Raw genomic sequence first — 144,179 nt, forward strand, 5'->3', positions numbered from 1 at the left:
TACCGGACTACAAATATGGCTGGTCCGGATGGTACTAAACTACAAACATGGCTGGTCTGTATGGTACTAGAGGTGAAAGCAGAGTTTTTGTTTGATGGGTGGTAGCTTGCCCCCTCTAGCGGTTGTGGCCCTAAACAACCGCATACAGTGGGGGAAATTAGAAAAAGTATTGAACACATCAACATTTTGTCCAGTAAATGTATTTCCAATGAGCCTAAGTGAAATTTGCACCAGACTTTGGTATTAACTCAAACAATCCAGACAAAAAATCTAAACATTATAGTCCATATGTAAATAAAGTTATGTGTAATAAAGTGGAATGAAACAGGGAAAAAGTATTGAACACACTAACTGAAATTAATTCAATACTTAGTGGAGAAGCCTTTGTTTGTATTGACAGCTTCAAGGCGCTTTCTGTATGAAGTAACTAATCGCCCACAGTATTCAGGTGTGATTTTGGCCCATTCCTCTACTCAGATTGTCGTTAAATCTTGAAGATTGGGGGGGCCCTCTTGTGAATCTGGATCTTCAGATACTTCCACAAATGTTAAATTGGGTTTAAGTCAAGTGATTGACTGGGCCATTCCAACAACTTGATTTTCTTTCTCTGAAACCAATTGCGAGTTTCCTTTGCTGTATGTTTTGGATCGTTGTCCTGCTGGAAGGTCCACCCACGTCTCATCCTCAGCATCCTGGTGGATGGCAGCAGGTTCATCTCAAGAATCTCTCTGTACATGGCTCCATTCATTGTTCCTTCAATGATATGAAGTCTGCCAATACCACAAGAGGAGAAACATGATACCATGATACTTCCGCCTCCAAACTTGGTATAGTGTTATTCGGGTGATGTGCAGTGCCATTTCTCCTCCAAACATGGTGTGTTGTGTGACAGCCAACTTCAATTTGGGTCTCATCTGACCAGAGTACATGCTCCCAGTAGTTCACTGGCTTGTCCAAATGTTGTTTGGCAAACCTTAAATGAGCTTCAACATGTCTTTTTTTCAGTAGTGGAGTCTCGCGGGCTGAGCGTGCACAGAGGCCATGGCGGTGGAGTGCAATGCCTACCGTCCTTTCTGTCACAGTTGTACCTGCTGCCTCCAAGTCTTTCTGGAGCTCTTTCCTAGTGGTCCTTGGCTCTTTGGCTACTCTTCTAAGTATCTTTCTGACTCCCTGATCAGAAATCTTGCGAGGAGCTCCTGTGCATGGCCGGTTGATGGTGGAGTGATGTTGCTTCCAATTATGGATAATGCCCCCAATGGTGCTTACTGGAAGATTCAGAAGTTGTGAAATACGTCTGTAGCCAATTCCATTTTCATGTTTTGCAACAATCTGGTTGTGAAGGTCTTGAGACAGCTCTTTGCTTTTACCCATCATTAGATGTTTGTGTGGCACCTTGGTAACAAAAGAAAAAACTTTTATAGCCCATCAATATATTCTAACCCAGCTGACATTAATTAGCACAGATTGGAGGTAGAGTTGCCTCCTAATTAGTTATGGTTTTCAGCTGGTTCCTTGCCTTTCCTTGCTGTGGTGTACTGCTTTTTCTTAATGTGTTCAATACTTCCTGTTTCATTCTCTCTCTCTCTCTCTCTCTCTCTCTCTCTCTCTCTCTCTCTCTCTCTCTCTCTCTCTCTCTCTCTCTCTCTCTCTCTCTACATTAACTGGAAAACATGTTGATGTGTTTAATACTTATTTCCCCCACTGTATGTGACAGTCTGATAATTTTGGTCCGAATGTCGGCAACCAATTAAAATGTTCGGACTTTTCTTTCGAAACACGGAACTACGTTTCAACGTTGTTGAGAATCACAACAACGTTGTCGCTAGTCAAGCCAAGATACTGCAACGAAATGGATTTGGTGAGTAATCCCCACTGCTACAGAATAACATATAACAGTACTTTACATTGTTAGCTCACAAAACAAGCTGTGTTAGTTAACTAGCGATGTGTCATTGATTTTCAATAACGCGGAAATGTATTCACATTTTTCGAAAGAAGTCCGATCATTATATCGGATCCCGACATGAGGACCAAAGCATTACAATGTATCACATAGTGTTTATGCCAGCAGCCAACCCTGGTACTCAACTACAAAGAGGACTAGTCTTGATGGTACTGAACTACAAATAAAATAAATATTTAAATAAAACATGGTTTAAAGACACTGCCAAATACCCCATGATATCTTACAAAGCACATACCTGTGTCTTCCATCCACACCTCCATAGGGCTCCTGTATGGTCAGTGTTCTGGTGTAATATCCATTGACATCCATGTAGGCTCTAAACAATCCACACGCCCAACACCTTCTCTCTCTCTCTCTCAATTTAGTCCAACATCTCCTCTCTTCTCTCCATCCAGCCTAAGACCTCCACACAACCCCTTTCTTCCCTCCATCCAGTCCCTTTCTCTTCTCTCCCTCCACCTGCCATTTCCACCTTCGTCTGGAGTGTTTGGAAGCCTGATTTGGTGGCTAATGTCATTGAGCGGCGTCTCTCACTTGGAGTAATCGCTGTAAGTCGGCCGGGCTGTGCCATCGGCACCGTGGGCGGTAGCCCGGTGTTCCTGGTCGTACCAGGGAGGCTCAGGCGGTGACAGCCTCACATAAACCCCCCTGAGCCTCTCTCAGCCCTGCTAACTCCCCCAACTACCCCACCATGGCACAACAGCTCTCAGACAGAGACACAGTACACATAGGAGACCTCTCAGACACACACACAGTACACATTGTAGACCTCAGACACACACACTGTACACATTGTAGACCTCTCAGACACACACACAGTACACATTGTAGACTGCAGACACACACATAGTACTCCCCCACAATGCAACACTTCAAATGAATGTTTAGTAAATAAACATTTATTATTCATACAGAATATAAACGTGTACATATTCAGTCTGTATAAAACCATGTTTCAAACATGACAACATCAGAAAAGACAACTTCTCTCCACCGACACAGAACTAATGCTGTTTATCCCAAAGACACTCTCAGAGTGTAACTATAGAGGTTATACAATGGCAAGGCAAGGCAAGGCAAGGCAAGGCAAGTTTATTTGTATAGCACATTTCATACAGCAGGGGAAATTCTAAGTGCTTTACATACAGCACAAAAAAATACAACAAGAGGTAAATAAAACCCCTCAAAAAAAGTTCGGAAACGCTTTTGTTGTTGATTATTCCTCCCCTTTAATAATACCAATTGGTATTGTATTGTATATCGTTGGAAAGCCTGATTAGTCACCTTTACAACGAGGTACAACTTGTAAGGATCATGCATTCGTGGAATGAGCAACACAGCTAAACGTGTGGGTAGCGGCCCAAAAAAAATCCCCTATATTCTTCTGTTGTTATTCACTCTCGTTTTGAGTTGCTTGGTGGATTGGATGATTGCACTCTCCCACAGTAATAAAGAAAAAACAACACATATTGGCCATTTTTACACTTTATTAATTTTACATTGTGAGGGACCTCAGTAGTGTGTGGAAGATCCATACGCAGTCACAACAGCTTGGCACCTCCTCCTCATGCTGGTCACCAGCCTGGTCACACACTGCTGTGGGACGGCATCCCATTCCTCAACTAGGATTTGCCGCAAGTCAGCCAACATGGTTGCGTTGGTCACTCTGGCACGTACAGCACGCCCAAGCTGATCCCACAAGTGTTCAATTGGGTTGAGGTCTGGATTCACGGCAGGCCATTCCACCCTCTCCACTCCCAAATACTGGAGGTGCTCTGTGATGATCCTGGCTCTGTGGGGGCGAGCGTTGTCATCATGGAGGATGGAGTTAGGTCCCAGATTCTGGAGATATGGGATCGCCACCGGGCCCAGAATATCATTCCTGTCAATTAGGTGCCATTCAGGTGCCAGTCACACACCTGTGACTGACATACACCTGCCAGCACTTGAAGCTCAAAACGAGAGTGAATACCAACAGAAGAATATTGCAGGGGATTTTGGCAAATCTTTTTGGGCCGCTACCCACACGTTTAGCTGTGTTACTCATTCCATGAATGTATGATCCTTACAAGTTGTACCTCATTGTAAAGGTGACCAATCAGGCTTTCCAACGATATAAAATACAATACCAATTGGTATTATTAAAGGGGAGGAATAATCAACAACGGGGTTTAGATAAAACATTTTATAAGATAATAGTTAATGGATAAAAATACATAGATAAGTGTTACTGTTTAATCATAACTTCTGCAAAACATTAAGGTTTTTAGCTTAGTTTTAAATATTTGTAGGGTTTGGGCCTGTTTGATTTCTTCAGGGAGTTTGTTCCAGGAGCATGCGGCAGAGTGACTGAATGCTGCTTTACCGTGTTTTGTTTTCACTCTTGGAATGATTAGCAGATTAGTCTCAGCTGACCTTAGGGGCCTTGCTGGAATATAGGGTGAGAGAAGATCTGATATGTATTTTGGTCCAAGACCATTTTAAGACTGTATGCAATTAGGAGTATTTTTTAATAAAATTCTCTAAGAGACTGGTAGCCAGTGTAGAGATCTCAGGATTGGTGTAATGTGTTCAAACGTCTTTGTTTTTGCTAGGACCCTAGCAACGGTGTTTTGGATGAGCTGCAATTTATGAACAGTTCCTTTAGATAGGCCTGTTAGTAGACCATTACAATAATCAAGTCTACTCAAAACAAATGCATGGATGAGTTTTTCAAAATCACTAACGCTAAGATCCTGTAGTACCAAAACTGAGATCTTTCCGTAATCGGTATTTACACAAATGTCATTAAGGGCCGTTTCAGTGCTATGTAGGGGGTAAAAGCCTGATTGAAAGTAATCAAAGATAATTTAGGGTCAAATAATTGCTACGTCTGCAGGTGCCTCTAACCTCTGGTCTGAGTTCCTGGACTTTTTTCAGAGTAAAGTGGACTCTATCCATCAGCAGCTCCAGGCACCAGCACCTGACCCTCCCCCCCACACTCATTTCAGCCTCAGGGTGCTGCCCCCCCCCCCCCCCCCCTCAGCAACATGCCTCCCCCCTGCAGTCTCTCCTCCTTCTGCCTGGTGGATGCCCCTCATGTTGCTAAGTTGGCCTCTAAGGCCAAGGCCTCCACCTGCTCCCTGGACCCCCTGCCAACTGCACTAGTCAAGGCCTGCCAACCCACCCTCTGCCCCCTTATGGTTGATATCATCAACACCTCACTGCAATCCGGTACAGTTGCCTCCAGCTTCAAAACTGCCTCAGTAACTCCCATTCTCAAAAAACCCGGACTGGACCCCAATGATCTTAACAACCACAACTCCACCAGCACATGTCCAACCATGAGCTCTTTGAGATCCTTCAGTCCGGCTTCAGAACACGTCACAGCACAGAGACCGCCCTCATCAAGGTCACCAACGACCTCATCATTGCTGCCGACGCCTGCCGCATCAGCCTACTCATCCTCCTTGACCTTTAGGCAGCCTTTCGACACCATCTCCCACTCAATCCTCCTCAACCGCCTATCTGACCATCTAGGCCTCACCGGTACGGTCCTTTCCTGGTTTCAGTCATATCTCACCAACCGGAAAGTTTGTCACCATCAATGGTTCCAGCTCCCCCTCGGTCCCAGTCATCCATGGTGTTCCTCAGGGCTCTGTGCTCGGTCCACTCCTCTTCACTATCTATATGCTCCCACTCGGTCAGATAATCCGCCGCCATGGACTCAACTTTCACTGCTACGCTGATGATACTCAGCTGTATCTCAACACCTCACCATCCACACCGCTCCCCTTCAGTCACTCATCAACTGCCTTAAAGAAATAAAAAAACTGGATGACTACTAAACCTACTCAAACTCAACGGCAAGAAAACAGAGCTCATGGTTGTGGCACCCTCGGCACTGCTCGAGAAGGTTGGAGATCTCGTCCTTCAGGTGGATGGTTGCTCCATCTCCCCATCCTCTGAAGTCTGCAACCTGGGTGTCATTCTGGATTCCACTCTCTCATTCCAATCACATATCAAATCCATCACTAAATCCACCTTCTTCCACCTCAAGAACATCTCCAGACTCCGGCCATCTCTGTCAGCCTCCGTCACAGTGACACTCATCCATGCCTTCATTTTCTCCTGCCTGAACTATTGTAATGGAGTCCTGTCCGGGTTACCAGACAGCCCTGGACAGGCTCCAGTACGTGCATAACTCCGTTGCCAGGGTTCTCACCCGCACCAAGCCCTGGCAGCACATCACCCCCATCCTCGCCCGTCTGCACTGGCTCACATTCAAACTCCTCCTGCTCACCTACAAATCCCTCCACGGCCCCCCAGTACCTCTCCCATCTCCTCCACCACTACACCATCACCACTAAACTACAAGTTGTTCCTGGGCAGCTATTATTAATTATTTTTCCTATACAGGAAAGGTTTGATATGGGTCTGTAGTTGTTCAGTACAAATGGGTCTAGGCCGTTCTTTTTTAGTAAAGACTCGATAACTGTAGTTTTCAGGGTTTCAGGGAAAAGTGTTAATTAGTTGTATTAGTTCGCTTGCCACGCAGCTAAATATGTTTTTTAAAAAGCAGGACATCAAGGGCACAAGTGGATGGTTTAAGACATGACATGATTTTATCTAGAGTCTTGTAGTCAATGGTGTTAAATTGTGACATTGTTGTTATGTCAGCCCTATTTGGGGTTGTTAATGGAGACATGTTTTTCATGCCAGACACAGAGGAGCTAATGACTTGTTTAATGGCTTATATTGTATTGTTAAAAAAAGATGCAAACTTAGGGGATTTGTTAGTCTGCCAACAGTATTGAAAAAAATGTGGGGGCGGCTGTGGCTCAGGACTTAGAGCCGCCGTCTAATGATCGCAAGGTTGGCAGATTGGCGGTTTGAGCCCCGGCTGGCCTTGCAGTCCATGAAAAGGATGTGGAGTTATTGATATTATTGTTTATGATCTTAGAGAAAATGTATTGTCTGGCGCTTCTTATTTCGAAGTTATATTTTTGAAGATTCTCTTTATAGATATCATAATGGACTTGAAGGTTTGTTTTTCTCTTTCTATCTGCGCTCTGCTTTACGACATTCTCTTTTTTGGGTCTTTACGGTTGGGGCAGTTCTCCAGGGAGCTTTTTGCTTACCAGAGATGCATTTTGACCTAATGGGTGCAATACCATCAATGGTTTTTGTGATTTTTAAGTTGAAATCATGTAGGAGGTCATTTACTGAGGTTGGAATAGAAGTTTTGGGGGGGGGGCTAGGGAAAAGGTCTCTATGAACAGTGCATTGGTGTTTCCATTGATATGTCGTTTGGAAATAGTTTTAGACATAGTTTGAATAACAGGGAGGATAGATACGTCAAAGAATATGCAACAATGGTCAGATAGGGCAATGTCAGTTACAATAACATTTGAAATATCTAGGCCTTTGGTGATGCTAAGGTCCACTGTGTGTTTCACAGTGAGTTTCACATGTTGTTGAAGTTCAAAAAGGTCAGGACAGAGAGTTCTTTGGCTCTGTTGTCCTCTGAGTTATCTACATGAATATTGAAATTAGCAATGATTAAACCGTTAAATTCAGTAGTTATGATGGAGAGAAGCTCTGTAAGTTCATGGAAAAAGATAGTATATTGGGTGTTGGGGTGGTCGGTATAAAATTCGAAAGAAAATTCGAGTGGAACATTTAAAAGCAAATGATAAAAGTTATCAGAACAATGCCTTTTTGCAGTTAAAACTGTCTCTGAAAAAGGAGGCGATTCCACCTCCTTCTTATGGGATCTAACAACATCTAAGGTTCTAAAATTTGGGGGGGGGCTGACTCAATAAGAATTGGTGCCTTGTTATCTTTGTCTAGCCAAGTTTCAATGAAGGACAGATGATGCATGGCTAGAAGCTAGGGTTCTACGGTTAGAGACTGAAGCAGAGGCCGGTTGTCATGGTAGCATGGCGGCAGGGTGATTGTCACGGTAGCATGGCTAGGTGGACTAAGGATGAGAGCCACAGGGTGGACAGCAGGACTACTCCGCCGTGTGGCTGGGAGGCGGACCTGCACACCTTGCTGGGAGGAGCAACTTCAGACTTGACCACTGGCGGTGCCACAATCGTCCCCTGGACCTGGGGGAAAAGGAAACAGAGGGAATTATGGGGTAATACATCTACAGTGCATTCGTAAAGTATTCAGACCCCTTAACTTTTTCCATTTTGTTGTGTTATAGACTCATTTTAATATGGATTAAATTAAAAGAATTTGCCATAAATTCACACACAATACCCAAGAATGACAACAAGTGAAAAAGTGTGTAATTGATTTATATGCAAATCAGAGACCCTATAAAAACAAAGATATTGATTCCAAAATTACATTAACTATTGTTCTTGCAAATTATTTTAATTTACCGTATTTTCCGGACTATAAGTCACACTTTTTTTTCATAGTTTGGCTGGTCCTGTGACTTATAGTCAGGTGCGACTTATATATCAAAATATATATCATTTCATACTGACTGACATGAACCAAGGAGTAAACATTACCGTCTACAGCTGCGAGAGGGGGCTCTGGGCTTGTGACAAAAAAAAGTTTGCCTATCATCCATCCTCACTATGGCTTTTGCCACTTGATTGTACAGGTAAGCCAGTCTGAGATCTGATCTTTTCACCTAACACCTAACACACATACACCCTAACACACGGTTCACCACGCATGCGCAGTCAACAGCGGCAATTACAAAATACAAAATACCGGCGAGACTAATTACCTACTTAGCCTTCCAATTTCTACTATTTACTATATAATACTAAAGAAAGGGTATACAAATGAGTGGGGAAGCTGGACCAAGTAAGAAACCAATAACGTACAACTTCCATCCAGAATGGGAGGAGGACTTTTTTTACACGATGTGATCTTGGAAATGCGTCTGTCTGATCTGCAAATCTACGATGGCTATTTCGAAGGGAAATGTGGCAAAAGAGCGAAAACGTATAATTTTCAGGGTAAGGCTGCAACGATAGCTTCTTATCGCGTCAGTCACGTTCTTGTTAAACACAAGAAGTCATTCAAAGACGGCGAAATTGTGAAAAAAGCGTTTCTCGAGGCTGCAGATTGCCTTTTCGATGACAGATCCACAGTGGCTGATGACATCTTGCAAGCCTGCCTACACCTTGCAACCAGCTCCTACAGCCCTGACTACTAGAAACTAGCTGCCTCCTCCCAGTGCCAGGTCTCCCACTAAGGTAGAGAAATGCATTTATTTCCTCCTTTCAAATTAGGGAACTACCTGTTTTGTATCTGGTTTACTTTTCTGTTTGTTGGATCAGTAGTTGGCTATGGTACTGCAGACTGGCTGTCTGTGTGTGAGTGAGAGAAAGTGAGTGTGTGTGTGTGTGTGTGTGTGTGTGTGTGTGTGTGTGTGTGTGTGAGGGAGAGAGAAGAGGGGAAGAGAGAGAGAGGGGGGGAGAGAGAGGGAGGGTTTGTGCTATGGCTCCCTATGCAGACTGGCAAATGTGTGTGTGTGTGTGTGTGTGTGTGTGTGTGTGTGTGTGTGTGTGTGTGTGTGTGTGAGCGAGAATAGCAAAGAGGGAGGGTTTGTGATGGTCTTCTCCTGTGTGGCTGTGTGACAGAGAGAGAGAAAGTGTATTGTGAGTTTACTATGCAGGCTGGGTGTGTGTGTGTGTGTGTGTGTGTGTGTGTGTGTGTTTGTAGTATGTGCGTGTACGTTTGCGATGTTGAAACTAGACTGGTAGATCTTGGCAGACTGACTACATGAAAAGTAGATCTTGGTTCAAAAAAGTGTGGGCACCCCTGGTGTAGCTGAATAACTGTTAATGTGTTACGTTAACATACCGGACACCACGGGCGTCAGCAGCTTTTTGAATGTGGGGGGGACACTTATTTTTCGGGGGGTCTGGGGGTCCCCCCCCCGACATTTTTTAAATAGTAGATTCAATTTCCTGCATTCTGGTGCGTTTTACACCCAAAATAATCTCCCTCTTTCTTTGTTTTTCCTTGGAGCTGGCATGGTCTGCAATTACTGACTACTATTATGTTTTGGTTTAACTCACAGAGGCCTGACACTGACACGTGGCACTTTTTAGGTACTTTATTAAATATGAAGATTCAAAAAGAATCAAAGAGTGAATTAGAAAAGAATGAGGTAACTTTGAGTCAACAAATTGAATAAAAAGTTATGAGGAAACATAAAATATGTACCTAGGCTACTCAGAGCCTATTACAATCAAACTTAGCCCTCTTCAGTGCATTGCAGAACATACAACTATAACAAAACAAAACAAATCAAAGAGTGAATTAGAGCTGTCTCCACTGCCCCTGCCTGCTGCCCCTGCCTCTGACTCACTCTCACTCTCAACCACCTATATCAGGAGAAATGGGGATGCATTGAGCACTTGTTCATATTGTTTTTCTCTAATAGAACATTTGACATAGAAATACAATCATCAATACAAAAAATACAATCACAAGCATTTTAGAAATAGAAAAATAAATGGAACAGGTGTTTTCTTCTTATTTTTTAACCCTAGCTCAAGCAATCAGATGCAAAATTGATTCTTTGGGTGGGTGCAATGGCCAAATTAAATAGTGCAAATGCTCAGGGCAATGAACACGGGCAGAAGATGCAATAATGACAGGACAGGTAAGCACTGTGAGGTGTTTGTCGCCATTCTGTGCTTTTGATGACATTTCGCCTGTGTCTGTTCTGCATTTAAACATGTCTAACCGCACTAGTAATGCCTAACAAAACTGCTAGTGCCATATAGCTGATCTAGCTCGTATTTGGTTGCTAGTAGGCTATGCTAATTCTATTGCTAATACAGAGAATGTCTCATAAGGTGCTAACATTCTTATCAGAAAAGCTGGCTGTGTTTGACCTTGGGAGAACGCAATGTTGCTGTTTGGCCACTCACGGGAAAACTTGGATGACTTTGACTTACTTTTCTCTTCTTAGAAAATGTTTTCCTTATATCCATCTTGGTGGATGGTCTAAATATCGTCTTGCCTCAGTCTGAATGTTTTGAATCTGCGTGCGTGTCTGCCGTGTTAAAAACAGAAGTAAAACGCGGAGTGGACTTCTGGATATGGGCAATCCCCTACTCATAAAGTGGAACGGATTTGATTGTGAAGCAATGAAAATAACGCTGACCAGTCATGCAACATATTTTTGATGGCAAATGTGGGGGGGTCCAAACGACCTTGTTTCAAAGGTGGGGGGGACACGTCCCCCCCCAAATATATGGTGGTGACGCCCATGCCGGACACCTATTCAGCCTGTTGTTCTGTGTTCTATTGTGTAGTTGAATAACTTGCCTTTCCAGATTAAATGTCTGTTCTTGGTCTTGGGTTTTGTGAAATACATTTCTAAATAAATGCGACTTATAGCAGTGCGAATATTCATGACGCATTTTTTTGCTGACTTATACTCCGGGGCGACTTATAGTCCGGAAAATACGGTAATCCATTTTAAATTGAGTCTATACCACAACAAAATGTGAGAAAAGTGAAGGGGTCGGAATACTTTCCAAATGCACTGTACAACCTGGAGGAGTGACAAGCCCTCTACCCAAGACCTCTACCCCCCTCTCCTCCTCACCCCACCCAGCCCTCTACCCCCCTCTCCTCCTCACCCCACCCAGCCCTCTACCCCCCTCTCCTCCTCACCCCACCCAGCCCTCTACCCCCCACTCCTCCTCACCCCACCCAGCCCTCTACCCCCCTCTCCTCCTGACCCCACCCAGCCCTCTACCCCCCTCTCCTCCTCACCCCACCCAGCCCTCTACCCCCCTCTCCTCCTGACTCCACCCAGCCGTCTACCCCCCTCTCCTCCTCACCCCACCCAGTCCTCTACCCCCCTCTCCTCCTGACTCCACCCAGCCCTCTACCCCCCTCTCCTCCTCACCCCACCCAGCCCTCTACCCCCCTCTCCTCCTCACCCCACCCAGCCCACTCACCCCCCTCTCCTCCTCACCCCACCCAGCCCACTCACCCCCCACTCCTCCTGCCCCCACTTGGAGCAGCGCACGTTGATGGGCAGCTGCAGAACCTTCTGGTTGAAGTCCTTCCCTCTCTTCTTGGACCATCTGTAGGTATCCATGGCTTGGACAAAGGACAGGTTGCTGTATTTCTTTGGGCTCTTGATCAGAAAGGGCCATGTCCTAGAACAAACATGATTATTGAGTTAGCAACTAAATAAATACATGTTATATTAACTCATATATGCTGTATATACAAATGCTGTAGCAGAAACCGTATCAACTTTTTTTCCGGCAGTATTTTAATTTGAGTAAAAAGTTCAGTTGAACACACACTAACAATGTCCATTGTTTAACTTAATTTGTTATTTCTTAACATACGTTGTGGTATGCACGATGGCAGTAAAAATAAACTATTGCAAGGGACCATGGGACTGGTAGTTCTCCGACAGCAGTACGTACGTGACAGGGAAGAGGATCTCTTTGACTCCGATGAATTCGAGCTGGCCTCTGATATCTGGCAGGCTCTCACACCTGGCCAGGTTCACCCGGGGGTAGTACAGCAGGTAGGACAGACACATCTCATCCCTGGTGCTCAACCCACCCTGAGGAAACAATCACAGAACCTAGAGTCAACAACACAACCTAGAATCAACCACACCACAACCAAGAATCAACAACACAACCTAGAATCAACCACACAACCTAGAATCAACCACACAACCTAGAATGAACCACACAACCTAGAGTCAACAACACAACCTAGAATCAACCACACAACCTAGAATCAACCACACAACCTAGAATCAACCACACAACCTAGAATCAACCACACAACCTAGAATCAACCACACAACCTAGTCAACCTGAGTCAACTACTGAACAATCCAGTCATTCAGGCATCAAGAAAACTTTCTTTACTTGCAGCAAACGTTCTTTACTTACTGCAGACACAATAGTGATGACCTGTGGCATTGTAACAGTGTAACAGCAGACAATGATGTGTTGTTGTTGGGAACATTCTACAGCCATACACATGGATTAGATTGTGTTTTTCTCTTAAGCCCCTTTCACACATACAAGCCTTCCCAGTAGATTCCATGTAATTTCTCATGTCGGCGTATGTCTGAATGGTAGGCTACTGACCAGGGAAATCCGCTCAGGCAATTACCCTGGTCCAGACCATGTATAATTCCATGCAATTTACTGGGTTGCGGTAAGTCTGAATGGGCCCTGATTATTGCCTGGTTAGTCTCCTTTCACAGCTGTCCTGCATCGCGCAACCAGCAGGGCAGAGCGCATAAGAAGTGCCCCAGAATCCGAATATCGCTACTGCTAAATATAATTCCACAACTGGACACTACTTAATTTCCAATCATATTGGAGGCATTTTTAACGAACTCCCAGTGAAGTCAAAACATGAAAATCTGCGCTCACTACCTTTTCCAGTTGAACATAAACTAAACTATTTAAATGCTGCTATTGTTTGTGAAGTTACAAGATCCTTACATCCCACCAGTTTTTTCTAAGGTTTCTAAGTTCTAATGTAGCCTATGGAGACGTTAGTTGATCCCAAAGTCTGTTCAAACCCAGGCAGAGAGACCAGCAGGAAAACACAACTTCGTCTTCTATAAGTACGTTTCCAATCATAGTTAGCTAGATTACTTACTTAGCTAGCTTACTTTTACTTATCAAATGTACATTTAGTGATATAAACGCAGTGCATACACACCGTCTCCTCTCAGCTGTCTTGCATCGTGCATAGCCCGCAGCGCAGAGCGCATATGTCTAATTGAGTCAACTGGTATTAGGCTTATCACCAAGTTCTCCCATACTGTGCTGATGGACTAGTATAGTATGTTTATATCAACGGTAATCAAGTGCTTTAGTTGGCGAGCGCACTTGGTGATGGTAAGCACTCGTAATACGAGATGGCTCGCTGGAACGAGACAGGCGCGCGAGACCGCCACACACATCACATCTGCCATATCATACCTCCGTCCCACATGTATTTATCATCATGTTTTTCTATATACACTGCCTTCCAAATTATTATGCAAATGATATTTTTCTCAGATTTTCCTAAATAGTCGATGCAAATGACAATCAGTATAATTTTCAAGTCATCAACCGTTAGAGTATAATTCAAATTGTATTGAACAAACCTCCCAATGATGACAGTATTTTTTTTAAAAATAAAAAACTCAAAATGCACTGTTCCAAATTATTATGCACAACAGAGTTTCAAAACATTTTATAGGTTGTAAAGAACTAAAAATGGTAATTTGATGAATTTAGGGTTAGGAGGTCATATTAGGAGGTCATATTTACTGAAATCAAAAGCTATTTCAAACAAAAACATCTTAACAGGCCAAGTTACATGTTAACATAGGACCCCTTCTTTGATATCACCTTCACAATTCTTGCATCCATTGAACTTGTGAGTTTTTGGACAGTTTCTGCTTGAATTTCTTTGCAGGATGCCAGAATAGCCTCCCAGAGCTGCTGTTTTGATGTGAACTGCCTCCCACCCTCATATATATTTTGCTTGAGGATGCTCCAAAGGTTCTCAATAGGGTTGAGGTCAGGGGAAGATGGGGGCCACACCATGAGTTTCTCTCCTTTTATGCCTATAGCAGCCAATGACACAGAGGTATTCTTTGCAGCATGACATGGTGCATTGTCATGCATGAAGATGATTTTGCTACGGAAGGCACGGTTCTTCTTTTTGTACCACGGAAGAAAGTGGTCAGTCAGAAACTCTACATACTTTGCCGAGGTCATTTTCACACCTTCAGGGACCTTAAAAGGGCCTACCAGCTCTCTCCCCATGATTCCGGCCCAAAACATGACTCCGCCACCTCCTTGCTGACGTCGCAGCCTTGTTGGGACATGGTGGCCATCCACCAACCATCCACTACTTCATCCATCTGGACCATCCAGGGTTGCACGGCACTCATCAGTAAACAAGACTGTTTGGAAATTAGTCTTCATGTATTTCTGAGCCCACTGTCATGCTGCAAAGAATACCTCTGTGTCATTGGCTGCTATAGGCATAAAAGGAGAGAAACTCATGGTGTGGCCCCCATCTTCCCCTGACCTCAACCCTATTGAGAACCTTTGGAGCATCCTCAAGCAAAATATATATGAGGGTGGGAGGCAGTTCACATCAAAACAGCAGCTCTGGGAGGCTATTCTGGCATCCTGCAAAGAAATTCAAGCAGAAACTGTCCAAAAACTCACAAGTTCAATGGATGCAAGAATTATGAAGGTGATATCAAAGAAGGGGTCCTATGTTAACATGTAACTTGACCTGTTAAGATGTTTTTGTTTGAAATAGCTTTTGATTTCAGTAAATATGACCTCCTAATATGACCTCCTAACCCTAAATTCATCAAATTACCATTTTTAGTTCTTTAATAATTTGGAACAGTGCATTTTGAGTTTTTTTATTTTTTTTAAAAATACTGTCATCATTGGGAGGTTTGTTCAATACAATTTGAATTATACGGTTGATGACTTGAAAATTATACTGATTGTCATTTGCATCGACTATTTAGGAAAATCTGAGAAAAATATCATTTGCATAATAATTTGGAACGCAGTGTAAAACGGAGGTATGATATGGCACCCGGTCAGCACAGCTTGGGATTCCATGGAAATTACAGGGAACTATGTGGGAAAGAGGCTTTAGTTGGCATGTCTGCTCATGAACAGCAGAGATATTATAGAATAAAAGGAGCTCCGCCTTCTAAATGGCAGTCATTACAGCAGTGCTGTTTTTTATGTGTAGAGTAGAAGGCAGGGCTGTTTTGATGAGCAGGAGATAGTGGTTTGATGTGTAGGAGACAGAGCTGTTTTGATGTGTAGGAGACAGAGCTGTTTTGATGTGTAGGAGACAGAGCTGTTTTGATGTTGTAGCAACCCGCTCACCAACGCCCCTAAGCCGGGGGCTGAGTACTATGGACAGCGCCCCGAGCCCCTAGGCAGAGTAATCGACAATTGCTACTATCCGCTCGCGCAGCTGAACCACATCCGTCAATCAACACAGCGGCGAGCGCTCGTTAGGCGGACACAGAACAGCTGTGCCAGCGGAGGAGAAGACAGGATATAGAGACCTGGCAAACCCTCATCAGGGGGAAGCATGGCCAGCACACGGCACCACGCCGGAGGGGTGAGGACCGCTTTGCGGTGACCAATACTATGTGTGAAAGTTTATAATAACGTGTCTCTGTGTGACCAGACCCAGTTGACCTGAGGGGAGAACCCCAGAACCAGAGCTCGAGTGAATAGCCGGAGAGAGGCACAGGAGTGCCCCCCGGGGAGAACCAAGGGTGCGACGGAGCCCCACCCCCTTTCCTGAACGGACGGATCCCCGCTGCCTACCGCCAGCCCCCTCCAGTAGAGAGACCCCTACCTTACCCTCCAGTAGAGAGACCCCTACCTTACCCTCCAGTAGAGGGACCCCTACCTTACCCTCCAGTAGAGGGACCCCTACCTTACCCTCCAGGAGAGAGACCCCTACCTTATCCTCCAGTAGAGGGACCCCTACCTTACCCTCCAGTAGAGAGACCCCTACCTTACCCTCCAGTAGAGAGACCCCTACCTTACCCTCCAGTAGAGGGACCCCTACCTTACCCTCCAGTAGAGAGACCCCTACCTTACCCTCCAGTAGAGAGACCCCTACCTTATCCTCCAGTAGAGGGACCCCTACCTTACCCTCCAGTAGAGGGACCCCTACCTTATCCTCCAGTAGAGAGACCCCTACCTTACCCTCCAGTAGAGAGACCCCTACCTTATCCTCCAGTAGAGACCCCTACCTTACCCTCCAGTAGAGGGACCCCTACCTTACCCTCCAGTAGAGAGACCCCTACCTTACCCTCCAGTAGAGAGACCCCTACCTTACCCTCCAGTAGAGAGACCCCTACCTTATCCTCCAGTAGAGAGACCCCTACCTTACCCTCCAGTAGAGAGACCCCTACCTTACCCTCCAGTAGAGAGACCCCTACCTTACCCTCCAGTAGAGAGACCCCTACCTTACCCTCCAGTAGAGAGACCCCTACCTTACCCTCCAGTAGAGACCCCTACCTTACCCTCCAGTAGAGAGACCCCTACCTTACCCTCCAGTAGAGACCCCTACCTTACCCTCCAGTAGAGAGACCCCTACCTTACCCTCCAGTAGAGAGACCCCTACCTTACCCTCCAGTAGAGAGACCCCTACCTTACCCTCCAGTAGAGACCCCTACTTTATCCTCCAGTAGAGAGACCCCTACCTTACCCTCCAGGAGAGACCCCTACCTTACCCTCCAGTAGAGGGACCCCTACCTTACCCTCCAGTAGAGAGACCCCTACCTTATCCTCCAGTAGAGGGACCCCTACCTTACCCTCCAGGAGAGAGACCCCTACCTTACCCTCCAGTAGAGAGACCCCTACCTTACCCTCCAGTAGAGAGACCCCTACCTTATCCTCCAGTAGAGGGACCCCTACCTTACCCTCCAGTAGAGAGACCCCTACCTTACCCTCCAGTAGAGAGACCCCTACCTTATCCTTTTTTGGCGTTTATACTGAATGAGTTGTCCTTTTGCCCCTGATGAGTGAGACATCGCCCCTTCCCCTTATTCATTGACTTTTGATTCCTGAGTTGACCTTAAAGTGTTGAACATTGACTTTTGTTACAGCTATGTCGTCCTCCTGAGTGGGCGGGGCCCCGACACATCCTAAGATAGGAATACATATGGCGATGCGCCTAAAAGTTACCTCTGTCTCCTCTTCTCTCTAGCTCTGTGTGTGTACTTTTACTCCGGTCAAATGAGCGGGTTCTCACAATGTGTAGGAGACAGTGCTGTTTTGATGTGTAGGAGACAGTGGTTTGATGTGTAGGAGATAGTGCTGTTTTGATGTGTAGGAGACAGAGCTGTTTTGATGTGTAGGAGATAGTGCTGTTTTGATGTGTAGGAGACAGTAGTTTGATGTGTAGGAGACAGTGGTTTGATGTGTAGGAGACAGAGCTGTTTTGATGTGTAGGAGATAGTGCTGTGTTGATGTGTAGGAGACAGAGCTGTTTTGATGTGTAGGAGACAGTGGTTTGATGTGTAGGAGATAGTGCTGTTTTGATGTGTAGGAGACAGTGCTGTTTTGATGAGCAGGCAGCGCTGCCAGAAGCAGCCAGCAGCTCTGAGGGCCAGGGCTGTGTTTGCAGACAGACTGTTCAGCCAAGAACACACAAACTTTAACACATATGTCTGAAAGAGACCCAGGCTCTCAGAAAACACTACTCATTCTTCGAGATGGACTTTAAACTCGGGTTCTATTCCCTCCAAGTACATGTTCTCTATAATTTCACCAGTCTCATCACTCTTAAGGGTGAGACGATTAAATGTTTCCTACTAATATAGTATTGCCAGAGTATTATCACATTGCAGAGCTAAACACAATGCAATACACTGGGAAAGTCGGACCTTACTCGAGACAATGGAAACATGCGCACAGGGCTGTAACCCTGACATGATAATGCAGAATATTTGGCTGTCAAACTTGATCCCACCGTAATAATAAAATAGACTAGTGACTAGTGCTTTCCCCGTCATCCCAGAAACGGAGACAGTGTGAAAAACTGAGAAGGTTAGACGATTTATTTTAAAAAGAGATAATAATAGTTTTTCAGATTTCTTTAGAGACATAGATGTCTCGAATATCAAATAAAACATATTTTTTTATGTTCCAAAAATAGCTAAATAAAGAACTTTATTTACTCGTCTCCTATGGAGCTTCCAATACAAACTTGCTATGCTTGTCCCCAGACAGCTTCAATGTCATTCTTTGGTTATGACGCAAGCACTTTACCAGGGTATAACAAGCAAAGACGCACTGCGCTCCAGACAGTTAATGAGTATTGTCTTGTACTATAAAACTGACATAAAAACACAGAGTCATCACAGAGGAACATGAGCTCATCCCCAGGCTTCATAAGGATGAAAACGGCCATGACTGTAAACTGAACTATAAATAACACAGGACAAGCCACATCTGACAGAGACGCCGGGCTCTGAACTAACAGATCAGTTTCAAAGGCCTCAGGCAAGCAACGAGAATTAAATAATGGATGAAACATAGACCGCACCCAACAAAGCTTCTCTTTAAGCCCCTACTAGCGTGTGTGTGTGTGTGTGTGTGTGTGTGTGTGTGTGTGTGTGTGTGTGTGTGTGTGTGCGTGTGTATGTATACAGTACCAGTCAAAAGTTTGGATACACTTCCCCATTGGGAAAGTGTATCCAAACTTTTGACTGGTACTGTACATATACACACAGTACCAGTCAATGTCTATGCTTCATCTATTCTTTTGTTTGTGTGTGTGTGTGTGTGTGTGTGTGTGTGTGTGTGTGTCAGGGTTTCCGTTAGAAACAATGTGTGCCGGTCAACGTGTCCGGGAAGATTTCAATTTACCGGACAAACGTGAGATATTCCGGTCATCATATTAAAATATAATATAGCTGTTTGTCGCGGTGATTACTGTTGTGTAGCCTATATATGTCGTTTAATGTCTATTTCTCATCCGATACGATTAGATGCGAGCTATATAATAAATATAATATAGGCTTTCATGATTCGCATGCGCGCTATGCCATGTCCAGCGCTGAACGCGCGCCACAATGTCAACGGAGTCGCTGTGGCGGTAAATGCCCTCACTCAAGACACAATCTGGAGCCTTAACTGCTTTCAGTAGCTCAGTCAGTCCCACATACTGATGACATGCGATGCCATTTTTTGCCATGTGAAATGCAACTTGTAGCTGAGAGTGCAGCTTATTGTTAGCCGTTTCATTAGCCTGCTCACAGTGGCCTTTCATAGCGGTTTGCTGTTGCCTCAAACTGACCGCCGATACGTGCTCACTGCACCGACTGTGATCAGTGACACATTCTCATATTCGCTATATGCTATATTATGCTCCTCTCGTGAATCCGTTATTCCTCCCCGATTTTTTGCACGGTGAGCAGAACATTTTTCCTTCCCCATCTAAACGCAGCCAGGGGAAATGTTCTTTCCATTTAACTCTGAACCCTCGAGACGCCTCCATCTCTTTAGAGTCAGACTCATTGTAGCTTGGTTTCATGAAGTCAATGTTAAGCTTACTTTGTCTTGCCATGTTTACCTCTCGCTCGCTATGGTGCGCTTTGAGCTGCAACGTTTGCAGGTTAAAAGCGCTAGCCTATACAAATACAAGTTATTATTATGGTGGCCCGCTGCGCAGGGTTGCCAGATGGGCCGGGTTATCGCCGAATGGGCTACTGGGTTTAGCGGTAATAGACTGGTTAGGCTGTATTGTCAATCCCATCTGGCAACCCTGCCGCCGCCTACACATTAGGAGTCATCATCATGCCGGCGTCAAATCATATCATAATAAAAGAAATATATAGCCTATATATTCGTCTTTTTTAATATAGAAGGAATCAGAATGTGAACTTTAGTTAATTGTATTCAAATTGTGCTTAGAGGGAATTATTTTCACCGGACATTATGACCGAAGAGGTTTAAATTTGTCGGACTTCAACAAATTTTACCGGACAAAGACCGGTAATTACCGGTTAACGGAAACCCTGGTGTGTGTGTGTGTGTGTGTGTGTGTGTGTGTGTGTGTGTGTGTGTGTTTGTGTGTGTGTGTGTGTGTGTGTGTGTGTATGTGTGGGATCCACTCTCACCCAGGTCATATTTCTTCTGCCTTTTGTGCTGTACTTGCATTCTGTGATTAGGTTGTCTCCCTGTAAAGAAAGAAAGCATAGACCAGTCACAACTCCTCTCCTCTCCAAGATTGTAAATAAAGAATCCAGTCACAAAGACAGGAGTCAAGCTCGATGGCAGAAACTGTCTTCACCTCTACTTCAATCCCTTTGTGGGTGGATTCAAGTAAGATATAGTACTGTATAATCATTACTTTTCTTCAAAGAGGTTCTGAAACCTGCTTGGACATGCAGGTGAAACTAAAGCAATAGCTTTGCTACCATCTATTACTTGGCTCCCCACCTAACCACAGTAATATAAACAGTCGTAAAGGGATTCAAGCTTTGTCACTGCACAGAGTACAATGGAATGTATTTATGCTCTAGGCAAGGGGGTCAGAGCCATTGAAGGCGACCCTGGAGCAATTAGGGGTTCAGTGCCTCGCTCAAGGACACTTCGACACGTGGCCAGCCGGGATTCGAACCGCTTCGAGTTGCCGACCTTGCAATCATTAGACGCCGGCTCTACCGGCTGAGCCACCGCCGCCCCGTAAAGGGCGAAGGTGTGGAGCACTTACTGGTAGCAGTCTTCTCTCTTCCTTCAACAGCTGGAATTCCTGGAAGTTGAAGTCAAACTCCTCGTCATGTGACAGGGGCTGCAGTTCCTGATGGGCCCTGAAGTGTCGTGTTCTGATGGCGCGGCCGGCGAGATGGGCATGCATCAGAACCGCAAACACCCTCACTCCCTGTGGCATCTGGTCCCCTAGAGACTGACACAAGGCTGTTATAACCTGTCCTTATGACACAAGGCTGTTATAACCTGCACTTATGACATAAGGCTGTTATAACCTGTCCTTATGACACAATACTGTTATAACCTGTCCTTATGACACAAGGCTGTTATAACCTGTCCTTAGTACAGACATAATACTGTTATTATCTGTCTTTATGACACAAGGCTGTTACAACCTGTCTTTAGTACAGACATAAGGCTGTTATAACCTGTCCTTATGACACAAGGCTGTTATAACCTGTCCTTATGACACAATACTGTTATAACCTGTCCTTATGACACAAGGCTGTTATAACCTGTCCTTATGACACAATATTGTTATATTCTGCCCTTATGACACAATAATGTTATAACCTGTCCTTATGACACAATACTGTTATAACCTGCCCTTATAAAACAATAATGTTATAACCTGTCCTTATGAAACAAGGCTATTATAACCTGTCTCTATGACACAAGGCTGTTATAACCTGTCCTTATGACACAAGGCTATTATAACCTGTCCTTATGACACAAGGCTGTTATAACCTGTCCTTGTGACACAAGGCTGTTTTAACCTGCCCTTATGACACAAGGCTGTTATAACCTGTCCTTAGTACAGACACAATACTGTTATCACATGTCCTTATGACACAATACTGTTATAACCTGGGGTAGTGGTGGTCTAGTGGATAGTGAGTTGGACTTGGATCGGAAGGTTGTGAGTTCAAATCCCGCCTGAAGCCACACCACTACTAGTGTGCCCTTGGGTAAGGCACTTAGCCCTCAGTTACTCCAGGGGGAATGTCCCTGTAATTCGTAATTGTAAGTCGCTTTGGATAAAAGCGTCTGCTAAAATGACAAAAAATAACCTGTCCTTATGACACAAGGCTGTTATAACCTGCCCTTAGTACAGACATAAGGCTGTTATAACCTGTCCTCATGACACAAGGCTGTTATAACCTGTCCTTATGACACAAGGTTGTTATAACCTGTCCTTATGACACAAGGCTGTTATAACCTGCCCTTATGACACAAGGCTGTTATAACCTGTCCTTAGTACTGACACAAGGCTGTTATAACCTGTCTCTATGACACAAGGCTGTTATAACCTCCCCTTATGACACAAGGCTGTTATAACCTCCCTTATGACACAAGGCTGTTATAACCTGTCCTTAGCACTGACACAACACTGTTATAACATAAACTGTAATACTACACCGTGGTGAACAGAACACCGTCGTAGTAATGTACAGGTGCACAGTGAGGTGGAGTATGTAGCGTGCTGGTGTGTTAACGGTGTTCTTACCTCCTGCAGACACTGGCTGGTGCAGTGTCCCTCTGACACATACTCGTGCATGTCTGGGGGCAGCATGTGGTACAGGCTGACCCACACACCTGTCTCCATCACACCTGCATCGTGCTGACGCAAGTCGTCGCTATAGAACAGCCGCAGCCCAGAGCTGTCCTGCACTCCTGACAACAAAAACAACAATTGGGGGGGGGGGGGGCGGTTGCTGGGTTATCATAGTGATGGACATGTGTACCTGCCTGAAGGGCTGGGTTGTCATAGTGACGGACGTGTGTACCTGTCCTAAGGCCTGGGTTGTCGTAGTGGGTCTCCATCAGGACATAGACGGGGTCTATGGACGTGCCGATGGACATGCCGACGTGGTCTGGATAGCTGAACCCCTAAAAGGACAGATTGAAAGGAACACGACCAAATATGGGCTTAAGGAACCGACCAAATATGATGCTTCGGAAACCATCCATCCACCCTCTGCTGCTACTATCCCACATAACACAATAAAACGCAGCCAATAGAAATCGTAGCCCAACCCTGAAACAGGAAGTGACCAGGAAAACGGACCTCTCCACCAATGGCCCAGGCGAAGACGATGGTCTCACAGGTCAGGAAGGAGTCTGGCATGTTGGGATGGTAGCACTCATGACCCACGTGCAACTCTGTCTCATTCAGGCTGCTGTCACACTGGTACAACAGGATGTGATGAACCAGGTTCTCGTGACCTCTCTGGATCAAAGGCTCGATCTGGAGGACGGAGAGCAGAGAAGAGGAAGCTGTAATACGTTTGCGTTGATTTGGGTTTGTGCATTGGCTAGTGTCGGCTTTTGACAGGTGAACACATGGTTTCACTAGCATAGCTATTGTTGTGGAGGAAAACCCTCCTACATTTGAGTTATTTTTGCTTAGTCACAATCATGCATACTACATATTCTGTAAAACAAAGTGAATTCAGAGCACATTTGATTATGCCAAGTTGACAGAAACCTTTCAATACACCGAAATCATAATGCACAGAGAGAGATACTTGACACACGACTCAGAGAAGAGAACATTTCAAAGATCTCCTCTGTCGGCGGTCTTCCTATTCCCCAATATTTCCCAATTCCCAATCTTCAAACCAGATGTAACCTTTCACCTCTCCATATACAAATCAGAGGTGAACTTTCACCCCTACATACGCTCAGGAATGTGTCATTACAATAACAGTAGCCAGAAAAAGTAAACATGAGTCTCGGGTCAAAGGCTCACTATTTCATATGTATGTATAAAGGTCAGATGATCAGCATCCAATATGTCATAAATGAAAGTATGAATATAGCATTAATAATCAGTTGATCAACTATCACAATCTTCCACACTATTGCTACATAAGACCATTCCACTGCTAGCAACAGCCGGATGCACATGAGGAGGGTCATGCTGGTCTTGGCCTTGCCTGCGCCAGAATAGATAACTAGAGGACATGGAGGACAGGAGGTATGTCCCTTACTGGCACCCACTTTAGTTTGGACAGATGGACAGTCAGACATTTGGACAGAGGTTCTGAGCAAAGCAGCTGCTTGCTGTTGGGCTGAAAGTGACATCATACTGTGAAGCTTCCTTTCAGAGCAGCAGGAGAGGACACACACATACACACACACACACACACGTATGCATACGCAAACACACATGCACACACACACACACACACGTATGCAGACGCACATGCACACACACACACACACGTATGCATGTGCGCGCACACACACACACACACGCACACACGTATGCACGCGCACACACACACACACACACACACACACACAGAGCAAAGCAGCAGGCGAGCAGACGAAGCCTGGCCCATCACCACCGTATCAATATTTACACATTCTTCTACCATTGGGTTTATTTATGTTGGAAGGAGCCAACGTTTGAGGTTGAGATTGTGCCTTCAGAGAGGAAGTGTAGCATACATCTCGTTAACATACATCTTATTAGTTTACATCTCGTTAACATACATCTTATTAGTTTACATCTCGTTAACATACATCTTATTAGTTTACATGTCGTTAACATACATCTTATTAGTTTACATCTCGTTAGCATACATCTCGTTATCATACATCTCGTTAGCATACATCTCGTTAGCATACATCTTGTTAGTTTACATCTCGTTAGCATACATCTCGTTAGCTTACATCTCGTTAGCATACATCTTGTTAGTTTACATCTCGTTAGCATACATCTCGTTAGCATACATCTCGTTAGCATACTTCTCGTTAGCATACATCTCATTAGCTTACATCTCGTTAGCATACATCTCGTTAGCATACATCTCGAATTAGGAACACTATACTAATACTGAGTAGGGCCTCACTGAGCCTCCCTGAGTAGGGCCTACTCATATTAGTAAAATATGCTTTGTGGTATTGATTTCACGATGTTGAGTCTCCTTTGAGATTCTGGTCCATGATGAAGTAGCCATTAGAAGATGGGTACATTGTGGCCATGAAGGGATGCACATGGGCATTCAAGCCATGATTGATTGGTATTAACGGGCCCCAAGGTTTGCCAAGAAAACATTCCCCACACCATTACACCACCTGAATGAATTAGGAGGTGTACAGGGGCCTCATTTATAAAAAAGTACTTGAACGTCATCTTTGACTTTCACGTAAGCACATTTTTCTAAACGGACGTAAGCATTATTTATAAAACGGGCTGCGATGGTTTAAAGTTGCGTACGTGCTTCCTTCTATACCAACGCAGGTAAAATGAACGCAGGTGAATGAGGTTTGTATTAACGCCCTGTGATAGCGGCTGAATTAAGACAAGTGCTATAATATAGGGTAGGCGTTCGTCTGGAAGTGGGAGAAGGCAGAGAAGGGTGGCTTCCCGGTAAGTTGCATTTAACGTTTGATCATGACAACTAACCAGGCACATGCTTATACTCAGTACTCAAGTTGTAAAAGAAATTCAGGGGAGGTGGTGGATTTTATCATATGAGGACAATTTTAGCATCCCCTCAGCGTCAGTGACTTCAGTGTCAGTAACTTGGTAAAAATGTCATTGCATGTGTGCATGCCCCCTCGCACCTTGAAATAACAGTAATGCCACTTTCATTGATAAAATGACGTATGGAAAGAGGGGGACGAAAGAGGGGGACGATTTTGACTGTTTTTATTTCTGGGGGGATGCTATCCCCCCTCAACTCGAGTGCTGCTTATACTGTAATAATATAATGGTCTTATTCTTATCAGGTGGTCTTATTCTTATATGGCTGCCCACTCCCTTTGCGAACTCCCAGACACCGGAGAAACTCCAGTATAATTTAGCGCGTGGCCGGGCAAGGTCCGTTGTGGAACTCACTAGGCATGTTGAAGGGGAGATAGACAGCTCCGGAGGGATATAAAGGAAGACTGAAATACAATCATAAACATCAGTTCCTTTTAAATCTTGAATTAAACAAAATTTCTCGGCTGATAACAACATAGTTAATTTTATTACGAGCCACTTGCATGTATTACAGTAGGCAGTGCGGCTCACATGCTTGTAATAACCAGTAGGTAATGTGCGTACGCAAGGTCAATACTCGACGTAGAGCTACGATCGTTTCCACAGTCAAATTGACTCACGTTGAAATTGTATAAATCACTACGTTGACGTGGTTTTCTACGTACGACACAGGTAAGATCAAAATATGATCTATAAATAAATACATTTATAAATCAGTATAAATGAGGCCCCAGGTGTTCCTAACAAAGTGTTCAGTGAGTGTACATCCTGTTAGTATACATCCTGTTAGTTTACATCTTGTTATCTTGTGAGCATACACCTTGTTAGTATACATCTTGTTATCTTGTTAGCATACACCTTGTTAGCATACACCTTGTTAGTATACATCTTGTTAGTATACATATTGTTATCTTGTTAGTATATATCTTGTTATCTTGGTAGTATCTTGTTATCTTGTTAGTACTGTATACATCTTGTTAGTATACATCTTGTTAGTATACATATTGTTATCTTGTTAGTATACATATTGTTAGTATATATCTTGTTATCTTGTTAGTATACATCTTGTTATCTTGTTAGTATACATCTTGTTAGCATACATCTTGTTAGTATACATCTTGTTAGTATACATCTTGTTATCTTGTTAGTATACATCTTGTTAGTATATATCTTGTTAGTATACACCTTGTTAGTATACATCTTGTTAGTATATATCTTGTTAGTATACATCTTGTTAGTATACATCTTGTTAGTATATATCTTGTTAGTATACATCTTGTTAGTATATATCTTGTTAGTATACATCTTGTTAGTATATATCTTGTTAGTATACATCTTGTTAGTATATATCTTGTTAGTATACATCTTGTTAGTATATATCTTGTTAGTATACACCTTGTTAGTATACATCTTGTTATCTTGTTAGTATACATCTTGTTAGTATACATCTTGTTAGTACCTTGTTAGTATACATCTTGTTAGCATACATCTTGTTAGTGTATATCTTGTTAGTATACATCTCATTAGTATACATCTTGTTATCTTGTTAGTATACATCTTGTTGGAGCCAAAAAAGCTTTATATTATTATTTATGAAAAGCCACTTGAATGGTATTTTGAAAGTGGTACTTTGGCCCATAAAGACTTTTATTTTGAAAATGGGTGTCGCCCAATCTAAGGACATAATTGATATAAGGAAGTGATCTCTCCTTGCTTGGGCTTGATGAGTCCTGACACGTGAGGGTGCGACACAGTTTTTCAACCATCACGATAAACCACCACATTAGAAAAGATTGATTGTTTTGTTTGTTACAAGTTTTGTTTGATACCTTTGTTTGATAACTTTGCTTTTGAATTCCGATCGGGGATAGGCCCGACCCAGAAGTGACAAACATACAAACAAACATTTACATACGCGTACATACCACACCACACCAACATACATTACTTTCGTTTGTTACTTTTATTTGGACTTTGGATTTTAAGACCACTTCAGTTCATGGAAAGGTCCAGAGTCTTTGTTGCAAACGGAGGAACTACACACAGCAGGTGCGTTGGAACCAACACCCACTCATGCCAGGACGATGGCTAATTTGATAGACATGATAGCCATCACACATCTTGTTAGTATACATCTTGTTAGTATACATCTTGTTAGTATATATCTTGTTAGTATACATCTTGTTAGTATACATCTTGTTAGTATACATCTTGTTAGTATACATCTTGTTAGTATATATCTTGTTAGTATACACCTTGTTAGTATACATCTTGTTAGTATACACCTTGTTAGTATACATCTTGTTAGTATACATCTTGTTAGTATACATCTTGTTAGTATACATCTTGTTAGTATATATCTTGTTAGTATACACCTTGTTAGTATACATCATGTTAGTATACACCTTGTTAGTATACATCTTGTTAGTATACATCTTGTTAGTATACATCTTGTTATCTTGTTAGTATACATCTTGTTAGTATCTTGTTATCATGTTAGTATACATCTTGTTATCTTGTTAGTATCTTGTTATCGTGTTAGCATACATCTTGTTATCTTGTTAGCATACATCTTGTTAGTATACATCTTGTTAGTATACATCTTGTTATCTTGTTAGTATACATCTTGTTAGTATACATCTTGTTAGTATACATCTTGTTATCTTGTTAGTATACATATTGTTAGTGTATATCTTGTTAGTATACATCTTGTTATCTTGTTATCTTGTTATCTTGTTAGTATACATCTTGTTATCTTGTTAGTATACATCTTGTTATCTTGTTAGTATACATCTTGTTATCTTGTTAGTATACATCTTGTTAGTATACATCTTGTTAGTATACATCTTGTTAGTATACATCTTGTTATCTTGTTAGTATACATCTTGTTAGTGTATATCTTGTTAGTATACATCTCATTAGTATACATCTTGTTATCTTGTTATCTTGTTATCTTGTTAGTATACATCGTGTTAGTATACATATTGTTATCTTGTTAGTATACATCTTGTTAGTATACATCTTGTTAGTATACATCTTGTTAGTATACACCTTGTTAGTATACATCTTGTTAGTATACATCTTGTTAGTATATATATTGTTAGTATACATCTTGTTAGTATACACCTTGTTAGTATACATCTTGTTAGTATACATCTTGTTAGTATACATCTTGTTAGTATATATCTTGTTATCTTGTTAGCATACATCTTGTTATCTTGTTAGTATACATCTTGTTATCTTGTTAGTATACATCTTGTTAGTATACATCTTGTTAGTATACATCTTGTTATCTTGTTAGTATACATCTTGTTAGTATACATCTTGTTATCTTGTTAGTATACATATTGTTAGTGTATATCTTGTTAGTATACATCTCATTAGTATACATCTTGTTATCTTGTTATCTTGTTATCTTGTTAGTATACATCTTGTTATCTTGTTAGTATACATCTTGTTATCTTGTTAGTATACATCTTATTAGTATACATCTTGTTAGTATACATCTTGTTAGTATACATCTTGTTATCTTGTTAGTATACATCTTGTTAGTGTATATCTTGTTAGTATACATCTCATTAGTATACATCTTGTTATCTTGTTATCTTGTTAGTATACATCGTGTTAGTATACATATTGTTATCTTGTTAGTATACATATTGTTAGTATACATCTTGTTAGTATACACCTTGTTAGTATACATCTTGTAAGTATACATCTTGTTAGTATACATCTTGTTAGTATACATCTTGTTAGTATACATCTTGTTAGTATACATCTTGTTAGTATACACCTTGTTAGTATACATCTTGTTAGTATACATCTTGTTAGTATATATCTTGTTAGTATACATCTTGTTAGTATACACCTTGTTAGTATACATCTTGTTAGTATACATCTTGTTAGTATACATCTTGTTAGTATATATCTTGTTATCTTGTTAGTATATATCTTGTTATCTTGTTAGTATAGATCTTGTTAGTATACATCTTGTTATCTTGTTAGTATACATCTTGTTAGTATACATTTTGTTAGTATACATCTTGTTAGTATACATCTTGTTATCTTGTTAGTATAGATCTTGTTAGTATACATCTTGTTATCTTGTTAGTATACATCTTGTTAGTATACATTTTGTTAGTATACATCTTGTTAGTATACAATATACATCTTGTTATCTTGTTAGTATACATCTTGTTAGTATACATCTTGTTAGTATACATCTTGTTAGTATACATCTTGTTAGTATACATCTTGTTAGTATACATCTTGTTATCTTGTTAGTATACATCTTGTTATCTTGTTAGTATACATCTTGTTAGTATACATCTTGTTAGTATACATCTTGTTATCTTGTTAGTATCTTGTTAGTATACATCTTGTTAGTATACATCTTGTTAGTATACATCTTGTTATCTTGTTAGTATACATCTTGTTATCTTGTTAGTATACATCTTGTTATCTTGTTAGTATACATCTTGTTAGTATACATCTTGTTAGTATACATCTTGTTAGTATACATCTTGTTAGTATACATCTTGTTATCTTGTTAGTATCTTGTTATCTTGTTAGTATCTTGTTATCTTGTTAGTATACATCTTGTTAGCATACATCTTGTTAGTATACATCTTGTTATCTTGTTAGTATCTTGTTATCTTGTTAGTATACATCTTGTTAGTATACATCTTGTTATCTTGTTAGTATACATCTTGTTAGTATACATCTTGTTATCTTGTTAGTATACATCTTGTTATCGTGTTAGTATACACCTTGTTAGTATACATCTTGTTATCTTGTTAGTATACATCTTGTTAGTATACATCTTGTTATCTTGTTAGTATACATCTTGTTATCTTGTTACTATACATCTTGTTATCTTGTTAGTATACACCTTGTTAGTATACATCTTGTTATCTTGTTAGCATACATCTTGTTATCTTGTTAGTATACATCTTGTTATCTTGTTAGTATACATCTTGTTATCTTGTTAGTATACATTCTTGTTATCTTGTTAGTATACATCTTGTTAGTATACACCTTGTTAGTATACATCTTGTTAGTATACATCTTGTTATCTTGTTAGTATACATCTTGTTAGTATACATCTTGTTATCTTGTTAGTATACATCTTGTTATCTTGTTAGTATATATCTTGTTAGTATACATCTTGTTAGTATATATCTTGTTAGTATACACCTTGTTAGTATACATCTTGTTAGTATATATCTTGTTAGTATACACCTTGTTAGTATACATCTTGTTAGTATACATCTTGTTAGTATACATCTTGTTAGTATATATCTTGTTAGTATATATCTTGTTAGTATATATCTTGTTAGTATACATCTTGTTAGTATATATCTTGTTAGTATACACCTTGTTAGTATACACCTTGTTAGTATACATCTTGTTAGTATACATCTTGTTAGTATATATCTTGTTAGTATACATCTTGTTATCTTGTTAGCATACATCTTGTTATCTTGTTAGTATACATCTTGTTAGTATACATCTTGTTATCTTGTTAGTATACATCTTGTTATCTTGTTAGTATACATCTTGTTATCTTGTTAGTATACATCTTGTTAGTATACATCTTGTTATCTTGTTAGTATATATCTTGTTATCTTGTTAGCATACATCTTGTTATCTTGTTAGTATTTATCTTGTTAGTATACATCTTGTTATCTTGTTAGTATACATCTTGTTAGTATACATCTTGTTATCTTGTTAGTATATATCTTGCTAGTATACATCTTGTTAGTATACATCTTGTTCGTGTACATCTCGTTAGACTATTCTGGACATGTGACAAAATGTGCTCAACGTAACACGTCTTCTGCATATCGCAAGTGAGTGTTACAGCTAACGTGTGCTTTATTGTTGTGCCCCTGCCCACTTTGCTCTGTTGAGGTGGTGTGCCTGAGGAGGCGCATGGATGTGCTGCTCCTGCTGATTCTGCTAATGGGATGCACCTGTGGCTGATGTGGCCTTCAAGCCCTTCAAAGGACTGCTGCCTGCGGAAATGTTTGGTTTCCCTCTCCACAATGCCTACCCTTTTTATTCTGTGTTGTTGGATTGCTGGTATTTGGTTTGTTTTCTCCCTTAGAAGTATGGTTTTCCTTTAGTTCTTTGCTTGGCAACAAATACTCGGTGAGTATTGGTTTTCTTCTTGTGTTTTTCCTGTTCCGCCTGCCACAGACTATTACGGTAGTGGGAGAGACCTGTTTTGTTTGGATAGTGGATGTTTTGTTTCATTGTTTCATCTGCAGGTTATGAGGGCTGACTATTAAAGCATTAACCTTTTATACACCATTCTTATGTTGTGGCTGGCTTTATGTGCACAGCTTTTAGAGCAGCACTTTGGTTTAGTCCCTTTTGTTTTCTGGGGACACTTTCAGCCGTAACATTTATCCACCGACAACTGATGTCTAGTCGACACAGTAGAGTGACACGGTAGAGGGGTGACACGGTAGAGGGGTGACACGGTAGAGTTGGTGACACAGTAGAGGGGGTGACACAGTAGAGTTGGTGACACGGTAGAGTTGGTGACACGGTAGAGTTGGTGACACGGTAGAGGGGGTGACACAGTAGAGGGGTGACACAGTAGAGTTGGTGACACAGTAGAGGGGGTGACACAGTAGAGGGGTGACACAGTAGAGTTGGTGACACAGTAGAGTTGGTGACACGGTAGAGGGGTGACACAGTAGAGTTGGTGACACGGTAGAGGGGTGACACAGTAGAGTTAGTGACACAGTAGAGGGGGTGACACAGTAGAGTTGGTGACACGGTAGAGGTGGTGACACAGTAGAGGGGGTGACACAGTAGAGTTGGTGACACAGTAGAGGGGTGACACGGTAGAGGGGTGACACAGTAGAGGGGTGACACGGTAGAGGGGTGACACAGTAGAGTTGGTGACACAGTAGAGGGGGTGACACAGTAGAGTTGGTGACACAGTAGAGGGGGTGACACAGTAGAGTTGGTGACACAGTAGAGTTAGTGACACAGTAGAGGGGTGACACAGTAGAGTTGGTGACACAGTAGAGGGGTGACACAGTAGAGGTGTGACACAGTAGAGGGGTGACACAGTAGAGTTGGTGACACAGTAGAGGGGGTGACACAGTAGAGTTGGTGACACGGTAGAGGGGTGACACAGTAGAGTTGGTGACACAGTAGAGTTGGTGACACGGTAGAGTTGGTGACACAGTAGAGGGGTGACACAGTTGAGTTGGTGACACGGTAGAGGGGTGACACGGTAGAGTTGGTGACACGGTAGAGGGGGTGACACAGTAGAGGGGGTAACACAGTAGAGTTGGTGACACGGTAGACGGGTGACACATTAGAGGGGTAACACAGTAGAGGGGGTAACACAGTAGAGGGGGTGACACAGTAGAGGGGTGACACGGTAGAGGGGTGACACAGTAGAGTTGGTGACACAGTAGAGTTGGTGACACTGTAGAGGGGGTGACACAGTACAGGGGTGACACGGTAGAGGAGTGACACAGTAGAGGGGTGACACAGTAGAGGGGGTGACACAGTAGAGGGGTGACACAGTAGAGGGGTGACACAGTAGAGGGGTGACACAGTAGAGTTGGTGACACAGTAGAGGGGGTGACACAGTAGAGTTGGTGACACGGTAGAGGGGTGACACAGTAGAGGGGGTGACACAGTAGAGGGGGTGACATAGTAGAGGGGGTGACATAGTAGAGGGGGTGACACGGTAGAGGGGTGACACAGTTGAGGGGTGACACAGTAGAGGGGTGACACAGTAGAGTTGGTGACACAGTAGAGTTGGTGACACAGTAGAGGGGGTGACACAATAGAGGGGGTGACATGGTAGAGGGTTGACACAGTAGAGTTAGTGACACAGTAGAGGGGTGACACAGTAGAGGGGGTGACACAGTAGAGGGGTGACACAGTAGAGGGGGTGACACGGTAGAGGGGGTGACACAGTAGAGAGGGTGACACAGTAGAGGGGGTGACACAGTAGTTGGTGACACAGTAGAGGGGGTGACACGGTAGAGGGTTGACACAGTAGAGTTAGTGACACAGTAGAGGGGGTGACACAGTAGAGGGGTGACACAGTAGAGGAGGTGACACAGTAGAGGGGGTGACACAGTAGAGGGGTGACACAGTAGAGGGGTGACACAGTAGAGTTGGTGACACAGTAGAGGGGTGACACAGTAGAGGGGTGACACAGTAGAGGGGGTGACACAGTAGAGGCGTGACACAGTAGAGGGGGTGACACAGTAGAGGCGTGACACACAGTGGCGTAGCGGACGGGCCCGCAAGCGACGCACCCCGGGGGGCCCCAGCCACTAGGGGGCCCCCTAACATTGGATACAAACTTTTTTTCTTTTTTTTGGGAAACTTCGAAAAATTTCATCTTTTCTTTTACCCAATGCAGCTTCTGAGACTAACACGGGTAGGGATGCGATTAGCACTGGGTCAGGGACAAACGTCGTTGATGCACCTGTTGCTAGCAGCACCACTGTGGAGGCCAGTGTTACTGCAGCTGGCATGGCGCAGGCTGACCTGGCCGTTCGCGTTCGGAAACCTCCCGAGCCCGCGTTCATACCAGTGTACCAACGCGGATACAAGTACAATAAGCATTCTTTAGGTGGTGGTAGATTCTCTATTCGGACATTATAGCCGCTATATGTGGGACTGTCGGTCCGATATTGTAAAAAAAAATAAAAAAATACCAGAAACGAGATGTCCAACAAAGGATTTGACAAACCCTGGCCAATTTTGCGCAACAAGTACACTCTGATGCAGCGGAGACAGGGTTGCCAGATGGGCTGGTTTTTGGTGGATTTAGAACTTTTTAGATTGGTTAGGTTGGAAATTCTCAATCCCATCTGGCAACCCTTAGCGGAGAGTCTACAGATTGTATGTTTACAGATATCGCACTGCTGTGCACACCACACTTTGTTAAAAGAAATAAAGCTTGTACTTTTCTACTTATAATAAGTAATAACGTCAATAACGCATCGGACAAAAAAAAACCGCAGTTTTTTTTTTACCTCTGTTGCGAAAGGGCCCCCGCCGCCACCTTGCAGGGGGGCCTCGGGATTTTGCGGTATGCCACTGGTGACACAGTAGAGGGGTGAACTTTCTTGTGGTTGACACCGTCATAGATGGTCTATGACCAAGCAAGCAGAATTTTTGTTATTGTCGAGCTTCATGTGGATCTACACGTATTAACAAGCACAAAAACTGCTTTTTCATTCACTCGTTCTACCATACACATGCACAACAGCACATCTGGCATGGGGAAATAATAATGTTTAATGATACGAGTACCACATGGCATTTGGACACTGAAATGGTTCTGGTTTACGTTTCGTTGTAATTAACTGCAGGCGAAAAACTAAAGGCCACGCAGGCAATTAACTAAAGGCAATGTTTTTAGTATTTCCTATTGCATAACAACGTGTGGGCCATTTGACACAGTGGAGGCTGGTTGTAATGCATGGAATGAGGAATGGCACCCCATATCATTGATGTCATTACTCATCTGTGCCATGCATTACAATGAGCTCGTTACTCCGATTCCTGCAAACACCAATCTCACTCCAGACTGTTCAGGAATCGTCACCGCCCTGTGGGTCACAGTAAGACATGGGTTCTCCTAACAACTCATTACCCTTTTTTATTAGTTTTTTTGCCTTTCTCTGAACAGCGTCATTGGGTCCTTATAAGGGTGCATCAAATGCAATATAGTATTATTATTACATATACAGTATATATCCAAAATAGCATCACCATGGCAACACCAAACAAAAGAAATGTTTGAGTTGTCCCAATCCAAAGGTCTCCAGTGACATCATCAACATGGGACAGAACTTACTCTGACTATGTGATGCTTCTTCTGCACCTGGGGTACCTTGACCATCTGGCACCAGTAGGTAGTGTCCTTAGACGGCACCGCCACCTGTCTTGAGACAAACACACACTGACTTTTACATCCATTAAACCTGACTCTTCAAGCTCCTGTAGATGAATGAATGCGATCTAGACGTTAGATCACATACTGTAACTAATTTGTGACGACCTACAAAAAACACTACAACAGCCATCAGTTATATCTGCAACGTCTAGATTGCCAATCTACAGGAGCTTGAAGAGTCAGATTTAATGGAGAGTAAAAGTCAGCGGAGCAGTAAAAGTAATACAAGTCTACAGGAGCTTTGGGGTTTCTAAAAATACTTTTTGGCGCTTAATGGAACAAGAAGCTACCTGCCCTGTCTGCTCCCGTTTCATCACTTAAGTTGAGTGATGACGGCTGGTGGTCGTAATTAAACAACAAAGATAAGCATTTAAAAACCATCTGGGTCGATCGTCACTATTGCGGAGTCAAAGTAACGAACCCACCTTTTAGAAACCACATAAACAATACAGTGCAATATACTGTGTATATCGTTGAATGCTGCTGTTGTCTTTTATATTACTTGTTGTATTGTTATGAACTGCTGCTGCGTAACTAATCGGCTCTCTGACTGACAACATTTAAAGTTTTCTGAATCTGGATCTGAACTTTTATGTTGGATTACGCTACACACTTCGCTGTGGTGACGTGGCCTGAGAATGGGGGAGATGGGGGAGACGGACCTGAGGATGGGGGAGAAGGACCTGAGGATGGGGGAGATGGGGGAGAAGGACCTGAGGATGGGGGAGAAGGACCTGAGGATGGGGGAGAAGGACCTGAAGATGGGGGAGAAGGACCTGAGAATGGGGGAAAAGGACCTGAGAATGGGGGAGAAGGACCTGAGGATGGGGGAGAAGGACCTGAGGATGGGGGAGATGGGGGAGAAGGACCTGAGAAGGGACCAGATGGGGGAGAAGGACCTGAGAATGGGGGAGATGGGGGAGAAGGACCTGAGGATGGGGGAAATGGGATTCCTCACACTTACGTTTCTGTTCTGCAGGTTGAAGAAGGGCATGGATGAGGGGATGTCTTTTCTGGTCCCTGCAGGGTCCAGCAACCTCAGGCTCTTCCTCCCTCGATTCACACCGTGGTACATGGGTCCAGACGGGCCCACGTCCTCGCTATGGTAGGCCCATATCACCCTCACTGTGCTCTCCTGATGTAACACACAGGCCCATATCACCCTCCCTGTACTCTCCTAACACACACACATTGGCACGCACACACACATTCACCCACACACACACACATTCACCCATGGCAGCCCATGATAACCTACTGTGATGTCCTTGTCACCGGGGTCACAGGTGAGGAGGTCCCTGGAGAAGCGGAGGACCGTGTGGGAGGAGTTCTCCCGACCGTACTCCAGTCTGTAGTTCTGCTCCACATCGCTGTGCACCTTCCTACTGGAGTCTGTGTGGTAGTCCTGACCGACGTGCGTTAAGTGTTATAGACGTGTTTAACTTCACTCATTGAAGTGCTGCCCATTGTTTCATTTGTTACTGACTGAGAGTGGTCCTCTGTGGCTCAGTTGGTAAAGTGTGTGTGTGTGTGTGTGTGTGTGTGTGTGTGTGTGTGTGTGTGTGTGTGTGTGTGTCGCACGGGTTCCACAGCAAACAGGAGGGCGGACTCAGAGTTCCTAACTTTGAGTGGACTTGTGTGGCAAAACTGGTTGTTGGCTCAGCACTACTGTAACGGACTGTTTCCATAATGTCAAAATGCACTGTTAATATTTATGTCCTTTAGATATTGTACATGTATGTGGACATAAATAAAGCATTTAAAATGTGTGTGTGTGTGTCACTCAATCTAGCCTTTGCACGACTGCTGTTTGCCCATACTCTTGGTCACTGTGGACACTCAATTGACCCTTTGCACTACTGTTGTACATACGTTGTGTTTGGTATTAGTCTCTAAATTACACATCTGTACATGTCTTATTGTTATCCATCTCTTCTACTGTGCTTATCATTTCATAACTGTACATATGCTATTTTGTCTACAATATCACTAATTGCACTTCTGTTCAGACGCTAAACTGCATTTCGTCGTCTGATACTTGTGATACGTTGTACTGGTACTGGTGCAATGACAATAACGTTTAATCTAACGCTTTCAGATAGACAGACATACCTGCAGCATTTCGGCAGCAAAAGAGCTTCCCTTGTACATACCAGGTAGGTGAGTAGTGAGTACAGTATCATACCTGATAGGCGAGTAGCCTACAGTACAGTATCATACCTGGAGGTACGGTCTCCCGTCCTCGACTCCCCCGACGACAATATCCGACATCGCCATGGCACCGTTGGGAGACAGACCAAATCCGATAAACCCTGTGGTTTCAACTTCTACTTCAAAAGTGATCGTTGTCCGGTCAAAGCGCCACTTCAGACGGTATTTACCTTGCGGGTCCAGGACAGTGGAGTGTCTAAAACCGCTCCCGTGGGAAACCGCTGCGTAAAACCAAAGTATGAAGATAACTAGGGCGCTGAAATATTTAACCGCAGACATTGTGAGATTTTACGGAAGGAAAAAAAAAGATTTCAAGCAAAACCTCTCCCTTTTCAACACTGTTGTTTCCAGTAGTTGTCGTTTCAGTAAAAGTGTATTGTTTGTCAGCTGTGAGCGGGCGACCGAGCACGCAAATCCATTTGGAGGAAGCTCCGCTTCTCATCCTCACACCACAACTGTCGAAACTTGTGCTGGAGCTTTTTGATCTTCACAGGCACGTCCCACCCTAACCTAACCCTGTCTCAGCCTGCCTGTGGTCAGGTCTAACCCCAGGACGAGATTTCCTTACAGCCATCTCAGGACTTGTCCTACACAGGTACAGTAGCTCACCTGAAGCTTTCGGAGTGTGAGTCACTCTGCCTATGCCGACCTACCTAGAGTGAGTGCATCATGACTCAATCAGAACTATTCATTAAGGTTGCAACCAGAAGTTCGAGATTTATAATATTATTATATTATATATATATATATATATATATATATATATTATAAGGCGATGGGCGGATCTATGGACGTGTTAATAGAGAATAGCCTTCACAAACAGAGTATTGGCTCGACTATTCACTAACAGATTATTGGCTCGACTATTCACTAACAGATTATTGGCTAGACTACTAGACTTCACTAACATTCTAATGCCTCTGGCATTGGCGTCTGAGACTCATTGTCAAACCTTTTAGAAACATCCCGTTCTCCCACACCAATATTAGAAACATCCTGTTCTCCCACACCAATTCTGCATGAGAGAAAACCACTCACATAACATATTTTATTTTTATTTTCACTGTGACATGACAATGACTGACAATGATTGACAATCTTGATTCTCACTATGAACCCCTCTAACATACTATACAAGAACTGGGGGACAAACGACAAACAACTCACATCAGAAGTAGTCATTTAATTTGAAACAAATGTATTTATTTGCTACTAATCAGTTGATACTGCACTGAAGACCACAGACATGGACAGAGTTGAGCTGTGGACAGTAAAACATGACTCCCACAGTGAGAGGCAGAAATAGACATTCACAGGTCAACATCAGTTTCACGTTTCACTGTGCAGTATGAATCTTTTGAAAGATTAATACAAAATAAAATAAAAACTGATTGTTTCATCGAAAAATAAAGGCTTTGAGGGAAGAATGATGTGACACTCTTTTGAAGGCTGAGAAAGTGCAGGGACATGCTTCGACCCCTGACCCATACAGTACAGTCATCAGCAGGCAGACATTATGATTCTACATAGGATACAGTGACATAATAAAGCTATGAAGATCAATAGAGACAGAATCATCGCCTGGTTTATATAATAATCAGTATAATAACCTGCCTGTCAGTGCAATATCATCATCATCATCATCATCATCAACATTGTGATGTTTTATCATCATTGTGAACTGCATTTTGTTGTCTACTACTTGTACTCTGCAATGACAAAGTTGAATCTAATCTAATAATTGTGATCATATTTGGGGACACAATCAGGAAGATAAAGGACAATAACTTGGTCCTGAACAAAGAGACTGAAGCTTCAGTTTGCTTATGGCTGCTTTAACAACATACTCGCATCCAATCAAAGGAGTTTATACATGATGGGGTAGAACACATATTGAGGACACATACATAGGACACATATTAAGCAATGTTCTGGGGGGTATTCCATCAACGTCAATAAAAGACAATCCAGATTTATTTAGTTAAATCTTGTGAGATTTACAAAGAAATCCAGCCTTATTTTGACAACTCTCACGAGACTTGATTTAAGATAAGCCTGGATTTTCCTTCAGTGACGTTGATGGAATAGTCCAGGGGGGTAAGTCATACTTTAAATGGTTCCCAGTCCATCAGTAAGATTAATGTGTCTGGGGGAACAAGCTCGTTAAAAATAACTACCGTTGTCTGGCAGCGCTCAGCAAGGCACACTGACGATACACAACGTCCCTGGGAATCCCTTTCTTCTTTCAAAATCTACATGACAAAAAGTGTCAGTATGAACAGATTGAGATTTACAGCTCTCTTAAAACAATCATAACCCATGTCGGGGGGGGGGGGGGGGTTAGGCCTGTGGTAGGGTTTGGTCTGTGTTAGGGTTAGACCTGTGCTAGGGTTACAGGAGGCTATACTGGCAGCGTGGGGGTGCAGATGAGGTGATTGAGTAGAAGGAGAGTGTTAGAGATTTGTTTTGTTGGCACACACGTGCAGCCAGTGTAGATTCCATGTTAGGGTTAGACCTGGGTTAGAACTGGGTTAGAGTCAGACCTGGGTTAGGGTTAGATCTGGGTTAGGGTTAGACCTGGGTTAGGGTTAGACCTGGGTTGGACGTGGGTTAGATCTGGGTCAGACCTGGGTCTGGGTTAGACATGGGTTAGACCTGTGTCAGGGTCAGACCTGGGTGGGTCAGGGTCAGGGTTAGGAGGTCTGGGTAAAGTGGGTGAGCAGTGTCATCACTTCACGGAGGCCCAGATGATCAAACCAATGATGACAGCCAAAACCACCAGAACCACGATGAGGATGCAGATCTTCTTACGAGACTTGCGCTTTGGAGAGCAGAAGAAAAAATGTTTTTTTACATAGTGTTTTCACATGGTAATGTCAGTCCATTATGGTATATTTGATATTATGTCCGGTCTACATGCTTTTTTTTCGAGACATTTGCATTTTAATTGATATATTTCATGAGATTTCTTTTTAATTGAAATTAGAGTTGAATAGTCATCCCTCCTCTGCCGTGGGATCCTTCTACAGGGACCTGGAACAATCGAAACGTTCTCTGTCTTAGTTTGTAAAACAATTTTAACTAATTTTAAATGGGGGGCCCTACTTCATATTCTATATATATATATATATATATATATATATATATATATATATATATATATATATTATGTACATTTATACTGACTTCTTATGTCCCTGCACCCCAGTGAAGGATGTGCGTTTTGATCACGTTTGTTGTTACGGTAACGGTACCGTATCTACGATACAAGTACATAATACGCTGTAGTATAGCACTGTCACCATGGTTACCTGGTAGTCTTGAGCACATGATACGCTGTAGTATAGCACTGTCACCATGGTTACCTGGTAGTCTTGAGCACATGATACGCTGTATTATAGATAGCACTGTCACCATGGTTACCTGGTAGTCTTGAGCACATGATACGCTGTAGTATAGATAGCACTGTCACCATGGTTACCTGTAGTGTTGTTCCGATACCGATACTAGTATCGGCATGGCCACCGATACGCACAAAAATGCTGGTATCGGTATCGGCGAGTACTAACCCCAAAAAAATCCGATTTTTAAATTTTTTTTTTTTTTTTTTTAAAGTTATTTTGTTTGTAAATGTTCACTTGCTGTTGCACTACTACTACGACTGTTTTATATCTTAAATGGATATTGCACTGATTGGCATCTGTGAGAGCCACATTTCAGGTTTTATAAGGGGTTGATTTTCTTGTCACCATACCAGGTAGACAATAAAAAAAAGTTCTATAGTATTCACTCTCTGTTGGTATTTTTTCCTGTTTTACAAAGGTTTTGAGCAGTGCCAGACTAAGTGTTAGCAATAATTTTACATCGAGGTGAGTATGCGGCTCAAAAAACATGTTTTTTTGTTTTGTTTTTTCAAACGCCGTGGTATCGGATCGGTACTCGGTATCGGCAAGTACTGCACGGTCAGGTATCGGTATCGGTATCAAAAAATGGTATCGGAACAACACTAGTTACCTGGTAGTCTTGAGCACATGATACGCTGTAGTATAGATAGCACTGTCACCATGGTTACCTGGTAGTCTTGAGCACAATAGTATAGATAGCACTGTCACCATGGTTACCTGGTAGTCTTGAGCACATGATACGCTGTAGTATAGATAGCACTGTCACCATGGTTACCTGGTAGTCTTGAGCACATGATACGCTGTAGTATAGATAGCACTGTCACCATGGTTACCTGGTAGTCTTGAGCACATGATACGCTGTAGTATAGATAGCACTGTCACCATGGTTACCTGGTAGTCTTGAGCACATGATACGCTGTAGTATAGATAGCACTGTCACCATGGTTACCTGGTAGTCTTGAGCACATGATACGCTGTAGTATAGATAGCACTGTCACCATAGTTACCTGGTAGTCTGCTGCCTGAGCCAGCTGCTGGGTGGCACCCTGAACGCTGATGTCAGCAGTCTCCACATTGGCTTCTATGCTGTCTATACACACACACACACACACACACACACACACACACACACACACACACACACATTATAGCTGCATAGGGATACACAAACAAAGAGCACACTGGAGTTGGCAGTATTGTAGTTTGATGCTTACCAATCATATCCCCCTGTTCATGGACCATCATTCCCAGGTCTTTGAAGATTTCATTAATATCTGTAATATCAGACTGAAAACAAACAAACACTGTCAAACATGGTAAACACAGATGACAAATGCAATGGATCAGAGCGGCAGATATGGAATGGTATGATAGTAAGGTATAGGATGGTGTGGAATGGTAGTAAGGGATGGATGGTAGTACGGTATAGGATGGTAGTAAGGTATAGGATGGTATGGTGTGGAATGGTAGTAAGTTACTGTATGATAGTAAGGTATTATATGATAGTAAGGTATTATATGATAGTAAGTTACTGTATGATAGTAAGGTACTGTATGATAGTAAGGTACTGTATGATAGTAAGGTACTGTATGATAGTAAGGTATTGTATGATAGTAAGGTATTGTATGATAGTAAGGTACTGTATGATAGTAAGTTATTGTATGATAGTAAGGTATTGTATGATAGTAAGGTATTATATGATAGTAATGTATTGTATGATAGTAAGTTACTGTATGATAGTAAGGTACTGTATGATAGTAAGGTATTGTATGATAGTAAGGTATTATATGATAGTAATGTATTGTATGATAGTAAGTTACTGTATGGTATTGTATGATAGTACGGTATTGTATGATAGTAAGGTATTGTATGATAGTAAGGTATTGTATGATAGTAAGGTACTGTATGATAGTAATGTATTGTATGATAGTAAGGTACTGTATGGTATCGTATGATAGTAAGTTACTGTATGGTATTGTATGATAGTAAGGTACTGTATGGTATTGTATGATAGTAAGTTACGGTATGATATTGTATGATAGTAAGTTACTGTATGGTATCATAGGATAGTATGGTACTGTATGGTATTGTGTGGGATGGTATGGGGTGTTATAGGGGGTAGAGGGTGTGCTTAGAAGTAGGGGGAGGGTAGAGGGTGTGTTTAGTGGTAGGGGGAGGGTAGAGGGTGTTTAGTGGTAGGGTAGAGGGTGAGCTTAGTGCCAGGGGGAGGGTAGAGGGTGTGTTTAGTGGTAGGGGGAGGGTAGAGGGTGAGCTTAGTGCCAGGGGGAGGGTAGAGGGTGTGTTTTGTGGTAGGGGGAGGGTAGAGGGTGTGTTTAGTGGTAGGGGGAGGGTAGAGGGTGAGCTTAGTGCCAGGGGGAGGGTAGAGGGTGTGTTTTGTGGTAGGGGGAGGGTAGAGGGTGTGTTTAGTGGTAGGGGGAGGGTAGAGGGTGTGTTTAGTGGTAGGGGGAGGATAGAGGGTGTGCTTAGTGGTAGGGGGAGGGTAGAGGGTGTGCTTAGCGCTAGACGGAGGGTCTCACCTCCAGCTGTCTGATGGACGACTCTCTCTCCTGGATGAGCTGCAGGTCCTCCTCTGTGATGACGTCCGCCTGGGCCTGGGCCTGGGCATCACTGCAGACATGGGTCAGGGTTAGCCATATATGGGTTAGGGTAAGGGTTAGCCATTATTAGGGTTAGGGTAAGGGTTAGCCATATTAGGTTTAGGGTAAGGGTTAGCCATATATGGGTTAGGGTAAGGGTTAGCCATTATTAGGGTTAGGGTAAGGGTTAGCCATATTAGGGTTAGGGTAAGGGTTAGCCATATTAGGGTTAGGGTAAGGGTTAGCCATATTAGGGTTAGGGTAAGGGTTAGCCATATTAGGTTTAGGGTAAGGGTTAGCCATATTAGGGTTAGGGTAAGGGTTAGCCATATTAGGGTTAGGGTGAGGGTTAGCCATATTAGGGTTAGGGTAAGGGTTAGTAGACATGGGTTACGGTAAAGGTTAGTAGACATGGGTTAGGGTAAGGGTTAGCCATATTAGGGTTAGGGTAAGGGTTAGTAGACATGGGTTAGGGTAACGGTTAGCCATATTAGGGTGAGGGTAAGGGTTAGCCATATTAAAGTTAGGGTTAGCCATATTAGTGTGAGGGTTAGCCATATTAAAGTTTGGGTTAGCCATATTAGGGTAAGGGTTAGCCATATTAAAGTTAGGGTTAGCCATATTAGTGTCAGGGTTAGCCATATTAGGTTTAGGGTTAGCCATATTAGGGGTAGGGTAAGGGTTAGCCATATTAGGGTTTGGGTGCACCTGACGCCTGGCAACATGACCTCTGACCTTTGAAAGGGATTTCCTGCATTTCCTCCGAAGCTGTCGTCAGGGAAACCTCCCTGTGGGAGGAGGAGGAGGGAGAGAGGAGAGGACAGTCAGCTTAATGCTTCATCACTACAAGTGGTTTTAGTTTTAGTAAAACAATACTAACAAATACGAACAATACATACTAACAAATACTAACAATACATACTAACAAATACTAACAATACATACTAACAAATACTAACAATACATACTAACAAATACTAACAAAATATACTAACAACAAATACTGACCGATACTCTGGAAGTGGCGCGGACTCTAGCCACAAACTCCTTCTCTCTCTCTGCCGCCTGCCTTTGGGTCCGTTGGAAGTCGCACAGGGCGGTTGAGAAGTCGTTGACAAGGCGATCTTTCTGGATCTTTCTCTGGCGCTACCATGGAGACGCAGTTGAGGAAACCAAAGTTATGAAACAATCACATACATGGTAATACCAGTATTGGGCTACCAATAGACAAGGCTAGTACTTTAGTATCAGGCTTCCAGTAGACAAGGCGAGTACCTTAGAATAAGGCTGCGGCTAGTACTGTACCAACCACCGTTCGAGATTTGTAACTTTAATTATGCGCACCCTCTTTTACGCCATCATACGACTCACACCAACAACTTCTGCGACTAACATAAAAAATAGCTAGACTGAAGCGTTTTTCAAGTGTTTGAGCAAGAATACAAACTAAAACTAGAATGTGTTTTCAATCAGTCCTTCCTCCCCTTGTCTAAAACACCCAAGACAGTACTGAACAACAAAGCGTTTACTGTAAGTGTTTTCCCCAGCACACATGGCCTGTGTTTCAGTCTCCTGTCCTATGAACTCTACAAGAATGCATTAATTGCTTTCCTCCCCACACAAACACGGATTCCCGCGACATTGTGGGATTTAAACAGTCATGAGGAATGCTCATGTAGTGTGCCTTGAGGCCTCCAAAAACCACAACTAGGAAAGCAGGAAATGCAAGCCTATGTGCTACAGTACTGAGCACCAGCTGGGCTTGGCCATCGAACAACATGGCTCACGTCAAACGGTGAATAACCCATATTTGTGTAATGTGTCACGAAAGGTGGATAGGCTTCCGTAATAGCAGTGTACACTGTAACATGCATGCTGTGAGAACATATATTGCAATGCTGAATGATGTCTGTAGATGGCGATCTCAAAAAAGGATGTCAGTTTCTTCCTTCTAGATTTACATACTGTACATGATAAATCTACCTGCTGTAATACAGGCTGTGTGTTGAGTACCTGTTCTGCTGCGATAGGTGTGTGTGTGTGTGTGTGTGTTGAGTACCTGTTCAGTTGTGACAGGTGTGTGTGTGTGTGTGTGTGTGTGTGTGTGTGTGTGTGTGTGTGTGTGTGTGTGTGTGTGTGTGAGTACCTGTTCAGTTGTGACAGGTGTGTGTTGAGTACCTGTTCTGTTGCTGTGACAGGTGTGTGTGTGTGTGTGTGTGTGTGTGTGTGTGTGTGTGTGTTGAGTACCTGTTCTGTTGCTGTGACAGGTGTGTGTGTGTGTGTGTGTGTGTGTGTGTGTGTGTGTGTGTGTGTGTGTGTGTGTGTGTGTGTGTGTTGAGTACCTGTTCTGTTGCTGTAACGTTTGTGTGTGTGTGTGTGTGTGTGTGTGTGTCGAGTACCTGTTCTGTTGTGACAGGTGTGTGTGTTGAGTACCTGTTCTGTTGCTGTAACGTTTGTGTGTGTGTGTGTGTGTGTGTGTGTGTGTGTGTGTGTGTGTGTGTGTGTGTGTGTCGAGTACCTGTTCTGTTGGGACAGGTGTGTGTTGAGTACCTGTTCTGTTGGGACATGTGTGTATTGAGTACCTGTTCTGTTGTGACAGGTGTGTATTGAGTACCTGTTCTGTTGTGACAGGTGTGTATTGAGTACCTGTTCTGTTGTGACAGGTGTGTGTTGAGTACCTGTTCTGTTGTGACAGGTGTGTATTGAGTACCTGTTCTGTTGTGACAGGTGTGTGTTGAGTACCTGTTCTGTTGTGACAGGTGTGTGTTGAGTACCTGTTCTGTTGTTGTGACAGGCAGAGAACCAAACTCCTTCACCCAACTGTCTGTCTCTTTGGCGAGATGGTTGACCTGCTGTTGTCTCTGCTGCCTGGATGGATGATAGATAGATAGATAGATGGATAGACAGACAGATCAAGCATGGTGGTTGACAGAAGGGCCCTTCTGCATATGTATTGTATGAGGGCATTATGTCTACAACACCTTCATTCACACTAGAGAGCTGAGCCGTGCTGCATCTCCACTATAGTAGTAGCTGAAACAGTGCTGGAAAGGACAATGTGAAAGGAAAATATCCAACTCAGCACAATATAATTTAGTTCTGGTCAGTCCTGTAGTGTGAAAAGCCCCATACAGGCTGGTGGAGTTTGAAGGAGGCTGGTGGCGGTCGAAATCAGAGGCCTGGCTCATTGTAATGCATACATACATAACAATAAGCCTGTCATCATCATGCATTTACAATGAGGCAACGATTTCAACCTCCACCAGACTCCCCCTGTAGTTAGCCTACACTATGTGGAGATTGGAGGAGTAAGGAAATGGACTGCACTTATATAGCGCCTCATTCCAAAGCGCTTTACAATGGCCTCTCATTCACCCATACATTCTGACACCACTGGCGGCAAGCTACCATGCAAGCTACCAACAAGCTACCATGCAAGCTACCATACAAGGCGCCAGCCCGCTCATTGGGAGCAATTTGGGGTTTAGTGTCTTGTCAAGGACACCTCAACACGTGGACAGGAGGAGCCGGGGATCGAACCACCGACCTTGCGATCATTAGAGGCTACACCCCAAGGCTACGCCCCAAGGTTACACCCCCAAGGTTACGCCCCAAGGTGTAGTGTTGAGCAGGACTCACAGCTGCTGTCTGAGGTCTGTAGTGTCCTCCGGTGACCCCAACTGGTTCACTGTCCTCTGGATCTCTGACGCTGGGGGACAGACACACACGCTACACGTTACACTACACACACATGTTAACACACTACACACACAAAGACACGTTACACTACACACACACACACGTTACATGTTAGACTACACACGTTACATGTTATACAACACACACACACACACACACTCTCTCAATCAGCATGAAGGCACGTATGCCTATTGTACAAAACTCATTTCTGTACCAATGTCAGTGTACTGTGTTATCATGTTTTATTTTAATGCTATATGTAAAGCACTTTGAATTGCCCCTGTTGTATGAAATGTGCTATACAAATAAACTTGCCTTGCCTATCAGTGTAGTGTTATGCGTTGCAGACTGTAGTCCATCATGTAGAGTAGTGAAGTATCATACACTGAGCACAGTGGAGGCAGGCAGAGTGGGGAATCGGAGGAAGTGTTTTGATGACACCATTCCTTCCCTTCCATGCATTATAATGAGCCCGTCCTCCAATGTCTACCTCCACCGGCCTCCTCTGACTGAGTAAGTAAGGTTACGTACTTAGTCGTGTTATCTGTTGGATGTTGGTAATGATTCTCTTGGCCAGGGCGTTGGCGTCCTGCGCGGTTCCAGACTGGTAAGCCATGATGGTGGAAGCATGGATACTCTGCCTCCTTCACAACAACCTGCAAACAGAAGCTGGGCTGTAGTCCGTGATCCTCTGTGGTTCAGTCGGTAGAGCATGATGGCGCTAACAACGCTAAGGGTTGTGGGTTCGGTTCCCACTGAGACCATATTATGCTAAAAAAAAGGTATGCACTCACTGAAATGTAAGTCGCTTTGGATAAAATTGTCAGCTAGGACTCCTCTACTTACTTTCAGTAATAGGTCAATCTAATCTAGCCTACAGTGATTTGCTTATTCTCTTAATTATGAAGTGTGATTGCACTTATGATATATTAGAGGATCAGACTTCTTCACGTGGTTAAGGTCTCTCATTAGAAATGTACTGACCAATCATAATAGTAGATTAGTGTAAATACCGCCTACTACCTGTCGAGGTCATACAATGCGGAAATCCAACCGTCAGAAAGTCTATTCGCCTAATAAAATCCTTGTATTTCATCAGGTCGTTCATCTTCTAATATAAAACCATTTACGTCATCGATCTCGAATGGAGAAGTAGCCTATAGGCTTTGACAGCACTAATACAGAGGTGACACAGGTGCGGTATGGTCTTCACCCAGAGTTTATCCGGGTTGCAGCTGCAAGTAGTTTGTCCACTTCCACAACTAGAAACAACTTCATGCTCAGTAAAAACATTAGATTATTTTCAGGTCGCCTGATTTGTCTATTCACTGAATGTATAATTGTTATATTTCCGAGCATTGGTGGTGTCACACAGGACACATTTGGCTATACACATTGTTTTTCAGATTTCGTTTACCTTTCTTCAGTCTTGACAGTCCCCTGCGCTGGCTCGCTGCTTCCTGATTTGAGAGTCATGCTGATCGTCACATGATTCCGCCCTTTTCTCTAGTCTGCTCCAAAGCCGAAAACTCCACTGTCTATTTACCAAGCGGAGGGAGCGCCACAGTGAAGGTTAAAGTGAGCGAGTGGGAGTGCGTAGAAACGAGGAGACGGTAGACAGGTTGGAGCCGTATCTCTTCCATAGTCTCTAGGGAATGTCTTATGTACAGTGAGTCACCACAAGCGCATTTTATAGTCTCTCCGTCAAAATGCGTTCCCTTCAGAATCAGAATCGCTTTTATTACATCCCAAAGTACACAATAGTAAGATAATTTTTGCTTTGGTTCCTCAACATTGGCATTGCAGCATCAAGATACAAAATCACAATAATAAAGTAAAAGAAGAAAAAAAAAAGTAGTAATAAAGTACCAGTAGTAAGTAGTAATAAAAGTAACCAGTTGTACTACAGTGTAGTCAATTGCAGTGCAAAATGCTGTGCAAAGTACAATGAGATGTAATGCAATATATTGCAATCCTTTGGGAGGAGATTGAGACAGTTTGATATAGATAGATAGATGGATTAAGGTAGCAAAACAAGTGTTTATAAATCATTAATTTGCACTCCTCTAAAATCATTGTATTGAATGGTCGTCCTCCTATTACCGTGTAACCGACGGTCACCGTGTAACCGTATTATTACTACATTATATTGTACTGTTGATTGTTATTGACTGCTGTGGAAGGAGGAGGAAGACCCCATAGGATTTCACTAAATTAATTACGGCTGTATGCAATGTAGGCTACGTGACAAATCGCATTTTATATGACTTCACCGTCACAGCCCTAATCTGAAGTCGCTTGAGGCGCTGATTGGAGTGGCGCTGCGAGATCGGCTGGGTGTGTCTGTGGGGATTTACATATACACATCAGAATATTCTGCTTCTCCTAAACCCCTAACGATCTTGAAGACAGCACCGGTGACTTTAAGTAGCCTACATCTAAAGACAGCTGAATTAGAAACAAAATAGTGCGAATCAGTAGTAATAGGCTATATAGCAGTCAGGAGAAATACAAATATTCATTATGACGTTTCATAAATAAAACATGTGTAATAGGTTTTATCAATGGTGTTCAGGTTCGATACAATGAGCCTTCAACAACATTAACTATCACATTTGATCACTTCAAATGACACCTCTTCGATAAGTAATTGATACGATAATGTGTTATTAATTCATATAGCATTTATTCAGCTGAAATACATTCCCCAACACAATAATGGACGTAGCTGTCTAGTGAAAATGTCCTCTAGTCTGTAGCTCTCTTGAATTAATATTTAGGTACAAACTAATAATATATTATGGACTGAAATAGGATAAAATAAAAAGAAACTCACGGTGTTGTCTCCATCTAGTGGTTATTAAAAGTAGAGTATACATTGAATTAACAGAGGTTAAAGGGGCGTTCTGTAAGTGGTAAATCAATTTTTGGACATTCAATTAATGGTATGTAGCAATTGATTCTTGAAGAATATAACGTATAATAATGAGCTTAGTTCAACTAACTTACCCCATCAGAACCCAAAATAAAAGCTTATTTTACTCCATTGTAAGTAAGTAAGTAAACTTATTTCTATAGCACCTATCCCAGACCAGGGGTCACGAAGTGCTTTACATACATAAGAACATAATACAAGAGCAAACGTTATAACAGGTTAAAATAGGCAAACAAGTGAAAATAAGAACAAGTAACAAACAACAAGTGCACAACAATATCAACAGGACACAGAGAGCCAGGCTTTTGGGGTTAGCCAAAAGCCTGTCTATACAGGACAGTCTTTAACTGTTTTTTAAAAGCCTCGACCGAGACCGCTGATCTAAGATCCAAGGGAAGAGCATTCCAAAGCTTGGGAGCCACGATTTGGAATGCTCAATCACCCTTGGTTTTTAATCTGGCACGGGGGACAACCAACAAACCCTGGTCAGAGGACCTGAGAGACCTACTGGGGCTGTAAGGCCGCAGTAGGTCATAGATGTAGGCAGGTGCCTGACCATGAAGGGCTCTGAACGTGATGACCAGAACCTTGAATTGAATTCTAAATTTGATGGGGAGCCAGTGTAGCCAGATGCTAGAGGAGCCAGATGCTAAGATGGCAGTGATATGACATGACTTTCTGGACCTAGTCAACAGCTTTGCAGCTGCATGTTGGACCATTTGTAGCTGGCCCAGGGTGGATGCGTCGAGGCAGGTGAACAGGGAATTACAATAGTCCAATCGGGATGATACAAAAGCGTGAATGATCATTTCCAACGCTGCGTGGGATACCACAGACCGGAGCTTAGCAATATTGCGCAGCTGGAAAAAACAGGTACGTGTCAGTGACTTGATGTGATGATCAAAGTGCATTTGCTGGTCAAAAATAACACCAAGGTTTCTGAGCTTAGACCTTACTGTTGTTGAGAGGGTCCTCATGCATGTAGCAATTTTTTAAGTGACTTTATCTGAACAGTAGCAGTATCACAGTGTAACAGCAGTGGTAACAATAGCTTAACGTAAAGACTCTTGTTGTGGCCTCTAATCGATTATTAATAGATTTAGTATAACCTACAAAGCACAAAGAGCTTCGATCAATTGTCTCCAAAGAGGCCTTTTATTAAGCAAAATGGTTACATGAGCGTAGCAGCCAGGAGCAAGCAGGAAGCAAAAGCCGCCCCCAACAATGGTGGGGACTCATATTTATAACTATCCTTGGTCATGAGGTCACCAATCTTGGGAACCAATCATATTATACAAATCTGTGATTACATAAGTTATGGGCCCTGTCCATACTCCGAATTGTTCACTGCGACACATATCTTGGCTCATACCCCCTCAGGAAGGAAATGGGCCTTCCTTGAGTGCTAGCTTCGCCACTACTGTAGAGACTCAGTATAACATAATATAAAAACCACTACACTCTCGTATATAAACAGGAACTGCTAACTCTAAACCAGGGGTCACCAACTACATTTGTCCAAGGGCCCAATTTTTTCGAAGCATATACTGTGGGGGCCGGACTTATATATATTTATTTATTTTATGTATGCATAATTAGCATATTATTGTTTAATATTTTCACTTTCTTACAAAATTTACGTTATTAATGGCTTATTATCAGTGTTAACAGACTCCTGACACCTATACTACAGCCAGCCACCAGGGTGCGATCAAGATATTTTGGCTTCACTTCATTGTAATCATTTTCAGTTATCAATCAAGCAAAATGTCACTCTCAAAGAACCTGAAGCGTAAAATTGACGTGGAAAAATTCAGCTTTAATGAGGAATGGACTGACAGTACACATTCATCTTGCCAACATTTAGTAACGCAAAACCTGTATGCCTTGGGCCTCATCTGCACTGAAACGGTATCTGTTGAAAAACAATACAATCTTCGCCGTTACAATTATGCTAGGCATGCAGCTTTCAGAGAATCATACCCTGAGAATCAGAGGCACGTCGCCGAAGCTTAAAAGCTGGATATGGACATGCCAGTGGAATTATTAGCAGAACGTTAACTGAACAAGAGTGGGCAACTAGTGCATCTCTCCGGGCTGTCTGGGTTCTACAAGCATAACAAGCTCATTCATTTTTTTACTGAGAAGTTAGTTGTTATTTATGTCACTGTTAATGTGCATGTGAAAAAATAGCCTATAACACGAAATGTTAAAGAGCATGTGAAAAAAAAAACACTAAATGTTAAATAGGCCTACGAGTATGTGAATTTTTTTTCTGAATTCATTAATATTTTTTAAACATAAATATTCTGCGGGCCGGGTGGGAAGCTTTGGCGGGCCGCCAGTTGGTGATAATCCCCACTACTACCTAGTTAACTATTACATTGTAAGCTCACAAAACAAGCTGTGTTAGTTGACTAGCGATGTGTCATTGATTTTCAACAATGCAGAAATGTATTCAAATTTTTCAAAACAAAAGTCAGAACATTAAATCGGATGCTGACATGCGGACCAAAACACTACACCGTGTCACATATGAAATGGATGGATGAAAGAATGTTAGATGGAGAGATGATAGAGGTGACAGATGATAATTTCTCCTTCAATCTAACATTCTTTCATCCATCCATTTCATATTATTTCTACTGACTTTCACAACCACTAACTTTTACAAGCACAATTCCACTCAGGATTATAACTTGGACTGGGTCGATGACATCATCTTGTTTCGCCACCCTCTCAATTGCAAATTCTTTCCAGAGCAGATGTCAGCCTTTCTGGCAAATCTTAGGGTTAGAAAAAAACATGTTACTTACAGTAAAATAGTATCCTCACTGTCACAATAACTGCCTAGGCGTCCAGGGCTATAGCCCTAACCCTAACCCTAGGCATCCAGGGCTATAGCCCTAACCCTAACCCTAGGCGTCCAGGGCTGTAGCCCTAACCCTAACCCTAACCCTAGGTGTCCAGGGCTATAGCCCTAACCCTAACCCTAGGCGTCCAGGGCTGTAGCCCTAACCCTAACCCTTGGAGTCCAGGGGCCGGATTCACCAAAGTGTTCTTAAGATATTATTATTATTATTTTTAATTATTAAAAAAAAAAAAAAAAAAATTGATCCCTTTTTCACCCAATTTGGTAGCCAATTGAACCCAACCTAGCATCCAATTATCCCCTGCCTATTGCGAAGGATCCGCCGCACGACCCCGTGGCCGGCAGTCCCAGAAGAGGCCGCCAGGCAGACTAGCTGACTGGCTTCTCGAGCCCAGCACCTGTTATTCCGGCACCCCGGGGGCGCTGTTGCGCGACGGATCCTTGTCCGGAAATACTCCTATCTACCGCCCTCGGGAGCGGCCGCCCAATATGCCGCTCCCCGTGTGTGCCCCAGCCATATCCGGATCTGGCGAGCTGGGATACGAACCCAGGCCCCGGTGGGCAGCATGCACTAGTGGCCAGTGCTTAGACCGCTACACCACCGCGGGGCTTAAGATAATTCTTAAGACAATTCTTAAGAAAAAAGATAAGATGTTCCTAAGAATGTTCTTAAACGCTATTCACAATTTTTTCTTAAGAATTGTCCTATGTCTTAAGAACTTCTTACTTTTCTCACTTAAGAAGTTCTTAAGAAGTTCTTAGTTTTCTCAGTTAAGAAGTTCTTGAGAAGATTTTGAACTGTGATTTTTACACCTGTGTGTGTCTCTCTCACTCTCTTTTGAACTTATGAAGAACTTCCATCTAAAATGTGAATATAAAATAAATAATAGTAAGGACATTGTTTCAGTTACTTGGCCTACTTAAATAACATGTTCATAATGATTAATTAAGTAGTATACATTAAATACAACAACTGCCTCCTTGACTTACTTTCTGAGTACATTGTGGTGTAATCTAGGAATAGGCCTACATGTGACACAGGCTGAAAGGCCCATTTCAGTTATATCTCAAACATGCTTTATGTGATAGGCTACATTCACACAAAAATACTCTGACCAACTTGAATTAACAAAATGTGTTAACACATTGTCTAGGGCTAAACTAAATATTAATAAAATCAAATAAATCCAAATCCCAAAAAAATAAATCAAATAAATGCAATACAAAATTGTTCAAGTAAGACTTCCCTTTCACTTTAGCTGCTTTAAGACAGGTGAGAGGTTCTCTTAAAGTTGAGAAGAAATTTGAGAAGAAATCTAAGAACTTTGTTTTCGAGAATCTCATTTGTTCTTAAGTTCTATCTTAGGAAAAATCTTAAGAAGAAAGTTAAGAAAAAACTAAAGAAAAGATAAGATTTTCTTCATGAATACCAAATCTTCTTAAGTTTTGTCTTAAGAACAAATGTTGTTCTTAAGAACAATTTTTTTCTTAAGAACGCTTTGTGAATCCGGGCCCAGGGCTATAGCCCTAACCCTAACCCTAGGTATCCAGGGCTATAGCCCTAACCCTAACCCTAGGCGTCCAGGGCTATAGCCCTAACCCTAGGCGTCCAGGGCTATAGCCCTGAATGTCTTATGAATAGCCCAGGAGCCTCATTCATAAAAAAGTACTTGAACGTCATCTTTGACTTTCACGTAAGCACATTTTTCTAAACGGACGTAAGCATTATTTATAAAACGGGCTGAGATGGTTTAAAGTTGCGTACGTGCTTCCTTCTATAAATACCAAACATACTTGGAATTGAACGCAGGTGAATGAGGTTTGTATTAACGCCCTGTGATAGAGGCTCAATTATAGCGGCTGAATGAAGCCAAGTGCTATAATATAATATAATACAGACAGACAATACTGACAATATTATATACTGTCTGTATTATATTATATTATAGCACTTGGCTTCATTCAGCCGCTATTTGAGCCGCTATCACAGGGCGTTAATACTATATTATAGGGTAGGCGTGCGTCTGGAAGCGGGAGAGGGCAGTAATACCACGTTCATTGATAAAATGACATAAGGGATGGAAAGGGGGGATGGCAGTTTTAGAAGGGGGATGATTTGGACTGTTTTTATTTCAGGGGGGGTGCCTCATCCCGACTCAACTCGAAATCCAGTATCATTTAGCGCGTGGCCGGGCAAGGCATAGAGAGAGATAGACAGCTCCGGAGGGATATAAAGAAAGACTGAAATACAATCATAAACATTAGTTCCCTTTAAATCTTGAATTTAACCCATTTTCTCGGCTGGTAACAACATCGTTAATTTTATTACGAGCCACTTAAACTTCGCATGAATTACAGTAGGCAACGTTTTTCCAGTGCGGCTCACATGCCTGTAATAACTCCGCATAACCAGTAGGTAATGTGCGTAAGCAAGTTGAATACTCAACGTCGAGCTACGATCGTTTCCACGATCAAATTGACTCACGTTGAAATTGTATAAATCACTACGTTGACGTGGTTTTCTACGTACGACACGGGTAAGATCAACATTTGATCTAAGCACGTTCTATGAATGAGGCCCCAGGATCTCCGGGTGGCTGGGCTAATAATAATTGATTAGAATTGTTTTTATATTGATGCTCTTATGATGACAATAAATTGGAACCTACGTGGAAAGATGACAGGCCTCAACGATGCACACTGAAAAGAAAAAAAGAGCAGTTTGATATAAAGAGACATAAAGTTTGCGGATGACACAACTGTATTACCAACGATGACAAGATAAAAAATCATGAATTGTAAATTTGGAACAATAAGAACAAAGAAGGAACCTACGATGCGTATGACGTACGTCCACCCGGGCTGACCAAGGTAACAGTACCAGCTCCACAAGGCTCTGAAGAGTGCTAAGGATAGGGCCAGCTGCGGAAAAAATGGCACATTAAAAATATTGTTTTTACCCTGTGTAATTCAAATGCTGAAAAGCAGTCTCAGGCCACATTACTTTCAATAATTATTACTAATAGTAGAACTTTTGTGAGTAATTTGGGTGAACTATCCCGGCTTAAGATTTCTGGATATCAGTTCAATTTATAATATTTAAATTGTAGAGATGTTAAAAATAAAATAAACATATCGCTCAGAGGTAGTTGATAGAGTATTAGTTACATTATGGAAGCATTGTGTTGGGGTTTTATATCATTTTATACTGAGAAATGTAAGTCTCTCTACAGGTTGGCGGATCTAGAACTCAAGGAAGGCCAATTTCCTTCCTGTAAGGGATGGGCCAAGATCTGTGGCTATGAGTCCCACCCATCATTGGGGGCTTTTTGCTTTTCATGTCATGTAACTTTGCTTAATAAAAGGCCTTGTAGGAGCCAGATATGGTCCTGTGATATGTGTTGTAATTCACTGTGTGGGCATGGGGTGGCGCTGTCACAATACCTGAGGCAGGTGTATATAAGGTAGCACATTCGTTGTTATCGTCAGGTGTTGACCCCGGAAGGGCAAATAGGTTTGACCGCAAGGGCGCTGAGTTTGTTATTGTTATTGTTTTGTACCAGTGATTAAGCCATAGATGGCACTTAGTAACGCAATAAATGTTTATTATGCAGCAAACCAATGACTACGGATCTTGTATAACCAACAGCAACACATCAAACTAGAACGCACGGCGCGTCAACCGGACAATCCGTCGGGTTAGCATCTCAGTAGCTAAGTAGTAGACTATGCTCCTTTAACATTGTCAAACCTATGCATCTATTGGAACATCGCTTGGAATATAACGTTTGGATAAGTGTTTGGATACGTGTTTGGATACGTGTGCAGCCGCAGGAGCTACGATTCTAAAGCCAGCTGTTTGGAGCATCGGACCATGAGACCACTACAACGGCACCCACCGCACGGTATGAGTAGTGCTACATTGTTTAATGGCCATTTAATGTGTGCACACCGGTATTAAATCCAATGCATTGGTGACTGAAGCGAAGGGGACAATTATAGACATTGCGTTGACTGTTGCGTGCTGCGAACTGTTTTGACTGACTGATTATTCGTCATGGAGATGCGTGAAGCGGAATTGGACACTAATGGTGATGAGACACTATCTGGTAAACGCGTGGTTAAGCTTACTGCTAAAGCGTTTGTGTTGAAGTTGGACTTGTTGCAAACGAGCAGAAAAGCTAAACTAAGCAAAGCTACCAGCATTAGAGGTGATTTACAAGGGTTAGTGTGTACTGATGATAAAACACAGGTACAGAATACTCTGGTTGAATTGATAAAGGTGTGTGATGAAGCAAAAACCATGCATGAAAATATACTTGATTTACAGAGTACAGTATACAGTCATCTTAGGTAGGACCTTTGATAAGAACAAGTGCCATCGGCAGTCACAGAGCTAGAGAAACGAAGGACTTTTTCCTGGTAATGTCGGGTGTTAGGGGTGGTAATGTAGGGTGTTAGGGGTGGTAATGTAGGGTGTTAGGGGTGGTAATGTAGGGTGTTAGGAGGTAGTAATGTAGGGTGTTAGGTAGAGATGCTCCGATCTGATCGGCGCCGATCGGTATCGGCCGATATGGCCTTGATCGGTTTTGATCTGAGTTCTCAAAACGGCCGATCAAACACGACCGATCAGTTTACAAAATGGCGTCGCCAGTCTGGAATTACACAGTGTCGGAAAGAGACAACAAATATGCCGTTTGTAATGTCTGCTCAAAAGAAATACCTCGCGGAGGAACGCACGCAAGGTCTTTCAATACCACGAATATAATACGGCATTTGCTGCGTTCGTTGATTCGCTCCGAGAGCGCCGAAGCGCACACTGGGCTCGACGTCATAAAGGGACCGAGTGCTTTGATTGGACGAGAGGCGTTCCACGAGTGCTGGTCAGAGTTCCAGCGCGACTTCACGAGCGTAGTGTAGGTAGTGTTCAGCGACGTCATGTGACCCAGCGAGCAGGAAGTCACTAAGCTAGACTAAGGCCCATAGCAACAACAACTATTAGCGCGCGAGTTTTAGGTCTTCCTCTGTGCACCTTGCACAAGTGTAGATAGCGAGTGACTTTTCAGCATAGCAGGACATATTTGAGATGATAAGAGGAACAGGCTGAGTGCCAAAAACGCTGAGATGCTTGTATTTCTCAAGGCTAATCTTTATTTATTTTATTTATGGACTTTATTGTCATTATCTTATTATTAATTTTTAATTATAATAATTATATATTATAATAATAATAATAATAATTATTATTATTATTATTATTATTATAATCATTATAAATAAATATTAATCTGCCAGTGATGCTGCTTAAGAAGTAAGGTTTGAGTCTGAAATCTCCTTAGGTGCAATGTTTTGTTTTTTTTGTTTTATTGATTATTGCTGACTTGCTGTCTTATCTCCTCCTAAATATGACTTATTTTATATTTGGCTATAGCCTGTTTATGTTGCAGTTTAGTTTGGGTATGTTTATTGTTCCTCAGGAAAGCTACTGTATACTATAAGCTCCAAGTTCTCTAAGAGCCCCTAGTTCCTCTCATTTGAGTGGAATGTTGCACATTTGATGTGACAGTGTACATTTTATTTATTATGATTTTTATTTTCACATTTTATTTGTTTTTCCTGAAGTAAGCTACAGGTGGTTGTGAATTCAATAAAACAGATGGTTGTCAATTCATGATACTTTCTCATCTCCTAATTTCATTTGAATACTAAATATACAATGTCAATGGTGTTAAGAATAATTAAAAACATAAATAATGCTACACAATAAATAGAATGCTTCAATTGCCATTTTCGACGCTGTGATCGGTGATCGGTGATATCGGATCGGCAGATCACTGATTCCAGTGATCGGTGATCGGCACCAAAAACCCTGATCGGAGCATCTCTAGTGTTAGGGGGTGGAGAGGTCTGAGAAGGAGGAGCCCAGGTGTATCCTAAACAGATGTTTCTTCAGTCTTTTACTTTTCATCCAAGAATATGTGATCAATGGAAAAACATCAATGTCTCTCAGTGATATGTGCGATGACCTCCATTGATGTGTTGTTTATCCTTGTCTTGGCAGAAAGGTTGCATGTAACTTTGATCTTCCTATCTATTTAATCTTATCATTGACTGAATAGCTGTCCAAATGCCCTTTGATCCAGACAACTCAACCGATTGAGTGTTTGATGTGTATTCAGGACAGGCAGTCTCTGTCCCTGACTCAGAGGTATTGGTTTTGTAAGGACTGGTGAATGAAATTGATTATCGTTTTGGATAAGCCCCAATGGTGTTGGTCAGGAGATTAGTGTGAAGTCCACTTCAGTGAGTAATCCCCACTACTACCTAGTTAACTATAACACTACTTTACATTGTTAGCAGGCTCAGAAAACAAGCTGTGTTAGCAAACTGGCTAGTTGTGCTAGTCCACGGTTTGAGGATGTTTTCCGACAACATTTTAAATTGAAGTTGGCTTGCAAACTAATCTTGTTTTCTGAGCCTGCTAACAATGTAAAGTAGTGTTATAGTAATTAGGTAAGAGTGGGAATTACTCACCGAATCCATTGCATTGCAATATTTTGGTTTGACTAGCGAGTGTGTCATTGATTTTCAACAACGTTGACATTTATAAAAAATAATACAATAAAAGTCTGAATATTTGGTCGGTTGCTGACTTGTTCCCCCTTTCACCAGCTGCCGTCACATGTGACATATGCATAACCATACATTCAACACTCAAACAGTACACCCAGTTTCCCTAGGGACTTTTGTCATTTGCTTAATTGTGTAATAACATACCAGGAATGATCGTTTGAAGAGGGGTCTTACAACCTGTAACAAGAAAGTACTAGTTGGTCAAACTTGGGAGTTATGTTGAAAATTAGCATGACAGCGCAATGCATATGACTCTTGATTATGCAATTGGTGAATGATTGAAATGTATCTTTCCCTACTCAAATAAACTATTTTTTTATTGTATTATTAATATGATGATGATTATTATTATTATTAATATGATTAATATGATGATGATGATGATGATGATGATGATTATTATTATTATTATTACCTTTGGAGCTACTTTCTGCAAAGGATTTCCAAAGGCTTTCCAAACTAATGAGGTTACCTGTGGTTTAATGTCAAGCTTTTTCAGAATGCGTTTAACTGCTTCATGGTTGCGAGGACACTTCAGTAGTCCCTGGTTCTCATGGAACAGACAGTCCACTGTGAGCATGATGTCATCTCTGGTCACTAGTCTGTAGCTGTCAGGTACAGTGTAGTCAGGGTTGAAGGTGTGATGCAGCACCACCAGAATGACATGTTTACCAACTGTAAAAGGGAACACAAAATGTATTAATGACCAGTGCCCAGGAATTTCCTCTTGTTTAAAGGGACACGGTACATGTTCATCCTCGTATTAATTATCTCCACCAGTGTCTACATACTATGTGAGAACAGCACTTTTCTGCTCTCTGTCGGAGAAAGAAAAGACAAGACCCTAATGACCCCTTCTAGAGCTACAGCTGGACTACAGCCGTAAACAGTTTGCATAGTTTGAAATAAACTGAATAATATATTTTTTTATCTTGTTTTTTTCTATATTGTCTATCTAGAGTGTTAGTGTTAATTTGTGCCACTAAGGTAAACATAGTCCACGGGTGTGTATACAGATACAGACACTGATATTTTTTCTGGGGATAATGAATAAGACTTTTAAAAATGTGCAGTGTCTCCTTTTACTGAATATGAAAGACAGATACTGTTAGGAACATTGTGTTCAAACGTTGTGAACTATTCTATACCTGGAATCTCTTTCACTGCTGCTTCAATATCAGTCCCAGCACGAGAGACGATGGGACAGAAGGCCAGGATGAAATCACTATCCTCTGGTGACGTCACCTTAGTTACGCCCCCGCCAACGTCGAGCTGGCTCCAGAAATAGCGATCAGCACCAAAGATGTTCCCAAGCACCATGCCTGCCACTACAGACACAGGAAAACAGTGCTTGAGATGGAATGGAAAAGGGTGCCGCTAGTCACTTTGATTTAATTACTGTATATTGAGGGTCATATTCTAGAGCTGGTATTCTAAAACAGGACAATGTATGTACACGAGATATGGTGATTAAAAAAATAAAAAATAAAGACAATTTTAAATACATATTTTTGTACTAACAGTACTCATTTTACTAACAGTAGACAACTTAAAGTTGTGACAGAGGATATTTCTGACAAGAGAAAGTGAAAGTGGCTGGTTTGGAAACTGCACTGCCAAGGGGTCTATGAGTTCAGAAACAGACGCTAGAAACAGAGGCTAGACTAGACCGAGATTACTGCCCCATGCTCAGTCTTGTCAGAAACCACAGCTCTCTCTGTGCAGTAAGCCTAAGGCTAAGGCCCAAATTCAATCAATTCCAAGATAACTCAATCAATATCATATGATTCTTCTTGTGCAGCAAGAGTGCGTGTTCACTTTAAAAGTTCACAGTTCCAGATATGATTTTGATTTCCTCAAAAGCAATTAAGCGATTAAAAACATATTATATAAACACATGTTATAGGACAATGTTTGGTTTACAGAAAATAGTAATTACCTCTTGTCCTGTCCGGGATGTCCATGACCACGTCAGATCTCACCTGTGCGCCAACTGAATTATAACAGAGAAAACCTCCTTCATTCATAAACTACAATTACCAATAAGCAATAATCATTAGCAATTCAACACTTACAAATTAGAAGAAAGTAATTAATCTACAGCGGAAGACAGGTAGTGACTCTGCAGTCCTGACAGCTGTGGGCGCCAGGACAGGAACGTCGTGACCGAGTAGTTTGCTCTCAGTAGAGCACTTATTCTTCATTCTCTTTCATATAGAATAATCATTAGGCCTACCTCTGGGTCCCGTCGGTCTGTGTGGGAAACAAATGAACGGAAAAACGTTATCTTCAGTTCGGTCAGACAGTACATACTGTGACGACCAGTGTGAAAACTGTAGTAGTTCAACTACTAAATTAGAAGCTTTCACTTTCGTTCTGACTGTCAGCCCTCGGTTAGATAAAGGCTGCGTTCGTAAATACGCTCTGGAAATCTGATTAGCACTCATGGAATGCCTCTTATCCAATCAGATTGTTACGCCTGGGCCTCCACACACGCCCTCCCCCGCCCCCACAGCTAGAGCACCCGCCCCCACAGCTCGAGCACAGCGTGCTCTCCGCCGCAGGTGAGGCTTGTCCCCTCTAATTAGATCATCAGCCAAACCTGCACACCTGTCTCCACTCCCAATCAACCCTCTGCCTACATCTACCCTGGACTTCCCTTCACTCATCAACAGTTCTTCCCTAAGAATGGCCTGGCAAGTATTATCTGTTACCAGTCGTGCACTTAGCCCTCGAGACCAGGGCTGCCAAGTTTCACCAAAAGTTTGGAGTGAGATTTTTTGGCGGTGGAGCGACCCAAAACTGTGCACGTTTTGGCAGCGGCGGCCCCTCTCTCCCACCCAATTATTTGTGCTAGTTTCCTGCAATTTTACATGTTGTTCATAATAAACCAGCACAAGAAATGAAAATAATTAACATTTTATAAAACAAGAAAACAATTCAGACAATATATCATATTTATGAAATCTTAATAAACAAATACAATAGCCTACAGACTCTAAAAGAAAAATTGGGCCCCATCAACAGGACTCAGCCCCTTGGTCAGCAGCAGAAAGACCCATGGTCATCATCTTATATACAGTGCATTGCTCATAGATGGCTATCATGTTCTATATCGTGGAGCTCCGCCCCATAGGGGAGCTCTGCTCCTATTGGTTTACCCGCTACCTAAAGTAGCCAATGACTGAATTTTTCAATGCCTGCGCCCGCCTGGGGTGCTATATAAAGGGGTGTACTTCGCTACCTCATTCTCCCAAAAAGTTCAGCACGGGTTTATATCTGAAGACTGAGAAGGACGACTACTAAGACTGGAGAACCCGCCAGACTTTTCCCTTCAAGATATGGATCGTCCGCCGCCTATGGAGAAGTTCCTCCGGGACGCCTGCCGCTGCGACTTCCGAGCAGCGGAGGACACTTTTCAGCGGAGGAGACTTTTCCCTTCAGCGATGGATCGTCCGCCGCCGACCACGAAGAAGTTCCTCCGGGACACCTGCCGCTGCGATTTCCTAGCAGCGGAGGACAAGCACGACTTCTGCCACGTCTGCCTCGGCCCCGAACATGCCGAGGCGGCGTTGGTCGCCTCCCCCAGCTGCCTCCCCTTCCACCTCCTTTCCGTCGCGGAAAGGCGAAAGGGGATGGCCTGGATCAAGGAGAGCGTTGTCCCCTGGCGGGCGCTATCTCGGGGATGCTATCCGACTCGAATAGCTCTGCCGATGATGCGTCCGGACAGGCCCCAGAGCGGCGTTCTGGGCAGGCACCTCCCCAAGTAGGGATGGTCCCGCCCGCTCAGCCGGCCCTGACACCACGCCGCCCTCACCCAGCTGAGTGGTCGGTGCCGGTGTCAGAATCAGAAAGCTCTGATGAGCTCGGTGCGCAGGCGGCGGCGAATAACATCGCCGTGTTTAACGCCGCCATTGCGAAGATCACCACAGACCGACCCAACGGTCTGTCTGCAGCGGAGGCGGAGTTTCTGAGCAAACTCAGTGCCGCGACGACACGAGGCGGTATTTACATCAAAAACCCCTCCATGTCAATCAAGACCTGGCCCAGCTCATGAGCGTGCGGCCGGTTCTTTGATTATCAGGCATAATAAACCTGCGTCAATAAAGAGCATTGTTACACATAACAAACACTCTTTACAGACGGTAAGTCAGACGGTAAATCCCTAAGGAGGATTTTCCATGGTATCTACCAGAGCGGAGACCCACCTGCCTTGTCAGAGTGTGGTCGAATCGCTACCGGTTAGAAACGAAGCGGAGACTAGCCCAGCTTACCGGCGTGTGGCCAGCTCTCTGCCTAGCAGACTTACCCCTATCACGACACGAGGCGGTATTTACATCAAAAACCCCTCCATGTCTATTCAAGACCTGGCCCAGCTCATGAGCGTGCGGCCGGTTCTTTGATTATCAGGCATAATAAACCTGCGTCAATAAAGAGCATTGTTACACATAACAAACACTCTTTACAGACGGTAAGTCAGACGGTAAATCCCTAAGGAGGATTTTCCATGGTATCTACCAGAGCGGAGACCCACCTGCCTTGTCAGAGTGTGGTCGAATCGCTACCGGTTAGAAACGAAGCGGAGACTAGCCCAGCTTACCGGCGTGTGGCCAGCTCTCTGCCTAGCAGACTTACCCCTATCACGACACGAGGCGGTATTTACATCAAAAACCCCTCCATGTCTATTCAAGACCTGGCCCAGCTCATGAGCGTGCGGCCGGTTCTTTGATTATCAGGCATAATAAACCTGCGTCAATAAAGAGCATTGTTTCACATAACAAACACTCTTTACAGACGGTAAGTCAGACGGTAAATCCCTAAGGAGGATTTTCCATGGTATCTACCGGAGCGGAGACCCACCTGCCTTGTCAGAGTGTGGTCGAATCGCTACCGGTTAGAAACGAAGCGGAGACTAGCCCAGCTTACCGGCGTGTGGCCAGCTCTCTGCCTAGCAGACTTACCCCTATCACGACACGAGGCGGTATTTACATCAAAAACCCCTCCACGTCTATTCAAGACCTGGCCCAGCTCATGAGCGTGCGGCCGGTTCTTTGATTATCAGGCATAATAAACCTGCGTCAATAAAGAGCATTGTTACACATAACAAACACTCTTTACAGACGGTAAGTCAGACGGTAAATCCCTAAGGAGGATTTTCCATGGTATCTACCGGAGCGGAGACCCACCTGCCTTGTCAGAGTGTGGTCGAATCGCTACCAGTTAGAAACGAAGCGGAGACTAGCCCAGCTTACCGGCGTGTGGCCAGCTCTCTGCCTAGCGGACTTACCCCTATCACGACACGAGGCGTTATTTACATCAAAAACCCCTCCATGTCTATCAAGACCTGGCCCAGCTCATGAGCGTGCGGCCGGTTCTTTGATTATCAGGCATAATAAACCTGCGTCAATAAAGAGCATTGTTACACATAACAAACACTCTTTACAGACGGCAGCCCATCCCTTTTCGAAATGACCCCACCTTGGGCTGTGCCATCTCCTCGGTGGGCAGCGGCGGCTGGGGTCATACAGAAATTCAAGCTTTTTCTGTCGACTGCACCACAACAGACGGCCCAGCCGCTGTCGTTGCTTTATGCAGAATGACTAGAAGGGACAGGTATTCTGTCGGGCTGGCTTGACAGGACATTGAGGAGGGGATATGCACTACAGTTCATTCAGCCTCCTCCGCCCTTCAGGGGCGTGAGAGAGACTGTTTTTTGTCCTGCCCGATAAAGACACGTGCGCTCCGGGAGGAGATTACGAATCTCCTAACAAAGGGCGCAGTGACATTGGTTCCGAGGGACCAGTGGGACATGAGATGGTACTCCCCGTATTTCCTTGTCCCAAAGAATTCGGGAGACATGAGACCCATACTAGATTTCAGGGTCCTCAACGAGAGAGTGGCGAAACGCCCCTTTCGTAGATACCTGAGGGTCGCGTATTTCGTGTGCCAATCACAGAGTGGCACAGGAAATTCCTACGTTTTGTTTTCCAAGGGAAGGTTTACGAGTACACGCGCCTGCCCTTCGGGTACGCGCTTGCTCCTCGTTTTTTCTCCAAATGCGTGCAGACAGCACTCGAACCACTGAGGCGTAACGAGATACGCATAATATGCGGATCTCGACGACCTACTGGTCTTGGCCCAATGCCCAAATCGAGCCATTCGGGACGCAACCTCACTGGTGCAGCGCCTCACTCAGCTGGGGTTAGCTGTAAACTGGACAGAGAGTGCTCCGTGGCCGGCTCAACAGTTTTCCTATCTAGGCGTTCAGTTGGATACTGCCGAGATGAGGGCCAGTTTATCGGCACCACGGAGAGCGACACTGACGTCAGCTCCCTGGGTGTGTCGAGTGACAAATACAATCACCGCTCTGTCAAGGATGTCCTTACTAGGACTGAGGTCTGCAGCCCATGTAGTGGTCCCCTTAGGCCTGTTACACATGCGTAGACTGCAGAGGCGGTTCGCACGACTGCGACGGGTTCCAGTGAGAACGCCGTCGCAAGTTGATTGTAATACAGAGATCGGTCAAAACCGACCTGAGCTACTGGAGAGACCCGCGCGTCATCGCGCGCGGAGTCGCCTGAGTTCGCTGAAAGCTCTCCACATTCCAGGTCTGCTCAACGAAGGAGCAGATCTGTTATCACGGGGAGGCCCGAGGGACGACGACTGGAGGTTAGCACCCTCCATTGTGTCGCTGATTTGGGCACGGTTCGGGCAAGCAGAAGTGGTTCTGTTTGCGTCACGGACGAATGCGCAGTGTAGCCTTTGGTTCTTCCTGCGCGAACAGGACAACCCGCCATTGGGAGTCGATACATTCGCACACCACCCATGGCCGAGGGTCCTGTTATACGCGTTCCCACCCCTGACATCTATCCTCCCACTGTTGGCACGAGTGAGGTCAGAGAGGCTAGAGTTAATTCTTGTAGCCCCGGACCGTCCCGGAGCCCCGTGGTTTCCGGAACTGATGGAGATGTTGGTAGAGGGCCCATGGCCCATACCTCATCGACAAGATGCACTCTCTCAAGCCAGAGGCTTGGTGAGGGGGCCGCCTATGATGGGGGGCCCCCTCATGGCCTGGTTACTGAGAGGGATTTGTTAGAACGCAGGGGTCTGACAGACGCGGTCATTCAGACCATTCAGAGTGCGCGCGCGCAATCCACTGCAAAGGGATATGCGGCGCGCTGGCAAGTGTTTACACAGTGTGAGGGACAGGACGTTGACCCAGTCTGCTGTCGGGTCGAAACGTTCTTGTGCTTCTTACAGTCGCTGTTTGACAAGGGATTGGCGGCGAGAACTATTAAAGTTTACGCGGCTGCCATCTCAGCTTGTCATGAGGGTTTTGCGACAACGACACTGTTCAGTCATTCGCTGGTTAAGCGTTTTTTGACTGGAGTGTGTAGGCTTAGACGCCCTCGTAGGACTCTAATGCCAAAATGGGACCTGTCGATTGTGCTAGAGGCGCTGTGCGTGCCCCATTCGAACCCATTGACACTGTGTCGTTGCGTTTATTGTCTCTCAAGACGAGTCAGCTCCTCGCCTTGACTACGGCTAAGCGAGTGAGTGATTTATGTGCTCTCTCGACACGGGCAGATTGTTGATCATATCTGATGACAAAACAAAAGCTGTGTTACGCCCTAACCCGGCTTTTATCCCTAAGGTTAATCGTGGGTTTAGGGTTCAGAGCTGTGCTCTGAGCGCCTTTTTTCCTCCTCCTCACGACGGAGAGAGGGAGAGGCGTTTACATTGTCTATGTCCGGTGCGCGCGTTGGCACAATATGTGAAGCGCACGGCAGGACTGAGATCTTCTCCCCAGCTTCTGATCTGCTACGGCGGACAGAAAGCCGGGGCACCACTCTCGAAGCAGAGGCTGTCCCATTGGATTTGCGAGGCTATTAGCCTCGCATACGAATCGAAGGGGCAGCCCGTGCCGACTGGCATTCGGGCTCATTCCACCAGGGGCATGGCCACATCAGTGGCCATTCTCAGGGGAGTGGGAGTGGAGGAGATATGTGAGGCGGCGTCTTGGTCGTCGCCATCACTTTTTGTACGGTATTACTTGAAAGATATTCTTCCTCATCCTTTTCTCATTCTGTCCTCAGTTTTGCTGATGACTGATGTAGTGGGAAGGCACTTGGATTACCCTGGTCATGGGGATCCTATTCAAGTGTTGTCAGGATGAATACGGATGTGCCTGGGGAGGGGACCCTCCTCCAGGACATGTTCCGTTAGATCAACAACCCTACGTGCTCACGTAAGGGTTAGATCAGTGATATTTCTTCCGCATCCTTTTCTCATTCTGTCCTCAGTTTTGCTGATGACTGATGTAGTGGGGAAAGCACTTGGATCACCCTGGTTGGGGATTCTATTCAAGTGCTGTCAGGATGATTACGGATGTGCCTGGGGAGGGGACCCTCCTCCAGGACATGTTCCGTTAGATCTACAACCCTACGTGCTCACGTAAGGGTTAGGTCAGTGATATTCGTCCTCAATCCTTTCTCATTCTGTCCTCAGTTTTGCTGATGACTGATGTTGTGGGAAGGGCACTTGGATTACCCTGGTCATGGGGATTCTATTCAAGTGCTGTCAGGATGAATACGGATGTGCCTGGGGAGGGGACCCTCCTCCAGGACATGTCTGTTAGATCAACAACCCAACGTAAGGGTTAGGTAAGTGATATTTCTTCCTCATCCTTTTCTCACTCTGTCCTCAGTTTGCTGAGGACTGAGGTAGTGGGGATGGCACTTGGATTACCCTGGTTGGGGATGCTATTCAAGTGCTGTCAGGATGATTACGGATGTGCCTGGGGAGGGGACCCTCCTCCAGGACATGTTCCGTTAGATCTACAACCCTGCGTGCTCACGTAAGGGCTAGATCAGTGGAGCAGACTCGTGTGGGTTGGGCCAACTTTTTAAGGTTGTCTTGAACCAACATCAGTGGTCAGCTCCGGGTGCCGCTGAGATTGTTTTACGGATTAATAGTCTCAGTGGGGGTACATTTGGCCTCGTTCGCTCCGCCTAAACCAATAGGAGCAGAGCTCCCCTATGGGGCGGAGCTCCACGATATAGAACGATAGTTATGGAGATAGACTCCAGTTCTATGAGTGGAGCGGAGCCCCATAGGGCTGCTGGCCCACTTCGACTCGTTCAAACCCGGCTGTTTTTGTATGTTTGGGAGAATGAGGTAGCGAAGTACACCCCTTTATATAGCACCCCAGGCGGGCGCAGGCATTGAAAAATTCAGTCATTGGCTACTTTAGGTAGCGGGTAAACCAATAGGAGCAGAGCTCCCCTATGGGGCTCCGCTCCACTCATAGAACTGGAGTCTATCTCCATAACTATCGTTATACAGTACATACCAGGGTTTTTCCTGGGTCAGAATGAGGGCTTGGTGGGTGATTTTGTGCATTTCCGCGCATGGCGCGCCCACATTTTTTTGGAGGGACCCCCAATTGTTGTATTTGTATTGTAAATTGTAATTATTAATAATAATTATTATTATTATTAATGTACCTGGTTATGTTACAGTAGAGAAACAAAAAACAGTTACCAAAACTGAGTATTTACTAGATAAGATTGGCAAAAGATTGGCGTGGTGCAACCGAAATTAGTAAACAACTAGTTTGAAACTAGCTAGTAACAACTAGGGGTTTAGTAACTACTAAATGCCTGCATTTAGTAATGACTTACGCCATATTGGTGCAACCCAGTCCAGTAGGCTACCAGATACGATGTTGTAATGTATGCACATATTTTGCTACCACGGTTGCCAGACGGAATTGACAATGTCCAGCCCAACCAGTCTAAAAGCTGCCGAATCCACCCGTCCAGTGTGACCAAAAGTAGCCCAATCTGGCAACACTGCTTGCTACGTTCTTGCAGCTCGCGTGAACACAGGTTCTTCCATCAGCGCTCGCCTGCCGCTTCGATTGCAGACTCAAGTTAACGCGCGTGCAGAAAGATGCCACGAAACTCATGTCCGGTAGCTTTCTTTCAAGGAATTTCAAAAAATTAAAAAAAATCTCGCCGTGAGAAATAGAGATGCGGCGTGAGAGCGTGAGAACTGGTTGAAATGCGTGTGTCTCACGGTGATTGCGTGAGACTTGGCAGCCCTGCTCGAGACTATTATTGTGATTATCGTATTATACTGTAGAGACTTACCCTTTTTCTCTGTTCCTCTAGAGCTCACGCCAGCCACTACCCCAGCCCGCCAGGCTGAAACCCCCGGACTCATCTTCCCTGTTTTTCCACCCCCCCTTCACTGTAAATAAATACCCTACGGGGCTTCACAGTATTCCGTCTCCATTGTCGTGTCCTTGAGCCCCCTCGCCCCCGTGTCATAACACAGATTACTTGGTTCCTTTGTGACGTTGAACCCAGTGTGCGCTCCGTCGCTCAGAGTAAATTTATGAACGCAGCCAAGATTAAGTTCAGCCCACCTCCCTCCCTGGATATGGAGGACCAAGTCTGTCAAAATTAACAATAAATATATAGACACATAATGCCCCACGCATTTTCATTGGTTGATGCCCCACGCATTTTCATTGGTTGATACCGCGCGTGACGTGGTAAAAGCGACAAAGTCGAGATCGTCCTTGGGCCAAACCATTTTTCATTACCATCTGGGTGGGCTAATTCTAGATGTGATTTTTTTTTATTCCTTTACATCCCTAGATTATGTTTTGATATGATAGACCTTTTGGTTTGGCAGCTTATTAGTGGTTATCACCTCTTAAAGGTATGGACTGCTTTTCTTCAAAAAAGAGTTTTGCCAGAAAAAGTCCCCTGCCATATCTTGCTCCCCTTCGTATGATTCGCTCGTAGGTCGGGCTGTGGTTGTGATAGAGACATGAGACCAGAGGGTTTTTTACGCACCTGAGTCTCCTGAACAGTAGATATCGACCCCTAGTCGATCAGAACTTCTTAGGCTGAGCTATGTTCACGTTTCCGCACCTACCCCCCTGTAATATTGTTTCTTTTTTCTTGTATTGTTTCTTTTTTGTAATGTATTTGCCTTACCTTGATTCCTAGATAAATGGTTCAAAAGGAAAACATTAAGTTAACAAATGTAAAACTGCAGTTTGAATTGTAAATTATTTGTAGAAGACTAAACAGGTGTAGCATTTGGCCCTATAGCGCCTTAACTAGTGCGGGTCTCTGAAATAGAGGAATACATCTAGTTTGACATTAAATTACGAACCTTATTCTAAACTAAAATATTGTCAGGGTGCAGTAATTGGGGCAGATCTCATTACAACTTAGAGGCGCTACAAACAAGGAATCTTCTGTAAATTTAACGTAAATTAAGTTACATTAATATTACTACAATATAAAACCCTGTCTCAAGCCTGGGTACACAGCAGGCTACAGAGTGCTACAGAGTAAAAACAAAAAACCAGCCTAAAACATAATCAGTTAAAAACATTTAACTTTAACAAAAAAACAAGAAAAATCACAAGAATGAACACAGTTCAACAGTCAAAGGCCTTTTTGAATAAGGGAGCCAATGTAGTGAGTGTAGAATGGGGGCTATGTGGGGGTAACCGCTATTCTCTATATCACACATTCTGTATCCAAGCACCTTGAGAACAAAAAGGCCTATGCCCGAATTATGTTTGTTGATTTTAGTTCCGCCTTTAATACGGTACAACCCCACGTGCTCTTAGGAAAGCTCAAAGACATGGGTGTCAATTAGTACTGTTAATCAAATGGATCCATTCCTTCATGTTAGAAAGAGAACAGCGAACAAGTGAAAGTCAATGGAACACTGTCAGTGACTAAACACTGCAGTACAGGTAATAATAATAATAATACATTTATTTTATAAGGCGCCTTTCATGGCACTCAAGGTCGCCGTACAACAACAAATCTAAAAACAGCCACAAAATACATAGAAATATACAGTATAAAACATAGCCAGCAGCAGAGCAGCACGGGAACAGTAAATCAACACGGATATGCCTGCGTAAATAGGTGGGTTTTGAGGTGGATTTTGAATGAGGAGATTGAATCAATGTTCCTGATGTTGGGGGGGAAGGAGTTCCAGCAGTGGTGTGCCGTCAGGGCCAGCAAGGCCTTCTCTGCTGGCCTAAACATCATCAGAATATACATTTAATTTTTATATATTTTTTCTACAAATATGTATTAAATTATTCCCGTAGTCTATTCTCTTCATTTCATAGCTTTCCTCTTGGTTGCGCTGCTTCCAGACATTTGGAGGGCTGGCCTTTAGCTTTTATCCAATCAAATTCAGCCATAATGTGTTGCCAGGGTACCAAGAAATCTGCCCGCCTGCAGATTCAACAGTGGCGCGAGTACAGATTGTAATTTAAAGTGAGCGAGAAAAGAGCTGTGGCGTACCGTGGTCAGATCTCGAGTTGGCGAGCAAATCCAAGCAAATCCGACGAAGGGGCCTTCTGGATGGCGGAGCACCTGATCAGCACCTGCACGTCTTTTGATTGGATACAAACTATTGGGAGGCGGAGCTAACACACTGAAACTTGATCTCGCTAATTTGTGTAGATGGAAGCTGTTGTTCTACAAGCCGAACCCCGACGTTAGCGACGCTATCCATGTAAAAGGACTTATTGGTGGAACTGATCGACTGTACAACAGAGACATTGAAGTCTTCTTGAGGAAAGAAAGGAGGATGGATTTTGTGTTCAAATAATCAGTTGTTTTGGTGAGTACAAAGCATTTAATGTTTTCTGCAAGAGATGTAGACATACGGAGCGACCCTGGGGTTCGTAGATAGAGTGTGTGGTGTGGTGCGTGCACTGGCTCAGCTGTGTGAGTAAAAGTGGGGCTTCAATGCGATCTTTTAACCACTTCCCGGGCTGCTACCATGGAAAACGACACACCCCCGTGACCGTATGAACAGAGGAAGATAACCGGCCTTAAATGGAACCTCGATACGGTTCTCCTATCGAGATCGACAGACCGCAAAGTTCGGGAAATAACGGACGCTTTCGTTTTCATGCAATGAATTGAATACACCCAGACTAGGTGCCGCTATAATAACAATGGCAACGCCCGGTTATACTGCGTTTCTGTCTAAATGTATAGTTTCTAGAGCCATGGCGTGTCTTAATGATGGTATTAAGAGGTGGAATAATTCAGGTAGGACATCACTGAAGGCCTAGGTGTGAAATGCACCGCCCGCCACTGAGTTCCAGAGGCGAGGGGCGGAGCGGCTGAAGGCTCTAAACCCCATGGTGGACAGACGGGCTGGGGGGACGGTCAGGTTGATGGAGGAGGCAGACCTGAGGGACCGGGTGGGAATGTTGATGTGGAGGAGGTTGGACAGGTATGGAGGGGCGAGGTTATGGATGGCCTTGAAAGTATGGAGAAGGATTTTGTAATCGATGCGGTGTTTGATGGGGAGCCAGTGGAGTTGGTGTAGAATGGGGGTGATGTGACTGATGACAGGGGTTCTGGTGACAATACGGGCAGCAGCGTTCTGGACCAGTTGGATCTTGTGGAGCAGTTTGTGGGGGAGACCAAAGAGAAGGGAGTTACAGTAATCTAGGCGGGAAGTGACGAGGGAGTGGACCAGGATTGCGGCGCTGTTGGGAGTGAGTGAAGGGCGGAGGCGGTTGATATTACGAAGATGGAAGTAAGCAGACCGGATGGTGTTGTTGACGTGGGAGTGGAATGAAATGGTGCTGTCGAGGACGACACCCAGACTCTTAACCTGGGGGGAGGGGGAAACCAAGGAGTTGTCTATGTTGAGGGTGAAACTGGGGTGCTTGGTGAGTGTGGATTTGGAGCCAATGAGAATTACCTCTGTTTTATTACTGTTTAGTTTGAGGAGATTTGAAGTGAACCAGGATTTAAGTTCATGTAGACAGGCACAGAGGGAGGAGTGAGGGAGGGTGGAAGTGGGTTTGGAGGAAACGTAGAGCTGGGTGTCGTCCACATAACAGTGGAAATGGATGTTGTATTTACGGAAAATCAGACCAAGTGGGAGGAGGTAGATGATGAAGAGGATAGGGCCAAGGACAGAGCCCTGGGGAACACCAGAGGAGAGGGGGGACGGATGGGATGTGAATGATTTTAACTGTATAAACTGAGTGCGGCCAGAGAGATAGGAATGGAACCAGTGTAGAGGGGTGTCAGATATACCAATGGAGGCTAAACGGTTAAGGAGGGTGGAGTGCGATATAGTATCGAAAGCGGCGCTCAGATCGAGTAGAATGAGGATGGATATGAGTCCGGAGTCAGCTGCCATCAGGAGGTCATTTGTGATTTTGAGGATGGCTGTTTCTGTGCTGTGAAGGGGTCGGAAGCCAGACTGGAACTGTTCATAGAGGTTATTGTTAGAGAGATGAGTATGAATCTGTAAAGCCACCACTTTTTATAGTGAGTTGTTGACCACTGAGAACAGGGCCCTGGTGTTCCCAGCACCAGCAGTGATTTTGTCTGTAAGATATTGGGATTTGGCTGAGGAGAGGGCGTCTTTGTAAAGGAGGATGTGGGCATGGTGCATCTGTTTGTGAACAGTGAGACCGGTTTTTCTTGAAAGCCGCTCCAGCTGACGTCCTTTGGCTTTCAGCAGACGTAAGTGAGGGGAAAACCAGGGGGCAGAATGGGGGAATGAGACAGTCCGGGTTTTGAGGGGCGCGAGTGAGTCCAGCAGAGTTTGGAGTCCATCATTATAATGAGAGACGAGCTGATCAGGGGTGCATGGGGGGGTGATGATGGGGAAAGTGTCGATGCCTGTTGTGAGATCTGCTAAATTAATATGTCTGATGTTGCGGAAGGACATAGTACGTGACTGTTTGGTTTTGGATAGAGACAAACTTAAGTTAAATGAAACAAGCATGTGGTCAGAGATGGGGAGGTCAACAGCAGAACAGTTGAGGGGAGTGACACCTGAGCAACAGACCAAGTCCAAAATATGACCTTTAGAATGGGTAGGGAAATCAATATATTGTTGGAGACCAAAACTGTCCAGGCAAGAGATGAAGTCCTTAGTGAGAGCATGATTAGTATTATCCATGTGAATATTTAAATCACCTAACAGAATTATGTTGGATGAGAGTGAACAGATGTGGGTGAGAAATGTGTTGAATTCTGTCCCCATCTCTGTCCCCCTTCTCAGTATACACCAACGACTGTAAAAGTAACCACCCAAGCAACCACATTATAAAATATGCTGACGACACTGCAATTCTAAGTCTCCTTGCTAAAGATACAGACCCCTCGGTGCTCCATGGTGAGATTAACATATTCACTAAATGGTGCGACAGCAACCATCTCATCCTAAACCTCAGCAAAACTCAGGAGGTTGTGTTAGACCCAAGGCAGGTAACTGACCATGAGCCTGTGGTCGTCAAAGACCAAATAATCATCCAGGTGCCCTCTTATAAGTACTTAGGTATGCAATTAGACAACCATCTCTGCTGGAATACACACATAGACAGCTTATGTAACAAACTACAGCAGAGGCTTTATCACCTGAGGCGACTCAGACTTTATGGGGTGAGAAAGCAGATCATGAGATTTTCTTTTTTTATATCAGTCCATTGTTGAAAGTGTAATCAGATGGAATAATTGTGTGGTTTGGCAACTTAACTGTACAACAAAAAAACAGACTAGTCAGCATTCACAAAACAGCCATGAAAATTGTAGGTGAAAGAGACTATGTGATCCTAAATAAACTATATGAAAAAGCTGTCCTGGACAAGGCTAATAAGATCATCGCAGACCCCCAACATCCGCTCTCCACAGAATACGAAGTTCTCCCCCTAGGTAGAAGGTTTCGCATGCCAAGATGTAATAATAAGCGGCGTCTTAAAACTATCATTTGTCCCATTCTCCATTAAACTAATCAATTCGCTCAAGCAGAAACGATGATTAGGACATGACCACCAGCACCTGCACTTTATCTTAGACACCACTTGAAGGGCCATGTGCAATATTCGAAAACACCACTTGAAGGGTTATGTGCAATATATATATATATATATATACCAAATGATGCCATGTCCAGGTGGAAACTGCTGCCAATGTCACTGTCACTCAATGTTTGCTGCTGCCCTGTTGTTTACTTTGCCTGCTGTATGTTGTATGTATCGTCTCTGTAGCACTTGAAGCGGGGACATTAAAGTATAATCAATCAATCAATCAATATGTTGCTCCCCTTCGCGTGAGTCGCGCGTAGCTCGGGCTGTGGTTGTGATAGAGACATGAGCCAGATGAACTGTATGCGCCTGGGTCTCCTGAGAGACCCTGGGGCCATTCCACTAAAGGTGGATCAGTATAGCGGCGATATAAATAAATGCGGCGCTCAGGCAACTCGAGATTGGAATTCAAGCCTCAGGTGATTCCTCGAACGAGGATCAGCCTTGTGTCATCAGTGTTCACAGAAGACAGGCTTACAAATCTTCGATATGGGCGCGTGCACGCAGACATAAAGAGCCCAGAAGAGTCGATCTGTCGAAATGAAGATACTCCACTCTGCAGGGGTACTACATTTGCGCAGCATTCCGAATTATTGATTTTTATGAAGACGGAAAAATAAGATGTAAAATAGTGCAATACTGCCGCAATTAACAAGGCGAGGGAAATGGTTTGGCAAGAAATTGCTGACCGATTAAATGCGTAGGTCATACTAGCCCCAGTTATTGTTATATGTTCATATTTTCAAAAAAAAAGAATCACTTAGTCATGTCTCGAACACGCAACCTTTGGGACTCCAGCCGGCTGCTTTAACCACTACGCCAGCCAGACCGCTGTGATGACAGCAATGCAAGTTGAGACAATTACTTTTTTTTTTACACTCTTTTCTTTATTGATCTATCGATCTATCTATCACACTTTCAAAATATCAAGTTATCTATCACACAACCAAAATATCAAAATATCAAATTATCTATCTATCACACAGTCAACCTATCCATCTATCTATCTCGTGTGAAGTGGGAACTAATATTTCCTAAAAGAGGAACTGTCGTTCGGGATGTAGTTTCCGCCTGTGAGCCTTTTTTGATGCGCGACCAGGCTAATTATATCTGACTCAGAAGGAGCTCAACCAAGCAGCGAATTATTTGAACCACATTGATGGCACCGAACGCAAGCTAACATTTTCGAGGCTTAGAACTTTATCGAGGCTTAGAACTTTATCGAGCTTCGTGGAATACCCCCCCTGAGTCGTTCAGAGCTGCCTACGCTGAGCTATGGTAACTCTCCCGCACCTACCGCATATTACCTCCGGAAAACCGCAAAAACTAGGCATTCTAGGGGGTAGGTGCGGGAAAGTTACCATAGCTCATCGTAGGAATCTCTGATCGACTCGGGGTTGGTCTCTACGTGTCTAGGAGACTCAGGCGCATAAAAAACATGAAAGGGCTCATGTCTCTATCACATCCACAGCACAGCTACGCGCGAATCATGCGAAAGGGAGCAAGATATGCCAAGGGACCTAACCCTAACCCTAACCACTAATAAGCTGCCAAACCAAAAGGTCTATCATATCAAAACATAATCTAGGGATGTATAGGAATAAAAAAATCACATCTAGAATTTGCCCACCCAGATGGTAATGAAATGTTCAGGTACTCTTGGCTGAGGGCTGTACACGTCACGCCAGTATCAACCAATGAAAATGCGTAGAGTGCGTCCAAGATACGCCCCTATATTTGCATACACATCTGACAATGACAAAGACAAACTATTCTATGTGAAAACAACATTGTCTTTCGCTTTATCAGTAATGTATGCAAACATAGGGGCGTATCTTGCATGTTGTCCACGCCCCTGCGCATTTTCATTGGTTGATACTGCGCGTGACGTGATGAAGCTCTCAGCCAAGAGCAGACACTCTAATTTCCAATCATAGCATGTTTAAAAAAATATATAAAAAATTAGGGCATATGAATCATAGTGGAGGTATGATATATTGCATATACATGTATGGCATTTATATATATTCTTTGGTGGAAAGGCATTTTTTAAAGCCATTTTTAGTCACCACAAGTTTGTTCAAACCCAGGCAGTGAGACCAGCAGGAAAACACAACTAGATCTTCTATAATTCTAATCTGGATAGTAGATTTACATATCAAATGTACATTTTGTGATATAAACGCAGTGGAGACACTCTCAGCTGTCTTGCATCGCGCATAGCCCAGAGCGTGTATGTCTAATTGAGTCAACTGGTATTGTGGTTATCACCAAGTTCTCCCATACAGTGCTGATGGACTAGTATAGACCATTGCCGACTGTTAAGAGTTGTGTGATATATGTCCTCAGTTGATATATAATGTGTAATGTGTAATGTTAAGATTGTGCCACAAGAGGCGCTAAGGCGCAGGGTATAGGACGCATGCCTGCGTCATCACGTTGATGTGTGTGTTGATCACCTGTGGGGAACTATGTTAGTTCAAGACTGTCACCGTGAGACTGATGTGTGTACAGCCCGCCAATAAATATGCCAGGCTTGGCTAAAGGTGATCTTCATCGTGTTTCCTCCGAATGTAACGTTAGCTGCACAAGTATAGGATAACTTAACAGGTTATGGGCCCAGGAGTCGTTCGGAAGAAAATATTGTCAGTTTTCCACCGTGTAGTCACAACGGACAGTGTGCTGACGGGCTGCTAGCTAGCAAGAAGAGCAAACTAGCATCATGGATCAACGAGGAACAAGCAGGTTCTCTCGACTGGCATTCGACGGAGATGAGACAAAATATGAACTTTGGGAGACCAAAATGCTGGGACAATTTCATTTATTGGGGCTAAAGAACACGGTCCTGGGGGAACCGAGGACTGAAGCCGAAATGGCGGCAGACGAAAAGAAAAATGCCGACGCATACGCAGAGATGATTCTACTGTTGGATGACAAAAGCCTATCATTAATTATGAGGGATGCGGCCAACAACGGAAGAAAGGCTCTGAAAATATTGAGAGAGTATTATGCCGGGAAGGGAAAACCCCGGATAATTAACCTGTACACCATGCTTACATCGCTTCAGAAAGCGGACAACGAAAGCATCATGGACTACATCATCAGAGCAGAAACAGCCATCACAGCACTGCGGAATGCAGGTGAGACGTTGGGAGACGGCCTACTAGTGGCTATGGTCTTAAAAGGACTGCCTGGGAGTTTTAAGCCATTCGCAATACACGTGGCACATACAGATGGTAACATCACATTCGCAGAATTCAAGACTAAGCTAAGAAGTTTTGAAGAAACAGAAAAGATAAACGCAGCTGAGTCGAGCGACAGTGTGATGAAGACCCAAGGGAGAACCGGACGGCGACCCGCCAAGACAAACGCACGCGACCGGTACAAAGAAGATACAGAGGTGGTCTGCTTCAAGTGTGGCACCAAAGGCCACCGAGCGAAAGAATGTCGACAGAAGACATGGTGTAGTCGTTGCAGAAGTGACACACACAAAGACTCCACGTGTAGGCGTAAGGAAAGAAAGGATGGCGCGTGTAAAGTCTCAGCAGATGGCGACGCTGACTACGCGTTCAAGATGAGAGACGGAGAGACCGGTACCCAGCAGCAGTCGGCGAGCGGCGTCCAGGAGAAAGGATTGATGGTGGACACGGGGGCCACATCTCATATCATCACCGACGTGACCAAGTGTAAAGACTTTGACAGCACTTTCAGACCAGAAAAGCACAGTGTCGAGTTGGCAGACGGCACCCGGTGCAGCGGGGTCGCTCAGAGAAGGGGAGATGCTGAGGTTTCTCTGATCGACAGCAGTGGACGACGGCACAAGGCGACGCTGAGAGACGCTTTGTTCATACCGTCATACCCCCAGAACATCTTCTCGGTGAAGGCGGCGACTAACGGCGGGGCCACGGTCGTTTTCAAAGAAGAGAAAGATGCACTGATAACCAGAGACGGTAACAGATTTGACATTCATGTATATGGCAAGTTGTATTATTTGCATACTGAAGGTGAATCTAATGATAAGTGTAATGCATGTCACGACATACAGACATGGCATGAGATATTAGGCCACTGTAATTATGACGATGTTCTAAAGTTGCAGAATGTGGTTGAGGGTATGCAGATCAAGGGCAAAACAGGTAGACCCGAGCAAGAGTGTGAGGTGTCTATTCAGGGGAAGTTTGCACAAACCAGAAATAGAGACCCTGATACTAGAGCGGAGGCTCCCTTACAGATGGTACACACAGACCTTGCAGGTCCTATAGCCACAGACTCAATAGATGGCTACAAATATGTGCAGTCGTTCACAGACGATTACTCGAGCGCAGTGTTTGTATATTTTCTGAAAAAGAAAAGCGACACAGTACAAGCTACGGAAAAGTTCCTAGCAGATGTATCCCCGTACGGGAAAGTAAAATCCATCAGATCCGATAATGGAACTGAGTATACATGCAATGATTTTCAAACACTGTTAAGGAAAAACTAAATTAGACATGAAACGTCAGCTCCGTATTCCCCACACCAGAACGGGACTGCAGAGAGGGGTTGGCGTACTCTTTTTGAGATGGGTAGGTGCATGATAGTTGAAAGCAAGCTACCAAAACAACTATGGCACTACGCAGTACAAACAGCAGCGATGGTACGTAACAGATGCTTTAACAGACGTACAGGGCAAACTCCTTACCAGCTGCTGACAGGCAAGAAAGCAAATGTATCTAAAATGCAGAAGTTTGGGTCTGTATGCTACACGTACAAACAGGACAAGGGAAAACTAGATACCAGGTGTGACCAGGGGTGTTTTGTGGGATATGACAAGAACAGCCCGGCATATTTGGTATATCATTCAGATACAAACAAAGTACAGAAACACAGGCTAGTGAAGTTTGTGAGCAGGGCAGCTGTAGAAAAACAGACACAGACATGTGAGACAAACTCAAATGATGACTATAACAGTATGGGACAACCAAGGACTAGCGAGACCACACAGGAGGCCAATAGGAGAACAGAAAATGCTGAAGAGCCAAGTGAACAGAGTAGAAGTACACATAGTGGTAATCCAGGTGCAGTGGTGAGGCCTAATGACCATAACCAAACACAACAGAGTGTGACAGGTGATGAACCTGAGAGTAGGAGGTATCCAACCAGAGAAAGGAAGAAACCGAGTCACTTAGAGGATTTTGTAGATGAAGACAGTGATAGTGATGGGGTTCATACCACAGTAGACTACTGCTACAGGGCGGTATGTGGTGTTCCACAGACTTTTGGAGAGGCTATGAGGTCAGATAACTCAAAAGAGTGGGTAAAAGCCATGGATGAGGAGGTCCAGTCGTTAGAAGAGAACAAGACATTTACCCTGACAACCCTGCCAATAGGCAAGAAAACAGTGGGGGGTAGATGGGTTTACTCTATCAAGAGTGATATAAATGGAAGAGACAAGTACAAAGCACGGTTTGTGGCCAAGGGTTACAGCCAGGTAATGGGGATAGACTATGGGGAGACGTTTTCACCCACAGCAAACCTGACGAGTGTAAGGGTGGTGTTACAAAAAGCAGCACAGGAGAACCTACTCCTACACCAGATGGACGTGAAAACAGCGTATTTGCACGCTCCCATAGATTATGACATATACATCAATCCACCAGAGGGTTATGAAGAGAAGGAGGATGATCTAGTGTATAAGCTAGAAAAATCACTTTATGGTCTTAAACAATCGGGGCGAAATTGGAATAGAGTCTTACATGATTGTTTAACTGAAAACGGGTTCACACAAAACCCAGCCGACCACTGTGTTTATGCCAAAGAGTCAAAAGACGAGAAGGTGATCATAATCATATGGGTCGATGACTTGATCATTGCAGCCAGCAATGAGAAGGTTTTGAGAGAGGTGAAAGAGATGCTCGCAGGAAAGTTTAAGATGAAAGATCTCGGCAGTCTCAAACATTTTCTGGGTATCGATTTCAGCCAATCCGATGGATGTGTAAAGATGTCACAGGAAAGGTACACTAACAAGATATTACAGCGTTTTAATATGCAAAATTGTAGAATTAGAGAAACGCCTTGTGATCAGAAACTGGAATATACTGAGGATGCAGTAAAGATGAATGATGTCAGGATGTACAGGGAGGCTGTAGGAAGCCTTATATACCTAACTACTTGTACCAGACCAGATTTAAGTTTTGTGGTAAGCAGGCTATCACAGTACTTTGCTGAGCCTACAGAGGAGCAGTGGGTCACTGTGAAACACACATTGAGGTATCTCAAGGGCACTTCTAAGAAAGGGTTAAGTTTCAAAAACGACAGTGAGAAGCTAGGTATACAGGCCTACAGTGATGCTGACTGGGCGTCTGATGTCAGAGACAGGCGCAGTACCACAGGGTACTGTGTGAGGCTTAGTAAGAACAGCTCTCTAGTTTCATGGAAAACTAGAAAACAACCTACGGTTGCACTTTCCACCTGTGAGGCGGAATATATGGCACTGGCTTCAACCATACAGGAGTGTCTATACCTAGAGCAGTTACTAGGAGGTATAGATAACTACATGTACACACAAACAATAGTGTATGAGGACAATCAGGGAACAATTGCTCTTGCCAAAAACCCTGTAAACAGACAGAGGAGTAAGCATGTGGACATAAAGTACCACTTTATCAGATCTACTGTGAGTGAGGGGAGAGTTATTTTGATGTATTGTCCTACAGATGACATGGTTGCTGATATAATGACAAAACCTGTAACTAAGTTGAAACTGAAGAAGTTTGCAGCTATTATTTTTGGAGTTTGAAATGTGTAAGACAGGGGTCCACTTTCATTCTGTATTTTTTGTTCTTTTCGTTCAGATTGCAACAACCTGAGTACAAGTGGGGGTGTTAAGAGTTGTGTGATCAGTTGATATATAATGTGTAATGTGTAATGTTAAGATTGTGCCACAAGAGGCGCTAAGGCGCAGGGTATAGGACGCATGCCTGCGTCATCACGTTGATGTGTGTGTTGATCACCTGTGGGGAACTATGTTAGTTCAAGACTGTCACCGTGAGACTGATGTGTGTACAGCCCGCCAATAAATATGCCAGGCTTGGCTAAAGGTGATCTTCATCGTGTTTCCTCCGAATGCAACGTTAGCTGCACAAGTATAGGATAACTTAACACCGACATGTGTGAAAGGGGACAACACGGGAATAGCTTGGGATGTCGACATAGTTTGGGATTCCATGGAAATTATAGGGAGAAAGAGGCTGTGTGAGAACGGGGCGCGAATTTGCGAAACCTAGGATGGTAGGGGAAGGCAGGGCAATACCGCTACCTGATTGGTTGGCGAAGCACTCGTGAAGAGCCCCCTCATTGGCTGGCGAGTCTACCATCTAATTAGCCAGACTCTTTGCTATAAGCTAGCAATATTGGGCTAACGGCGTGTCTCACGCCCAGAGAAGTTAGAAGTCATAAGGAAACATGTTTATTGACTGGGCAACACAGTGTAAATACAGAGTTCAAGTTTAAACAACTCCTAAAGAAATTGAATGTTAACAAGCTGGTTATTATCAGAATAAACAGCCTGGTCCCACACATCACACATAGAGATTACAGGGACAGTCTAACCCTAACCCTAACCTTAACCCTAACCCTAACCTTAACCCTAACCTTAACCTTAACCCTAACCCTAACCCTAACTTTAACCTTGACCCTAACCCTAACCCTAACCCTAACCCTAACCCTAACCTTAACCCTAACCCTAACCCTAACCTTAACCCTAACCCTAACCCTAACCCTAACCCTACCCTAACCCTAACCCTAACCTTAACCCTAACCCTAAATGTGGCCTAACTAATTAATTCCATTCAAAATGGAATAATCCCGAGAGAATCAGAATCAGAATCAGAATCAGAAGACTTTTATTGCCATGACATGTAAACATGTTAGGAATTTGGTTTGGTACCATGGAGCACGGTTTACAGCAGGACAGGTGCAAGACAGGACAAGACAGTGCAAACCAACATCAAAGTGCAAGAGTCATAATTAATATAAATATAAAGTGCAGAGATCAAGTGTTCAAGTGTTCATATCCAGACAGTGCAAAGCTCTCTGGGTGGGGGTGGAGGGAGGGTAGATAGATAGGGGTCAGGTCAGGGGGGGGCCAGCGGCATTTAGGAGCCGGATGGCTGTGGGGAAAAAGCTGTTAGTATGTCGGACCTTCACAGTATTTATGGACCGCACCCTCCTGCCTGAGGGGAGCGGGGCGAAGAGACCGTGTCCTGGGTGTGCGGGGTCAGCCATGATCTTCCTGGCCCTCCCCAAAGCCCTACTTTTAAACAGGGCCTCAAGGGGGGGCAAAGGGCAGCTAATCACCCTCTCCGCCGAGCGTATCACCCGCTGCAGCTTGGCCTTGTCCTTGGCCGCTGCAGCGGGGAACCAGATGATGATGGCGGAGGTGACGATGGACTCAATAATGGCCGTGTAGAAGTTCACCAGCGTGGTCTTAGGAAGGTGGAATTTCCTGAGCTGCCTCAGGAAAAACAGTCTCTTCTGGGCCTTTTTTGTGAGGGTGTCGATGTGGGGCCCCCACTTCAAGTCCCGAGAGACTGTCACCCCAAGGAAGCGGCATGACTCCACTGTGGTGACTGGAGTGCCTCCCAGTATGATTGGAGAGAGAGGGGGTGGGTTCCTCCTGAAGTCCACTATCAGCTCCACTGTCTTAAGAGCATTTAGCTCTAGGTTGTTCCGTGTGCACCAGGAGACCACCAAGTCAATCTCGCTCCTGTAAGCAGATTCATCCCCCTTGGAGATGAGCCCTACCAGGGTGGTATCGTCCGCGAACTTGAGGAGCTTGACCGACTGGTGGCTGGAGGTACAGCAGTTGGTGTAGAGGGAAAACAGGAGGGGAGACAGGACGCAGCCCTGCGGGGAACTGGTGCTGATGGTCCTCAGCTCAGAGATGGACTTCCCGAGCTTCACCCGCTGGGTCCTGTTGGACAGAAAGTTCGTGATCCACCTGCAGGTGTAGTCAGGCACCTGCAGTGCAGAGAGCCCACACTCCAGTATGGGTGGCAAGATGGTGTTGAATGCCGAACTGAAGTCAATGAACAGGATTCTGGCGTAGGTCCCGGCCGTGTCCAGATGTTGTAGGACATGGTGTAGGGCCATGTTGACCGCGTCCTCCACGGACCTGTTGGCTCTATACGCGAACTGCAGGGGGTCTAGGAGAGGGTCTGTGATGGACTTTAGGTGGGCAAGGACGAGGCGTTCAAAGACCTTCATGACTACAGAGATCAGGGCAACGGGTCTGTAGTCATTCAGGCCTGTGATCCTCGACTTTTTGGGGACAGGGATAATGGTGGAGGTCTTGAAGCAGGCTGGTACCTGACAGCACTCCAGGGAGGAGTTGAAGATGTTGCTGAACACAGGGGACAGCTGGTCAGCGCAGAACTTCAACATGGAGGGTGAGACAGCATCCGGACCGGCCGCCTTCCGGGGGTTCTGTCTCTTGAACAGGCGGTTCACCTCTCTCTCTGAGACAGAGAGGTGTGTGCGGGCAGAGGGGGTGGGGCTCAGGGGAGAGAAGGGAGGAGGAGGGGAGGTTGGGGAGAGGGGGGGGGGGGGGGGGCAGTAGTAGAGGGGGCAGACTGTGGGCGGGCAGAGGGGGTGGGGCTCAGGGGAGAGAAGGGAGGAGGAGGGGAGGTTGGGGAGAGGGGGGGGGGAGGGGGGGCAGTAGTAGGGGGGGCAGACTGTAGTTCGAATCTGCAGTAAAACTTGTTCAGTTCATTTGCAAGGAGAGTGCTTTCTGTGGTCTGAGGGGGTTTTGGTTTATAGTTGGTAATTTGTTTTAGACCCTTCCAGACAGAGGCAGCGTTGCCATCTGAGAATTGTTGTTGCAATTTCTCAGAGTAGCGATGTTTTGCTTGCTTAACAGCTGCCTCGAACTTGTACCTGGCGTCTCTAAACCTGTTCTTGTCACCCCTCTGCCAGGCATCCTCCTTCTCCCCGACAGAAGCCCCGACAGGCGCACATAACAGAGAACGAGCTACCCCAATGTCACGTCGGAATCCGACGTTTTGCAGAATGAGTGTTTCTGGTTTCGCCAACCAATCAGGTAGCGGTATTGCCCTGCCTTCCCCTACCATCCTAGGTTTTCGCAAATTCACGAACGGCGCTATAGACGACTAACGACTCTCTACCCGTCTGTGATGATAACTGCGTCGCTGCTTTCACACGTCACGCGCGGTATCAACCAATGAAAATGCGTAGGGGCGTGGACAACATGCACGATACGCCCCCAGATATTTGCATACAGATCTGATAAAGTGGAAAAGAAAGAATAAATGTGGAAAAGAAAGAATGAATGCGGAAAAGAAAGAATGAAAGAATGAATGTGGAAAAGAAAGAATGAATGTGGAAAAGAAAGAATGAAAGAATGAATGTGGAAAAGAAAGAATAAATGTGGAAAAGAAAGAATGAATGCGGAAAAGAAAGAATGAAAGAATGAATGTGGAAAAGAAAGAATGAATGTGGAAAAGAAAGAATGAATGTGGAAAAGAATGTGGAAAACAAAGAATGAAAGTGGAAAACAAAGAATGAATGCGTAAAATAATACATAAATATAGAAATGTATTTCGTTATACTGTGTGTATTCATTCATTTATTTGTTCATACATTCATTTATGTATCTATATATTTATTGTTAATTTTGACAGACTTGGTCCTCCATAAGAACGCTGCTCGAGGCTGTCCATAGGAAAACAACAGCGCACGCATGTTGATCTGGATAAGAGCGGAACAACGGGCAATTCTACATTTCTCTGGCCAATCAACTACCACGTCTGTTGCTTCGATTGCGTATGTTACTTTGTTTACACAAAGGGCTGTGAGAACGCAAATCAGAGAAATGATTTATGCAACAATGTTGCGAACTCATCCACTTGCTCCGGGTCTCGATTCGGACTTTCATGTGAGAACATGACCTTAAGGTCAAACTCTTGCTTTGCGCGCTCCATCGCAAACTCAAGCTTTCTAAGCTCCAGCTGATTAGCAAAATCAAGTCCACCTGTGCTCTCCTCCTTACTTGGAAGATCACAAGCAGAAACCTCAAAAATCCCTTCTACAATTAAAGCCTCAATCAGCTCCTCTCTCTGCTGTTGTTTCCTCGCACCTGGGCTAATTTTAACCCCATATGTATCTGCTATTGACGATAAGTCAGCTTTAGTACATGCACTTAACTTGGCAACAGATGGTTTGGCTACAAAATCACCCAAGTTGAACGGCTTAATTGCACCCGTCTAGTTGCACAAAAACAACAATAAGGTAAGAGGAAGCAAAAAGAAAAAAAAGAAAAAACGGCTTCACCCTAACAGCCTGTTTCTAACAACTCTGGCCACCGTTTCACTACTGTAATGTTTTAAAGCTTGTAGCAATCACTACTTAGGACCAGGTATTAGAAGCACAACCAAGGTAGAAACAGACACTGGCAAGAGGGAGCAGTTCAAGTATTTATTAAAGAATAATTAGTACAGGGTTTAAGTTAACTCAAATCGCTGTCTGGCGTCTAAAGTGTCCGGGGGGGTTTGGCTCCAGAGCTGGGCTGCATGCAGGGTAGGTCTGTGCCCCGAGAGGGGGGGCGGGGGACTCCGTCGTAGGTTGGAGGGGTCTGCCGGCTCCCCTCAGTGGCTGTCAGGCTCTCCCGGGTCTCATCAGGCTATGGCCCTCGATCGAACTGGAGGCAGACAAAACACATGAATACTCTTTGCCAGAGAATTGCACTGCCGGAGACCGGCTCTCACCCTCTCGATGCGTCCACTAAAGTCTGGTACACATATAAGGATTTTCTAAATCTTAACAGATTTTTTATCTGAGAGAGACCCCACACATGAAGATAAAACATCATGGATTGAACAGCCTTGATCGTATTGTGTGTGGTGTGCGCCGATTTCAGCACACCCCATACATAAAGATTATCGTTACGGCAGTCTAGAGCAGTGGTTCTCAACCTTTATTGGGCCAGCGCCCCCCTGTCCATTATCCAGGTCTCTTACCGCCCCCCATCAAAAAAAGTAGGCTTATTTTCTTTACTGAATATTAACGTTGACTAATATTCTGTGTTATATCATTTAAAAAGCATGTCACTGAATGCCAAATAATAGATTTGATTTAACTGGGCAGTTGGAATATCATTATCATTAGTTTACCAGAGAGCAGAAAAGCGAATGTGAATGTGAATAAAAATGCTGTTTCTGAGTGTTAAACAAACTCAGACAAGAGCAGAGAATACAAACAGACTACTACGGAACAGCAGCAATTTCACACATGTCCGGTGCAGAACAAACAGTAGGCTACAAAACTGTACATTAATATTTTTAAAAGTGTGCTGGTGTTGCATTTCGCCAAATTGCTGTTTTATGATGCTAATATTTATTCCTTTTTGATTGGACTTTGGGGCGGTGGTGTCACAATATGGCGGCAAACGCTAGGGGGCTATTATTTTTATATTTAATTTAGTATTCTAAGGTATTATTTTCATAAACTGACAACTTAGTTCGTATTTCTCATATCAAAATATATCAAAACTTAACAAAGTTCCAAAGTTCAGAGCTCTGCGCTCTGGGAGCGCTCAGAGATGGCTGCTCTGACTGAAAACACGGTTTTGCCCGAGCGAACTGACCGTTTGTGCATTTACGAACGTATCCGTAATAACACTGCTGACAGCTGGTCAATCGCAAGCAGAGTACTGTTTTTATTTAATTTTTTCTGAGTGGGGCAGTCCCACTCATATATTTTTTATTTTATTGGACAGATTCAGTGAAGAAGGAGAAGAAGGGAGAGAGGGCATGTCAGCAGGGCATGGGTCGGATTCGAACCCATGCCGACATGGGCATATGTGTGCACTGTAGACCGCGGCGCTAGACCACTGGACCACCCCAGGCCACGAGTACTGGTTTCTTATAACAACAAAAGACGCTGCAGCTGTTCGGAGTGCTTATGCGTTCGTTTCCAGGACATCACAAGAGGATCAACATATCACAAAAAGCGATCGTATGTTTTAGTTTGTAAACGTTAAGACGAACACATCGCAATGCTAACCTCAGAATGGCACTAGGGATAACATCCACAACAACACTTAACAGTAATACATGTATGTAATATACTGTGATGAACCATTGAGGGGAGGGGACATTCGTAGCTGATTTCTCTAGATCCGATTATTGGTAAGCGACTGTACATGAACTGTCAAGATTCTTCCACAATGCAGCTTACCCAGACACATTGGAAACTATCAAAAGCTCTGCCTTTGCTAGCTAAGAAGACGTTTTTAGCTTCACCATCTTCTTGATGACACTCTCACTTTTATTTTTTTGGGCGCTATGCTACGTGTGTCTACTTCACAGAGCCCGGCCAAGTTCAGAACACTGCGCTCTGGGAGCGCTCAGAGATGGGCGCTCTGACTGAAAAGACGGTTTGTCCGAGTGAACTGACCGTTCGTGCATTTACGAACGTACCAGTAATAACACTGCTGACAGCTGTTTTTCATGAGAAAAATACTTTATGCGTGAATGCCCCCAAGAACACCCCAACACCCCCCTTTAAAACATCTGTTCCAGCGCCCCACGATGTTGTCTGAACGCCCCCGTTGAGAAACGATGGTCTAGAGTCTCGTTTCCCAAGCCAGAAATCTCGTAGTACCCTGACTGACCTGTACGAGGCAGCCATGTGTGACAGGGCAAATAAAGTGCCGAAGAACGAAAAGAAGAAGTTAGCTCGCTTCTTGATTGGCTACATTCCATCCACGTCACAATCGGACTCGCGAGCAGGGTTGCCAGATGGGATTGACATTTTCCACCCTAACCACAGTCTAAAACCGCTAAATTCCACCCCAAAAAACTAGCCCATCTGGCAACCCTAGTCGGGAGTTGTCGGGAGTTGGGAGTTGCCCACACACATTAGGATTTTTGGTCGTAAATATTGAACATGTTTAATATTTACAATTGTCGGCTCCGACAGTCTGGCGTTTGCTGTCCTTGGTCGGGAGGGGGAAAATCGGCCCAAAATCTGCCAGATTATCTTTATGTGTGTACCGGGTTTAAGTCATACCTGTCAACATTGGGATTTGAAAATAAGGGATATTTCCCCCAAAATAAGGGAAAATAACGGATATCCCCTGCACGTCCCTTAATGACGTTGCACCTAGTGTGCGTTCCGGCACTCTCAGAGCAAAATTACGAATGCAGCCCAAGAAACGAAAGGAAACAAGTCAACTCCGACATGGATATAACGATTGTGCGCATGCGCCAACGTCTAACAATTAAGTGTTAAATTATATTATATTATAGGTAAAAAATACGGGAGATTTACGGGAAAATATTTAAACGGGAGCACAGCGGGAAATTGTCGGCTTGGTTCTGGGCTTAAATGCTATATTCGGTTCAGCTTGGTTGTAAAGCAAGCCATGCTAACCCATCGCTTAGTTCAAACAGACCGTAGTAGACTTTAAACAACAAAGAGACACGGAATCAATCATGATGATTATTTACTTGCAAGGAGGACGAATATGAGGCCTCTCCTGAGAGAGAGACCCCATAATCATACTAATCTCTCCTCCTGTAAGCCAGTTTATTTATTCTCTCAGAATGGAAAAGAGGAGGCAGTTTGTGATCCTATCAGAGTCCTAGAAAAGGGGGGTGGTGTTCAGAACGAATCATTAACAGATGTGGCCGTGAGCGACCAAAACCTGTCTTCGAAAAGTGTCATGGAAATCTGATAAGCAGGGGAGGAAAAGTTCACAAACAGAGTCCAGAGTACAAGGTTCACACAATCATTAACAGATGCCCAGAGACAGGCTGTAGAGTTTACACAGTGATACAAGGTTCATATACAGAATTATACAGAACATCTAACTCTTATCATTTAACATTATGAAAACATCGTCTTTAACTCTAACATTTCCCTGCTGTTTTTCATAATTTATCACGATACAAACATTCTCTTCTTTATTCAGGTCGTTTTAACTTTCTTTCATATTTTCTAGTTTAACTGTCATTCAACATCGCCGTACAGATCACACATGAATCTCAACTTGGATTAGAGTTTCTCGAATTGGGTTAGGTACTTAGGTTCCATCATAATTTCTTGAATCAACATTTGTTTGTACAAGTATTTCTGAAATCAGTTTGTTAGTCATAGCTCTGAAGCAGGGGCATGTGATGTCAAGCATCACACATGTTTCTCCTGCCACTGCTGTCGATAGGTCAAGAGTCATTCAGTTCTGGAGTGTCATCAGTCTGATCTGATCGATTTCGCGGTTCTAGGCTTCGTTTATCGTAAGGGATGCGTTTACAAATGTCTCTGATTGATAGTTCAGGGTTTCTTGTTATCTGGGACATTACTGCCCCAGACTGGGTCGTGTGCCTGGACTTGGGCGTCTCGTTTGGTCGTCGGGAGGATTTGGTCCCCTCATTCTAAGAGGTAGTGGATCTGAAGAATTCTTCACCGGGTTTGAGACGTAATATTCACTAAATGAATAACCCCTTTGTAGCCCGGGCTTCCACCACTATCCGTCGTTCGAGGGGAACAATGTCACCTTCTTTCAATGGCTCTGTGTATCCACGTATCTCGTTCTGCGATCTTGACAGCAGTTGAGATGCTCAGCAGCACCCCAAATGGCTCAACCCACCGCGGGCTGCGCCAGTGTTCTCCTTCCATCTCGTCGATGAGGATCTGGTCATCAGGTTGTATTCTCGATCCTGTAGGAAACAGAAGGGACTGGCAGATCATTTGTTCTGGCTATTTCCTATTTCCTAAATAGCCATCCACGTGGCCAGTGTGTTTTCTGTTTCTGCCAAATCTGCTGTCTTTACATATAACGATGAATTGAGTATCAAGGACCCCAATTGAAATATGTACTTTCATGTCCCTACTTCTGCAAATCTTCTAATAAAGTTTTCAATCAATCAATCAATACTTCCCTAATGTCGTCTACTATGGGTAGTCTAACCCCATCTCCCGTTTACTATTTCAAATTCATTAATTTCATTTATTTCATTCATTTCATTCATTTCATTCATTCATTCATTCATTCATTCCCATAGTTGTCTGTTATTCTCATGTGTGTTTCCTTTAGAGAAACACACTCTTCAATGTCCAGGTGTTTGGACACCGTGTTTGATCAATTCGTTCACGAAATGTGCGCCATTATCACTATATATATTTTTTTTTTTTAAATTGTGTGTAATTATATACGTGAAAATGTGCGTTAACACTAGAACAGCCGTGAGGTGTTAAACAGCACCAGTGAGTACAAAAAAAATTCTAGCTTTGCACTCGATCACATTTCAGGACCCTCCTTTCATGACTTTTCCTAGATATGTGCGTTCTACCACCCAGCATTTTTACATTTTCAAAATCGAGTTAGTATAAAGCGTTTTAGCAGTATTTCTGTGTGTGTCTGTGTATTTGTGGCTGCCATCTTTTTCTCCAAGCCTGCAATTCTCTTTTATATCAGCAGAGGTAGCAAGGGGGCACACACTGTGCTCAAATTCAGGCTTCAGTGCTGAATGAGACACAGTGCATAAGACTGATATTTGTGTTTATATATAGGCTACAATAACAATCAAAATAAGATATGTATATGTGCAGACAGTTATGAAAATGATAAACTGTACAGTATGTCTCCCAATCAATGTTCGTTCAGACAATACAACCAAAGGCGTAAAAATACTGATGTTCTCATAATGTAATTATATATATAGCTAAATTAGACTGTAGACTGCTATGGAGGTATATTGAAACCAATATATAGATTATATATATAGATTATATATACAACCTGATTGGATTAAATAAGATTCTGTTGTGATTGTGTTGACATTGTTGTGATTGCAAAATAAATCTTGGTTATGTAATGTGTAAAGAACATGATGACACGAATGCCTATTATGATGATATGCAAAAGGGACAATCTGTCTATGAATCTTGGTTCAATCAAGGTTGTACATAGATATACGCAGATTCATATTTGGATAGTTGATTTTGGCACCATTGTATAGTAGCCAATTGCAGAGAGTATACATTATTTTGTTTGTTTACTGCACATTATAAATGAAATGATGTGTATTAATTATTTTTGTTGGTTTGAATCCTCACTGTGTTCATGTGTCTGCTGATGTTAGGGCCGGCGTGAAGTTCACGACAAATAAACAGACTGTGTGAAGCTCATAACTATGATAACACAATATTGCAATATTTATTACTATTCTTTTTTAATAATGATAATCAACTTTCATTCATTAGTAAAGCTCCCGCAGTCTCAATCAATCTCCTCTCCATATATAGCATTTAATCTGTTCCATAGTTCGTTCTCAGCTGACTCAAGCTTCATCAGATTGCTCTAATAATTTCCCCACTTCTCTGCTTATAGGAACTTTATGCATTTTAGAGAAACATGCAGAGCATGTATTTGACAAAGAAACGTGTAGGCTAAGAACTAGTTTCTAAAGTGAGTTACAATCACTTGATGGTTGATACACGGGGGAGGGTAATCTTATTGATCGTTTCCCATTAGCAAACAATAGCTGCCAATTCATGAGCGAGCCAAGCGGGTTTCAAAGCTGCCAAGCGGGTTTTCAAAGCTGCCAAGCAGCTTTTGACATCACAACAATGTCAACACAATCACAACAGAATCTTATTTTATCCAACCAGGTTTTATATTTTGATTATGACATCATGTCTTTCAACATTGTCACACTTTTCATTACACACATTAGCGGATTTATCATTCTGTACTCTTTCTCTCCTTTCTTTCATGTATTTTCTTTTCTTTTTCTCAATTAGTAGTCTCCTAATCTCGCTACAGTTTGAGCGAGACTGTAACTGTCATTGTTTGAATGAATGAATGAATGAATGGTCTTTATTTGTCATTGATATAGTACAGGTACCAAACAACGAAATTTGGGAGGGGGGGCTCCCCTGGTGCTAGGAAACTAGGTGCTAGGAACTGGTGCTATAACTGTGTTCATGTTATAATGTTTAGTGAACGAACAATTGTTGGGTGTTTGCCACAAATCGGAATTATCTTGCCGTGAAATGTACATCAAATAACATGATGTCGGCGATCTACTAGAACTGCGGGACGACTGCAATGTAGGCTACCATATATATCTGCCATATCATACCGTTTTATATTGAAAAATATGATGGTAAATAAATACATGTGGGACCGATGTATGATATGGCAGAGGTGTGGTGTGATTGTGTTGACATTGTTGTGATTGCAAAATAAATCTTGGTTATGTAATGTGTAAAGAACATGATGACACGAATGCCTATTATGATGATATGCAAAAGGGACAATCTGTCTATGAATCTTGGTTCAATCAAGGTTGTACATAGATATACGCAGATTCATATTTGGATAGTTGATTTTGGCACCATTGTATAGTAGCCAATTGCAGAGAGTATACATTATTTTGTTTGTTTACTGCACATTATAAATGAAATGATGTGTATTAATTATTTTTGTTGGTTTGAATCCTCACTGTGTTCATGTGTCTGCTGATGTTAGGGCCGGCGTGAAGTTCACGACAAATAAACAGACTGTGTGAAGCTCATAACTATGATAACACAATATTGCAATATTTATTACTATTCTTTTTTAATAATGATAATCAACTTTCATTCATTAGTAAAGCTCCCGCAGTCTCAATCAATCTCCTCTCCATATATAGCATTTAATCTGTTCCATAGTTCGTTCTCAGCTGACTCAAGCTTCATCAGATTGCTCTAATAATTTCCCCACTTCTCTGCTTATAGGAACTTTATGCATTTTAGAGAAACATGCAGAGCATGTATTTGACAAAGAAACGTGTAGGCTAAGAACTAGTTTCTAAAGTGAGTTACAATCACTTGATGGTTGATACACGGGGGAGGGTAATCTTATTGATCGTTTCCCATTAGCAAACAATAGCTGCCAATTCATGAGCGAGCCAAGCGGGTTTCAAAGCTGCCAAGCGGGTTTTCAAAGCTGCCAAGCAGCTTTTGACATCACAACAATGTCAACACAATCACAACAGAATCTTATTTTATCCAACCAGGTTTTATATTTTGATTATGACATCATGTCTTTCAACATTGTCACACTTTTCATTACACACATTAGCGGATTTATCATTCTGTACTCTTTCTCTCCTTTCTTTCATGTATTTTCTTTTCTTTTTCTCAATTAGTAGTCTCCTAATCTCGCTACAGTTTGAGCGAGACTGTAACTGTCATTGTTTGAATGAATGAATGAATGAATGGTCTTTATTTGTCATTGATATAGTACAGGTACCAAACAACGAAATTTGGGAGGGGGGGCTCCCCTGGTGCTAGGAAACTAGGTGCTAGGAACTGGTGCAGTTTCTGGCGCCTGTCCCGTTCTGTTGTTCAAAGAATATAATATAAAACGCATCACTGCACTGCTGTCTGTCCTGTGTTGTTTTGTTTGCATTGCATTTTAGCACAGTGCGCCGATTAGATAGAAGATGTTCTACAGAGGGTGATGTAACCCCTCCCTCCCCTCCCTTCCCCCACCCCTCCCCTGCTGTTGTGTCTCGATACCTGGTCAACACAGCTTGGGATTCCAAGGAAATTACTTGGAACTATGTGTGAAAGGGACAACATTGCAATATATATTACAGTTATTTTTTAATAATGATAATCAACTTTCATTCGTTAGTAATGAAAACTCCCGCAGTCTCGTTACATACATGCATACGTTATTATATATATAAATAAAGCCTTGAACTGGCCAAGCATAAAGGCTGAAGATGGAAAGTCACTACAGGCCTATGCACTGTATTTGAGAGGATGCAACAATGCCATGCAAGACTTGCACTATCTGGAAGAGCTTGATAGCCCATCAAACCTCAGGCTTATTGTTTCTAAGTTGCCCTACAAGTATAGGGATAAATGGAGGTCTATTGCCTGCAATATACTTGAGATTAGTCATGGCAGGGCTAAATTCAAAGACCTTGTTGGCTTCATTGGAAAAACAAGCCACAATTGTTTTAGATCCTTTGAATTTAGATTACCATCCCCCATGCTTCAACCATTATATCAAGTGAATGGAACTGACTTTAGAAACGAGTTATTCTGGTTTATTTGCGAGGACCACAGGAAAGGCCAAGGATTTCCACTTACACATGTGTGAGGAAAAGTAACAGCGTTTTGTTACAGAACTGTTCGCAAATGTTCCATTTGTTCATTTGCTTTATTGAGGTGACTCTGCGAAATGACAATAACTAAACAAGTCCTGACAACAAAAATATATGTATAATATTGTATATAATATTTTTTCTGTATATCACTGTAGACCACAGTCTCACTCACATATACACAACACAACACTGTTGTGTATAATACAGTTTTCTCAGTCGCTTTGGTGCATTTCTCACATCACTATTAACATTTGCACAACAGTTGTCAGTGTCATCAAAATGAAAAGTCCTGACACCATTGTTTATGAACAAGATAGTCAAATGGCTTTGTCATGTTTTCATTATGACAGTTCACTCTGTAAGTGTTTTCCAATGCAAAAAAATTAGATCTTGAAAGTGAAACCGCAGGGTGCGTTCGTAAATTCGCTATGAGAGCGCCGGAGCGCACACCGGGTTCAACGTCATAAAGGGACCAGGTAATTTGATTGGACAAGAGGCATTCCATGGGTGCTAACCAGATTTCCAGGGCGAATTTACGAACGCATGCTAGCGAATTCGAAGACGAAAATCGTCAGAGGAGATATACGGGTTATTTTGATAAACTGGACACATTTTGGTAATATATATTGGTACTTTCTCACCTGAAAACATATTAAAACTTCATAAAATGACATGGTAACACTTGTAAAGGCAAAATCACAGCATTTTTTTTTTGAAAAAAAATGGAGGATTCAAATCGTTTTCTGCTTGCCGGTGCGAAATGCATTCTGGGAAAAGGAGTGGGAGCCTGGCAGACGGCCTTGTGTGACATCGCCCTCCAGCGATCTTTGTGCGTCAGTACACTCTTCTCTATGTTAAACTATCATAGTGCTGAATCACACCTCATCGCGATTGAATAAGGTCGCGATCCGCCGCGGTCCTAGTGTTAATCCCTGTCAATCACCTTCCCTGCTTTTTGATACATGTCATTAAAAAGACCATGTATCAAATTAGCTGCTGCTTGTAGAGGCTTTGTGGTAATACAATTTTCCCATCTATTCTATAAACTTTGTCATTCGTCCAAATTCGTATTACTCCCCTGGTCTCTGTTCTGTGGATCAGGAGGGGGTCACACTAAAAATAAAATAGCAGTTTGTCCTCTGTCTCCCTCCCTCTCTCTCTCTCTCTCTCTCTCTCTCTCTCTCTCTCTCTCTCTCTCTCTCTCTCTCTCTCTCTCTCTCTCTCTCTCTCTCTCTTTCTCTCTCTCTCTCTTTCTCTCTGTCTGTCTGTGTCTGTCTGTCTCTCCCTCTCTCTCTCTCTCTGTCTGTCTGTCTCTCTCTCTGTCTGTCTCTCTCTCTCTGTCTGTCTCTCTCTCTCTGTCTGTCTGTCTCTCTCTCTCTGTTTCTCTGTCTGTCTGTCTGTCTCCTGTCTGTCTATTCCTCGTCTCCTCTCCTCGTCTCCTAGTCTCCTCTACTCCTCTACTAGTCTCCTAGTCTCCTCTCCTCGTCTCCTCTTCTCGTCTCCTCCTCTACTAGTCTCCTAGTCTCCTCTCCTCGTCTCCTCTTCTCGTCTCCTAGTCTCCTCTACTCCTCTACTAGTCTCCTAGTCTCCTCTCCTCGTCTCCTCTTCTCCTCTACTCCTCTACTAGTCTCCTAGTCTCCTCTCCTCGTCTCCTCTTCTCGTCTCCTCCTCTACTAGTCTCCTAGTCTCCTCTTCTCCTCTACTCGTTTCCTAGTCTCCTCGTCTCCTCTCCTTGGTTCCTAGTCTCCTCGTCTCCTCTCCTAGTCTCCTCTACTTGTCTCCTAGTCTCCTCGTCTCCTCTACTTGTCTCCTAGTCTCCTCTCCTCGTCTCCTCTCCTAGTCTCCTCGTCTCCTCTCCTGCTCTCGCTCTCTCTCTCTGTCACTTTCTACTGCTTTCTCTCTCTCTCTCCTGCTTTCTCTCTCTCTCCTGCTTTTTATTGCTTTCTCTCCTTCTCTCTCCTGCTTTCTACTGCTTTCTCTCCTTCTCTCTCTCCTCACCCTCGTCCTTAAACAACTTTAACATTTCTCTCTCTCTTGCCCTCTTGCCCTGTCTTTTCTTTTATAGCTGAAACCACTTCCCTGTAGTTTAAACACAACCATACACACGTCTGTGATTAGTTGGGTCCTCTCATTTCTCTCTCTGTTCCTCACTCTCACACTCTCTCACACACTCTCTCTTATCTCTTACACACACACATACACTCGCTCTCTCTGTCACACACACACTCCCTCTCTCTGTCTCAAACACACATTCCCCACAGCCCCCACCTGTGGCCTTCTCCTCTGCTCTCTCTCTGTCACTGAACATACAGTATCCTTAATCTTGCACTAATTCTAACACATACACTTTCTAATTCTACACTTTTCTAATTCTCACTTTCAGTCATAGTTTCAGTTTCATTCTTAGTCTGCTGTTTACCTAACACGAAAGGATATACATTTATCTTTCAAAGTGGATTCCTTTCGTATGTCAAACTCCACAGTCTAATTTCCATTAGTCTACTGTTTACATAGCATAAAAAGATATACATCTGTCTTTTAAAGTGGATTCTTTTTGCATGTCAAACAACTCCTATTTTGTACAATTTAGGATAGATAGACTATTCATTTCGATTGCAATCTTTCTTTTTCTATTATAATTCACTTTCATTCATAGTTTCTATTATATTTACCGGTCTTTGTTGCTTATGTCTTGGTCTGGATCTCGTCAGCCGTCCTTTTGGAGGAGAAAGGTTCGACATCTAACGTCACCGGCCTGGAGCGAATTGACGTTCCAGGACTTTGTCCGGGTTCGCTCGATCCCGGGCTGTTGCAACAGACTTCGGTGTGTCGAATCTTCTTCCCCCATCAGACGACCTTGAGATCCGGCTCGAAGGACCACGTGTCGGGTTGGTTCTGGGCTTAAATGCTATATTCGGTTCAGCTTGGTTGTAAAGCAAGCCATGCTAACCCATCGCTTAGTTCAAACAGACCGTAGTAGACTTTAAACAACAAAGAGACACGGAATCAATCATGATGATTATTTACTTGCAAGGAGGACGAATATGAGGCCTCTCCTGAGAGAGAGACCCCATAATCATACTAATCTCTCCTCCTGTAAGCCAGTTTATTTATTCTCTCAGAATGGAAAAGAGGAGGCAGTTTGTGATCCTATCAGAGTCCTAGAAAAGGGGGGTGGTGTTCAGAACGAATCATTAACAGATGTGGCCGTGAGCGACCAAAACCTGTCTTCGAAAAGTGTCATGGAAATCTGATAAGCAGGGGAGGAAAAGTTCACAAACAGAGTCCAGAGTACAAGGTTCACACAATCATTAACAGATGCCCAGAGACAGGCTGTAGAGTTTACACAGTGATACAAGGTTCATATACAGAATTATACAGAACATCTAACTCTTATCATTTAACATTATGAAAACATTGTCTTTAACTCTAACAGAAAGAAAGGTAAAATACGGGAGAATCCCGGGAAAAACGGGAGGGTTGACAGCAGGGCTGGACTGGGACAAAAATTAGGCCCTGCCATGTGGCTCAGACCGGCCCAACACAATCGGTCCGACACCGCCGATCAACATGCTGGCAGTCTGTTGAATATACCATTTGTAAACCGCTTGTTAAGTCGTGACGTGTTTCCGGGTCCAACGTTGGCTGAGGCGCTGTCTTCGAAATGCAGAAATAATAATAATAATAAATTATATTTACATAGCGCTTTTCCGAGGCTCAAATACCCTGACAATATGGAGAAAACGGGAAAGTGCTGTGTCCCTTGTTGTATGAATAGATCCGAGTCTAAAAAACGATTAAACTGTCATTCTACCGCTGTAGTTCACAGGTACTCTGGTGCGGGGAATTTCTGGTTTGGACTTGGAAATGGCTAAACGCAGTGGCGGGCGGTGCATTTCACACCTAGGCCTTCAGTGATGTCCGACACATTCCTACCTGAATTATTCTACCTCTTAATACCATCGTTATGACGCCATGGCTCTAGAAACTAGACAGAAACACAGTATAACCGGGCGTTGCATCACCTTAACATAGTCAGACAAGTACAACAGAGTTATATTAATATTTCCGAAGCATTTTTAATCAATAAATCCGCATTTACAATGAAGAGTGTTAAACTAACATCTTTAAGATCGCTACATTGCCCACGTCTGTCGTCTCGTCCACCATAATAGCGACAAAGGGTGCCTTTTTAATCTCCATTTTGATCTCTTCTCCCATCACTTTAGCAATAGCAAAAATCTGGTCGTTTTGTATTTTACCTGACGTCCCAGTAAACACTTTGTTTGTGGACAGGTGGTAATGTAAATCTGGGTTGTTTTCAGCCAGAAAAGAAAGAAGCTCAACGTAGTTTCCTCTGTTTGTGGACTCGGCGCTTTTATCGTGTCCCCTAAATGAAAGTTATTGTTTACCCAAAAACAGGACACAATCGATCAGTATTATCGATCAGTCAACGAAAGCTTTCGTTGTTGAGCTCCGTTTCCCTGCGCACTTTCAAAAGTTTCACATCTACCGGCATAGTTACGCATCTCAATAGTGAATATCAATAGTGCGTATCAATAGTGCGTATCAATAGTGCGTATCCAATCAAAAGACGTGCTGGGTGCTGACATCATTGAGCCTTACAGCAGGCGCCGTTGTTGCTTTTGCTCGCATCTACGTAGGTTTACTAGGTACGCCACAGGTTTTCTCGTTCCAACGTTAAGTTACAGGTCGTATCCGCGGCACCGTTTAGCGTGCAGGCGGGCAGATTTTGGAGCCCCCTAGCAACACATTTTGATTGGATAAAAGCTCTAACATAAAGGCCAGCCCTCCAAATCTCAATCGGAGACTGGAAGCAGCGCAACCAAGAGGAAAGCTATGAAATGAAGAGAATAGACTATGGGGAATCATTAATACATATTTGTGGAAAAAATATATTAAAATAAAATGTATATTCTGATGATGTTTAGGCCAGCAAAGAAGGCCTTGCTGGCCCTGACGGCACACCACTGGCTAAATGTCACTTTTGACGTCAAAACTAGCGCGGCCCACCTGCCAGCGGGCAGGTAGATTGTATGGCCAGTCCAGCGGTGGTTGACAGGGATGGTTTAAGTGCGCCGGTTCCTTGGCGGGTATAGCAGCGAGTGCTCCACAAAAAGCCATAGCTAAGCATTTGGCTCTGTTTTTCCTCATCCTTCTTCTTTTGACCATTTGCTTATATCTTTGCCGGCTTCCGCTGCACAAAAACTTCAAAATGAAACCGGTTGTAACGTCATCCATCATGTTATCCATGGTTACTTCCGTAAAAAGTGCGCTGTGCGTGACGTCCTGACGTAATTGTTATTGTCCTTCTGCGCATGCGGGTCTGTTCAGGGCCGTGGAATGTTAACACGGATCTGTGTAAAAAATCGGAATTGAGCATCAAGACCTGCTGTGAACTAAGCCTTGTGAGGAGGCACAGGTGTGGCACATTGGGCTAACGAGCCTGTGGTTTTCTCCCCTGCTGTTGATCTACTCGGTACTACGTGGGGGTTGCTACAAGCTACTTAGTGGAACCCCCACTCAACATTACACCATGTACAACCGCAATTGCACATACATCAAGTAACAAGGACCCTTGCGTGCCCATACAAGACAACGCAAACTGGACAAATCAAGACACGAAGGAACATACTGAAATGATACACCTATAGCAACGAAAATTAGGAAAAACTTCCTGTGTCAACCCAACCAGGCTACACCCTCGATTATCCACTGACCAAGTACCAGAAATCAGATACAACGCACAAACCTCCCTGCACGTAAAAGTGATCCAGAGTCCATCCATACCACGAGTGCGCGAAACTTCCTCCTTAGAGAATATTGCACTACGGTCATATGTTTAGGTGCACGCACCGGAAACGGAAGTAGATAGACTACTGTTCTAATGTTTACACCTGCGTTCGCCCTGCTCAGGACTTGTTTAATTATTGTCATTTCGCAGAGTCATTTTATTAAAGCAAATGAACAAATGGAATCTTGTTCTTATTTATAATTAAACAACGTGATGCAGTCAAGCAGACAAATCCAGCAAAGAGGAAGACGCATGTATTCGCGAACGACTTACACGGACATCGGCAAATAACGCCACCCGGGAATCTGTATACGGACATCGGCAAATAACGCCACCCGGGAATCTGAATAGCCTACGGACATGTCGTCAAAGAACAGAACTGGTAACTAACCTGCTTTGCTGAAATGAAAATTTTTTTTTTAGTAGCTGTACTAATGGCACCTGTAGTAGTGGGTTGCCCGATCGAGGGCTGTGACTATATAGCTAGACATGAAGAGGCAGCAGTGGTAGCGGCCATGCTGAACATACACGCAACAGCACACACTGCAGTCCCCAGAGCGCCGAGCATTAACAGTAAAATGGAGAAACTCAGGCGCCCCTCTATAGCACTGGCCGGGACGGCAGAGACTTGGTCATACTTCATAACCCGCTGGAGTGAATACAAGAGGGGCACTAAGCTGGTCGGACCTGACCTCGTCACACAACTCCTAGAGTGCTGCGAGGAGGATCTGAGGAAAGACCTCACTCGCGCTGCAGGCAGAAGCCTGGTAGACAGCGATGAGAGAGAGGTCCTCGCGGCCATGAAGGCGCTCGCCGTCCGTGCGGAAAACACCATGGTGGCTCGGGTGGCCCTATCTAACATGCGACAGGGACATGAGGAGCCCATCCGATCATTCCACGCCCGCTTGAAGGGGCAGGCAGACACATGCAAATATGAGATGGACTGCACTAAGGCGGGGTGTGATCAAATCAATAACTTCACAGAGGAAATACTACGTGACGTGATCGCCCACGGCATCGCGGACCAAGAAATACAGCTCGACCTGCTTGGCGAAAAGAACCAAGACATGCCATTAAAGGACATGATAGAGTACATCGAAGCCAAGGAGTCCGGGAAACGCTCAGCATCGTGCCTACTCGACCCTCAGAGCACAGATATGATCAGTAGTTCATACAGGCGAGGGAAACAGCAGGACCTTCGCACCAAAGGGGCCGCCAGGTTGGAGACACCGAAGGCCAAGCCTGACGGAGCATGCGTTTACTGCGGCGGGATGGGCCACGGAAAAACACCCAGACGTGACGAGTGCCCCGGCTACGGCAAGACGTGCCGGAAATGTAGCCGCCAAAATCACCTCGAGAAGGTCTGCCTGGGTAGCCGGCCGGCCAAACCCCCACCTGAGAAGACAGATGTGGTGGGCGACGAGCAGGCGGCAGCCTTCGTCGAGCTGTGCACGCTCACCGTGGCCAGCGCGGGTGACGAGCTACACACACTTCCCCTCGCTCACCACCTATACGACGATATGTGTGACAAGTGGATGAAGCGTACATCCAACCCGCAGCCTTACATCAACCTCTCCCTCACCGTCGAACGTGAGGATTACAGAGCACTGGGATTTGACCTCCTGAAACGCACCCGCGCAGTGACCCTGCCTGCCATGGCCGACACGGGCTGACAGAGCTGCCTGATCGGTATCAGGGTCGCCCAACAAATGGGGTTGAGTACGGAGGACCTCATTCCCGTATCCATGACCATGAGGGCGGCGAACAACGAGGGAATTCGAATTCTTGGTGCCGCGGTGGTCAGGTTCGCCGGTGACAGCAACGACGCTCGGAGGTTGGAGCTACCGGTACCGCTCAGCCCCGCAAGGGTATATGGCGTCGGGAGACGGTTACTCACGAAGGTACGACGAAGTGGTCGCAGACATCGGCAGCAAGACCAAATGCGTGGATGACACACTGCTGTGGGCTGACACGATTGAGGAGAGTTACTTCCAGGCAATACAATGGCTGGATGTATGCGGCCGGAACGGAATCATCCTCAACCCGGAGAAGTTCGTCTTCGGCGCATCCACGGTGGACTTTGCAGGCTTCACGATCACCATGAACGACGTACGGCCATGCAGCCGTTATCTGGAGGCGATCCACGACTTCCCACGTCCACGCAATATCACTGACATCAGGTCATGGTTTGGACTGGTCAACCAAGTGGCCTACGCCTTCAGTATGGCTGAACGTATGCAGCCGTTCCGGAAACTCCTGCAGAGTGGGGCACGCTTCGAGTGGTCCCCGGAGTTGGAGGACATATTCTGCGAGTCGAAGGACACGATCGTCCAGGAGATCGAGCGTGGTGTCCGCATCTTTGATAAGGCCAAGCCGACGTGCCTCGCCACAGACTGGTCGAAGGAGGGCATTGGGTTCTGGTTGTTTCAGAAGCACTGCCGGTGCACGCCAGTCAGGCCCTTCTGCTGCACTGATGGATGGAAGATAACCCTGGTCGGCAGCAGGTTCACGCATGCAGCGGAATCCAGATACGCGCCTGTAGAGGGTGAGGCCCTAGCAGTCGCAGACGCCTTGGACAAGGCACGCTACTTTGTGCTGGGCTGCAAGGACTTGATCATAGCGGTTGACCACAAGCCGCTGCTGAAACTCCTTACAGACAGAGCACTCGACGACGTACCCAACCCCCGCCTCAGGAACCTCAAGGAGAAGACCCTGCGTTATCGCTTCCGCATCGTACATGTCCCGGGCATGAAGAACAAGGCGGCGGATGCCATGTCACGCAGGCCGGTCGGCACCTCTCGGCCACCGCTCATGATCCTTCCGGACGACAGCGCTGCCGCGGTGACCTACCTCTCGCCCAGCACGCACACTGACATCCTGTCTCTCCTACGCCAAACTGAGCCGGAGGACAGCGACGACATCGAGGATGGTGACCTGGCATGGTGCGCCGCGGGGCTGGAGTCATTGCGATCAGTGACATGGGACCGCGTCAGGGATGCCACCAGCAGTGACAGCGATATGCGTACGTTGGAGGAGATGGCGGTGGACGGCTTTCCCGAATCAAGGATCGGGATGCCTGTGACAATTCGTGGCTTCCACCAATACCGTGACCACATTACATCCACTGATGGGGTGGTCTTGTTCAAGGACAGGGTGGTCATACCGGCCTCACTCCGCGTTGAGGTACTGAGTGCCCTACACGCTGCCCACCAGGGCGTCTCGATGATGACCGCCCGCGCGGAGTCCTCTGTGTTCTGGCCAGGCATGTCAGCCGACATCAGCGCTGCTCGGAACAACTGAGAACACTGCCACCGGATGGCGCCTTCACAACCTGGGGCACCGCCGACCCCGCCCATCCCGGCCGTCTACCCCTTCCAGGCGGTGTGCTCAGACTTTTTCATGCACAGAGGTGTACACTACCTCGTGACGGTGGACCGTTACTCGAACTGGCCGATCGTCTCGAGGTCATCGGGTGGCGCTCTCGACCTGATAAGCCACTTACGTCGTGCCTTCGCGACATACGGGACACCTGAGGAGCTCTCATCAGACGGGGGGCCTGAGTTCACCTCCGCCGAGACCAGGTCTTTCCTGCGCAGATGGGGGGTCCACCATCGCCTCTCATCAGTGGCTTTCCCCCACAGCAACTGCCGTGCAGAGATAGGGGTGAAAACGATGAAACGGCTGATCACTGACAACACTGGCCCGAAGGGTGAACTCGACACTGATGCCGTGCAGAGGGCGATACTGCAGTACCGCAACACGCCTGACCCAGACACCAAGATTTCCCCAGCGATGTGTGTGTTCGGCCGCCCGATACGCGATTTCATCCCGATCGCCCCCGGAAAATACAGGCCTCATGAAACTTGGCGTGAGACACTGACAGCGAGGGAGGAGGCCCTCCGCAAACGCCATATCCGCACAGCGGGCACCTGGGCGGAGCACACTAAACGCCTTCCGCCGCTCGTAGTTGGGGATTTGGTCCGTGTACAGAACCAGACAGGACCCCACCCCAACAAATGGGACAGGACGGGCTGCGTCGTGGAGGTGCGTCAGCACGATCAATACGTGATCAAGATTGACGGCTCGGGCAGGATCACACTTCGAAACAGGAGATTCCTGCGCAAGTTCTACCCGGTTCGCAATGACCAGCTTCCGACCCGGTCGATCTATGATGATCTGGCGATCCGCATCGCCAGGCCGGCGCCCATTGTTGCGCCGCGGCTGCCTGACCCCACAAGCGGCCCTGGAATGCCCGTATCGGAGCCTGGGTCCGCCCCGCCGCTAGCGCTGCCATCAGCGGGCTCTTCCCGGCGTGGGACACACCCCACCTCTGCCTCGCCTGTGACACCAACTCATGACTCGCCAGGGTGTGCCGTCCCCCAGATGTCGCCGTCGGCCCCTGGGGCCACAGTGGTCTCTTCCCCGCCAGTTCCGGCCACGTCGCTGCCGTCGCCGCCGTCAGGCCTACGCCGGTCCGCCAGGGCGACCTGCGTGCCGGCCTGGCACAGGGACTTTTCCATGGGTTGACATTACTATGTTATATGGGCGTTGTGTCGTGTTGTGCACTTTGCTTGTTGATTTGTGATTTGTACGGACACTTGAGTTATTCTCTTCTTATAGGCTTGTTGTTGTTTCAGCCTTTATTGTAGTCGTGTTAAAGGCTCGGAGGGAGATAGGGAATATTGCACTACGGTCATATGTTTAGGTGCACGCACCGGAAAGGAAGTAGATAGACTACTGTTCTAATGTTTACACCTGCGTTCGCCCTGCTCAGGACTTGTTTAATTATTGTCATTTCGCAGAGTCATTTTATTAAAGCAAATGAACAAATGGAATCTTGTTCTTATTTACTCCTGACGCACTCCGATCAACGTTACACAAAACATCCACAGATCAAACACTCGCAAAAATTCAACAGTATTGTGTGTTTTCCAACAAAAACTAAAGCCCATCCCTTGAATGTTTCCATCCCTCACTATTAACCCCTATATAAGTAACTCTGGCACACACTGGCCTCGGAGACAGGGTCAGGGTCACCGACAGGGTCTTACTAACACCCCGACCAGTATCTGGCGGCCCACCAGGCAAAGGAAGGGTCTATGTATAAAATAGCCCAGCTGCCTTAGCTTGTTGGAAACTTTCCCTATTGGAAATTATTTTATCCAGAACGGTCTAAAACATGGGCTACACACAAACCGTTAACCGCATTTAACCACAACGTTAACCAAACAATACCGGATCACCCATAATATAACAAAACCTACATTTTCATGTTCCTATACAACAAACTTCTTTGGCACGAGCCCCCATATAACAATATCATTGACTAAAATGCCCTCTGGGCTCATTGTCACATGTCAATAGTGATGTTACGCTTGACGCAGTAGTCACGACGTGGCGTCGATCTTCCAACGCAATGTGCGTCGATACAAATGTATCGATGCTTGTGTCAATTTGGTAAAAAACTTGTGATTACTCGAACAAAGCTTCGTACGTCGCACAAGCACCTCTGACCGGTGTGTCAATCATTCCGCAAACGAGGCAGTGTTCCAAGTTTCGTACTGCATAAAATTACGTGGAACTCACTCATAATCGAGGGTTGTAGTCAGAGTGGAGACATACGGATGCTAGACAGAATCCATTTATTGACAGAGACAGAGATAAAAAAAAGACAGGATATCGGTAGATATTGATAGACAGATATAGAACATACAAAGATAGTCATAGATTCATAATTGCAACACATAGGCTAGCCAAATAGATACACATACATGAGAAAAAAAAGTTGCCTTTTCATGTACACAAGCAATAAATATGTTATTGTTCACATAAGCACATCTCTGTCCAGTTCCCACAATATAGCCTTGTTTTCTTTCCCTGTTCCACGAGCACGTCCTAACACTGTTGGCCCTGTTATGACATGTTAACCATTTATATCTGCTCCAATTGTCAAACAGCCATGTCCCACACATGCCGAAATGTCATTCAGATTTGTATCCTTACATGTCAAAGGGATAGTGGTGGTCTGGTCTAGTGAATAGTGAATAGGACTGGTGATTGGAAGGTTGTGAGTTCATATCCTGCCTGAAACACCACCACTAGTGTGCCCTTGAGTAAAGCCCTACTCCATGGGGAATGTCCCTGTAAGTCGCTTTTGGATTAAAAGCGTTTGCTAAATGGCAAATTATATTCTATTCATATCACAAATGGACACAACAGTTGCATTTATTTATTTATTCATATATGTATTTATTATAGTCTATTAGACACACCAACATTTATTTATTTATTTATACATTTTTTTATCCCTTTTTCACCCAATTTGGTATCCAATTGAACCCAACCTAGCATCCAATTATCCCCTGCCTATTGCGTAGGATCCGCCGCACGACCCCGTGGCCGGCAGCCCCAGAGGAGATCGCCAGGCAGACTAGCTGACTGGCTCCTCGAGCCCAGCACCGTTATTCCGGCACCCCGGGGGCGCTGTTGCGCGACAGATCCTTGTCCGGAAATAGTCCTATACCGCCCTCTGGAGCGGCCGCTCAATATGCCGCTCCCTGTGTGCCTCGGCCATATCCGGATCTGGCGAGACCGGGATTCGATCCCAGTCCCCGGTGGGCAGCTTGCACTAGTGGCTAGTGCTTAGACCGCTACGCCACCGCGGGGCACAGACACACCAACATTTAAGACCACATATACGTATGGCCACATACACATCGACACAGTTTGTCACAGCACCTTTATTGAACAAGACATCACAGATGACGGTGGGCTTATTGTATTTTGCCCCAAATTCCTGACTTGTGAATCAGTCGATAGATCGACACTTTTTCCGACACAATTGTGTTGAATATGTTAATTTGTCGAAAGCTTCGTTTCCCCCATCACTACAATGGTGTTACAAGGGGGGTCAGCGAAGAGGACTCCCTATCGCCTCTACTGGTCTAAGAGCGACAGTTCTCCAGCCCTGGACTAATTATCTGTTGATTGTTGTCACCTGTGAGTGTTTGTCTGTGTATATAGGTGTGTCCCATTTCCTTGTTCCCTTGTCAGTCGATCACTTGTGTTACCCCGTTTGGAATGCTTCAGTATCCTGTGTATGTATTACCACTTCACGTATCCGTTACCCGGAACGTAATTTGAACTTTGACTTTGTTTGCTGGTTTGCAACCTTGTACCTCCTTTGGAGCCCTTTGCTCAAACTTTAGTTTCCGTGCACTTTATTATTGACCGCAGTGCCTTAGTTATTATTACCTACGTGCTGAGCCCTACTGCTCCCCTTTTGTTGTTCCGTCTAAGAGTTTATGTTTGTACCTGCGAATCATACGTCTCAGTAAAGAGAATCTTTATTTTATTATATCTCCGTCTCATTCTTTACTTACACCGCACCTGGATCCGACACTATTGTATACATGCAGAACTTATAGAGAAACGTAACACAATGGTACATTATAATGGAAACAGATGGACACAGTCATTGATCGAATCAAAGAGAATGATTTTAATAATTACCACTCTTGAGGGAGGGAGAGGACCAACAAAAGATTAAACGTAACGACAAAACAAAACAAAGGCACATCACCCAAGTACGGAAGAGTATTAGGGCCACCAAGTTTGTTTTTTTTCCCCCAAAGGGAGGGGGGTTATATTCTGAGTTTAAAGTCTGAATTTCTGAGATAAAAAGTCAGAATTTAGTATTTATTGGTCCTACTGGTTAAAATGAATGACATGAATGCTCTTATCAAGTTTGGAATTGGCTTTAGTAATAAGGAAATTCTTAGTCTATCACCTTATTATAACACATATTCGTACTTTGAAGCGACGTTGTCGCGAACTGGGTCTTTACAGAAGGAGAAATCACTCAGATTTAAATGAGGTAATAGCCTTTGTGCAGGAGGAACTATCGGGAAGTGGCCAAATGCAAGGCTATCGTTGGATGCATCTTCGTGCCATTCGAATGGGATTCGTGGTGCAACAAGATGTGATACATATGACAGATTATCAAATTAATTGACCCTCAAGGTGTGGAATTGCGACGGGCACATCGTCTGCGGCGACAGCAGTACTCTACCCGAGGTCCTAATGCACTCTGGCATATGGACTCTTACAACAAACTGAAGCCGTACGGAATAGGGATCAATGGTTGCATCGATGGCTATAGACGTTATGTGGTATGGATGGAAGCGTACACTACAAACAACGACCCAAAAGTCATAGCTGGATATTATATTCAAAGCATTGAACGTGTTGGAGGATACAGAGAGGCTGCGAGCGGATAGGGGCACAGAATTGTCCCAAGATGGCCGCGCGCTTAGACACTGCAGCTGGGGGGGCTACCACACTGGTGTTTCATTGTGTTTTTAAGTACATTTGTATGTTCACTTTTTTTTTAGTACTTATAGGGAACAGTTGTGTATATAGTACCTACAGCAGGCTCGACTTATTAGAAGTCGGCACGCAAAACGACAAGATAGTTACGGCGGAGTTCCTGGAGCAATACAGGAATAACAAGGACATCACCCGGCTACCGGGAGAGCCTTGGTTCACAGTCCCCTCCCTGAGGCGGAAACGCCGGCGCCGAGACCGTAGGAAACGACGTGGCCGCCGGGGAGGCCTGCTAGCAAGATTAAGACGCAGCCCAAACAAACCAGCTTTGCCAAGCATTTTCCTCTCCAACGTCAGATCCCTGACGAACAAGATGGATGAACTGAGACTACAGGTTGCTAAAAACAACATCGTGGGGGATAGCTGTGAGATTATTCTGACCGAAACCTGGCTAAATGACAACATTGTGGACGCAGCTGTTAGCTTGGAGGGGCGCACGCTACACCGCGCTGACCGAACGGAGCTTAGCGGGAAGTCAAGAGGAGGTGGGATCATAATATCGACGAAGGATAGCTGGTGCTTAAACACGAAAACTGTAAGTAGCCACTGCTCCCCAGACCTGGAATACTTGACTGTTAAATGCCGACCCACATACCTCCCGAGGGAGTTTAACGCGGTGCTAATAACATGTGTGTATATAGCGCCTAGCGCAGACAGCAGCCTAGCATTGGCGCGACTATATGAAGTCATCAGTGGCCAACAAAGCACTGATCCACAGGCTATTCACATCATAGCGGGGGACTTCAATCATGTCGACCTGAAGGCAGTACTACCCAAGTTCTATCAGCATGTGAAATGTGCAACGAGAGGAGAAAAAACACTGGATAAGGTATACACCAACATCAAACGTGCTTACAAGGCTAGTCCGCTAGCTCATCTAGGCATGACTGACCATGTGTCAATCCTCCTGATTCCTGCATACACTACAATGGGGAAAAGTGCCCCCATCACCAATAAGACTGTCAGAACCTGGCCAGAAGGGTCCGCTCCACTGCAGATCTGCCTAAATGACACCCTATGGCAGGAATATGAGCATGAGGACCTGGAACAGTACACGTCGTCGGTTCTGAACCACATAGTGAACTGCACCAACTCAGTCACCGTGGACAAACGGGTCCGGGTCTACCCCAACACGAAGCCATGGATGACTGGGAAGGTCCAAAAACGGATCAACGAGAGGGACAACGCCTTCTTCGCAGGGAAGAGCACACCGCTGTACAGCTCCACCAGGGCCAACCTAAAGCGCGGCATCAAAGCGGCCAAGGCAGAGCACAGAGAGAAGATTGAGGAATGCCTCCTGAGCAACGACTCCAGGCGGATGTGGCAGGGGGTTCAGCAGATGACAAACTTCAGAGCCAACAGGCTCACAGCCGCAGAGGACGACCCCCTGCTGGCGGGAAAGCTGAACACCTTCTACGCCCGGTTCGACGAGGGGCGAACGGAGGTAACCGCAACACAAACACCACTCTCTCCAGCTCTCAGCAGCCTCACCCTCACAGAGCATGAAGTGAGACGCGTACTGAAGGCGGTGGACCCCAGGAAAGCCTCGGGGCCGGATGGCGTCCTGGGACGGGTGCTGAGAGACTGCACCGACCAGCTGGCCGGGGTTTTCACCAACATCTTTAACCAGTCCCTGTCCCAGGCCACCGTCCCACCCTGCCTGAAAACCTCAACTATCATCCCAGTCCCGAAGAAAAGCACGGTGAGCTGCCTAAACGACTACCGCCCGGTGGCACTCACACCAATCATCATGAAGTGCTTTGAGAAACTAGTTCGGGCCCACATACTCACACGCCTCCCGCCCAACCTGGATCCATACCAGTTCGCCTACAGAGCCCATAGGTCCACAGAAGACGCCATCGCGACGACTCTCCACGCCACTCTATCCCACCTGGAGAGGGGAAACAGCTACGCGAGACTGCTCTTCGTGGACTTCAGCTCCGCCTTCAACACCATCCTTCCAGACAGGCTAGTGACCAAACTACTAGACCTGGGTCTATCACACTCTATATGTGCGTGGATCAAGGACTTCCTGACCGACCGCCCCCAGAGGGTGCGGGTGGGCCCCCACACCTCCACAGCCCTCAGCCTCAGCACTGGGTCCCCCCAGGGCTGCGTGCTAAGCCCCATCCTCTACAACCTCTACACCCACGACTTCACCCCCGTCCACCCCAGCAACTACATCGTAAAGTTTGCAGACGACACCACCGTGGTGGGATGTATCTCGGGGGGGGACGAGGCGGCGTACAGGGATGAGGTAGAGCAACTGAGCAAGCTGTGCAAGGTTAACAACCTGCTGCTGAACAAGTCAAAGACCCAGGAATTCATCGTAGACTTCAGGAGGAAAAAGTCCGAGATCCAGCCCCTGCTCATCGACGGAGAGAGCGTGGAGAGAGTCTCAACCCTCCGATTCCTGGGACATCACATGCGGGATGACCTGACCTGGAAGGACAACACAAAAGGCACCATCAAGAGGGCACAACAGCGGCTATACACCCTGAGATGCCTCAGGAAAGAACACAACAAGCAGGAGATACTGGTGGCCTTCTACCGCGGCGCAGTGGAGAGCATCCTCACCTACGGCATCTGCAACTGGTTCTACAGCTGCACAACAGCGGAGAGAAATGCGCTACAGAGAGTCGTGAGAACAGCACAGAAGATCACCGGCGCCCCCCTCCCCTCTCTGGAAGAGCTGTACAACACACGCTGTCTCAGGAAGGCCTCCAAGATCTCCAGGGACCCGACCCACCCTGGGCACGTTCACTTTATCAGGCTGCCCTCGAAAAGGAGGTACAGGACCCCGGCCGCTAAGACAAACAGACTGAAGAACTGCTTCTACCACAGGGCCGTCCAGGCCCTGAACACAGCAAAGACCTAAGTTCTGGGCCCTGGACAGTCTGGATGGATTGTATGGCAGCTGCTGGACTGAAAAAATCAGGTGTAGTGCTGAGGCACAAACATGTACATTTCAAGCCTGCAAACTGTGACACTTTAAATAACGTGAAAAAATACTATTGTGCAATATGACAACCCTAGTTGACTATCTGTGCAGTATAGTACAGTGGATTGTGTACATAGCCTTTATTTATGTAAACCAGCTCCTTACCTTCTTGTGATTTTATTCTTTTTCTAAACGTTTTTTTTTTTCCCTTTCCTAACACCAGGGGAGCCACCCCTCCTAAATTTCGTTGTTTGGTACCTGTACTGTAGCAATGACAATAAAGTCCATTCATTCATTCATTCATTCATTCAGAATGTAGAGAGATGTGGAGAACATGCAGGAGAAGAAAACACCAAATCAGCGAATTGAGTCCTGGTGGGGAATACTTAGAAAACAAAGTGCACAATTTTCAAAACCCTTCAAGATAATGGTAATTTCTCTGAGGATTTCTTGGATAAAAGTCTCATCCAGTTCTGCTTCCTCAACCTTGTGCAGGTACAGTAACACTATTACAGTCCAAGTGTCTGTCCCTAAAGCGCGCACGCGCACACACACACACACACACACACACACACACACACACACACACACACACACACACACACACACACACACACACACACAGTTTATCAAGAAAAGCATATAATATTAGATTGCATCTGCCACTCTGTTTTCATAGAGTAAGGCCTTTTAGGAACTGGATAGATTCCACTTTTACATACATTCATATAAACAAATCTGACAAATATGTATGCTGTATGATAGCATACAATTGCACACAGTCAGCACTGATGTGCAGATAGGTATTGAGCAACATCAGGTTTATTAAAAGGGGGGTGGGTTGGGTTGGATGATGGGCCTTGTAGCACCCTATAATGTAATAATTTCCTGATAATGTAATAACGCCTGATAATGTAATAAAATGTCCACTTAACTCCATCGAAAATGTAATAAAACCCAATAATGTAATAATTGACCAATAATGTAATAAAATAACCTGACTGATATTGTAATAACATTTTGGAATTTATTACACTTTCAGGTTTTTTAAACTGATAATGTAATACTTGACAGATAATACATTTTGTTTTTTAAGAATCTAAGACTGTTGTATACACTGGATTTAAGATTCTTAGATTCTTAAATCCAGTGTCTACAACAGTGTTAGATTCTTAAAAAACAAAATGTAGAACTCTGGATTGAAAATGAACATAGTATTACATGATCTGTCAAGTATTACATTATCAGTAAAAAAAAAAAAAAAAAAAAGACCCACCTGAAAAGTGTAATAAATTCCCAATAATGTAATATGGTATTACATTATCAGTAAAAATGTTATTACAATATCAGTCAGGTTATTTTATTACATTATTGGTCAATTATTACATTATTGGGTTTTATTACATTTTCGATGGAGTTAAGTGGACATTTTATTACATTATCAGGAAATTATTACATTATAGGGTGCTACAGGCCTCTCTTATTATAATCATACATTTTAGTCAGCCACCTCTCTAGGAAGATAACATATTATCATAAGTATATGCACATTATGATCAGATGTTTACTGTTGTGGAATGTATTGATTTATGTTGGTAATGAGATTATTTTCTTTATGATCCTGCAGCAAGAACTTGAAGTTGTGAGGACATGGAATTCACACAAGATCAGACCAATGCCAGCCCAGAATGTGCCAGGAGGTCATCCAGTCTTGTATACAGTCCCACAGATGTTTGGTGCAGAGGACACACTGAAATCGATTGACCAAGAAGAGGTGGATCTATGTAAGGAGGAGTGTACAGTACACCCAAGGGTCAATAGCCTTGTGATGAAACTGTGTTTGAGCTATCTCTTTTACTGATGCCTTGTGATGAAACTGTGTTTGAGCTATCTCTTTTACTGATGCCTTGTGATGAAACTGTGTTTGACCTATCTCTTTTACTAATGCCTTGTGATGAAACTGTGTTTGAGCTATCTCTTTTACTGATGCCTTGTGATGAAACTGTGTTTGACCTATTCGGTTGTTAAGTCTGACGTCAAACGTGACGTTTAGCAATTTCCGGGTCCAAAACAGAAATTCCCTGCACCATAGTACCAGTGTACTACAGCGGTAGAATGACAGTTCAATCGTTTTTTAGACTGATCTATTCATACAACGGGACACAGCTGTTTTCCCCATATTTGTCAGTGTCTTTGAGCCTCGGAAAAGCGCTATATAAATATAATTTATTATTATTATTACTGAGACGTTACGACTCAGCCAACTGCTTCTGAACTGTCCACATTGATGCTTCTGAACTGTCCACATTGATGCTGCTGAACTGTACACATTGATGCTGCTGAACTGTACACATTGATGCTGCTGAACTGTACACATTGCTAAGAACAGAGTTACTGCAAAACCTTTAAAGATGGAGTTCACCTGTCCCCACTTTTCTTTAACCCTTGTGTTGTGTTCGAAAAGCTGTTTCTGTCCTGTGTGTTCGTTGGTCAATTTTGACCCAGGATTTAACTCAAAGTTTAAGTCCAAATGTTACTCTCCCTGAGATGTTCGCCACTAGGGAGGGAGAGTGCAACCTCCTGCCTATATCCACTCTGCTACTAGGTGTAAAATAACATAACCATGGGTGTGGTGCAAGCACTTATAGACAACTAGACCAAAACGGTACCTTTTAAAGAAAAGGATGTATTGCCTTCGTGAAAGTATTTACAAGTGTTTACAATATTTTACAACATTCATATAACATTAAACAATTAACAAAGAACTACCAAAAACTACCTGGGATTAACAAAGGGTAGGAGAAGGGAGGGAGAAGGACCATGCGAACGGTGTCACAAAATAACAAACACAGCCCTAGTCTTTCCTACACCTCTGACCTACCTATCCGCTTGTTAATACCACAAACTAATTAACCCGGAACCTAAACTACCTGCTACAGTATTACGGGGCGCGAATTTGCGAAACCTAGAAGGCAGGGCAATACCGCTACCTGATTGGTTGGCGAAGCACTCGTGAAGAGCCCCCTCATTGGCTGGCGAGTCTACCATCTAATTAGCCAGACTCTTTGCTATAAGCTAGCAATATTGGGCTAACGGCGTGTGAACGGGTTGAAATGCGTGTGTCTCACGCCCAGAGAAGTTAGAAGTCATAAGGAAACATGTTTATTGACTGGGCAGCACAGTGTAAATACAGAGTTCAAGTTTAAACAACTCCTAAAGTTCTGAAATGTATTTTTGTGACATTACTGCTCCTTTGATACTGTATTTCCCCTGTGTGGTTGCTTATGCAGTAATATGGTTTGTGGGTATACAATGTGACAAATTGAATGTTAACAAGCTGGTTATTATCAGAATAAACAGCCTGGTCTCACACATCACATATAGGGCCGGTTTCAGAGACAAGGCTTAAGCCTAGTCCTGGACTAAATCACACTTTCAATGTAAAATCTCCATTGAAGATGTTTTTTAGTCTAGGATTAGGCTTAAGCCTTGTCTGTGAAACCGGCCCATAGAGATTACAGGGACAGTCTAACTTTAACCCTAACCTTAACCCTAACCCTAACCTTAACCCTAACTGTTATGTATTTTGGTCTGTGCTGTTTGCCGTAGCTGGAAGTGCAATGCATGTTGGGAAAACCGGGTTGTTGTCTTTGTATTGAAGTACCGAGTGGAAATAAAGACGCACTAACTCATCGTTTCTCAACGGGGGCGTTCAGACAACATCGGGGGGCGCTGGAACAAATATTTTTAAAAGGGGGGCGTTGAGGTGTTCTTGGGGGGCGTTCACGCATAAAGTATTTTTCTCATGAAAAACAGCTGTCAGCAGTGTTATTACGGGTACGTTCGTAAATGCACGAACGGTCAGTTCGCTCGGACAAACCGTCTTTTCAGTCAGAGCACCCATCTCTGAGCGCTCTGAACTTGGCCGGGCTCTGTGACGCAGACACATGTAGCGCAGCGCCCCAAAAAAATAAAAGTGAGTGTCATCAAGAAGATGGAGAAGCTAAAAACTCAGCTAGCAAAGGCAGAGCTTTTGATAGTTTCCAATGTGTCTGGGTAAGCTGCATTGTAGAAGAATCTTGACAATTCATGTACAGTGCAGAAATTGCAATACTATGCTAGGCTACGATAGAAAGAACCCCGGTTCATCCCATCTGTAACGTCATGTTGACTATGGATGCACCATAGCTAATGCTAGCACAAGCCAACTTTCAATGCCCAACTTCTATGAGTGTTTTCCTTGTAGGCTATGCTTGAGTGACATATGTTTCAGTTTGTGGGCTCATTGTAATTGTTGGCTATAAGCGAAACATTTCTTATTTTTGTTGTGATACTCAGTCCATGTCCCCGCCAGTGACGTGCCAAATACTCACTCCCCGCGTATACACACTACCCTCTGCGCTTATGCGTTCGCTTCCTTTCAATACAGCTTATTTAATTTAGTTAAAATTAGTGCTAATGCCTAATACCATACCACCATACCAGAACATCACAGCAGGAACAACCTATCTCAAAAAAGCGATCGTATTGTAACCAGTCCGGAAAGTTCTCTGTCACTTACCAATAATCGAACCTAGAGAAATCAGCTACGAATGTCCCCTCCCCTCGCAGGTTCATTACAGTATATTACATAAATGTATTTGAAAAATATAGACAGACTTGACTGGTGGATAGTTCAAATCACTGTGGGTAGTCCGGTTAGAACTATGATGTCCTTATATGCATGGAGATAATAACCAGACCAGGTTACTATTAAAGGCTTTAATGAAAACCGTGAACTTGTGGTTCTGTAAAGGTAAACAGAATACAACTGTAAGAACAGTATACAGATAATACTGAACATATACCTATACACATATACACATGCCACCTGCTATATCTACCCTATAACACATATATATATATATATATACATATATATATACATACACACAGATACATATCAAATATACACTGTTATGATGCGTTTTTGTGTAACTATATGCAAATGGTGTGTGTCTATCGAATATTGCAATACTCATTGTTTAACCTTAAACATACATTAAGTGTGTCCACTCTCAGGACATAAACTGACCACTCTTAGTCAACATGCTTTTCTCTGTAACTGGACCTGAGCCAGATTTAGAGACCACGGCTAGTGGGGACCAGTATAGGTTACCAGTGGTCAGCTGCAGAGCAGAACAGCATGAACACAGGATAGCCATGTATGGGAACTAATGTCAGTATTGTAAGTTACGAGGTAAAAGCTATTTCCTCTCTGAGAACTGTATATAAGCTGTAACAAACATCAGTACTTTGCTTGGCATCTCTTTATGCCACAGCCAGGCTCGGCACCAGCTATGTTGTAGCCATGCTTGAAACTTGGACTTAACAGAGCATGCTGCCTTGGAAACATCTGTTCATGGGAATGCAACCCAGATCTGCCTAATACAATGATTACGATTCAACCTTCTCTCTGAGTCATCAATATATAATTTCCGGCCACGTGACCAAGAAAGATCTCCATATATCATACACCTAGCGTGCGTACAGCATATAGACAGTAGTGCGCATGCGCCAATCCTAACATCACGCAATCTTACCAATCCGACAAACATTCGACATCTAATACACATCCATATACCCTTAATTACCATAACACAATTCTAATTATCTTAACTATAATATTTACTCTACTCACTTTATCATGGACGCACAACTCACAATTCGTAACAATCTTAACTGAACAATCTTAACTGAACTAACTTTCTCTGTCGTAATTCTCCCTCAACCTGCCAGTACTCCTCTCTCGCTCGTCATTCCTAGAGCCCGCCTCTGCTGGCCAGTGATTGGCCGCTTTGACCACTCAGTCCTCCAAAGACTTTTTAACAGCCGCCCCCAAATTCACAGAGCGAATTTGAACATCCGAAAAGGCCAGAGGGTCCAGATAAGCAGCGACGATCACTCTTCTTCAGGAAGGGCAGGGAGGCTGATGATTTCCATTTCTGACGGGCCTGGAGTCCTGGAAGGTAGTGCCTGAGAAAGTGTTTCCAAAAGTGGTCAGCCAATGTCTGGCTATATCGCCATCTTCTGCGACCTAGGGTCTTGGGACCCTCATAAACGACCTGAGGTAGGGATGCATCCCGCCGCCCCATGCGGAGACAGTTGGGGGTGATGGGATCAGGGTCCACCACGTCTGATGCGAGGTCGCTGCTGCGGCGGAGACGTCTACCCACTCTGATGAGTACTGTAGCCTCGTCAAGCTCTGGGGCAAGTGCCATGAGGCGGCTGGATTTTGCCACCGGTTTACTGGCCTTCAGCTGGGCTACCTCATCCGCAAAGGAGTCTCTCTGTGCCTGTTGCAGGGCTTCCAGTTCGGCAACAGCGTAGGTGTCAGCTGTCAGGGAAGTTGACGGGTCCGCCGCCCCATGAAGCTGGCGGGCAATGACTTCCAGGTAGTCACGCAGGGTCTGTTGTTGCTGTAGATCTGGCAGCGATGAAACTGAGATTGTCAGCACAGCAACAGCAGGTCTCATCTCGTGGTCGAGCTCGTTGCCGGGTGAACCCGGCTTCTCAGGCCACGCTGTTGGTGGCAGTTTCAGGAATGCTGGGCCATGGGTCCACCTGCAGCCATCACTCAGGTCTTTGAGGGCGAGTCTTCGCGTGAGGTCGTCAGCTGGGTTGACTCTTGATGGCACGTATCGCCATGTGGCAGACCCTGTTAGTCCTTGAATCTCCGCCACTCGAGTGTCCACAAAAACTTTGTAGCGACACGATTCTGACAGCACAGCCAGAAGTGAGTGGCCTAAGGCAGGGCCTGGAAGTAGGAGCTCGTTGAGGTTGTGGCCTTGGTATGGAAAGGAGCAATTATACACCACCCGGTTCTTTCCATTGTGTTGGACTATATGGTGTGGTATATACCATGCCTCTTCTGTCTTCTCCACCTGACGTGGCTCCAATTTCACAGCGTAGCCTACTTCTTCTAGTTTGTGAATCTCTGCCGGGTAAGTAGCGGTTTGTTCCGGATCCTTAGCCAACTGTTTCTCAATTCCCCTCAGCTGCGGGAGCACAGCTTCCGGTGAGGCATGTAGCTATGGCATGGTTTTGACTCGAAGTAGGGGTGTGGCGTGGCGCTCAATGCCATTGACGTTCACTCTCACCGTCTGCTCTTGAAGGAAGGGCACGGCCTCCTGGTCTTGACGCGATCTCACGGCCAACTTCTCACTACGATATGGCAGCACGTCCATCTGCCGCAACTTCTCCACGTGAGGGGACGGGTCTGTCGGGGATGCTGTGGATGTGAAGAGACACTGTGGCTGGTCACGATCAAGCTTGATGTCTTGAGCTGGGCCCTGCAGAGTCCATCCCAGCCGTGTTTTCCCCGCAGCTGGTCCACCAGGTGGGCCCAATCTAACAGGCGCTATGGGGGTGATGAGGTGTGTGTAGTCAGAGCCGATCAGCAACACTGGATGAACTCTATTCAGTGGCTGGAGAGGTAACCAGGCTAGATGTTTGTACTTCTGCTGTAGTGCACCGACAGGATGGGTGTGCTCTGCCAGACCCAGCTGCTCGGCGGAGAATGCACTCTGGATCTTGTACCTCTTCTTTGGCTCAGCAACAGGGGATATGGTGAAGGATACGGCCGCCTCATGAAGCACCTGCAGCTCCTGTCTGACTGTGCGGAGGACCAAATCTTCTGGCTTGCCTTTCAGGCCTAACTTCTGTGCTGCGGCCTGGAGAAGGATGGTCCTCTCTGATCCGTCGTCTAAGATAGCATATGCTTCCAATGACCTGTTTCCATTTCTTATGATGACCTTACTGATCTTCAGGAGCACTTTACAGTTGGATACTGGGCGGTCGACACACAGGACTTGGCTAGGTGTGTTCACGAGACAGATATCCGTTGCTGGCACTTCATCCTCTGCTCTCTCGTTCACTTCATGCAGTACAATCAGGTGTCTTCTGTTGCAAGTCTTGCATGGGGCCTTCAGTGTGCACTTAGCTGCGTGATGACCGCGGCCACAGCGCCAGCATCGGTTGTTACCTTTGATCCATGCCACCTTCTGCTCTTTGTTCAGCTGCTTGAAGTTGGTACAATTGTTCAGAAAGTGGCTGGTGTTGTCGCAGTATGGACAATAGGCTTTCCCTTCCTCCACTTTGCTTTGGTGGCTGGCTGAAGGCTCCGATGCAGGCGCTGTGGGGGGACTTGTCGCTGCAGTCTCATTTGTACCCAGGAGAATGGTGGTGGTCTTGCTGTATTGTGTTGAGTCCCTCTGGTTCTCCCTCCTCCGGTTGGATGACTCGTCCCTCTCGTAGCTGACACACTGAACGATTTCTTCCTGCACTTCGAGTTCATACTCTAGTCACTCAGCAAAGTCAATGAGCGTGGGGATGGTTACTCTCAGGGGGTGGATGAACCTCTTGAAGCTGGCAGTGAGGTCATGAGGTAGTTTACCCAGCAATCTGTGGACGTGGGAACCACAATGCAGCTCTACAAGTCCTCTCTCCCCCAGCTGTTCTAACATGCCCACCAGTGAGCGTACACGGAGGGCAAACAGGCGAAAGGCTTTCGCATCTCCACTGCGGACATCTGGACCATCCATCACCTCTGCGATGCGTTGCACAGCCAGCTTGTGAGGCTGCCCATACATCTTGGTGAGGGCTAACATGGTGTCTGTGTAAGGCTGTCTGGAGTAACTATAAGAATCTTCCACGAGCAAGGCCTCCTCACATCTCAGGTGGTCTGTGAGGATCTGGAACTTGTACCGCTCCATGGCATCATCCGGGAGGATGTTCTCCAGTGCAATCCTCATCCTTGAGAACTCTCTTGGATCTGGCGACGTCAGTTGTGGAATTGATGGCTTGGGTCCTCTATATGTACGCTCTCTGGGGGGTGGTGGTTCTGCATAGTAAGGATAACGCAGGGTCTACCCTCTCTCTGTTCCATCTGGATACCTATCCCATGGGCCACGTGGTGTGTAGCCTGACCGTGACTGTGTTCTCTGGCCATACTGGTCTGCACAGGGGTAGCTTGTGTGAGGAGAGGCAGAATAGTATGGTGTGTGAGAGGGGTCTTCTTTCACCTGGTGTGAAACTCTAAGGTGGGAGAGATCCTCTGCTAGCTCTTCAACATGGTTAGGAGGGGGGAAGTACTCCTCTCCATGGCCAGCAGGATACCCAGTTGGTTGCATCCGGGCTGGTGTTGGGTGCCACCTCTCTTGCCGATCGCATGGGCTTGGTGGCAGGCGGGAACGTGGAGGTATCTGTGGGGTTGCAGACCTGGATGGGGCTCTCATATTTGACACCAGGCTCTGGTACTGTTGCTGGAGCTCTTTGTTCTGTTGCTTAATTTCTTTCAGTGCAGTAACAAGTCCCAATACCAGTATAGTCTGGTCCCACTCCTTTGTCAGCTGGTCCCACTCCTTTGACATTTCTCTCTGGTCTGGTGCATTGCCTTGGCTGATCGGCGATGCGGCCCTGGAGTGGAGGGGCCCTACCTCTATAGTATGGAGCCGCCTCTGGGACCCTGGTCCGCTTAGGGCGTAGTCCGACAGGTGGGAGGGAACTATTCCCCGTCTTCTGGGTCGGGTGACCATCTCATCTGGTTTGGGGTGTTGCATCTTTCACAGCAATTTGCCTATCCGGCTCGAAGGACCATTGAAAAATATAGACAGACTTGACTGGTGGATAGTTCAAATCACTGTGGGTAGTCCGGTTAGAACTATGATGTCCTTATATGCATGGAGATAATAACCAGACCAGGTTACTATTAAAGGCTTTAATGAAAACCGTGAACTTGTGGTTCTGTAAAGGTAAACAGAATACAACTGTAAGAACAGTATACAGATAATACTGAACATATACCAATACACATATACACATGCCACCTGCTATATCTACCCTATAACACATATATATACATATATATACATACACACAGATACATATCAAATATACACCTAGCGTGCGTACAGCATATAGACAGTAGTGCGCATGCGCCAATCCTAACATCACGCAATCTTACCAATCCGACAAACATTCGACATCTAATACACATCCATATACCCTTAATTACCATAACACAATTCTAATTATCTTAACTATAATATTTACTCTACTCACTTTATCATGGACGCACAACTCACAATTCGTAACAATCTTAACTGAACAATCTTAACTGAACTAACTTTCTCTGTCGTAATTCTCCCTCAACCTGCCAGTACTCCTCTCTCGCTCGTCATTCCTAGAGCCCGCCTCTGCTGGCCAGTGATTGGCCGCTTTGACCACTCAGTCCTCCAAAGCCTTTTTCACAGTATTACTGTTAAGTGTTGTTGTGGATGTTATCCCTAGTGCCATTCTGAGGTTAGCATTGCGATGTGTTCGTCTTAACGTTTACAAACTAAAATATACGATCGCTTTTTTGTGATATGTTGCTCCTCTTGTGATGTCCTGGAAACGAACACATAAGCACTCCGAACAGCTGTCAGCGTCTCTTGTTGCTATAGGAAACCACTACTCTGCTTGCGATTGATCAGCTGTCAGCAGTGTTATTACGGGTACGTTCGTAAATGCACGAACGGTCAGTTTGCTCGGGCAAAACCGTGTTTTCAGTCAGAGCACCCATCTCTGAGCGCTCTGAACTTGGCCGGGCTCTGTGACGCAGACACATGTAGCGCAGCGCCCCAAAAAAATTAAAGTGAGTGTCATCAAGAAGATGGAGAAGCTAAAAACTTTGGAACTTTGTTATGTTTTGATATGAGAAATTCGAACTAAGTGGTCAGTTTATGAAAATAATACCATAGAATACTAAATAAAATATTTAAATAATAGCCCCCTAGCGTTTGCCGCCATATTGTGACACCACCCCCCCCAAAGTCCAATCAAAAATGAATAAATATTAGCATCATAAAACAGCAATTTGGCAAAATGCAACACCAGCACACTTAAAAAACAAACAATGTTAGTTGTAATGTACAGTTTTGTAGCCTACTGTTTGTTCTAAACCGGACATGTGTGAAATCACTGCTGTGTTATTGTTGTTCTGTGATATAACACAGAATATTAGTCAACATTAATATTCAGGGAAGAAAATAAGCCTACTTTTTTTGATGGGGGGCGGTAAGAGACCTGGATAATGGACAGGGGGGCGCTGGCCCAAAAAAGGTTGAGAACCACTGCACTAACTGAAGCTCCGTGCTCCGACTACTTTATGGTTTTATGGCAGTCATAAACCTGTCTCCGTATATAACAAATTGGCGACGAGGTGGTTTGAACTCCCGCGAACGGTATGTGTGTGGAGTTGAGTTAATTAGGACGTGGCTGTGTTCTTGTTAGCAGTGTGAAGCTAATGCAGCTAGTTGGCACCGCGCGTCGCGCCCAGCGTCGGTTGTGATTGACACGGATGTCTGCTGGAGGGGAATTGTCAGCTGAAGAGGAATTATCAGCTGAAGAGGAATTATCAGCTGAAGAGGAATTATCAGTTGAAGAGGAATTGTCAGAAGGTAATACTGATAACCAGGAGCCTACAAGGAAGATGGCTGGAGTTATTGGAAATATTGGCCCTTTTGATGAACATGTGGAACAATGGAGCGCATACTCTGAGCATTTTGATTATTTCCTATCAGCTAATGACATTCCTGATGAAAAAAGGGTAGCCACGTTTCTGTCAGTAATGGGTCCAAAGGCCTTTAATCTGTTGCGTGACCTACTGCAGCCTAACAAGCCAGGGACCAAGACCTATCAAGAGATAGTGGATGTCCTGACACAACACTATTCACCCAAACCATTACTAATTGCAGAAAGGTTCAGATTTCACCGACGTGATCAAGAGGAAAGTGAATCTGTTACGATGTTTGTTGCAGCACTGAGAAAATTGTCTGAACATTGTGAATTTGGGCAAGTGCTAAATGACACATTAAGAGACAGACTAGTATGTGGCCTAAGAAATTAAGCAGCACAGAAGAAACTGCTGACTGAGAGTGACTTGACATTACAGAAAACCATTAACATCAGTGTCTCCATGGAGATGGCCTCAAAGGAGGCTCAACAGCTACACTCAACAGGCAGAGTGCATGCCGTCCAGACAGAGAAGCAGAGTGGACAAGGGCCATGTTTCCGTTGTGGCAGAACGGGACATCAAGCCACGACTTGCTGGTGTAAAGATATGGACTGTCGCAGTTGTGGAAAAAGGGGCCACATAGAGCGTGCCTGTCAAGGCAGAAGAACCATGGAGAAAACCTCGAAGTCTGCCGGCAGACAGGAACCTTGGAAAAACAGGAAGAAAACACAAGTTGACACCGTGAGACAAAAAGAGACAGTGTCCAGTGATTCTTCGGAGGGAGAGCAAGTGATGGAGGTGCATACACTGAGGATAATGAAAGTCGATGGAGACTCAGAGGGTTATTGGGTCAAGCCCATGTTGGAGGGGCATCCAGTGAATATGCAAATTGACACTGGCTCAAAAGCATCCATCATCTCAGATGGGGTTTACAAACAAGTCTTGAGACACCTACCACTGCAACCTTCTGACACTAGGTTCAAAACCTATCTGGGAGAACCTGTACCCATGGCAGGAATGACAGATGTCATGGTCCAGAGTAACAACCTAGTAAAGAAACTCCCCATCTACATTGTTAGAGGGGACTACCCGGCCATCCTAGGACGGGTGTGGCTAGAGAAAATGAAGCTGAACTGGAACACAGTGAAAATGGTATCACAAACTACCACCAACTTATCTGCTATCTTGAAGAAACATGAAGAGATCTTCCGGAACGAATTAGGCAGCATGAAAGGCATCACCGTCAGACTAAGCGTTAAGCCTGAAGCAACACCAAAGTTCATGAAGGCCAGGTCGGTGCCGTACGCTATCCGATCGAAAGTAGAAGATGAATTGGATGCCCTGGTTAAGAACGGGGTCTTGGAACCAGTAGCTATCAGCGAATGGGCCACGCCCATAGTACCCGTACCCAAGAAGACTGGAGAAATTCGCATCTGTGGAGATTTCAAAGTGACACTGAACCCGGTGCTGTCAGCAGAACAGTATCCTCTTCCCCACATTGACGATTTGTTTGCAGGCCTGAGTAATGGACAAAAGTTTAGCAAGATAGACCTTAACCAAGCCTACCTGCAGATGCACGTTCATGAGGATTCTAAGGAACTGCTCACAGTAACCACACAGAAGGGGCTTTTCAGATATTGCCGGCTCCCTTTCGGAATCACGTCGGCTCCTGCGCATTTCCAACGGGCCATGGATCAAATCCTACATGGTCTCCCTGGAGTGCAGTGCTACCTGGACGATATCCTGTGCACAGGAGCTACGGATGAGGAACACCTTTGCAATTTGGATGCAGCTCTTCAGAGGCTGCAGGATTACGGGCTCAGGGTTCGCAAAGACAAGTGTGAGTTCTTTCAACTATCTGTTGAGTATCTGGGACATGTGATTGATGCTAAAGGGTTACACACTGCCCCATCCAAGATTCGGGCCATCGTGGACGCCCCGCCTCCAGATAATGTGAGCCAGTTACGTTCGTTCTTGGGCTTACTAAATTATTATGGCCGTTTCATACCGAACTTGTCATCCATGCTCAAGCCGTTGCACGACCTGCTTTGTAAGGGCAAAACATGGAAATGGAGTGACGCCTGCCAGGAGGCTTTTCAGAGAGCAAAAGAGACGTTAGTGACATCAGGGGCACTGACCCACTTTGATCCCTCACTTCCCATTCAGTTGGCCTGCGATGCGTCTCCATATGGGGTGGGGGCCGTCATTTCCCACTTAATGCCAGGCGGAGGAGAGAGGCCTATAGCATTTGCATCACGAACATTGAACAAAGCGGAGGCTAAATATGCTCAGATAGAGCGGGAAGCATTGAGCATCGTCTATGGTGTTCGCAAGTTCCATCAGTACCTGTATGGGAGGCGATTCGAACTTCTGACTGACCACCGACCCCTCACGACCATCCTAGGGTCACACACTGGGATACCTTCACTCGCAGCGAGTCGCATGCAACGGTGGGCATTACTGTTGTCAGCACACTCTTACGATATCAAGTATCACAAGGCTGACCTTCACTGCAACGCGGATGCACTCTCTAGGTTACCACTTCCTGTCACTAGGCCGGAGCCGCGTGCTGCAGACATCTTTTACTTCAGCCAGGTGGATGATGCACCAGTTTCAGCTGCTCAGGTGAGGAGAGCCACTCGCACTGACCCTGTCTTGTCAGTGGTGATGGACGTTGTGATGAGGGGTAGATCAGGCAGCGGCGACCCCAGTGTTCAACCATATCTCTCCAGGAGAGCCGAACTGTCGGTGCAAGCTGGTTGTTTACTTTGGGGGAGGAGGGTGGTTATTCCGCAGTCATTACGCAAGCTCATTTTGCAACAGCTCCATGCAGGTCACAGTGGGATAGTTAGGATGAAAGAGATAGCAAGAAGTTACTTCTGGTGGCCAGGAGTCGACAGGGAGATCGAGAATACGGCCAAAACCTGTTCCTCATGCCAAGAAGTTAGGAATACCCCACAACTAGCTCCTCTGCATCCCTGGGAGTTTCCCGAAGAACCCTGGCAGCGAGTACACATTGATTTTGCAGGGCCTGTAGAGGGCCGAATGCTCCTGGTGTGTGTGGACGCACATAGCAAGTGGCCGGAGGTGGCCATTATGAAATCCACCACTACTGCAAAAAACATTGAAAAGCTTGGAGAGATCTTCAGCCGTTTCGGGTCTTCCCTTCAGCTGGTTTCTGATAATGGACCACAACTGGTGTCACAAGAAATGACTACATTCCTACAAGCAAATGGCATCCAACACATCCGATCGGCACCGTTCCATCCTGCGACCAACGGCTTGGCTGAAAGGTTTGTTCAGACCTTGAAGAAGGCCCTAAAGACATCTCAAGGCAAAGGAACACTACATCAGAGATTGCATAGATTCCTGTTAAGCTATCGCAACACGCCACATGCCACTACTAAAGTTTCACCCGCTGCCCTGATGTTCAAAAGAGATCTACGAACCAACTTCGACCTCTTAAAGCCGACAACAGTGAAAGATGTCGTTCAGCATCAGCAGGAGAAGCAGATCCAACAAAGGATGCTGCGGGCTAAAGAAAGAGCCTTCTCTCCAGATGAGTCAGTACTGGCCAGAAATTATAGTACTGGACCCAAGTGGGTTCCTGCAACCATCGTCAAGCGGTCTGGTCCCGTCTCCTACACTGTCCAAACTGCTGCCGGACTAGTGTGGAAAAGACACGTCGATCAACTTCTGGCAGCATCGCCCAGAGACCAACCTTCGGTGGATGTCCCGGACGAGTCAGAGTTCAGAGCACCCCATCGCCCACCGTCACCATCTCCAGGTGCACCTGAACCCGATGGGGAGACTTCCGTGCCTGAATTCCCATTACAAGGGGCGGTGATGGATGTTCCTACACCTGCGGCTGTTCCAGAGTCCCCTCACAGAGACAGTAAGACTGAACATTCTGTTGAGCAGCGTTACCCGGGAAGAGATCGTCGTCCTCCAGAACGCCTGAACTTATAGACTCTAAGTTTAAGACCACCCAAACAACTGGGCCAGAATAATTCCCATGGGTATTGTCACGGGATGAGGTAGTCTACCCTCATCTCGTAGTTATGTTTGTGTTTTTGGTAAACTGACTGTTTGAAACGATATAACTATATATTGTTGTTCTTGTGCCTTAAGATTTGAAGTTTAAAGTTCAGTTGTAATTGTTGGGGGAGGGCCTCTGTTCTAAGGGGGGAGGAGATGTTATGTATTTTGGTCTGTGCTGTTTGCCGTAGCTGGAAGTGCAATGCATGTTGGGAAAACCGGGTTGTTGTCTTTGTATTGAAGTACCGAGTGGAAATAAAGACGCACTAACTGAAGCTCCGTGCTCCGACTACTTTATGGTTTTATGGCAGTCATAAACCTGTCTCCGTATATAACACTAACCTTAACCTTAACCCTAACCCTAACCCTAACCTTAACCCTAACCTTAACCCTAACCTTAACCTTAACCTTAACCCTAACCCTAACCTTAACCTTAACCCTAACCTTAACCCTAACCTTAACCCTAACCTTAACCCTAACCTTAACCTTAACCCTAACCCTAACCCTAACCTTAACCCTAACCCTTCGTTAGGTAACGTTATGTCTCGTTACATGTAGCCTAATCTCACCCAGAGTTCTATTACTTCGAATCGCTTCACCTAGCAAACAGTATAAGTAAGTAAAGCAAACAGTATGCCCATCACCTATGTACATATTTATTATGATCAAGCAGCAGAAATGTGTAGCCTTCTGTCTGCTCCCCCTGTCCTCTCACAGGTATCAGTTCACACATCAATCCCCATTGTCTATAGTTGAATAAATCAACATTGTGCAATTTATAACATGTCTTTCTAGTTTGTCTTACATTAACATTGCTTTAACAGTTGTCACCCCGCACAGTATTAGGCTGTCTGCATTCAGAGCATGGCATAGGCCTACTTGTGTCCTACAAAAACATGTAAGCATCAAGGGACAGCAAAAAACATGGAATATGTCACAAGCATCAGCTTTATTTCACTTTTGAACATCCTCAGTAGCATGTCACACCTGTTGGGACAGTTTAGGTGTTCACTGGAAGGGTACAACAGACTCACAAGCATTTGTAAGAGTACAGCATACTGTATACAGGCTGGTTAACATTAGCTTCTAAGACTGACATTAGCTAATGCTAACGCTATTTGCCGGCCTTCTGCAAACGTATCTGAGGCCAAACCGGGCTACTTAACTGCAAGAGATCCTCTGGCAAGAGAATATGGGCCAATCCCGATTCCCTTTTCTACCCCTATGGCTCGTTTTCGAGTGTGACTCGATTCGAAGCCAAGGCCTTCGAACAGAGCCACAAGCCATACCCCTTGAAATCTACCCCTATGAATTGGGACAGCCCTTCAAGACTGATTACGTCATCCGGAGTATCGTAGAAAAGCATTGACGCTCGCGACTCATTCACAACTTCACTTTTACGCTATCAATCGATCAAACAAGTCATCAAATAAAAAAGAACAATGCTTCATTATCAGACCATGACAGAATAACGGCGCTCTAACCTGTATGAAACCTGTGCTCCTACCCTGCCAGTCTGCACTGATTTAGGACAACAGTGCAACAACTTCGCGGCTGAACTTTAGTTAAATTTACTGGCGTCATATACCATCAATGGGAAACATGGAAAAATGCATGACTTACAGATTTAATTTTATGACGTTCCAAAATCCGAAGTGACAGGAACGCTGGAGAAACAGCCGCTGTCCACTGCATTAATTAACTACATGTCCTTGATGAGTCTCCCGTTCACTGCCCTCCATCAAAAATGTCACATCCATCAATAATATTACATAATAACAACTGCTCGGATTAGATTGCGAGTTGTTTTGGTATGCCGCAATACAATTTATACCACCAAGGGGGTGGGGGGGGGGGGGGGGAATTCGCGCCTATCATGCACATATCAGCCTGTGGGTAGAAAACTTTAGATAGATAACTTTACATTAAATATGTCTACCATCATCCGCTGTCAAACACCACCATTTATTTCATGATTGTACATCTCTGAAATGTTAATCGCGCACATTTCTATCGGTCAGTTGTCGGGGCAGAGGAACAGTGACTGTCAGCCTGTGACAAACGCGCAGATATGTGGAAGTGATCAGGCATAACAGCGATTTTTGTGTTATGCTTGTTATAAAGAAAAGGTCTATAATGCATTGTAATGACATTAAACTAACGTTTGATAGATAACTCTACATATGTGTACCATCATCCGCTGTCAAACGCCACAGGTAATAATTGATTTATGATTGTACATCTCTGAAATGCTCGACTGTCATGCAGCCTGTAACGTTAGACCCACAGCACATCGGCATAATAACGTTTTGTTGTTGTTGTGCTTGTTATAAAGAAAAGGTCTATAATGCATTTAAATGAATGATACAACCCATTAATAATATTACATAATAACAACTGCTCGGATTAGATTGCGAGTTGTTTTGGTATGCCGCAATACAATTTATACCACCAAGGGGGGGGGGGGGGGGGGGGGAATTCGCGCCTATCATGCACATATCAGCCTGTGGGTAGAAAACTTTCGATAGATAACTTTACATTAAATATGTCTACCATCATCCGCTGTCAAACACCACAATTTATTTCATGATTGTACATCTCTGAAATGTTAATCGTGCACATTTCTATCGGTCAGTTGCCGGGGCAGAGGAACAGTGACTGTCAGCCTGTGACAAACGTGCAGATATGTGGAAGTGATCAGGCATAACAGCGATTTTTGTGTTATGCTTGTTATAAAGAAAAGGTCTATAATGCATTGTAATGACATTAAACTAACGTTTGATAGATAACTTTACATATGTGTACCATCATCCGCTGTCAAACGCCACAGGTAATAATTGATTTATGATTGTACATCTCTGAAATGCTCGACTGTCATGCAGCGTTGCGTTACTGTAACGTTAGACACAGCACCGATATAAAAGCGATTTTTGGGTTATGCTTGTTATATATAAAAGGTCTATAATGCATTGTAATGACATTAAACTAAGACAATAAGATGGTTATCATAATTTTTCAAATATTTATTAATAAGTAATTACAGAGAAAGTAAAATGACATTTCCGCATTGAATAGAGCGACATTCTGTAGATGATTCGCAATGCATCCTGGAATCAAGGGGTATTGATTGATTGATTGATTGAAAACTTTTGCAGGTTTGCAGAAGTAGGTACATGAAAGTACATATTACATACAAGGTCAACTAAAAGGATAAAAACCCAAGAAAGCCACTGGCTTATTTCAATTGGGGTCCTTGTATGTAGCGTACCCCTACGGCTTCAAAGCTAGTCTGGTCCTGGAATCGCTCGAAACGAAGTCATAGTTAGCCCTCGAAATGAAGCCATGGCTCGATGAAATATGAATTGGGATAGCCCTCCCCCTAAACGTGAACACGCAAATCGAGCCATAGGGGTGAAAACGAAGGGCTAGGGGTGAATTGGGACAGAGCCTATGTCTACTATGCAGTGAAATCGGCTTCTACTCTGCCAAAACGGGACCATAATTTCCGGGTTGCGTGACGTCAACTCCCGGAGCTCTATCAAGGCTTCAAAGGGTTCTGGCTTCTTCTTTACCCTTCAGTATTTTGCTCCGTTGCCAGCACCTCACCCAAGTTTTCTGCGGTGTGCGTTCTCTCTTTTTAAATCCTGATAATGGATAACACCACAACCAGGAAGAGAATACCAACAACCACCATAATAAACACAATCGGTGACGACCGAAAAACTGTGGAAAAAAAGTAAAGACACATAAAATAATGTATGTTAGTCACATTACAACAGTATCTTCACCTGTGATTGATTGATTGATTGATTGATGACTATGATGAAGATATATAAACAACATGGCACCTACGTCGCATGTGCAAGTTCCTGATGGCTACGAAGCATTGCAACATCGACACGAACACCAGCTAGATAGAAAAAAGAAAAAAGAAACATGATCAAAGGGACATAATATTAATTAATTATTGCTTTCAGATTGCTTTCAGATTTCCACTGCAGAACGCAATCTGGATTTCAAACTTTAACTGCATTGTTGGGTTAATAATAATATAAGACAAATAATCCATCAAATATATAATACATGTATATTTGTATTTATATTTATTATAATAATATTTATAATATAATATGAAAATAAATAGTTTTAAGGTTTTGTCAATGGCAATATGTTTGGCTTACCATGCACAGACCCTGCATACCAGTTGGTTGAGGCTGTAAAAAAAAGTAAAAAAGTTTTTTAAAAAAAAGTAAAAAAATATCTAAATTATTAGATCTCACGATATCTTGAAGTACATTATACTACCAGTCAATAGTTTGGACACACTTTCCCATTCAATGGGAAAGTTTGTCCAAACTTTTGTCTGGTACTATATATGGAGCGATTTTAATATTCAATTGGTGATTATTTGTTACAATACCTGAATGTCAAGTTTCTGCCTAATCTCTTTAACTGCTTCATGGTTGCGCGGACACTTCAATAGTCCCTGGTTCTCATGGAACAGACAGTCCACTGTGAGCATGACGTCATCTCTGGTCACTAGTCTGTAGCTGTCAGGTACAGTGTAGTCAGGGTTGAAGGTGTGATGCAGCACCACCAGAATGACATGTTTACCAACTGTAAAAGGGAACACAAAATGTATTAATGACCAGTGCCCAAGAATTTCCTCTTGTTTAAAGGGACACCCCGTATTAATTATCTCCACCAGTGTCTACATACTATGTGAGAACAGCAAATCTGCTCTCTGTCGGAGAAAGAAAAGACAAGACCCTAATGACTCCCTATGATGTCATTCGGGGTAATTAAACAATGTTACAATTAAACAAACAAAAATCGAAAATAAAATAAAATGTCTAGAGCTACAGCTGGACTACAGCCGTAAACAGTTTGCCTAGTTTTAAATAAACTGAATAATATACATTTTTAAAATACCAATGACATCATAGGGTTCATATTCTTAAGATCTTTTTATTATTTTGTGACTACATTACAAAATGCATACAGGTAGACACTGATATTTAGACTTTAAATATAGACTTTAAAAAATGTGCAGAGTCTCCTTTTACTGAATATGAAAGACAGATACTATCAGAAACATTGTGTTCAAACGTTGTGAACTATTCTATACCTGGAATCTCTTTCTCTGCTGCTTCAATATCAGTCCCAGCACGAGAGACGATGGGACAGAAGACCAGGATGATATCACTATCCTCTGGTGACGTCACCTTAGTTACGCCCCCGCCAACGTCGAGCTGGCTCCAGAAATAGCGATCAGCACCAAAGATGTTCCCAAGCACCAGAGTGTACATCCTCACCATGCCTGCCACTACAGACACAGGAAAACAGTGCTTGAGATGGAATGGAAAAGGGTGCCGCTAGTCACTTTGATTTAATTACTACATATTCTAGAGCTGGGGCCTCATTTATGTTGGGGATTTGTATTAAAATAACTAGAAGAAGCCCCGCGGTGGCGTAGCGGTCTAAGCACTAGCCACTAGTGCCCACCGGGGACTGGGATCGAATCCCGGTCTCGCCAGACCCGGATATGGCCGAGGCACACAGGGAGCGGCATATTGAGCGGCCGCTCCAGAGGGCGGTATAGGACTATTTCCGGACAAGGATCCGTCGCGCAACAGCGCCCCCGGGGTGCCGGAATAACGGTGCTGGGCTCGAGGAGCCAGTCAGCTAGTCTGCCTGGCGATCTCCTCTGGGGCTGCCGGCCACGGGGTCGTGCGGCGGATCCTACGCAATAGGCAGGGGATAATTGGATGCTAGGTTGGGTTCAATTGGATACTAAATTGGGTTCAATTGGATACTAAATTGGGTGAAAAAGGGATACAAATCTGAATAAAAAATTTAAAAAAAATAAAAAAAATAACTAGAAGTGATAAATCATGTACTATATGCTCATTTAAATAATATGTGACTGAGGTCAGTTGAGAAAAAATGGGAAGGTCACACAAAGCCAAAAGAGACGTTCTGCTTTTGAGCGACATGAAGAAAAAAAACATAACAGAATGTGTGTGTGTCTAACGTTGCGCAAGACTAGGCTGCTCACACAGGTGGATACAGTTGCCGACAGAGTGTGCAACCACTCTCACCATGACTAACGGCCAGGGGCCAGAAGAAGAAGATAACACACAGTACACTCGCACACACACCAAAAGGAGTTGAAGGCCACATACCAAACTAGAACACTTGCTTACAAATCAAATGGTGACAGTTGCAACAGATTTAATGCTTACAATTAAAAACTACCAGATAGGGGGAGGAGGGACAGCCCATCCCCAAATGTTAAATCAAATGTATAAAGACTATGTACCAAGGCGAAACTGGGCTCTTGTCTGGTGAAGCTTCTGCAGTTAACCTATTGACGGCTAGCTGATACTGGCCTGCGGAGGTGAAACTAGATAGGACCCCTTTCCATGGAATGAAATGAACTATTATTGCTTGCTGATGTGCTCGAATAAATATTATCTTAAAGAACAGTTCAGTAGTGGTGCCTAATATTTGATTGAATCATTTTATCCTTACATTTATAAAAAAGTACTTGAACGTCATCTTTGACTTTCACGTAAGCACATTTGTCTAAACGGACGTAAGCATTATTTATAAAACGAGCTGCACTTGTTTAACATTGCGTACGTGCTTCCTTCTATAAATACCAAATATAATTTAAATTGAACGTAGGTGAATAGCGGCTCAATTATAGCGGCTGAATTAAGCCAAGTGCTATAATATAGGGTAGGCGTTCGTCTGGAAGCGGGAGAGGGCAGAGAAGGGTGATTTAACGTTTGATCATGACAACTAACCAGGCAAATGCTTATACTCAAGTTGTAAAAGAAAATCAGGGGAGGTGGTGGATTTTATCATATGAGGACAATTTTAGCATTCCTTCAGCGTCAGTGACTTCGTAATTTGGTAAAAATGTCATTGCATGTGTGCGTGCCCCCTCGCCCACAGTATTTTACTCAATATGCGCAAAACTAAATGTTGAAATAGCAGTAATACCACGTTCATTGATAAAATGACATAAGGTATGGAAAGGGGCGATGGCAGTGTTAGAAGGGGGATGATTTTTACCGTTTTTATTTCAAGGGGGATGCCATCCCCCCTCATCTTGAGTGCTGCTTATACTGTAATAATATAATGGTCTTATTCTTATCAGGTGAAAAGAATAATCCAGTATAATGTAGCGCGTGGCCGGGCAAGGTCCGTTGTGGAGCGCACTAGGCATGTTGAAGGGGAGATTGACAGCTCCGGAGGGATATAAAGAAAGACTGAAATACAATCATAAACATCAGTTCCCTTTAAATCTTGAATTAAACTCATTCTCTTGGCTGATAACAACATTGTTCATTTTATTACAAGCCACATTCACTTTGCATGAATTACAGTAGGCAGTGCAGCTCACATGCCTGTAATAACTCCGCATAACCAGTAGTTAATGTGCGTACGCAAGGTCAATACCCGACGTAGAGCTACGATCGTTTCCACGGTCAAATCGACTCACGTTGAAGTTGTATAAATCACTACGTTGACATGGTTTTCTACGTACGACACGGGTAAGACCAAATTTGATCCGAAGTACTTTCTATAAATGAGGCCCCTGGTATTCTAAAACAGGACAATGTACAAGATATGGGGCCCTATTATGCACTTCTTAACTTGCCGTCTTAAGTCTTAATTAAGACGCACCGCCAGGTTAAGACCTACCGCCACCCTTATTATGCGCTTCATACGCGCTACTGCTATTATTGGCCTTGACCACGCCTCCTTGCTTAAGACTTATGAAGTGTATAATAGGGCCCATGGTGATTTAAAAAAAATGAAATAAAAACAATTTTAAATACATATTTTTGTACTAACAGTACTCATTTTACTAACAGTAGACAACTTAAAGTTGTGACAGAGGATATTTCTGACAAGAGAAAGTGAAAGTGGCTGGTTTGGAAACTGCACTGCCAAGGGGTCTATGAGTTCAGAAACAGACGCTAGAAACAGAGGCTAGACTAGACCGAGATTACTGCCCCATGCTCAGTCTTGTCAGAAACCACAGCTCTCTCTGTGCAGTAAGCCTAAGGCCCCAATTCAATCAATTCCAAGATAACTCAATCAATATGATTCTTCTTGTGCAGCAAGAGTGCATGTTCACTTTAAAAGTTCACAGTTCCAGATATGATGTTGATTTCCTCAAAAGCAATTAAGCGATTAAAAACATATTATATAACACATGTTATAGGAAAATAGTAATTACCTCTTGTCCTGTCCGGGATGTCCATGACCACGTCAGATGGTCTCACCTGTGCTCCAACTGAATTATAACAGAGAAAACCTCCTTCATTCATAAACTACCAATAATCATTAGCAATTCAAGACTTACAATTACATTAACATTTTGGGCATTTAGCAGACACCTTTATCCAAAGCGACAACAAATTTAGCAGACACCTTTATCCAACAAACAACAACAAATGTATTTGTCTAAGTTAATCATCTATCATCAGTCATGGTAAGAAAAAGTAATCTATGCTAGGGCCAGGGGCCATTGGCAGTTATCATGCTAGTAGTGGGGGTAATATGTGCAAAATGTTAGGGTAATCGTTCACTTTTTCATAAAAGCACGAAACTTGGTACACTTGTACAGTTTGTTGTCCTGAACATTTTCAGACGTGGAGCCCTCGAAAAAACTCTTCCTAGTGGCCGTGGTGGCCATTTTCCTTTCCGCCATAGCCGAATTGTGTATTTTGCTTCATATCTCCTGAACCAAACATGATAACACCGAACAGATGCTGTCTACCCCTATGTTTTGAAGGTCAAGGATTTCAATGATACCATATACAACATCATAAAGTGTTCAGGTGAATAGTTAGTGGTGACCTCAGACCTCATAATGTGCCAGGGATCACAGAAGCAGACACACTGGGACAAGGGAACAAGTTTAAGTAAGTTTAATAAAAACAAAGGTGCCACCACACACTACCCTGACACCTATTCTTCACTGTCTCCACAGCAGTGGCGGCTGGTGCTAAACATTTTGGGTGGGGCACAGCAGTGTTTCCTCCAGGATTTTTCACATTAGTGGCAGGGGGGTCCTTTTTCGCGTGCACGATTTTTTTTTCGCGTGCACGCGCATAAAACGCACTGGCGCTCAAAACAAAGACGTAATTTCACTTTACCCACACAATACCCACTTAAACATGTGTGAGGATACGTAACGGCGTTTTGTGACAGAACTTTCACTTTCATTCATGAAATTCACCCCGTCTGTGTTACTGTTTACACAAGTACAATCACAGTGTGACAGTCAGATGGAGCATTCGGTAAACAACAACAGCAAGGTAATGCATCAGCTGAGTTAAAGAAAACAAACTCTTACCTTTGAGGACACCAACATGAGCCGTGTTTACCCATACCTCCGCCGTTCTGTTCGTTAAATAGGCTGATTTAATTGACCATGAACATCAGAGACAGACATTACGAATGTTCATTTAAAATACTCCGGAAGCCCGGAAGTCCGGGCTCAGCATAATGCATTGTCTGCAATACAACCGGTTATTCAGGACGCACATTTTTGCGCCCCGGCCTAGAAATAGACACAGCCAATTGGAGCGCTGCTACAGCTCACGTGTAAGCGAAAAGTATTCGGCCTGCCATAGACTGGCATTGACCGGCGCCCCGTGACTCCTCCTATGTATTTTAACAGTGAATTTTACACACACACAGATAAAATGTTTATTGTATTGGAGGATTTTTAATGAATGCTGATAGGCGCCGACAGAATATCAGCCGCATTTTGTGAATAAACAATGTTTATTTAAAAAAAAAAACGTTTACAAATCGCAACTAGGAAGTGAAGGTGGGGAACTAGGAAGTGAAGGTGGGGGCGGCGCCCCAGCGCCCTCTATCGGCCAGCCGCCACTGCTCCACAGTCTCCTCCACACTAACACAGAGCAGTGCACTTTAAAGAGGCTTTTCAGCACTTGCAATGCCCCTGGCAGCCTTTCTTGCAGCCACAACTCAAAAGTTCAAGGATGGACTGGCTTGCCTGTGGAAGAGTTGACCACAAAGGTTTCCAGTCACTTGGATCCATCCAACCCCAGTCTGTTGGTGATGGCATCTTAGGTGCAACCACAAGAGCTCTTTCTATACCCCTTTCTTGTAGCATCCGCCACATGGAGTAGCATCCTTGTATCTGCCTCCTCATGTGTGCAAGGGGAAAGATGATGTGTGTCTAGTAGTGGGTGAGATGACAGAGCATTGGGTCCGTACCTGGAAACAACTTGTTTGGTCGTTGCCATTTTCCACAAAGTTCTGTTTTGTTTTCATCCACTCTCAGGAAGCCTTTCCAGTTGGTTGGTATCTTGTTTTTTCCATCCACTCTTGTTCTTGTGCCCGTTCCTCGCCTCTGTTTTGTCTGGGACTTTAAGCTGTTTGCTTCATAGCAGTCCCACACCACATCTACTCTGTCAACACTTTCCAAGTAAGGTGCAACAACTGAAATACCTACATTCATAGCCTAATAGACAATTCTGGACCTAGAGAACTATAGTAAATAAATTATTACATGAAATATATTATGAAAATTGAATATGCATATTCTCAGATACTGCGATTTCATTTGAATCATTCTCACAACGTCACTGATTTCACCACTAACTATTCACCAGAACATGTTATGATGTTGTATATGGTATCATTGTAATCCTTGACCTTCAAAACATGGGGGTAGACATCATCTGTTCAGTGTTATCATGTTTGGTTAAGGAGATATGAAGCAAAATACATTATTCGGCTATGGCGGAAAGGAAAATGGCCGCCATGGCCACCTGAACACTTCATGATGTTGTATATGGTATCATTGTAATCCTTGACCTTCAAAACATGGGGGTAGACATCATCTGTTCGGTGTTATCATGTTTGGTTCAGGAGATATGAAGCAAAATATAGGGAGTCCACCCACTGGTCGTAGAACGTGCGAAAACAGGGTTTTGCCAGGGTTGCGCTACTTAATCACCATTAAAAATACATTTTTGGAAGATATTGTCTTACATGTGTCAACATACATGTCCATATGTATTATAGTTGTAGCTCTGTGTACTTGTTTTCGATGTACTTATTGTTTTAAGAATGTAATTTCAATGTTACCGTTGCTACTCACTAGCGCTTTCGGCGGCGCCGTTCTAATCCCTATCTCCGGTGATTTTCGGAGAAGGGTCCAGCTGCAGACATCAAATCCATCACCCGGAAACGTGATGTACCATTTGGTTGGAGCGCGTCATCGTAAGCGCGTCGGTAAGTAACCGAGAGAAACCGCGAGATTTTGAAGGATCTTAACAAACACAGCGACATTTTATAGGACATTTAACGAACAATAATTTGAACACGCAATTGATAAGAAGAAGAAGAAGAAGAAGAAGAAGAAGAATTACAAATACAATGGCAAATGCAGCTCAGGTGAGAATTTCGAAATATTATTAATGAACATGTTATAGTTTTCAGATGTGTATTTATTATTTAGGTTGTTGCATGTGTTACGCGGCTGTTTCGCACGTAGTTTTGTTCATCTGGTTTGGCTAATTGGGTAATCCTATGTGGTTTAGCGTTATCAGAGATATTAGAGAGATATTAGATTAGATTCAACTTTATTGTCATTGCTGAGTACAAGTACCAACAACAACATGCAGTTATGCATATAACCAGAAGTGCAAATAGTGACAAAACAAAGATAATGATGTACAGCTGGCAGGGCTAAAAAACGCCGCGTTGTCTTCAACCACTTAATGTAATTTAAAAGTTCACAATAGCTACATTCTCAGATGTCTACCGATTACTTATCCCCCTATTTTTATTGCTTGTTTTCTTGTTTTTGAGAGCTGACTTTTTGCAGAAGCCGAGTTGTGGTCCCGAGCAGAGGGATGACTGGCCACCAACGGAGCTGTCCGTGTCTGACCACTGGGGGTTGGACACAACACTGAACACTACACTACACTGGACACAACACTGAACACTACACTACACTGGACACAACACTGAACACTACACTGGACACTGGACACAACACTGAACACTACACTACACTGGACACAACACTGAACACTACACTACACTGGACACAACACTGAACACTACACTGGACACTGGACACAACACTGAACACTACACTACACTGGACACAACACTGAACACTACACTACACTGGACACAACACTGAACACTACACTGGACACTGGACACAACACTGAACACTACACTACACTGGACACAACACTGAACACTACTGGACACTGGACACAACACTGAACACTACACTGGACACTGGACACAACACTGAACACTACACTACACTGGACACTGGACACAACACTGAACACTACACTGGACACTGGACACAACACTGAACACTACACTGGACACTGGACACAACACTGAACACTACACTACACTGGACACAACACTTAACACTACACTACACTGGACACAACACTGAACACTACACTACACTGGACACTGGACACAACACTGAACACTACACTGGACACTGGACACAACACTGAACACTACACTGGACACTGGACACAACACTGCACACTACACTGGACACTGGACACAACACTGAACACTACACTACACTGGACACAACACTGAACACTACTGGACACTGGACACAACACTGAACACTACACTGGACACTGGACACAACACTGAACACTACACTACACTGGACACTGAACATCTGTCATTACGTGAAGCGCATTGAGTCGCATCTTGTAAGAAATGCGCTATACAAATAAAACTTGAATTGATTTGATCCCTTGTACACTTTTTTGGGCATTTGTGTTGCAACACACCTGTACATTGTGCACTCTACCCTAGGCCCTTATTTTACTCTAGACAGAAGGGTCGTAACACTTGTTATTAATTCCATTTGGTATACCTCAAACTTTCTTGCATTTCTGGTGTTTGCATTTTACATATTCTAAATATATGCTATCTACATGTCGCACTGGATGGGGTTAGTGCTGTTGACTCATCAGAAAGTAAAGACTAATTCACAGAGTGTATGAAGATTCCAGTAAGGGTTTTGTGAAGGAGCCCTAGTGCTGTTGACTCATCAGAAATAGAATGTTTTATTTAGCTCATCAGTGGGCACTCAGCACCATGGACACCTCCAGCCCAGCACCTTGCACCACGGTTCCTGCCCTGCTCCATGGATTACAACGATGATCGCCTGACCCTTGCCTGACTCCACCAAGTCCTTTGCCTGACCCCTCAAACCTGTTTGACCTAATAAAGTCCCACACCTGGGGTCATTGACATTCTTTTATTTATATACAGTTAGGTCTGGAAGTATTTGGACAGTGACACAATTTCCATAATTTTGGCTCTGTATGCCACCACAAAGGATTTGAAATGAAACAATCAAGATGTAATTGAAGTGCAGACTTTCAGCTTTAATTCAAGGGGTTGTACAAAAATATTGTATGAAACATTTAGGAATTGCAACCATTTTTATACACAGTCCCCTATTTTCAGGAGCTCAAAAGTAATTGGACAAATTAACAATCATACAGTAAGTAAAATGTTCATTTTTAATACTTTGTCGAGAATCCTTTGCAGGCAATGACTGCCTGAAGTCTGGAACACATGGACATCACCAAATGCTGGGTTTCCTCCTTTGTGATGCTTTGTCAGGCCTTTACTGCAGCAGTCTTCAGTTGTTGTTTGTTTGTCTTTCTGCCTTTAGTTTTGTCTTCAGCAAGTGAAATGCATGCTTGATTGGGTTGAGATCAGGTGATTGACTCTGGCCATTGCAGAATATTCCACTTCTTTGCCTTAAAAAACTCCTGGGTTGCTTACACACTATATTTTGGGTCATTGTCCATCTGTATTGTGAAGCACCATCCAATCAACTTTGCTGAATTTGTCTGAATCTGAGCAGACAGAATATCCCTAAACACTTCAGAATTCATCTGTCTGCTTCTGTCTTCACATCATCAATAAACACTAGTGACCCAGTGCCATTGGAAGCCATGCATGTCCATGTCATCACACTGCCTCCACCGTGTTTTACAGGTGATGTGGTATGCGTCGGATCATGAGCCGTTCCAAGCCTTCTCCATACTTTTTTCTTCCCATCATTCCGGTACAGGTTGATCTTAGTTCCATCGGTCCAAAGAATGCTGTTCCAGAACAGGGCTGGCTTTTTTAGATGTTTTTTGTCAAAGTCTAATCTGGCCTTTCTATTCTTGAGGCTTATGAATGGCTTGCACCTTGTGGTGAACCCTCTGTATTTGCTTGTGTGAAGTCTTTCTTTTATGTTACACATGGATAATGATATGCCTACCTCCTGGAGACTGTTCTTCACTTGGCTGGACGTTTTGAAGGGGTTTTTCTTTACCATGTAAAGGATCCTGTGATCATCCACTACTCTTGTCTTCCATGGACGTCCAGACCTTTTTGTGGTGCTGAGCTCACCAGTGCATTCTTTTTTTCTCAGAATGTACCAAACAGTTAATTTGGCCAGTATTAATGTTCCCACTATCTCTCTGATGGATTTTTGTTTTGTTTTTACAGCCTAAGGATGGCCTGTTTCAGTTGCATTGAGAGCTCTGTTGACTGCATGTTGTGCGTATACAGCAACAGCTTCCAAATGCAAATGCCACACTTGGAATTAACTCAGACCTTTTACCTGCTTAATTGATAAAGAAATAATGAAGGAATAAATAGCCCACACTGGCCCATGAAACAGCTTTTGAGTCAATTGTCTAATTACTTTTGGTTATTATATATAAGAGCTATAATTCATAAACCCTTCCTTCAATTTGGATGTGAATACCCTTAACCTAAAGCTGAGAGTCTGCACTTTAAGCCCAGTAAATTCTGTTGGAAATCTCATATAAGATACGTTAGATCCAAAGTATCAAGGAGTATTGCAGTATTGTGCAGGGCAAAACATATTCTGGAACAGAGGATGTTGTATACTCTATATTGTTGTCTTGTCTTACCCTATTTGAGTTACTGTGTGGAGATATGGGGAAATGAATATAAAAGCACTTTAAACCCATTGATTACACTACAGAAAAAAGCTATGAGGATTGTACATAAGGTCGGATATCGTGATCACACTAATAACTTGTTCCTAATGTCAAAAATATGAAGAAAATATGAAGGAAAGCAGAAATATTGCTCTAATGCTCTATTTAAAAAAGGTTGAAATTATTTTTAATGAAAAAGTATTAGAACGGATGATACTGAAATATATGTATTAATTAATTAATTGGATTATATAATGTAAGCATAATTGTTAAGTATAAACAGGGGTAGGACAGGCTTCTTCCTACTCCTTTTCGAACATAGGACTGTACTCTACATATTAGTTATTTG

The 144,179-nt window shown here is 44.2% G+C and overlaps 3 protein-coding genes across 5 annotated transcripts; all 3 read right to left on the reverse strand.

Annotated features, from left to right (window-relative positions):
- Positions 1-7,905: 7,905 nt before the first annotated feature.
- moxd1 (monooxygenase, DBH-like 1) lies at positions 7,906-38,153 on the reverse strand (the record flags this gene model as incomplete). The annotated part of the gene is made up of 12 exons (XM_080534302.1): positions 7,906-8,058; positions 11,940-12,108; positions 12,388-12,530; positions 20,622-20,681; positions 21,218-21,409; positions 22,721-22,887; positions 23,001-23,103; positions 23,282-23,461; positions 35,565-35,648; positions 36,628-36,798; positions 36,922-37,068; positions 37,884-38,153. 12 exons carry the CDS (start codon positions 38,151-38,153, stop codon positions 7,906-7,908), a joined length of 1,839 nt encoding a protein of 612 aa, XP_080390428.1.
- Positions 38,154-39,028: 875 nt separating this feature from the next.
- Positions 39,029-49,029, reverse strand: stx7l (syntaxin 7-like). Its single transcript, XM_080533639.1, has 10 exons — positions 48,992-49,029; positions 48,106-48,230; positions 47,515-47,584; positions 46,650-46,743; positions 44,884-45,021; positions 44,611-44,663; positions 43,816-43,906; positions 42,493-42,565; positions 42,286-42,368; positions 39,029-40,695 (listed from the first exon to the last, which is right to left on the reverse strand). The coding sequence occupies exons 2-10, from the start codon at positions 48,188-48,190 to the stop codon at positions 40,603-40,605; spliced, it is 780 nt and encodes a 259-aa protein (XP_080389765.1). The 5' UTR covers positions 48,191-48,230; positions 48,992-49,029; the 3' UTR covers positions 39,029-40,602.
- A 3,324-nt stretch (positions 49,030-52,353) lies between these two features.
- LOC308160153 (uncharacterized protein) lies at positions 52,354-62,375 on the reverse strand. 3 transcript variants are annotated; one of them, XM_080534041.1, is made up of 8 exons: positions 62,251-62,375; positions 61,954-62,007; positions 61,163-61,342; positions 60,487-60,689; positions 60,159-60,191; positions 56,217-56,303; positions 56,051-56,081; positions 52,354-53,295 (listed from the first exon to the last, which is right to left on the reverse strand). In XM_080534041.1, the coding sequence occupies exons 2-8, from the start codon at positions 61,976-61,978 to the stop codon at positions 53,249-53,251; spliced, it is 606 nt and encodes a 201-aa protein (XP_080390167.1). In that variant the 5' UTR covers positions 61,979-62,007; positions 62,251-62,375; the 3' UTR covers positions 52,354-53,248. The 3 variants fall into 3 exon arrangements, with proteins under 3 accessions (XP_080390167.1, XP_080390169.1, XP_080390168.1); XM_080534043.1 differs by lacking the exon at positions 60,159-60,191; XM_080534042.1 differs by lacking the exon at positions 62,251-62,375 and having other exon boundaries at positions 61,954-62,022.
- Positions 62,376-144,179: the final 81,804 nt, after the last annotated feature.

Source organism: Nansenia antarctica (assembly GCF_963989245.1).
Source record: "Nansenia antarctica genome assembly, chromosome: 6".
NCBI classification, from domain to species: Eukaryota; Metazoa; Chordata; class Actinopteri; order Argentiniformes; family Microstomatidae; genus Nansenia; species Nansenia antarctica.

Bases quoted from the DNA above. Each gene is read 5' to 3' on its own strand.
- stx7l (XM_080533639.1), bottom strand. From the start codon at position 48,190: ATGGCTTACCAGTCTGGAACCGCGCAGGACGCCAACGCCCTGGCCAAG. The intron at 47,585-48,105 runs GTACGTAACCTT...TCTGTCCCCCAG, and splicing joins CCAACAGATAACACGACTAA to CGTCAGAGATCCAGAGGACA. The intron at 43,907-44,610 runs GTCAGAGGTCAT...CCATGTCTGCAG, and splicing joins GCAGGAAATCCCTTTCAAAG to TGATGCCCAGGCCCAGGCCC.
- LOC308160153 (XM_080534041.1), bottom strand. From the start codon at position 61,978: ATGGACATCCCGGACAGGACAAGAG. The intron at 56,304-60,158 runs GTATGTTATTAC...TTTTTTCCGCAG, and splicing joins TCTTCAAACGATCATTCCTG to CTGGCCCTATCCTTAGCACT. The intron at 53,296-56,050 runs GTAGGTTCCAAT...TCTAACCCTAAG, and splicing joins GAGGCCTGTCATCTTTCCAC to ATTTGCCAGAAAGGCTGACA.